We start from the raw sequence: 143,510 nt of genomic DNA, 5'->3' as shown, positions 1-143,510 counted from the left end.
ACCACCCCGAAGCAACTGGCCCTGCACAGTGGGGGGATGTGGACGTTTCTGAGCGTGTGGCGGTGCCAGGCAGGTGGAAGGATGAGGTCACCAGGAAGCAGAGAAGCAGCAGGAAGGGGAAAGAGGGTCTGGGTCACAGACTGGCCAAGCCTCCCCGCCCAGCACCTCCGGCCACCGGCCACCTGCTCACAGCCTCCAGGGCAAGGCTAGTCACTAGTCACCATGACCCACGCTCACCTCCCTGACTCCCTCGGCCTCCTTGTGACCTGTAGCAGATGTGAATTCAGATCCTGCTTCTCTCGGCGTCTGCCCTCAGGGGACATGCTGGAGAGTGAGTCCTGGGCAAGGAGGGCACCTGGCTCCTGGGCAGGCAGTGAGTCATTCTCTCCCCTTTCCTCCTCCTGGCTGAATCTATGAGCACATCCAAATGGAGTGTCCCGAGCCCCCGAACCCCCTTAGAAACTGTTTTCAGGGTCCCACTGGTAGCTCAAATGGTAAAGAATCTGCCTGCAATGCAGGAGACCTGGGTTCAGTCCCTGGGTCAGGAAGATCCCCTTGAGAAGGGAAAGGCAACCTACTCCAGGATTCTTGACTGGAGAATCCCATGGACCGACCACGGGGCCGCAAAGAGTCGGACACGACTGGGCAGCTAACACTTTCACACTTTCAAGGTGGCCGTGGGGCAGGCAGCCTCGTCCTGAGCTGGGCTGGAGTGCGGAGAGCGGGAGGAGACGGGAGGGGTGCGCAGAGGAGGGCGGTGCTCAGAGAGGCGGGTTCCCACCGCATCGGTATGCAAATCACCCGCTGCCGAGAGAAATGATCTTGCAGGAAGGCAGGCGGGGTTCCCAGCGGGAGCCATTTGTCATTTCTATACCCGACGAGTAAGCAAACCGGGGCGACAGCATCCCCACGCCTCCCTCCCGCCCAGGTAGCCGCACCGGCACAGGTGCCCGGAACAAATAGAAGCAGCTCCCTGACCTCCACCTCCCCACATCGGAACAGGGGCAGGGGGCGCCTCGCACAGCCTTGAACTTGGGTAACCCAGCACCATTTGTGAAAGAATCCTCCGCAGAGGCCAGGGGAGAGGGCGCTTTAGACAATTGAAAACCGCAAGCCTCTCTCTTTTGGCAGTCAGCTCTCCGCCGAATTGACAAGTGTGCGTCCTGTGCACGAGCTGAGAAGATTTTCCGTGACGTCAGCAGAGCCCGACAGTATCTGGGATTCACCTGGCAGGCCTGGCATTGAATGGAGGAAGCGTGGGGCCAGGTCGTGTTCCAGCAAGAATGGCGCAATGCTCGGACCCCACAGGCTCTTTCAGAAATGGTTCACCAAGGGATAGATGGATCAATCAGTCCTGGATATTTTGAAATTGCCAGAACTCCAATCCAACTCACCCCACCCTTTCCTACTTGGAGCTCCTCGTCCTAAGAGCAAAAGCTTGAGAACATCACACTGCTCTCAGAATGTTCTCTGGGAGCGAATGCCAGGCGGTAGTGCTTTCGGAAGAAAGCACTGCCAGGGATGTTGCTCCATCCATGCTTCCGATGCTGGAGACGATCTCCTGCAGAGGTGATGAGCTGGGCTGCTGCAGCCCACTCCTTCATCTCAGAGCCTGGTCCGTGGTGGGGGCTCAATAAATATTTGAATGAATTAATAAGCAACTGGTAAAAGGCCTTCAGAGGACCACACAGTTCACTTCAGTTCAGTTGCTCAGTTGTGTCTGACTCTTTGCGATCCCATGAATCACAGCACACCAGGCCTCCCTGTCCATCACCAACTCCCAGAGTTCACTCAGACTCACGTCCATCGAGTCAGTGATGCCATCCAGCCATCTCATCCTCTGTCGTCCCCTTCTCCTCCTGCCCCTAATCCCTCCCAGCATCAGAGTCTTTTCCAATGAGTCAACTCTTCGCATGAGGTGGCCAAAGTACTGGAGTTTCAGCTTTAGCATCATTCCTTCCAAAGAACACCCAGGACTGATCTCCTTCAGAATGGACTGGTTGGATCTCCTTGCAGTCCAAGGGACTTGCAAGAGTCTTCTCCAACACCACAGTTCAAAAGCATCAATTCTTCGGTGCTCAGCCTTCTTCACAGTCCAACTCTCACATCCATACATGACCACAGGAAAAACCATAGCCTTGACTAGACAGACCTTTGTTGGCAAAGTAATGTCTCTGCTTTTGAATATGCTATCTAGGTTGGACATAACTTTCCTTCCAAGGAGCAAGCAGCACAGACTAAACTCTAGAAAGGTCTAAAGCTCTTTGGCACAGTTAGGGATTGATCCTACCACCTTTAGGGGCATCCCAGGTGATGCTAGTGGTAAAGAGCCTGCCTACCAATGCAGGAGCCTCAAAAGACGAGGGTTTAATCCCTGGGTCAGGAAGATTCCCCTGCAGCAGGGCATGGCAACCCACTCTGGTATTCCTGCCTGGAGAATCCCATGGACAGAGGAGCCTGGTGGGCTCCAGTCCATGTGGCAAAGACTCGGACGTGACTAAAGCGACTGAGAACCGTGCACTATAACCATGGTCCTACTTTGTCCTTTGATTCACTTGTTCACTCACTCATGCATTCATTCTTTCATTAGGAAAAATTTATTAAGTGCCCACTGTGCTCAGCACTAAACAATGCCAATTCTCATTAGGTCCTAGGTTGCCGAGAGCAGGAGCCTTCACACTCATCCTTCAGCTCTCCACGGCCAATGACTGGTCCTCAGGAGCCAATACCCGGAAGCTCTGGCACAACCCAGGATATTGTTGGGTCCTGCTGACGTCATGGAAAATCTTAGCAGCTACACACAGGACATGCACTTGTCAATTAGCTGTGAGTCCACACGCCAAAAGAAATGTCTGAGGTTTCACACTGCCCTTCTAGGAGACAAGTCTTGGCTGATAGCCAGCATTGCCCTGGCCACCTTGTCAGGGTGGCCCTTCCTGCTCCTGGTGGTAAGAGGCTGGGTATGTTTGTCAATTCTCACTTGAGGTCCCCATCAGAACACTCTGAGGTCAACTCAACCCACAGACTCCTTACCACCAAAATTTGGTTAGAGCTTCCCTTGTGGCTCAGCTGGTAAAGAATCTGCCTGCAATGCAGGAGACCTGGGTTCGATCCCTGGGTTGGGAAGATCCCCTGGAGAGGGGAAAGGCTACCTACTCCAGTATTCTGGCCTAGAGAATTCCATGGACAGTCCATGGGGTTGCAAAGAGTTGGACAGGACTGAGTGACTTTCACTTCCAGATTTGAATCACCTCAATTCAAGGTCACATATTAAACACCGACAACAAAGTGGCTTCCCTGCTGACTCAGCAGTTAAAAACCCTCCTGCCAATGCAGAAGATGCAGGTTCAATCCCTAGGTCAGGAAGATCCCCTGGAGGAGGAAATGGCAACCCACTCTAGTATTCTTGCCTGGGAAATCCCATGGACAGAGGAGCCTGGTGGGTTACAGTCCATGGGGTCGCAGAAGAGTTGGACACAACCTAGCAACTAAACAGCAACCATATCCAAGGCACTCCATCAAAAGAGCCTGACATTACAAGGATGACAAAAGACCCGGTCCCTTCTCTTCCGGGACTGGAAACCTGGAGGTGAGGACAAACATTATCACCAGTACCTGAAATGCAGAGTTGTGAGCTGGTGCCATAAAAGGAGACAAGGTACAGTTGTTCCCTGAGCATATCCTCTGCCCTGACCCCTGCACCAGCTATCCTACAGGCAGCAGGCAGGCCCTCACATACCTGCACCAGCTCCACGAGGCAGTGCTCACTGCCTCTACTTTACAGGTGAGGATGCTGAGGCTCAAGAGGCCAAGGACATGCCAAAGGTCTTACAGCTGGTAAGGCCCACTGACTTGAACTGCACCTTACTGCCTGGGAAAACAGATGACTCCATTGGCAGGAGTTTGGGACACGGCAGGGCAGGTGAGCCCGCTGTCTGCTGGGCGAGGAAAGGCTGTGCTGATGAGTCTTAAGCCTCAGGAGTAAGGTCCAGGCTGGACTGGAAAGCTGGGGAGGTCCAGGAGTGGCCAACCGTCTCAGGGACAGTTGAAGAATCGGGGCAGGGGGAGAGGAGGGGAGCAGTTCTTGGGGACAGAAGCCCAGCTGTGCTGTGGCCAGAGCAGAGAATGGGGGGAACAGGGCGGGGAAGCAGGGAGGGGGGAGGTCAGGGCATTGGCACAATCATCACACAAGGGGCGGTGAGGTAGTAGACACAGGGCACTGCCATGATGGAAAGAGAAGGGAAGCAGAGTCAGCAGATGATGGTGATGGCGGAGTGACTTCAGCGGAAGAAAGGCTAGGACCCTGGGCAGCTGTCAGCCTAGAAGTATCCATGGGAGAGGGCTGTCCAGGAATCTCTTTCCAGGGGGGTGTGGGTGTGGGGCAGGACAGAGGTACAGATGGGATGAGGGTACAGGGGTCCTAGAGGTAGATCCAGGTTGGCGTGAATTCAAGAGAGAGGTTCATGAAAAAAAGAAAGAGAGAGAGGTTCATGGCACTTTCCAGGAAAGGCTGAAGGATGTGGCAGGAAGCCCTCAGCTCAGAATGAAAGGGGCTCGGAAGGGGCCAGCAGGAGGCTGGGATGGGGCAGTGGAGGAGGACCAAGGTGGAGGGGGCCCAAAGGAGTTTGAAATGAAATGAGACCACCACACCGGTCCCCAGCATCATGCACTGCCTATGCAGAATGTGCCGTGTAGAGCTGGCATGCAGGCCAGATGCCCTGACCATGCAATGGCCATGTTGCCCAACGCTCTGCCAACGCCGATCAAGCTGTCCATAGATGGTGAGCTCGACAGCAGCAGTCACAGCCCTCTTGCAGGAAATAAACATGATGCTTTTGTAGCAACGATGAAGAAAAATAGCAGGGTGCGGGGAGGGCAGTAGGAATAGGGAGTGGGGTGGGATAAAAATTTGCATTCAAGGAACTGCAGAAAAGTCTTCTTCCTCCTGGAGGGAGCACCCCACCCACCAGAGGTTGGCTTTCCTGAGTCTCCTTCCACCTCTCCTCCTGGGGGTGCAGGCTGGCAGGCACACCCCCTCCTCCAGCAGGTGTGAAATGTGCTGAGGCTGGTGTGCCTCCACTCAGGGAGTCTGGTGGGGTCGCCTCTTCTCCCCCTCACCGCCCAGCCAGAGGTCTGACCCCTGGGGTTTTATCTGAGCCTGGTCCCTGCGGGTGGCAGCGAAGCCCAGCAGGGAGGCCTGCATCCCACTGAGAATTCATTCTCTGATCCTGCCTCCCTTCCTGCTTTGGGAAAAAGCACCTCCGAAGGCTAAAGCTTTTTCTCAGCTCCAAGTTTAAAGAGGTACAGAGGCAGGACCATTCTCTCTCAAGCATCCTGACCTACAAGGAGGCTAGATATGGTGGGAGGGGAGCCAGGCAGAGTCTGAATTCAGAGGCCTCTCCAATAAGACGCTGCCAGCACCATCCTCCCAGCTGGGTTAAGCAACCTGCCCAAGCCCCCTCCCTTCTCTGTCCCTCCTCCCCTACTTCCCCATTACTCTGGCCACCGGCTCCTTCCCTCCCAAGCCTCAGTCTGTTCTCGGAGCCTCCAGAAGTCTCTACGTGCTCGTTTGATGCTGTGGCGTGGTTGGTGGAGATGATAATTACTGCGTTAGCCCAGTGGCCTGAAGAAAGATTGGGATGCGGGGGGCAGCAGGGGCGGGCGGTGAACAGAGAAGAGGGGGAAAGGAAGGTTTTTTTATTAAATGCAGATGTTTTTAAATCACTGTAATTAACTGGAATGGACACCACGAATCACAGGCATAAAAGCTAAATGGCCTTTTGTTTTAACTGTTTGTCACATATTTAAAAGGTCATTGTAGAATAGAACACACAGACATGTTCTTCCTGTTTGCTTTTGCCTGGCAAAGACTTCCTTTGGGCCTGTGGGTGGACACACACACTCGATGAACCCGGCCTGAATGGGTCTTGACTGGAGGGGTATCGGGTCTCCACTCCTGTAGCCACGGAAGCCTTCCTCAGTGGCCGTGGCACTTGGGTCACCAGCAGCTGCACAGCAGGGAGACCCCGGTGGACGGGCATGGAGACCCTGGTGGACGGGCACTGAGGCCCTGCTGTCTGCCTCTGATCACAGTGCAGGGGGCGGATCCACGGAGAAACACTGCTCCAAACCCTTCCTGTTCCAGGAAATAAGTTGGGGGACAGATGTTCCCTTTTGAGGTCAGACTCCCCCTTTCTCCCTGGGGCACTGGGTCACTTTTCCACCTGGACAAGTGGCTTCCCTGTTTCCGGGCTCAGGAATTAGGCGGGGTCAGGCTGTGATTAGGCAGGCAGAGGCGCTTCGTGATGAGCCTTAGAAAGGTCCCCTTGGCCAAACACCTTTTCCCGCCTCCTTCGGGTCTGGACCCAAAACACTCAGGAAAGCAGGGGCCCAGGGCTTGCCTGGCTCCAGGCAGCAGGGGGAAGGGCCGCAGGGAGGGGGCTTTTCCGGCATCTCTGGGCCATCATGAACTGCCCTCCCAGAATTGCCCCTATGGGGCTGAACCACTGCAACCCCACCCTTTTCCGGAAGAACCTCCCCTCCTTATTCGTCACACAGTCCACAGCTCTGCTGCTGGATGAAGCTGGGGTTCTGAGAACTGATAGCCAGGTGCCCACCTCCAATCAGGACACCAGAGCCCCCACCTCCCGTCTGCCCACCCCACACACCCACGTCCCAGCAGCACAGCTGAATTTTCCCTGTTCTCTGGCTGTCCTCTGTCTCCAGCCCCCTCATTAGAGCAGAGTCAGTAAGAAAGGAAGAGATCAGGAGGAAAACGGGTGCAGCTCCCCAGATCCTGGGGAGGCTGGTGATGGAGATGCTCCCAGATGTGCTGCTGGAGCCAGGAACCCACTGCCCCTGGCCTCTGCGTCAGGGCTCTGGGATCACCAGTGTGGTGGTGAAGGTTGCAAGGTAGCTATGCAACCTGAATCCAGCAGGGACCCAAGACCCCTGAGAACGGGACCCAGAGGCACTTCCAGACCCAGTGCCCAGAGGGAGAGTCCTCCAGGGCAGGCTGGTCATTTTAGTGTGGTCTGGGGAGCCACCCAGGTGTCTAGCTTCCAGGTCAACTCCCAGCGCTGCCCTCCCCCTCCTCCACCCCCCTCCCCTCCCTTCTGCTCCTCCGCCACTTCCAAAACTCCCTCCTGGGCAACACCTTTCTGCCCGGGGCTCTCCAGGTCAGTGGCTTTCCAGTCTCCTTGGCTAAGACCCACCGTAAGAGACAGATGACACCATGTGACCCTAGAAACACACACAGACAAGTATATAAATAACCAAGACAAATGCATCACGTCACAAAGGTCTCTCCCTCATGGAGGCCTCCCACACTGATATTTTCTCTTCTCTTCAGTTTTTCTATTTCTAATGTAATTTTTTCTTTTCTATTTGTATTTTTCACAGCCCACAAGCTGTATTTCACCCCTGAGTGGACCTCCTCTCACAGTTTGAAAGCCACCACGCTAGGCCACCTTCACGCTCTCAGTGAAACCAGTTTCAGCGAGCTGGCTGGCGTCAGGCAGTGTTGTTGCATGCAAAAATCTCCCTGGTCTTGTTTTGGAAAAAAAAAAAAAGGTATTTGTTTGGCTCTCCCGGGTCTTAGTTTCAGCACTCAGATCTTCAATCTTAGTTGCGGCATGCAAACTCTTAGTCATGGCATGTGGGATAGAACCTGGACCCCCCTGCATTGAGAGCTCCGAGTCTCAGCCACTGGACCACCAGCGAAATGCTGCTCTTCCTTTCTCACAACCCAGAGCAAACATCCATGAGAGGGTTCTTACCTGAGCTTTGATATGTCACATCATCCTTCCTTTCGTACTTCCCTTATGGTTGCCTTTTTTTTTTTTGGATCTTTCAGTTCAGTTCAGTCGCTCAGTTGTGTCTGACTCTTCACGACCCCATGAATCGCAGCACGCCAGGCCTCCCTGTCCATCACCAACTCCCAGAGTTCACTCAAACTCATGTCCATGGAGTCCGTGATGCCATCCAGCCATCTCATCCTCTGTCGTCCCCTTTTCCTCCTGCCCCCAATCCTTCCCAGAATCAGAGTCTTTCCCAATGAGTCAACTCTTCTCATGAGGTGGCCAAAGTACTGGAGTTTCGGCTTTAGCATCATTCCTTCCAAAGAACACCCAGGGCTGATCTCCTTCAGAATGGACCGGTTGGATCTCCTTGCAGTCCAAGGGACTCTCAAGAGTCTTCTCCAACACCACAGTTCAACAGCATCAACTCTTCGGCGCTCAGCTTTCTTCACAGTCCAACTCTCACATCCATACACGACCACTGGAAAAACCATAGCCTTGACTAGACGGACCTTTGTAGGCAAAGTAATGTCTCTGCTTTTGAATATGCTATCTAGGTTGGTCATAACTTTCCTTCCAAGGAGTAAGCGTCTTTTAATTTCATGGCTGCAGTCACCATCTGCAGTGATTTTGGAGCCCCCCAAAATAAGTCTGACACTGTTTCCACTGTTTCCCCATCTATTTCCTATGAAGTGATGGGACCAGATGCCATGATCTTCGTTTTCTGAATGTTGAGCTTTAAGTCAACTCTTTCACTCTCCTCTTTGACTCTCATCAAGAGGCTTTTGAGTTCCTCTTCACTTTCTGCCATAAGGGTGGTGTCATCTGCATATCTGAGGTTATTGATATTTCTCCCGGCAATCTTGATTCCAGCTTGTGTTTCTTCCAGCCCAGCATTTCTCATGATGTACTCTGCAAATAAGTTAAATAAGCAGGGTGACAATATACAGCCTTGACGTACTCCTTTTCCTATTGGGAACCAGTCTGTCGTTCCATGTGCAGTTCTAACTGTTGCTTCCTGACCTGCATACAGGTTTCTCGAGAGGCAGGTCAGGTGGTCTGGTGTTCCCATCTCTTTGGATCTCTAGTCTCTGTCTATTCCCTTTCTCATGATTTCCTCCCAGTTTTCCAAACTCTAAAAGCTTCTCTGATATTCGGGGAACAGGACTTGGGTCTCCACGACCTTGAGAGACGATGGCCTAGAAATCTAGTTTATTTCCGTTTAAAGAGTCCATTTGCATGTCAAGCCAGCAAAGAAATCTCCCAAATTACATAAAGAGTTTCACGAGAAGGAAAGGAGCTGAATTGTTTTCAACATCTATTTGTCTATTTGGCTGCGTCGGGTCTTACTTGCAGCGCACAGAATCTTTCCTCGTGGCGTTCCGGCTTCTATCTCGTTGAGGCACCGGCTCAGCAGCTGTGGCACATGGGCTTACTTGCCCTGCAACATGCAGGATCTCATTAATAGTTTCCCAACCAGGGATCGAACCCTCGTCCCCTGCCCTGGAAGGTGGATTCTTAACCACTGGACTACCAGGGAAGTCCCTCTGGATGTTTATTGAACAGCTACCATATGTCTGAAGCTTTCTGTAAAGTTCTATTGGCATCGTCTCATACTCACGGGTCTCAATAACCTTTGAAACAGGATCTTATTTCCACTGTTCCAACAGGAGACTCAGAGAACGGAAGTCAGTTACCCAAGGCCAAGGGGCAGAGGGATTTGGAGTGGGGAGTGGGGTGGATAGGCCAGATAGCAAAGTTCTGTTTTTCTGCTGGGAAGGTTGTTTTCCCAGAGGAGGTCATCAGTGCTGAACAGGTCTCCAGGCAAACAGGGATTGTTTCACTGAAAGTGCGTGGGCCAGCCTTTCCTACCCATCCCTCCTCGGTGTAAATTTCCAAGCTGAAACCAGGGAGAAAGGGATGGAGGAGGGAAAGGAAAGAAACAGTGAAAAAGAGAGGCAGAAACAGACAAAAATGGACAACGAAGACTAATCATAGTTTTTAAGACTGCATTTTCTCCATTTGAAAATAAACATGTTTTTCACTTTGTAATCTCAAAAGAGAGGTACATTTTATGATCAATGTCAAGAGAAACTCGTCAGCAGACGGTACATTTTATAATCATAGTGAATTAGAAGTGGAGGGAAGTAGGGACTGTGGTTCCAGGTTAATCCTGAGGCTCTCAAGATGGACATCACCCAGGGCAGTCTATACTTCTAGAGCAGGTGGACTTTTCCTGTTTGCTGTCAGAAGGCTCTGTGTAACCTAGTCATCACACTGATTTATGGGGAAGAAAATTAGGGCCCCACAGTTAAATTTTATTTGCACAATCTTACGTATCTATTTTTCTTTTCTTAAATTAATACACGTTTTAAAGTCTTTATTGAATTTGTTACAATATTACCTCGGTTTTATGTTTTGGGTTTTCCGCCAGGAGGCATGTGGGATCCTAGCTCCCTGACTAAGAAACTCCCACCCTCTGCACTGGAAGGCAAGTCTTAACCACTGGACAGCCAGGGAAGTCCTGCTATTTTCAAAATGTATGTTCCCAGAAGTTTGGGAGGCTTTCTCTTTTTTTGTTTGTGTGTGTGTGTGTGTTTGGTTTTGCTTGCTGCAGCAATTAACCTAATAAACCACCATTTCATTACTCTGGTAGATCAACTACTTCGGAGAATATCAGATAAACATGGTGCTTTGCATTCAAGCGTCCTCAGAAGCCAGGCTGAACAATGGGGTGGTTTTACCAGTGCGATCCTGGTAATTAGAGAGAAGAGGCCCCTCAGATAACTGCTGAGAAAGGTCCCTTAATTTGACCCTGTTTCACACGGTCCGATTTTCAATAAAATGAGGCACTTGAGCACTGTCCCTCAGGAAATCACCTCCGAGCCTGTAATCCCTACATCTTTCAGGGCATTATTCAATCTAAAGTCCTCCCTTCTGATCTGTCTGCATCAAACCAGCCATCCCCTTTCCGCTAGTATTTATCCAGGGACACTTCTAGACTGGCCTTCATGCCCTATGACAACATCTTCCTCTTTCACTTGGTACCTCCCTTCTTATCATCATTTTTGATAATCTGCTTGAACTTGCTTCTCTTTCTGATTGTCAGTGGAAACCCAAAGCAAGGTTTGATGGTTTATTCATTATTTACTTATTTATTTATTGAATGGCATTTCTATTGCAAACACATTTTTTTGCCAGAAGCAGAAGAAAAATGTACTCCAGCTCCTCACCGTCAAACTCCCCTCGCCTGCTCCACTCCGACAATGCAGTATATACATTCTTGTGAATCCAAAACCACCCCTATTTACTGCAAAATCTCCTCCCCAGGCACTTTAGTGCCAGGTTTGTTTTTTTTATCCCCTTCGTTCCCTCTCTGAAGCTTGGTCTGGCAGTCCAGGACCAGACGACAGTGAAACGCAGCCTTCCATCAGGCAGAATTCCCTTCCGACAGAGCATAAATTTTTCCACTCTAGAAGAGGAAATGCTGTGTCCCAGCAGATGCTGCACTCCTGAAGGCCCCCACGCAGCCTTCAGAGCTTACTGGCTTGTGTTTGCACCTGCAATCTCTCATCCAGGCTTCTGGAGTCACTGGGCATGGGTATCAAGGAACACATCAGGGATTCAAGCCCTGCCCTGTGGGGTCAGCCCCCTAGTCCTATGCTGCTTCCTGCCTCACACCATGTACTCTGGGGATGCTCACAGCTTCCAAGCTTTAACTCAGAAGATTCCTGCAAAACTCAGCTCAGGTGCCTGTTCCTCCTGGGAACCTGCCAGAGCCCAGGTTCACCTGCAGTCATCTATCTGTGATGACTGTTCAGACAGGAGGCTCTTCAAAGACAGTGGATGGGAAAAGCGGTCCTTTAGCTGCAGATTTCAGAAAACCAGTTCAGTGGCATTAAGCGCAAGAAAATGTGTTGGCTCCGGAGACTGAAGACAGGGCTGGCTTTAGATGTGCTTGATCCTGGAGCTCACACAATGTTATCAAGACTTGTCACTGCCCATCTCTGCTCTTAACTCCCTTGGCTTGATTCCCGGATGGACTCTCCTCCTATATGGTCTCAGCTTCACATCCAAGGGGGGACGACTCCGGTTTCCCAGTAGTTCGAATAAAAATAATGGCATAGCCTTGTTTGGGCTTGATGGGCTTCACTTGATCCGAGATCCAGCTCACTACCAGTCCAATAAGTGGGAGGATGAGATGTATGGTTAGACTCCAGAGACTCTCTAGAATCCTATAAGAATAACCACTCATTGTTAGTCATTAAAAGCGGGGGGTGGGTCCTTAAATAAAAACTGGAGCAACTGTTATCACTACAGGGAAAGCAGAGTTGAACCTCAAAATCCCCAATGCCTACTGCTGCTGGCAGGGATTGTACGGATCCACACTTGCCCAAAAGAGAACATTTTGAGAATATAGGAAATTATTTTTAAAAAGTAAAAGTTATCAATAATCTCACCACCCAAGACAACAATTATTAGCATTTTGGGGGCTTTTCCTTTCAGTTGTTTTCCTATATGCAGGCAATTTTATATGCAATCCAGATACCTAGATATCTAGATATTGTATTTTTTATGACCATACCACTTGGCATGTGGGATCCTAGTTCCCTGACCAGGGATTGAACCCTTGCCCCCTGCATTGGAAGCACAGAGTCTTAACCATTGGACCACCAAGGAAGTTCCATATTGTCTATATATTTGATGTTTTCCTTTTTTCCACTAACATTGCACTTTTCTAACTCAACCTACAGTTTTTGTAAACATTTAACAGCTGCATAACTGATATATATTGATCTATTTTTTTAATGGATTGTTTTTTAAATATATGCTATTATAAAAATACAACTTGAAGCATTTTTTAAATTTCAAATTGGGTATGAGGTCATTCTTTAAAAAGTGGGTGATCCTCTGACCTCAGGAAACCATTCCAGGGAATCCTAGAGTTCCTAAAGCTCTCCGTCTGTCTGGGGCATCCCTGGTGACTCAGATGGTAAAGAATCCACCTGCAATGAAGGAGACCCAGGTGCTGTCCCTGGGTCAGGAAAATCCCCTGCAAAAGGGAATGGCTAACCACTCCTCTGTCAACCTTCTCCAGATTCTCTATAGAACTGTGTTGAGGACAGTATCTTTTGTCTGGTATTTTGAATACACCCATCTTTGTCCAAGGAACCATACTCGGCTCTCTGGTGATAAATTTATCACAGGGACATGGCTGCCCTCCTAAAATTCTCTTCAGGGAACAATTTTCCAAGGTCTAACATGGTGCCTAATTGACAACTTTCTTTAATGGGCTGGGATGATAACTCTCTTATTTAAGCCACAAATGATGATTAATGGAGTTCCTACAGGACAGTATCTTCACTTTATTCTCACCTTCATTATTTTAATCTCTCTCTGAATGATTGTCTAATGGATCTGTATTGCTATAAAGGTCTGTGAATGGTGGGTGGGTATCTATAAATCCCTCCAAATCACAAGAGTTCCCTCCACTTGATTAAGGAGGGACAGATTCCGTGAAAAGTCTGTCCAACCCCGGGATGCAGGAGGGTGCTCACAACTGGGAGAAATGGGCCTTAGGGCCAACTATAAAGTGGCCAGGTGCCCAGAAAATCACTAGAGAATGGCTCTGAGAGTTAAGTTACCTTGACTCTGTGGGGTGGCGGGGGCAGGGGTGTGGGGGTTGGTGTGGGGATGAGAAGCAAAGATTGAAATGGCAATTTGGAGACTGTCAGGACACAAAAGGTTGTGAGGAATTAATAATGAAGTTGTTGATGGACCCATTCAATCATTCCGCATTTTACTGAGCTCCCTGGTCTATGCCAGGCATTGTGCCAGGCATTGGGAAATCAAGATTAACTGGAACGGCCCCAAACCTCCAGAATCTCACAACCTCCGTGGGGGGAGGAAAAAAATCTATCATCCAACAAGGACCATCTGGAGCAAAGTACTGTTCAAGTGACAGAAGATGGCAGGACCCTGCACAGGTAAGGACCTGCTGGTGGGCATCTCTACCCTTCAAATTCATTCATTCTACAAAAATTTATTGAGGGAGGGCCTCCCTGGTAGCTCAAATGGTAAAGAATCTGCCTGCTGGATTCTGGAGCAGAATGCTGGAGATGTGGGTTTGATCCCTTGGTTGGGAAGATCCTCTGGAGAAGAGAATGGCTACCCACTCCAGGATTCTTGTCTGGAGAATCCCAGGGACAGAGGAGCCTGCTGGCCTACAGTGCACGGGGTCACAAAGAGTTGCATACGACTGAGCGACTAACACTTTGACTTTGGCTTCACTATTGTGTGTCAGACATTCTGCTGGGCACTGAGGACAGGACAGACGCACGTTCAGGACAGGCCCCGGCAAATAACTACGTAAAGCATACAGGGTACCAGGTGGGAGTAGATGCCAGGGAGGAGAGCAAGGCCAAGGCCAAGGGGAGGGTGATCCTGGTCAGTGGTCCACGCAGTCTGAAAATATCAAGTGCCCACCTACCACCTCACACACCAGGGCCATGGTGCTGGTTAATTTTACACATCAACTTGTCTGGATCACACGAAGATGCCCCATGGTTTGGTCAAACGCCAGTAGAGATGTCGCTCTGACAGTATTTTTCAGATTTTTTTTTTTTTTATGTGATTAACATTTCAACCAGGAGGCTTTGAGTAAAGGAGATGACCCTCCTCCATCAGCTGAGGGACTTCAGAGGAAAAGAGAAAAAGATTCAGGTTTCCATGAGGGACAAGTTCTGCCTCCAGATTGCTTTCAGATGAGGTGGGAACATCTTCCCTTACCTAACTCTCCAGCCTTTACCAGCTTTACCGGATTCTTTACCAGCTGAGCCACAAGGGAAGCCCACCTAACTCTCCAGCCTGCTGCAGATTTCAGACTTGCCAGCATCCCCCACCCCAGTCACCTGAATCAGTCCGTTAGGGAACCAACATTGGGTTTGCTCGCCCCGGGCACCGGAAAGCCAACCCACTGACACCAGTTTGCGGTGAAGGAAAAGTGCAGCATTTATCTCAGGGTGCCAAGCAAGGAGTCCAGAGCAGCTAATGCTTAAGAGGCCCAACTCCCCAAAGGCCTTCAGGGTGAGAGAGAGGGGTTGCGGTTTGTGTGATCAGCTTCCTGATATTCTTCTGATTGGCTGGTGATGAGGTCATCAGGAGTCAATGTTATCAACTTTGGGTTCCAACCTTTCTGGGGTCTCCGTGCTTGTGGGCAGCGTACAGTTGACTTCTTCCACCTGGTGGGGGTTTCAGTATCTGCAAAACAGCCTCAAGGACGTGGTTCAGAATATTATCTATAGCCCTGGAGGAGGAACTAAAAGTCCTTGACTTTGTTTAATGTCTAAACTATTATTATTTTGTCTTGCTTGACTGTTTTCCTTTCTCTCTGCATTTTCTCACTTCTCTGATTAAATTTATTCTTTGACTAAAGTTTTTCTACAGACAAAAGGCAGGCGGAGGACACAACTTGGGGAGAAGGAGTCTTGTTCTGGGACGGCCATGGGGCTTTGCTCAATTACAAATTCCTTAATAGGAACTTCCCTTCCAATGGCTGAGACTCTGTGCTCCCAATGCAGGCACCCCAGGTTCAATCCCTGGTCAGGGGTCAGGGAATGAGATCCTGCATGCTTCAGTAAAAAAAAAAAAAAAAGGATCCTGCATGCCACAACTAAGACTCGGATCCTTAAAATAAATCTCTTTCCCTTCCCCCCCCACCCCCAGCTTCTCCCACGGATTCTCTGCCTCTCAGAACACTGACTGATACAGCGACGCACAAGGCATGGCTACTGGATCTGCCATCCTCCCCTCTCCCAACCTCACCAGCTGCCAGAGTTGGACACAAAGGGACAACGGCTGCTGAGCCCCAGGCGGCACCCGGAGACTCCCGCCTCCAAGTTTCTGCTGCAAACAGCTGGGGAAGCTGCTGCTAACTATGCCAACGGCCTAGCCACAGGTGCCTTCATATCTCCTCTTGCGAGGACCCCGTGGGGTGGGAGCCCACACGTCATGCCTCCCAAGTCCTCTGGACCATTTGTGGGAAAGAAGCTCCCTCTCCCTCTTGCTCTGTCTGTCTGTCTTCCTCCTCTCTCTGATGGCTGCCGTCTTTGGCTTGAGTTGGACCTGGGGTAGAGGTTCTCCATGGCAGGTACTGTGGCAGGTAAGACTCTTCCACTGTGTCCAATACAGTCTTGCCGGCTGCCCATCACTGCACATTTGGCCCCACACCCGAAATCCCCAAAGAGCTTGCTGTTGCAGCCATTTGGATGACATATAATAAGGTCTTTTAGTGATAAGTACAGGAGTCTCCAAAGAATTTTTTTGCTGGGACATAAAGCTCTGCTCCTTTTTTTTTTTTTTTGTACATTGAAACGCGTGTCATTTCCCCAGAATGCCGCTGTCTTCTGGGAACAGACACAGAGGCCCATTGTCTACACTGCCAATTAGGAGCCAGGATTGACCCCAACACACAAAGGCCCGGCTGTGCCCAGTGGCTAAAGGAAGTGTGCTGATTCTTCTGACACGGGTCTCTGGACGGAGGAGCCTGGGCTAGTCATTGATGGGGTTCTGGGGAGTCGTTCACTCCTGCTCGGCTAAGCTGGTGGGGGGGTCAGGAGCGTTGGGTTGTAGGGCTCCATACTGGTCCCCAGGGCAGCATCCAGTGGGCTTTCCAAGGGCACGTCAGCCCTGAGGTCAGGCAGCATCTCCTCCATGCATAGCTGGAGAAGGAAGTCAGATCGCCAAGAGGCAGCAGGAAAACTGAGGCTGCCCAAGGCTTCACCTGCTTTAACAGTGAAGACTCATGGAAATAAGATTTTCCTCCAGTAAATGCAGCAGCCACTGACATCTGTTCTTCAGGGGTAAGTTCCCATCTTTTAACAGGTGGAAGAAAGCAAAGATGCTTTTTCTAAAACACCAGGACTTCCCTGATGGCATAGTGGATAAAAATCCACCAGCCAATGCAGGGGACACGGGTTTGATCCCTGGTCTGGGAAGATCCCACATGCCAAGGAGCAGGTAAGCTCATACACCATAACTACTGGGCTGTGTTCCAGAGCCTACAAGCCACAGCTACTGAGCCCATGTGCCCAGAGTCCGTGATCCATAACAAGAGAAGCCGCCGCAATGAGAAGCCCGTGCACCATGACAAAGAGTAGCCCCACTGGCCGCAGCTGGAGAAAAGCCTGTGCAGAGCACCTAAGACCTCTGGTGGCTCAGCTGGTAAAGAATCCGCCTGCAAATGCGGGAGACCTGGGTCTGATCCCTGGGTTGGGAAGATTCCTTGGAGAAGGGAAAGGCTACCCGCTCTAGTATTCTGGCCTGGAGAATTCCATGGACTGTATAGTCCACTGGGTCGCAAAGAGTCGGGCATGACTGAGCAACTTTTGCTTTCCCATAAGACCCAGTGCAGCCAAAAATAAATAAATAATTTTTCAAATAAATACAAAAACATACTGGTAACAAAACGGTGCTGACCCCTCCAAAGGCACTGCTATATCATCTTTGGTGGCTAAATGGTATTATAAGCCCCCAGGTCCAATCAGAGATGAGGACTTAGATCTAAGACTTTTTTGTATCTAGTAGGAGATTCGTTATGTAAGTTATGGCAAATTTACTTGATAAAACAGTATGAATGCCATTAAGATGGTTTTTATAGAGTTTCTTGTAATAAGAGGAAAAAATTATAATGTGAAAAAGTTTTTCACTCCTAAACATGTTTCTCTTTTCCCCAGAGACTAATTCCAAAACAATTCGTAGAGCATGAATATGTCTCTGCTTTTCAAAATTATGCTAAGATAGGAGTCTGGAAAGAAACACATTCAAATGCTCACATAGGCTTCTTTGAGGATTGGAACAATGTGATATTTTTCTTCTTTCCTTCTTTCCATATTTTCTGCATTTTTTTTCCACAAAGAGCCTGTATTATTTTATAGTTGGAAAGAAGAAAATAAACAAAAATAAACAAATAAGCGGTTGCTATGATGAGAAAATAGGGTGAGAACATCATTATCTAGCTTCCCTGTTTTTCCAGGATCACAGTAAACCCGTGGTCTGAAAACTGGCAGCTGGGAACCCTGCCCAGGCTACAGGAGATGAATACCCACAACCTCTTAGCTGACTCCAGATAGCATCACACACCAAATTTAGAGGTTTGGCAACCTCTGGATTTCACCAGGTTGGGCTCCCTTCCCCCACTTCTGGCTAGACACACACACACATATACCACACACACACACCACACACCAGAATCTACACATTTTTGTGTGTGGCGTTCACCATGGGTGGCACTCCAGCAAGAAACAGGTTTGCAGTACTCAGCACAGTCTTTTTACAAGAAGACGGACTCTCTGCAGATGCTGGAGTCCCAATCTTGTGCAGCTCCCAGAGTCCCTGACCCTTGAAGCTTCACTGTGGATGAAGCAGATTTCAGCGATAATTTCCAGAGTCAGGCTTTCCAACACACAGGTGATGTCCCAGGGGAGACTTTGAGAGTCAACAATAGCACACCTCCCCGAGCTTCCTGCCCTGGTTTAAGAGCTGGACCGTTCCCTAAGAGGAGGGGAGCACCCTCACAACACAGGAGACGGCACACACAGTGACCTGCCCTCACTCTTACTGTATCATCAATTGATCGAAAACCGTGCTTTGGGCAGCTGCAACAGCTTGTGAGTTCTCTCTGGCTTTCCTCTTCTAATTATTCATCCTGTTGATTTTAACAGCAGCTGAGGTCAGACTTGTTTCCATTACCCAAACTGTCAAGGGAACTCTGCTTTTGTTCTCCAAACTGGCTTCCCTGCCTTTACATTCATGGAACGCTAAGCACAGAGTGCCAATCCCTGCCTTGTTCCCCTGGTACTCACCTGCTCTGCAGTGTCATCTCTGGATGTTGGCTCCCCTGCCACCCACGGGCAGAGGGAAACCAGTAAATGCCCGGAACAGAAAACCATTTCATTCAAACAACAAATGTTTATTGAGCACTTGTTATGTGGCACGCACTGGGGGTACAGCCGTGAACCAGTTGACATGGTGTGGAAATGGCTGGACACTTAATTAACGCCCCACAGGAAACCAATGGGAATCCAGCCCCAACATCAGAGCAGAGCAGACATCTGAACTCGCGGCCGCACCACTGGGATAACAAAGTGGGACAAGAGCTTGGTTGAAATGGGGTTGAGACTCCGTTGGGTTGATTTTACAACAGACTGAATGTGGTTGGTGATGCATTTACTCAAATATTACTAAAGATGAATTGTCATCTCAGTGTTGACTGACCCTCCTCCGACCCTCCTATTCCTGCCCCTGGGACCACCCTTCTATCAATCGCCCAGCTCATCATCTGAGTCACTTTGACTCCTGCGCTCCACACCCCCAATCTCCTGCACTCTAATTAGTGGCCAAGTTCATATCTCTCTCCAAAATGCCTTCAGTTCTTTCAGCATGGACACCACCCTACTTATCTCTGCATGCTTGATGTCTGTCTCTTCCTCCTTCCACAGGCAGGTAGTAAGCACCTGCAGTGAGCCACGTACTGTGTGGGTGCTGGGACAAAGTAGTGAGTCAAAAAAGCAAGCACTCTCTGCCATCATGGAAAGTGCTGTCTAGCGAAGACAAGCATTAACTAGAATACATGAGTGGATGAATGAATGAATGAATGAGTGATGGCTTGGACTGTCGTGCTTCCCACTATGACCCATGCTACAGTGGTCCTGCCTGCATAACCAGCCCCTGGTATAGCTTTGCTCATATTCCCTGCCTAAAACCTTCAGTAGCTCACCAACACACACTAATCAAGTTCTAATTCCCCAGTCTGGTAGCTCTCCATGCTGTCATATCTTTCCAGCTTGATTTCCTTCTAACCTTTTAAGATAACCTGTGTACTACTTGAACAATTGCTATGTTAGTTCTGTTTTTTTTTTTTTTTACTCACTAAGTCGTGTCCAGCTCTTTTGTGACTCCATGGACTGTGGCCCGCCAGGCTCCTCCGCCGAAGAATTGATGCTTTTGAACTGTAGTGTTGGAGAAGACTCTTGAGAGTCCCTTGGACTGCAAGGAGATCCAACCAGTCCATCCTAAAGGAGATCAGTCCTTGGTGTTTTTTGGTAGGACTGATGCTGAAGCTGAAACTCCAATACTTTGGCCACCTGATGTGGAGAGCTGACTCTTTGGAAAAGACCTTAATGCTGGGAAACATTGAGGGCAGGAGGAGAAGGGGATGACAGAGGATAAGATGGCTGGATGGCATCACGGACTCAATGGACATGGGTTTGGGTAGACTCCGGGAGTTGGTGATGGACAGGGAGGCCTGGCGTGCTGTGGTTCATGGGGTCACAAAGAATTGGACACGACTGAGTGACTGAACTGAACTGAAGTTGTGTCCAACTCTTTTGTGACTCCATGGACTGTGGCCTGCCAGGCTCCTGTGTCCATGGGATTTCTCAGGCAAGGATACTGGAGTGGGTGGCCATTTCCTTCTCCAAGGGATCTTCCCAACCCACGGATCAAACCCATGTCTCTTGTGTTTCCTGCACTGCAGGCAGATTCTTTACCACTGAGCCACCAGGGAAGCCCGTGGCAGGGAGTAGGATGGGGTGGGGACACAGTTCAACCATGTGCTTACCCCTCCTGTTCTCTCTCCAGCCTGCTGCCCCCGGCTCCCCACCACCTCTGCTGATGACAAAATGACCTCAAGGTTGCCCAGTTTGGTAGACGCTTCCTGTCCTTACCATGTGGGCCTCGCTGCCACACCATTGACGACCCATTCCCCTCCTGGTGTCTTCAGTTGCACAGGATTCCGAAGCCTGGGTAGTCCCTTCTCAAACTCCTTTAGGGCTCTTCTCCTCCTCCTCAGTGTCGCTCAGGCTCAGCACTCAACCTTCTTATCTTGCCTCCTAACCAACACCCCCAGCTAATCATCTATGCCCTGCCTTCAACATCCACCACTATGCAGACCACCCCAGAAAGATTTCTCCAGCCCAGACATTTCTCCTCATTTGCAGATCTGACCATGCCACTAGCTGGCCCCAGTGCCTCCAGTGCCAAATGGACCCAACCAGACTTACCCCTTGTTTCCCAGATCCCACCTCTATCTATCAGTCCCTAAGTCCCACAGAGTCTCCTGGAGTTAAAATGATCTTTCAGGGATTTCACTGGTGGTCCAGTGGTTAAAGAATCTGCCTTCCAATGCAGGGGCGTGGGTTTGACCCCTTGTCGGGGAACTAAGATCCCATGTCCCAGGGGGCAACTAAGCCCATGTGCCACAACCAGAGAAAAGCCCTGGCACCACAACAAAGACCCAGTGCAAACTAATTAACGAATTCAATTCTGTCTCAAAGGGATCCTTTTTGTTTGCCCTCTAGGGTCACTCTAGCTCCTTCCACAGTTTCTCATCTCCCCGCTGTGTGACTTTGCCATCAACCTCTGCCTCCTCTTCCCTGTCTTATCCTTCTTCTCCCTATCATGTACAATGTTCCTGAAGAGATCTCTAGGACAGCCAGGTATAATAAGGTTTAGAAGCACTCAAAGGCCTTCAGGAAAAAATCCTAATCCCTCAGTGTGACGTGAGCTGCTCCTTATGATCTGGCCTTTGCTCACCTCTCCCACTTTCCCTTCCATGTGAGCTGTCTTGACTCTTCTGACACTTTGCAGCCCCCTGACCAAGCGAATGTGCTCTCTTCAATCTCCTTTCTCCTGGCTGTTCCCTGTGTCTTCAGTGCTCATCCATTAGCTCTTGACCATTGCAGCCATCTAACTGTGGCTCCCCTTGCATCCTTCAAGACCTCAGGGTGGTCTTTCTGAGCACTCCAGAATGACCTGGATCTCCCTTCCTGCCCTCTTCAGCACCATGTATGTACTGTAATCATAAGTCAAGGCTTTCAGCTCTAAATCCCCAGCACCCAGTCCACCACCTGGCACATAACACAGGTTCAGTCATCGTTCAACGAGAATCTCTAACTCAGGGAGGAGTACAAAGGAGAAGCGTGAGGCCCAGGAAACTGTCTAAGGTCAAACAGCCAGTATCAGTGGCACTGAGGTTCAGCCTGGCTCACATCTTAAGATTTTTGTCTCCACTCCAGTATTTTCCTCAGTTAAAGTGGGAGGATGATTGCACCAGAACCACTCAGAGAGCTGGTTAAATATGCAACTTCACAGGTCTCACCTTAGACCCAGATGAGTCTGTGTTTAAACAAGCTACTGTGGTGATTCTTATGAACAGAGTTTGAGAACCAACACCCCATCCTCTCTGCCCTGTCTGAAAGGCTTTAAGTTCATCACATTTTTTTTTGGCTGTGCCATGTGGCACGTGGGATCTTAGTTCTCCTACCAGGGACTGAAACAGCACCAGAAGCATGGAGTCTTAGACACAGGACCACCGGGGAAGTCCCATTCATCACATTTTCTATGGCCAAGTAGGCAGCTATCTGCTTGGTGACAAGCAGTCCTGCTTCCTTACATTTTCACTGAAAGCGATCATTTGTTGGAGTCTTGAAGATTTTCCCTTTCAGAGTCCACTGTTGGGATTCAAATTCTACTTGCAGACTCAGTGGAGGTAGAAGGAGGGAAGGAGGGGCTCCAGGAGGAAGTAAAGCAATCTTGTGTGGTCAGAAGTAGCTGGGAGTGGAAGGGAAGCAAGTATCACAGGCAAATAGGACCCTGAGAAAAGGTGCGTCCTTTATGATTAGTTTTTTATTCTCAAATTTTAGCAGTCATCAAAATCACCTGGAGGGCTTATTAAGCTGCAGATACCTATGGGACTTCCCTGGTGGTCCAGGGGTTAAGAATCTGCCTTGCAATGCTGGTTTGATCCCTGGCTGGGAACTAAGATCCCTTGTGCCTCGGGGCAACTAAGCCTGCTTGTCACTACTAGAGAGAAGCCCCGTGTACTGCAACAATCCCACATGCTGCAACTAAGACCCGACGGAGCCATACATAAATAAATATATATTTTAAAAAGATGTAGAGAAAAAAAAAATAATAAATAAATAAAAAGATGTAGATACCTCGATGCCCCCCAAGGTTCTGATTCGGTAGACCTGGCAATGGGGTTCAAGAAATTGCATTTCTAACAAGCTCCCAGGTGATGCCAATGCTGCTGGTCCAGGAAGCACACTTTGGGAACTGCTGAACTAATTCACCCAGGTGGCTCAAGTGGTAAAGAATCTGCCTGCCAATGCAAGAGACACAGGTTTGATCCCTGGGTCAGGAAGATCCCCTTGAGAAGGAAATGGCAACCCATTCCAGTATTCTTGCCTGGAGAATTCCATGGACAGAGGAACCTGGCAGGCTACAGTCCATGGAGTTGCAGAGTCGACCATGACTGAGTATGTATGTATGTATGTACATACGAGCTAATTCAACCTTTATGACCCATGCAATCATTTATTCTGTAATATCCATGGAGATGAGGATGTGATCACCCTGATTTCTGCTTAAACCAGATACAGATCTTGTTACATTTCAAGCTAGAGTTTCTATGGACAACACTTATGATTTTTCTTTGAATGGAATGGAAATTCATTTCCAAACCTTCCACACACTTATCCCAGGCGTGCCTCTTATATTCTCACAGATGCGTCCAGCTAGGTCTTCTCCACCTGTCCTTAACAACTTGACTTTTTAACTTAAGAGCGGCACTAAATATTTAATCTTTTTACATGTAATTCTATGGGGGGTTGCCCATTTTTATAGATTGCAACCGATATCTTAGTCATGAGGTGGTAGTGGCAGGGCTGATAAAGGGATGACAGACCCCAAATATGCACTGACTCATTTTACAACTTTGCCTGGGGGTTGCTCAGACTTTATTCAGCCCAAATAGCCCCTGAGAAATGACACTGCAATCTCTACACTCATGGCTATCATCTACCACAATGTTCCTGGATCAGTCCTAATTTTGAGAATTCTATTGTTACAGACCCACATGAGTCTAATTTTGGGGTCAGAAACTATGATCAAGTAAGTGTGGCCTTTTCTCCAGGTGTTTATAGTGTAACGAGAGGACAATTATTTTGTGTGGTTTAGCTGATTGAGGGGGACAGTAAAAAGAAGATGGAGAAAAGTTGAGAGGTTACAATCAGAAATTCAACATCAGGGGTAAAAATTAAATCATTCAATTTTGGTTCAGTTTTCCAAAAGAGGTTCTGCTTATTGCAATGATGGGTTCACCGAGCTATCTGAATTCCTCACTGATTTAGCAATCTTAGTGGATGCCAACTATTTTGAAGATATTATTTTGCGCTCCCTCCTGGAGCGTGTGATACCTTTATCTTTGAGAACTACAAAGGATGAAGGTTTCTCCGGAAGTCAAGAACAAAATTAACGTAAATAAAACGCTGAATGGAAAAGGCAGAAGTCTCTATATCAACTCGGGCTGACATCAGAGTCTTCTAAGTGATGTGGGTTTTCAGCAGGGGAAGTACCCAGTACAGACATTTGAAGACGATTTTAGAGCGCGGTTTGTGACTCTGACTACCGGGGAGCTTAAAATATGGCAGTAAGAAGAAAGGAGTGCGCCTAGCTCACGGGACCCCGAAGGGAAAGGAGAGCGGGGAATTTGTTGTCTCTTTCATCCACGGACGTTTCAAAGCAAGACTCTTGCGGTAACAAAATTGCACTGCGAAAGTAGCGTGTCATTATCTGCTCTTCAAGATGGGGACACGTAGACAGGGAATGGCCTCCAACACGAACAACTTTCAAGTAGCACCGCGGAGCCTCCACTGCACAAAGCGGAAAGCTGGCCTGCTTCCACCACGCTTCATGAAAATGGAGAGAAATATTGGTTTCAATATTTTCTCGTGACTTGAACCGAAAGTTAAAAGGTGACTTTTAAATTGCACATCGCTCCTGATCTTACCCACGATTAATGACTAGAGTGTATGGGAAGAGCGGCGGAATGGAGGACCGCTACCGGGTGCAGAGAGCCGGGAAGGAACCTTGGGGTGCGGGAGCCGGAGCGTCCGGGATTCGGCCCAACAGCAGTTTGCCCGGTGGGGGCAGAATACTCGCGCTCCCGGGAAGGGGATGTCTCCCGGGGGCGGTTACACAGCGAGGCTTGTTTGGCTCGCAGCAGGGCGCTCCCGGGGGAGCGGTTGTGCAGTGGAGGACGCCTGGGAGGCGCGCAGCGAGCAGGATGCTCCCTGGCCCAGGCCGGCGCGTGTACGTGTGTGTGCACGGTACAGGGCGTGTGCACGGCGCGGGCGGGACGCGCGCCAGTGCGGCCGCCGAGCTCGGCTGCAATACAAGGCCAGCGCCGCCGAGTGAAAATACCGCGCAAAACCCTGGCTAGAGAGCCGCGGGGGGCCGGCTGGGGGAACCCAGCGGACGCGCACGGCCGGGCCCTCACCTCACGGCTGAGCGTTCTAATGCGAAGTTGCAGCACCCTCAGACGAGGAAGGAAGCTGCGTGAGTTTCCACGCACCCCAAGAAGACCGCGAGCCCCAGGGACTCGCACGCGCCCGCGCCCGACGACACGGAGCGCGTACCCGCTCGTACCCTGGCGCGCTCCCCGCGCGGTCTGTGGAAAGACAGCTCGGGCGGGTATTAAGGGGAGGGGGAGGAGGGGGTGTGGTTTGGCTGGAACTAGCCAATGGGCCGGGGAGGGGCGCGCGGGGGCGGAGCTCATGTTCAGAGCGCCGATTGGCCAGTTGGCCCTCCGGTATGCAGATACGGTGGAGTCACGTGCCAGGGGCCGGGACGACTTCCTGTTGGAGGCCAAGGCGGGGCGGGGAAGGGGGCGCGAGCGCCCCGTCTGGCTGAAGCGGGGGGAGGGGGGTTCTTGTCAGTTAGAGCAACAAGATGGCCGCGGTGGCAGCTCCGCACCTCAGCGCGACGGCCCCGGGAGCCGCAGCCGCCGCCGCCGGCCCCGCTGCCCCGCAGCCCTGAGCGTCGCCCCGGCCGCCCCCACCGCCGCTGACAGGGCTGTCCCCGCGCCCGCCGCGCTCCTGCCGCCGCCGCCGCCGCCGCGGGCCCGCCCGAGCCGGAGGCGGAGGGAGCGGAGCCGGCCGAGCGCAGAGCGCCGAGCTCAGCCGCCGCCACCTCGGATCGCGGGCCGCGCCGGAGCCGCCGTCCCGCCTGCGGGCGCGAGGAGGAGGGCGCGTCGCGGCGTCGCCGGGGCCGGACCTGGACCCGCCGGGACGCGCCGCCGCCCACCCGCCCGCGCCGCCGCCGCCGCCGCCCGCGCCGGGACTTGAGCCCGCGGCGCCGGCGCTGAGCGGGCCCCCACCGCCCGAGCGCCCCGCAGGCCCCGGGGCGGCCGTCGGAGTGTTCTTTGCCGCCGCCGCCAGGGCCGCGCCGCCGGATCCCCTCCGAGGAGCCGCCGCCGCCGCCGGGGACGGAGCCCAGGTGAGCGCGGGCCGGGCCTCCGAGTCGCCGCAGCCGGCGGAGCTGTTGGCGTCGCCTTTGTTCGGCCGGGCCCGGAGCGCGAGGGGTCGCCGCGGGTCCCGGCGGGAAGGATGCGCAGCGCGGGGCGGCGGGAGGAACTGCTGGCTGCGCGGGGCCCGGGTGCGGGCGCGCGCAGGGCGAGAGGCTCGCGGTGCCCGGTGCGATCCGCAAGGCAATTGCGTGTGTGGTGTGCGTAAAACGATGCTTTGGTGGAATTGGTTCTCCGGGAGCAGTCACCCGCGCGGGTTTTGCATTTCTGATGGCATGCACGAACCCGGGCGTTTTCGGTGTGGGGCCTCTCCCGCCGTTGTTTCGGAGTGGGGGGCTCAGAGCAAGCGCGGGCGTGCTTCTGCTAGCATGGAGGGGCCCCTCGGCCTCCCGCGGATCTGGAATCAGGTGGGCTGCTCGCGGCGCTGCAGGCTGCGGGGCGATGCGCACGAGGGACGGGAGCCGAACCGCAGCTGCCCGTCTCTGGGAGCGCGGAACCGGAGCGCCTCGGGGGCCACCTCCACTCGTGCGTCGCCTCGTCTGCACCTTTTTCTCGTGGATGAGATTCGTTAATAGATTCGTATCTGTTAAATGTGCAGATGTGGATCCAAGGGTTCCCTGCGCGTTAACTCGGTGGAGAATCTTTCGCTTGCAGGTTACACGCAGTTTTGGGAATCTCACGGAAGATGCAGGATTGCTGCCTCCACGTCGCGGGGCGGGGGCGGAGGAGCCGCAGATCCCGGCCGCACCTCTAGCGGTGTTGGGCGCTCGACTGTCTCAGGGATTCAGCGAAATGAGTGCAACTGTCTCGAACCTCTACCTAAACCTCCATTTGAGTGGTCTGCTCGGCTATATTTAGGCATGAACTGCAGATTCTGAACTCAAAATGGTGCTCTGCAGATGTCCAACTTAAGCGTATTTAAGGAGTTAGTTGCAAGTTGGAGGCGTCTGGCTGGTTTAATCCATTGTGTTGCTGAGGTTCATGTTTTCTCCTGAATCCGGTGTTCACCGCGGTGTCCTGCGGTGTAGGTGGTCAGTTAGATGATGGCTGTGTAGAGACTGCTACGTCTCTGAGTGTAATTTGACCCCGCAGGAGGCTTATTTTATGCAAGTTATTTCCTACATTTAGAATTGAGTAACTATGGGGATGAGTTGAGACACTGGAAATGTGGGTTGAGTGATCTTAGAAGACAGCGGTGGCCAGTTTGGAATGTGTAGGGGGTGCAGCCATTCTGTGCATGGACTCCATACTTCCTTCAATAGTATGTGAAAGAATAAAGGATAAAACTTAGCTCCAGACCAGATGAACTTGGTTGGCAGAGGGCAACTTGAAGAAATTTATTCCAGAATCACGGAAGTGGTGAAGGTCTTTGAACACCTTTCAGTGTGGCACACCTAAGGATGCTTTGTTGGGAGAAGTGATGCAAAATGAGGTTTTAAGAACTAGCCCAGTTATATTATCCGAATTAATTTTATTACTGGTGTTTAAACAGATGATAATTGTCTGATTAGTTATTACTTTGTTCACCGATACTGAAAGAGTTTTCTCCTACAGAAAGTTTTTAATATTTGTGTTTTCATAAGAATAGACGTTTTAGAATCTTTTTGTCTTTCTCACGTTGGATCAATAGAAATTGATAGCCCAGAAAGTGGTGATAGTAAAAGTATTGTTTCAGTTAAATTATACTTATGGTGATGTAGAATAATTTCTAAAAGCTAGCACTAGTATTGTGTTAAGAAGTAGAAAGGATACGAGTCCCAGATATATATGTGTGTGTGTATTCATGTATGTATATGTTCAGACCTGATGTTATTATGTGGGTCTACTTTGAAAAGCCCTCTTCTTATCTTTCATACTTATTGTTCAAATCAAAGACCTTATGGTCTTGTACATCTGATTTACTATTAAGATGTGAAGTTAAATAAAAGTTGATACTGAGGCTATAATAAGACTTAATCCTAACTATTTCGTCCTGGTTCTAGCATTGAAATACTTTAGTAGTAACTTGGGTTACAGGTAAGTGTTGATTTTAGGTTTTCCTCCTTGCAGTGTTTATTGTTGTTGCTGTTTGTCAAGTGGCATATGTTGTAACACTTTGACAAAGATTATTTTGTAACAGGTTTATGTTTATACTTAGTTGGCTTAGGAGTTTTGGAACAAATGGTTGCCTGAGAGTGCTGATTATAAGGGAAAGTAGAGCGAACTGTTTCATTTGACTCCCAGTGATTAAAATATAACTGAACCATGGGTAGGGGGGATATAGGAAACTTTAAATTACAGTATTTCTCACCTCCTCCACCTTTTTGTTAAACAGCCGGCTTTACTGAGATAAATGTGTGCTTTTCCAAATGCTGTCATCTGGCTCACTTCCAAAACCATGCTGGAGGAGGAGGAGGTCAGGGCTGGAGGGGGTGGGGGGGCAGCCTTTTTCCTTAGTGAAGAGAGCTTTCAGTTGGAAAGAAATGGAAGATAAAAATTCCTACAGTACTAGCTGAGAATGGGTGTTTGCATTACTTCCCAAACTCCAAATGGGGGTGATAAGGTCCTGAATGTAAATTTACTATTGGTTGACTCAAGAATGTGATGCTAATTTTAAATCTAAAAGAGAAAGAGATTACTAGGGAAAGTCTATTTCTCTGTTATTTGATTTGAGCATATAGAATGTCTATGACATCATATAACTTCTTTAACAACTTAATATTTAGAGAATTAGAGCCATTTTAAAGACTATTTTATGGTTTATTTTTTTAACCTTCCCTGGTAGGAATTAGATCCATGAGATTGTATGCATATGTTTTCAGTAATATTTACCTCTGAGTCCGGGTTTATTGTGTAAGGATGATATCTGAGAAGATTTTATAAGAAAGAAAATAGATTGGCTGTGGAGTCTGAGGCTGTTCTATATATCGGAATAGCATATGAGTTAATTAAAATTTGGGGATGGAGTAAGCAAAGATTACTTAGAGCAACCGAAGCCTGTGTGGAAAGCATGAGAAACACAGAGGTGACAAGGGGCAGGTTTATAAAAGGCCTTGGAAGATGGTAAGCTCCGGGAGCAGGAGCTGGGGCCCTGAGCAGGCAGTGCCTGGAAGGTTATAAGGGGAAGAACCAGGGAACTTTGTTTCTGTTTGTTTTGCTTTTCTTTTTCTTTGACTGAAACTGTTTTGGCTTCTTACTCCTGATTTTGAGACAGTTAAATGGGTTTTTACCTTTTATCCAGCTTTATTTCAGAGGGTCTTCTGATTTTTTGATGTAAGGAAATCTTTTTGAAAAGTATTGGTACCATGGTTTATTTTGTCTGATAACTGGCTTCATAGTGAAGGTGACTAGATATTATTTGCCTGATTAAGACAGTTAACATCTCAATAACTTTGAGTAATGTCATATAACTTTGAAGATGTCATATATTTGAGTAAAGCAAGAAGAATATCAAATGAGAACCAGCAACCAGCTTTTTTTTTTAGGACACTTTGCAGATTTTCTTGCTTTAAGCCAGTTTAATCATGACTAGTTATATTTTTACAAATTAGCTTTATCATTTTTAAAATTTTTGTTAGAGTATACTTGATTTACAGTGTTGTGTTAGTTTCTGCTATACAGCAAAGTGAATCAGTTGTGTGTGTGAGTGTGTCTGTGTGTGTATATGTATATATATATCCACTCTTTTAGATTCTGTTCTCATATAGGTTATTACAGAGTATTGAGTTGAGCAAATTAGCTTTTAAATGTGCACTCATAAGGAGAGTATTCTTTACTTTGCAAAATAATATACAATAAGCTTTCTTTAAGATGTACTCAATCATAAACATTTAAAGAACCAGGTAACTTATACACAGCTCTCTTCAGGAATATAATTACTTAAAAATTTAAAGGTTACTTGTTATCGGAAATAACTATAAAATCTTATGTAGAGATTGTATGTGTGACATTCAAACAAAAAAATGTGTAATTCTTGCCCAGTGAACTTGTTTGAACAACTTGATTAATCCTGTAGCTTTTCTGTTGTACAAATTATGTATTGGAACTGTAACTTAAAATTTAATGAAAAATGAAATATGAATTTTTCACTTCTCCAATGGGGACATGAGAAAGATGCACGTGAAAAGCACGGTGACAATTCAGACCCTTTGTGCCATTTTTGGAGTTTAAAAGTGAATTCTCTTCTTGGCTACAGATGCTTTCAGTGAGTGAAGAAGCTATTGCAGGGATGGTGAGCTGTTTGTTAAGAATGCATTCTTCCTCTGCAGCCCTCAGAAGCCTATAGGGCTGTGTGCAGAGCTAGACAATCTGGGCATCCAGCCATAAAACGGCCCTGCTGCCGCGCAGATAGCGGTTCGCACCCTCCTGAGCCCTCCATGGCTGCAGACCACAACAGAAGGAATGGCCTTGGGAAAGCCGCGCTCACTGCTGTTTTGAACTCTTAATATTCTGTGTGGCTCTCTGAGTTCCAGCCCCGCCTTGGGACTTTGGTTTTCTAAGATGTAGTAATGGTTAAGGGTGGGCAAGAATACAGCTTCTGAAATCAGTCTCTTCTAGGCCAGTGGATTTTAACATTTGCTGTGGGAAATGAGCAGCGGGTTGTCCGTCCCAGGGTCTCCCTCTCCTTGTTTACCTCCTTGTCACGGTACTTCTTTCCTGCTGGGGAACGACCTGCCCAAAGACACATCGGATTGCTGGGCCCTGCACACAGGGCCCAGAGGAGGGAGTCCCATGGAGTCAGTCCTCCAGAGAAGAGAACCTGTGGGCTAGATTGGTCCCTTGTGGCTCAGACCCCACTCTAGTTCCTCATAAACCATTTTTGACACAAAACTTTAAAAACAACTTTTGTACAAAAATATGAAAATGGAAGAGTACACAGACATGTCAGCTCATCTTTGTTGCAAAGTTAGGGCATTTTCTGTGAACATCATCTATTTGTATAAATGCACATGATCCCCTGTGATCCCCTAGAATACAAACACCTGGACAGTTCTTTTTTTTCCCTTTAATCTAAAGACCTTCTCTGTTTTCCTTCTTTAGAATGTTTTAGAAATTATTACACTTATATCCTTGTGATGTCCTACCTCTGAAGGCCTGAAATGCAAACCTACAGTTTCACAACATCAAGTCAAACTGTTTTCAGTAGCTGATAACCCCTGCCTGTGGCTGAGTCTCTTACTGATGGGCAGGCTGGCTAGTGTCGGAGTTCATGTCGGGAGTGTGTGTGCTGCTGGATGCATTTTATGTGTACAGTCAAGCTTATTAAGGATAAGATTTCTCACAACAAAAATCAGTTGCTTGGGTTGAGCCTAAAGGCATAGTTTATTTTTTATTACCGAAGATAATTTCTCTTTAATTTTTCTTTTAATAAATTGATAATTTAAGATAGCCCCCAGGAATTAAAGTTAAGGTCTGAAACAAGCAAATGGCAGCAGAAGCAAAACTTACCACCTCCCCAGCCTTTGCTGCTGTGAACACATGTTAACATCAGGAATGGGAGGGGAAGTGGGATTACTCCTTTGATTACCTTGTGTCTTCTCACACTGTGTATGTCCTGCAGAGGGGGAGGGGAAAGAGTGTGTAGGAAGGGAATTCATAACAATAGGCTTCCCTCTTCTGGAGGCTGATGTTTTAAATGAGGTTTTGAGGGTAGGTGAGGGAAACAAGTGAAGGCTGTGTGGAAGCAAATACATTGGAGTCACTGAGGACGGTGGAGAAGTGTCTGTGTGTGTGTGTGTGTGTGTGTGTGTGTGTGTGTGTGTTGGGGGCTTAGGAAGCATCCTCTCAGGTAGCCAGGTCTCAGTGTTAAAATAATCTTCACATAGATCCACCTAACATTTGAGCATTTGCTCTGGGATAGTGTGCCAAGGATGTGACATTACTATCTTGTTTAATCCTCATAACCCTCACAGAAGATGGTTGCTTTATTTATTTATTTATTTTTTACAGTGGTTAGATGCCACGAAGTAGGTGGCAATGCCTTAACCGTATGCGTGTTGTCAGGCCCGAGAGCCTCTTCCATCCTTGTCAAGGGGAGTGCTAACCTTCTCTCCTTTCATACAACACGGTTGCTTTAATTAAATTCTGTTTTTCAGAGGAGGAAAGGAGGACGGAGAAGAAAGTAAAAGATCCTGCAGCTTGTAGAAAGTGCAGCCAGAATTTACACTCAGACAGTCCACTTCACAGCCCTCATACATGGATAAATAGCTTGGATTATTTGAATAACTTTTTAGTTAGTCTCTCTCCTCTGGTCTGTGTCCCACCAATACATTTTGTGTTTACTCATTCCTCAGTAGCAGCTTGTAAGGTAACTACTGTTATTGTGTTCATTTTCTAGATTGGGAAGCTGAGGCTGATGGAAGTTGAATAATTTGCCCCAAGTCAGGGCCTTGATAATGTGTCTGGATTCTCTGATGCCAAAGTTAGAACTGCTTTCTAAAGCCCAAGCCTGCTCATGTCAGTCCCTCCTTTACTCCACAAAAATTTAATACCTTCTCTATTCAGTGGCCACAGTGAAGACTGACCTCTCACTGCCCTCCCTGAGGTGTCCTTAGTGATGGAGACAGGCACCAAACAAGTAAAAACAACAAAGCGAAAAACTAAGATAGCAATTAAATGCGTGAAGCTTCCTGAGTTCACAGCAGTCCATCGTGGCGTGTAATTACGTAGCCGTGTTCTGCATCTCCTTTGGTGAAGCTGCACGTTAGCACATGGAATGATGAGAGAAGTCCAGCAGCAGAAGGAATTTTTATCTTCCTTAGCCTTGTCAGCCTTCCCCACTCACATGACCACCGAACATTGTTTTCCCTTCAGTACCACCGTATAGTGTCATTCAGTGAGAGGGACTTGGGGATGCAGAAGGAGAGTGCCCAGGTACTCGGAAGAGGGAGGGAACACGTGGGTCACAGTGGTCAGGCAGGACGTCACTTGAAGCGGGCCCTGAAAGACTGGTAGCATTTGGATGGATGGAAGGGATATTCTACAAGGAGACAGATGGGCAAGTCATGTTTGGGGACCATTTCGGCAAGCACCTGACCATAGCAGCTGGAGCCCAGTGTTTTTATTGAGTAAGTGAACCCTGAGACCTAGCTGTAAGTGGAGGTTGTATGTTGACTTTGAAGTTTAGAAGGGGCTGTATGGGTAGCATCTCCATTCTTTGGCTGGTTAGGAGCTTTTGGTGGTTGTTGATGGGCATGCCATTGAACCAAATGGTAGATTTGAAAATTGCATCAAGCAGGTGGTTGGAGGGGAGATTGGAAGCATGAAAACCATGGCTGTTGTGGTTGTCTGTGGAAGGTGATGCGAGCTTAGACAAGCATAATGGTAGGGTCAAACTGAAAAGGTGTTAGAAAGAGTCAGCAGGACAAAACAATACCAAATGATTGGTGTGGGGCTGTTGGAAAGAATTCTAAGAGGTCAGACACAGAAGGCTCACTGCTCTTCCTGGGATGTTTGAGAGAGGCCTTAAATTAAGTAAATAAAGAAGCTAATGGTAAAACTGTTTGATTTAATACATAACAGTGAGTCCTTTTAAAATGCTTATTGGAGAAAGCACATAATATAGCAGTTTTAGGAGAGTTTATCGTTTGAGGTTCTGGTATAGAGATTTGACTCACAAGCATAAATCCCAGTATGTAATGAGCCATGTAATAATAGGGTTCTGCTGTTAATTATGGTGAGTACTCTCAACGAAATCGAATTTTCTTAGTACCACCCCCGAAAAAATATCCTAACTCAGACTTTATATAACCGTCCCAGATACACTGTAAACTTTGTAGATATGGGATATTGACCGAAAAAAGAGAGAAAACAAATCTTCAGTATTTCCAGAAAATCTTAGTCATCCTCAGTGCACCGTGTTGTCTGTGGGAGCCTATAGGGATGGGCAGTTACCTTTTCAGGTCTCTGGGCGCTGCCCGCCAAATTCTAAAGATTAATATGTGATATTTCTTATGGACATTTGAACTTTAGGTATAGTTCCTGGTTTGCCTTTCACAGATAAGGTGACTATCATTAGATATTAGCCATTGGAAAAATGAGTATTAAAATTAATAGGATCATTCTGGCCAATCCACAACGTCTGGTTAGCATATATTAGATGTATTTTTCTGTTCTCCTCTAGGGGGACTCTGGAAGTCAGATCGAATTTTAGAAGGATATTGAAAATTCTTTTTCTTGAAATTAGTTTATGTTGACTTATAATTTAAGTACTCCTTTAACACAGTTATTAAATATGGCTATTTAATTAGCTTGCACACATGCCTTCTATTTAACCTCTGATGGCAGAATTTTGGTTATGTAGATCTCATGGCCTAAGAAAATGGGATTTTCTCTTGTGGTCTTTCAACTAAATCTCAAATTAGTGAACATTAATTTCAGAATTCAGCCTTTAGGATTTCTCAAGTTTTTCTTGCTTTTTATTGGTACTTGTCTTTCCCATAACACACCCCTCCTCTTTTTTTTTCATTTGTTCTTTTCATGTTTTTAGGGTTTGTGTTTTTTAGTATTTTCTCGCCTGAAGCTTTGCATCTCAGAGATGGCAGTGAAGGTCTCTCGTGAGACAATAGGATGAGCAGTGTGCTTTCATTTCGATCTATTGTTGTTTTGCTAAGCCTGTTTGCTCTGAGGATATAAACTCACAAGTGGAGAAAGGATTCCAGACTTCATAATAGCTATAGTTTTTTGAGTGCTTATCATATGCCAAGTTCAGGCACTTAATTTATTACCTAATTTATTCGCATCAGCAGATGAGGAAACCAGGGCACCTTGGAGAGGGCACGGCTCCCTGATTGCTGTGACCATGCTGTTTAGTTGTTCCCCTCATTCAGATGGACACGGTGATTTTTATTACCTTTGAAGATCTTCACTTCAGTCGCTCAGTCATGTCCGACTCTCTGAGACCCCATGGACTGCAGCACACCAGGCTTCCCAATTCTCCAAGAGGTCTTTGGGCCCCAATTTTGATGTGTGGCATTTGGTCTGTTTTAATTTTAAAAATCCATCACATGTTAACATAAATTGCCTGTGTCTAATGGGATCATAGCCCCAAATAGAATCATTTTGGGCTCTAAAAGTATATTGAAAGAAAAGCAACTTTGATGTGCTTATGAGAAATGTTATTTCTGTTTGAAAAACCTGATAGTAAATTCTCTTTTCTCCCTGAATTCTAACTCTGACATCCAGAATGTGGCTGAGGCAGGAGCATGTCGGCAAGACAAATGCAGGTCTCATGAAATCTCATGGATTACTTCTTTTCTGCCAGAGCAGCAGGTTTTTCTTAAAGCATTGTTTGAAAATTAACATTACTGAAAATTTTAAGCCTACTTAAAGGGTGATAGTTTTGATTCAGATTATTAAAAGTGAGACGACATTTTTATAAAAATCTGTGTCACCTTGCTACTAGAGTGCTTTAGTTATTAATAGGGTAAGCTAGCAGTAAGCTGCCTTTGATATATATGAGCAGCATGTGATAACTGTCTTTCCTAATACTTCCTATTGAATCTCATGTTTCAGTTGGAAAGCAGTTTCCTCATTTGACCCATTTTTCTTCTCTATTGTGTCTTTCTTCTGGTTCTTCAACACAGAATGTTTGAAGGAATGTTGCAAACCGTTACAGACTTAGAACGTGAAGAGATTCATATGCCTGCTTTGGAGTACGCGTATTCTCTTTTGTTGTTTTATCTGGTTCGCTGGTTGGAGGGAGAACAGTTTTGCTTCCTTACTTTCATGTCACAGTGTTCAGAAGAGATACATACGAAATGGCTGAGAATGGCAGAGAAGCGTATGGGTAAAGATCTTCTCTTGTAACATGGATAATTTAATGATATTATAATTTTAGCAAACATATATGTAGTAAGCCTGGCTTAATAATATATCTATATTGTAACATGTCTGTTTGGAGACCTGAGTCTCTTGATATCATTATCTTGTTGTTAATGCCACCATTAGTCACAGGTATGACTTGTTATCATGTGATAACATTTGTTTCACACCCATGGCTTTATAGAAGCTTGAATTGACTTCTGTGCTTGCCAGATCAAATTCTTAATGTCCTAACATACCTAACACCTGTCTCCTTCATGAAACCATCTGTGAGTTCACTGTGTAAACTTTCTCCTTTCTGTCTAAACTCACGCCTTTGGTGACCTCATTCAGTCCTGTGGCTTTAAATACCATACAGACCCAGAAGACACCTCAGTTTTGTTTTGTAGCCTGGACTGCTCCCAGGACTCAGTATTTGCATATCTGGTTGCCTTCTCCATATCCTCACCCTACAGCGTCAGGACCGAGCTCCTGCTCTTGCTCACATGTCCACTCTGCCTGCACTCCTTCCTGTCTTACTTGAGAGAGTATTACATCCTTCCAATTACTCCAGTCTAAATCTTTGGAGTCCTTCTTGGCTCCATCTTTCTTTCCATGTACAGTAATGAGGGGGGTGGGGGGGGGTGCTTCCCTGGTGGCTCAGTGGTAAAGAATCTGCCTGCCAATGCAGGAGACACAGGTTTGATCCCTGGTCCAGGAAGATCCTCTGGAGAAGGAAATGGCATCCCACTCCAGTATTCTTGTCTGGAGAACCCTATGGACAGAGGAGCCTGGCAGGCAGGCTACAGTCCATGTGGTTGCAAAGAGTCGGATAGGACTTAGTGACTGAACAACAACAGTACATAGTGAATTAACAGGAGCTTTCTAAGTAATCCACGGGTCAAAGAAGAGATCACAAGAGAGAGTCAGAAAATACTTTGAACTGAATTTAAAACAGAAGACACAAGCTATCAAAATCCATGTGATGATGAGCAGCTAAGCTGTGCTAAGAAGGAATTGTATAGCTTTAAATGTCTGTATTAGAGGGCTCTCAAAGCAATAATTTCAACCTCTACTTTATGAATCCAGAAAGTGAAGAACAAAAACTAGGCCCATAGTGAACAAAAAGAAGGAGATAAAAATTAGAAGTCAGTGAAATAGAAACAGGAAAGATCAGTAAAACCAAGAGCTAGTTAATTGAAAATATCAACAGATTGAGAAACCTGTAGCTGGACTGACTGACCAAGAAAAAACAAAGAAGATACAAAGTACCAAAATCAAGAATGAAGAGAAGACTTAGTACTGATCTTACAAAACTTAGATTGATACTTTGTGCCAACAAAATTAGACACCTTAGGTGAAATGGACAGAATTCTAGAAATAGACAGATTGCCAAAACTGACTCAAGAATGAAAAGTCTGAATGGACATAGGACAAGAAAAGAAGCTGAATTAGTAATTAACAATCTTGCCACAAAGAAAAGCCCAGCTCATCTTGGCTTCATTGATAAATTCTGTCAGACATAAAAAGAACTAATCCAAAGCCTTCACAAACATTTCCAGAAAATAAAGGAGGAAGAAACACTTCCCAGCGGATTCTGAGGCCAGTATTGCCATGATACCAGAGCCAAAGACAGCATAAGAAAATAAAACTGCAGCCCAATATCTCTCATCATTGTAAACACAAAAATCTTTCTACTATTAGGAAGCCAAGTCCACCAGCAACATATAAAAAGGATTATGATCAAGTGGGATTTATCCTAAGATTGCAAGCTTGAATTAGCATTCTAAAATCCCTTGGTGTCATATACCATATTGGTAAAATCGAAGATAGAACCACGTGATCATCGCAATAGACACAGAAAAGGCATTGGATAGAATTCAGTTCCCATTCATGATCTTTAAAAATTAAAAAAAAAAACTTCTGAGCAAATAAGGTGTAGAAGGATAATTTCTTCAACTTAATAAATAGTGTATAAGAAAAATGAAAAAAATAAAAGGAACTAATTCATATTTGAGTATGAGCAACTATAAATGCCTTCTTCCTAAATGTGGGAGCAAGATTTGCTTCTATTCAACATTGTATTGGAGTTTCTAACCTGGGCAGGTTAAAAAATTGGTGGTGGTGGGTGAGGCGGGGAGCCAGGCATTTATATTGGAAAAGTGGAAGTGTTAGTTGCTCAGTCATGTCCAATTCTTGGTGACCCCATGGACTGTGGCCCACCAGACTCCTCTGTCCACAGACTTCTCCAGACAATACTGGAGTCAGGGAATCTTCCTGACCCAGGGATAGAACCTGGGTCTCCTGCATTGCAGGCAGATTCTTTCCCATCTGAGCCACCAGGGAAGCCCTTTATATTAGAAAAAAGAGAAGTAAAACTGTCCTTATCCACAGATGGTGTGATTCTGTATGTAGAAAACATATAGTAATCTGTACACACACAGGTACTAGAACTAGGAGACAAGTTCAGCAAGGTCACAGGATACAGATCAGTATATGAAAATCATTTGTATTTCTGTATACTAGTAAACTAGCAAATTTCATTTGAAAAAGAAATTAAGAAAACAGTTTCACTGTGGCATCAAAAAGAATTACATACTTGAGAATAAATTGAACAAAAAAGTGAAACACAAAAGACAACTGAGAGAAATTAAAGAAATAATTAAGAAATTAAAGAAATAAATAGTTTGTGTTCATGGATGGAAAGATGCAATGATGTTAATATAGCAGTTCTCCCTAAATTGATCTATAAATTCAATTCATATCACAGAAAACTTTTTTTCAGAAATTGACAAGCTGATTCTAAAATTATGTGAGAATGCAAAAGACGTAGAATAGCCAAACTCATTTTAACAAAACACAAAAGAAGGACTTAACGTCTCCAACTTAAGTTTATACAGGAGGACTTCCCTGTTGGTCCGCTGGTTAAGACTTCAGCATTTCCACTGCAGGGGGCACAGGTTCGATCCCTGGTCTTGGAACCAAGATCCCATGTACCATGTGGTGTAGCCGAAACAGACAGACAAAGAAGAATATGCTGTAAAGTGAAAGCAGTTAAGACAGTGTGATACTGGCACATGGGCAGACATATGGAGCAGAATTGAGTGTTAAGATATAAACCTTTGAACTGATTTTTGACAGAGGTACCAAGGCAGTTCAGTAGGGGAAAGGATAGTCTTTTGAATGAATGTTCTAGGACAGTTGGCTGTCCATATGCCAAAAAGAAAAAAGGTGATTTAGACCTCGCACCATACACAAAAATGAACTCAAAATGGATCATAGACTTAAATGTAAAAACGGAAACTATAAAACTGTTAGACAAAGCACAGAAGAAAATCCTAAAGACTTTTGGTTAGACAAAGAGTTCATAAATAAAACACCAAAAGCATGATTCAAGAAGAAATAAATTAATATATTGGATTTTAAGAAGAGTTTACTTTGGCTTAGAGGGTAAACCATCTGCCTGCAATGCAGGAGACCTGGGTTCGATCTCTGGGTTGGGAAGATCCCCTGGAGAAGGAAATGGCAACCCACTCCAGTATTCTTGCCTGGAAAATCCCGTGGACAGAGGAGCCTGGTAGGCTACAGTCCATGGGGCCGCAAAGAGTCAGAAACAACTGAGCGACTTCACTTTATTGGACTTTAAATTAAAAATACTGTGCTTCAAAAGATGTCATTATGAACATGAAAAGACAGTCCACAGACTAAAAGAAAATATTTGCAAATCAAATAGCTGAAAAAGCTTGTATTCAGAATGTATTAAAAAACAACTCTTGTAACTCATTAATAAGACAAAATACCGAGTTAAAAAACGGACAAGGATTTCAGTAGGCATTTCACCAAAAAAGATATACAAATAGCTAATAAGCACATAAGATGCTCAACATCATTAGATATAGAGGAAATGAAAATTACAACCATAGCCACTTCATGTCCGCTAGAAAGGCTGCAATCAAAAGGACAGACAATAACACGGGTGTGAAGCAATGGGGAGCCTCATCTGTTGATGGTGGGAATTGCTCGTTGCAGCAGCTTTGGAACAGTTTGGCAGTTTCTTAAAAAGTTGAACATAAATTTACTGTATAACCCAGTAGTTCCTTTCCTACATATCTACCCAGTACAGATAAAAGTGTATCTGCACTCAAAAGCATGAAGTTGTTTGTAATAACCAGGAGAGGAAGCAACCTATAAACAACCATCAACTTTTTGTAAATGCTTAAACAAATGTGGATGTCTATACAGTGGAGTGCTATTCAGCCACACAAAGAATGGAGGTGGGATACATGCTACAGTGTGGATGAATCTCAGAAACATTGTGTCAAATGAAAACAGCCAGATTTCATTATGTGATACTTCCAGAAAGGGCAGATCTGGAGGATCCAAAAGTATATTAGTTGTTGTCTGGGGCTAAGGGTGAGCATGGGGATTTGCATGAAGGATTTTTGGTGGGTAATAAAATCTTTGGAAAACTAGATTATGGTTATGGCTGTACAACTCTAAATTTACTGTGAATCAGTTTTTAAGTGAGAAGATGTTATTTTAAGGCTTCAATGCGTATTAAAATATATATACTTACTATCAGAATTTTCACCTTATTTTTTATTAAAATATGAGAATTGTTCTTTGTGTGTTTTGTTTTTGCTTGGTTTTATTTTGGGGTTATCTTACCATCGCTATTTAATGTTCTTTATAGTCAAGATGTTAATTGGATTAGTGACAAAAATATTATTAGCCATCATTATATCTTGTATATCTGTTGCATTCCATGAGTGAGTCTTAACTAATTGCAGCTGTTTAAAATTCACAGATCGTAGGGTTTATAAAAAATAAAACTGAGATCCAAAGAGGTGGTGTGCCTTCCATAAGATCAGACAGTCCTGAGTTCACACCCAAGGGTTGCCAAAGAAAACTAGCTTTATGTCTTTTGACATAGGAAAAGGAGCAAAGGAAAAGACAATTGATAAAAACAGACTAGTAAGCAAGCATTTAAAAACTTAATCTTGCCAGTGATCAAAGAAAAGCAAATTCGAGATACTAGAACTTTTTTAACATCTCCATCTGGCTAAGTTTAAATATAATCCAAAGGAGAATAAGAAAGGAAAATCTTCCACTCATGTGCTGCTAGTGAGGACGAGTACAGATGCCTACAGACAGTGAAGATGATAGTATGTATCAGAAGATTCAAATGCCTTAATACCCCTCGTGAGGGTATTTTTCTGGCATCTTTATTAAGGTGTCTCCCCCCCCCCCATATATTAAACTGTACAAATTTGAAGTTTACCCTTCAATAAAATTTTATATATGTATATACCTTTGAAACCACCCCTACGATCAAGGCAATGAGCCTATCTATTGATGTTAAGTTTTGAAGTCTGTTGGTAGGAGTGGTGGGAAGCAAAATTTAAAAACCATGTGACCACTGGAAAATGGTGATGGGGGAATGGGGATGACTTCTTATAGTTTTACCCATAAAGGTAGCTACTATACACAGCAGGTTTTGAAATGTTTGTCATTCTTGTAGGAAGGTAATTATCTCTTAAATATTATTTAATCAGTTATTTCCTTTGGGGGCTAAAATCTGTTTTTTTGAACATATAGAAAAGCACTGTGGTTAGGAGATATTGGGACATCATGCACAAGTAAAGTTTTAACAAGAGAAGTGGGAGTCAACATATGGTTGCCATCTTTTAGTCACGCCATGTAAGACATTCGAATAAAAACCACCAGCATCCGCTCTTATTACTTTGCAAAACAAAAGACATTCTCATGCAAAGAAGTAGAAAACAATCCTAGGGGAGAATCCTATAAATTAACTGAATGTGACTTTGTGAAAAATAGTCCTTATCCTTTTTTCTCTCTTTTTGTGGTATTACCTGGAGTTACCTTGGTTATGGGGTTGGTTTTACAGGTGTGCACATATATCAAATTTTATTGAATAGTTTGCTTTAAATATGTGCAGTTCATTCTTGTTAACTGATAACCAGCATTTGAGGACCACTGGTATAAGCATGGTCTTGGGAGTGTTAATTCTGGGATAGGTTTCTGGGAATGTCTCTTTATTAGCTCAGTGACTTAGGTTTGTTTTTTTTTTTCCCCCCAGCCTTGGCTCATCTGGAAGAAGTGGCTAGTAATGCTTACTTACAGTGTTACTATCCAGATTAAATAAAATAGTGTATAAATTTGACACATTATCTTCCCTATATTTAGCCTTGCAAAAATCTATTCCTCACTATCACACATTTGTGCTGTCATTTGTGTGAATGACAAATTCACACATTTGTGTGAATGGATATTACTGTAATTTCAAAGGAGTGATTCAACTCTAGAGGGTGGTATCGTTTTAACCCTATCACAGTAATCACTTCAGTGTGATTTGTAGGGTGTGTATGGGAAGGGTGGTTAATCCTGAAGAGATCTGTGGATGGCCTATAAAATCATTGCTTAAGCAAAAGGCATGGAATAGAGATTGAATTTGTGTTCTTTGTAGACTGTTAGGATTTGTTCTTCTGATGATCATATTGTCCATTTAACTCACTGTATTTCACACAGAGAAGCCCCATTCAGGGTTCCAGAAGTGCTTGTAACTCGGTCTCCTGTGGCATGTAGTTATCACAAGGTGGTAGAGCTTTGTTCAGGAAGATCAGATACCTAAGAAATAGACAGTCACTCGGTTACTTACAAAGCTTGGTTTTCATTTCCTTTTAGAGGTATGTTAAAGAGAGAAAGATGAGGAGGAGAGTGAGCAGTAATATCCTCTTTTCAGTTCCACTAATATCTTAGATTTGTAGTCTCCCGAAAATGTAGCTTTGGGTATTGAAAAGCAACTTCCTAACTAAAGAAGAGTAGATAGTTATGCCTGTGCGCTCAGTCATGTCCGACTTTGCGACCCCATGGACTGTAGCCTGCCAGGCTCCTCTGTCCATGAGATTTTTCCCAGCAAGAATACGGGAGCGGGTTGCTATTTCCTCCCCCAGGGGATCTTTCCAACTCCAGGATCGAACTTGTGTCTCCTGCATTGCAAGCAATGCTTTACAGCTGAGCCACTGGGGAAGCCCTTATTTATGCCTTGGTATTAATACAAAATTAAAAGATAGCTTCTTAGGTCAAAAAAGAAACTTTTGTTGAGCTTCAACCTCATGCTGAGACAAGAGTTTAACTTTTTAAGTGGTTACAGAACCCTCTAAGAAGCCAGAAAGTCAAATAGAATGAAGAAGAAATTTCAATTATGGAAGAATTTCTCTCCAGAAAGTTTCTTCTCTTCAACCATGTTAACAGAATTCTTTCTTGGGAATTCCCTAGTGGTCTGGTGGTTAGTAGTTGGTGCTTTCTCTGCCAGGGCCTTAGCGATTATCTTAATCGCTACCTGGAAAGTCACTGAGTGAAATTCAGTATCCTTTGAGATACTCCTGCGTCTGGCTAAGGCAGACAAGCTGTATCAGACTACCCCTGCTGCCAAGACCTAAAAGAGCTAGGTGGAACATAAAAAGCAACTCTTGGAAGGCATTAGATGCTACTGGGGCATTTAATATCACTTATATGTGGAATCTAGAAAAAATGATACAGATGACCTTATTAGCAAAGCAGAAACAGAGTCACAGATGTAGAGAACAAATTTATGGTTACCCAGGGGGAAGGGATGGTGGGGCAAACTGGGAGACTGGGATTGACTTATATGCGATTATGTGTAAAATAGATAACTAATGAGAACACAGGGAACTAACTCTACTCAGTGCTCTGCAGTGACCAAAATGAGAAGGAAATCTACAAAAGAGTGGATGTGTGTATACGTAAAGCTGATGCACTTTGTTGCTGTACAACACAAATTGACACAGCATCGTAAAGCAACCGTACTCCAATCTAAAAAGATTTAAAAGACAAACTAAAAATGGGGGAAACGTTCACAGCATTTAATAATAAAATTAAATGGTTTAAACTTTTATTTATTAATAGTAATTTAATCCATTTAATATATAAATTCTTACAAATTGATGATAAAGACAAAACACATTAAGAACCCAAGGGATAGACCAGAAAATATAATTGGTTAGTCCACAGAAAACAAAATTCATGCATGTTAAGTAACAGCGTGGGGAGATGTGTCCATTAATAAGCAAGCCACCAGGCTTGCTGGCTTAGCAGTAAAGAATTCACCTGCAAATGCATGAGACACAGGTTTGATCCCTGGGTCAGGAAGATCCCCTGGAGAAAGAAATGGTAACCCACTCCAGTATTCTTGCCTGGGAAATCCCATGGACAGAGGAGCCTGGCAGGCTACAGTCCATGGGGTCGCAAAGTCAGACATGACTTAGCAACTAAACAACAGTAATCAAAGAACTATAAATTAAGGTCAGTGAGATACTTTTTCTATCTAATTTACAGAGATTAAAAATTATAATACTCAGTGCTTACGAGGATATATTGTGGTCAGCTCATAAAAATAAAAATTATTAAAATGTCTGGATGACAGTTTGGCTATAAGTATTGAAACTCTTAATTATACCCTTTGTTTTAGTCTGCTTCTGGAAATCTCTGTTAAGAAAATAATCACAAATACAGAACAAACTACACAAAAGAGGTTTAGTGATGAAAGTAGTATAAAAAGGAAACACCTAAATAAATAACAGGGAAAACTGTTAAGAAAAATTATGGTCCATCTATACAATGAAAATATCATGCTATCATTAAAAATTACATTTGTGAAGCTTGTTTAATCCTTTTTTTTTAAGTTTAGAAAATTCCATGAACTGAACCAAGGGTTATTAAGAATGCAAATTAAGACTGGTCAACTGTATACCAGTGGTACTGTGCTATTTTTACAAGTATTTACCAACTCTTTATTCTTTATTGCATCTTCTTCCCAACATCAGAATTTCTTCTCTGCATCTGCCCATCTGCGAGTCTGTTCTCAATGGCAGTCACTCCTGTATTTTAGTGATTCCCTGATTAAAAATGCACAGCTCCCTCCTTTTCTTTCTGAGCATATTTAGAGTCCAAAAGGATTTGGTTATAATTAGTATCTTTTCCACTAGGTGCTACTGTTTTTCAGACCATAAATACTTTTTTCAGTGTGATTTGAAAGTACACAGTTGCTTTTTCAGGGTTGGATGTCACCTGTTGGGTGCTGAATGTTTAAATCTCTACTACGGTACATGTGCCTACAAATGACTACAGATAATTAATGAAGAAAATAACATTAATTTTCAAGGAACTCTTTGTACTTTTGCCTGAGAGATGCTAGGGTGTGTTGACTAAATATAAGAGCTGCATTCTGGATCATCTTCATTTCAGGTAGTTGTGTGTTTATTACAATTTTCTAAAATGTAAGCTCTGAGAAGGCAGGGACCAGAGCGTTGGGCACATGGCAGATACAGTTGATCCCTAAGCGGTGCGGGGTTTGAGTCGCTGGTCCTCTGCACAGCCAGAAATTGGCGTGTAACTTTGCAGTTGGCCCTCTGTATAGGAGGTTCCAGTCCTCAAGTCAACCAGCTTCAGATCATGTAGTACTATAGTATGAATTCGTTGGGAAAAATCCACATGTAAGTGGACCTGTGCAGTTCAAAACCATGTTGTTCAAAGGTCATCTGTTACCTATCAAGTGAAAAAGAGTGATTGTCACTTCACGGAAGTGTCTACAGACTAGAATTCGTTAGTACAGAGACCTCAGTGCATCTCCGTTTCCTGTGCGCTTTGTTGCCTTAAAGCAGCAGTTCTCAAAAGGGGAGGTAGCAACCCCTTTGGGGGGCATTTGGAAACAGGGAGATGTGTTTAGGGCTGTGGCGTGTCTGGGGTCAGGTGCAGTGGTATTTAGCGGGTTACGAGCCAAGGGTCCTGGGCGTTCTGTAGTCCTTGGACCAGTCCCATGTCCATAACTTTGGATAGTCCTCTGGATGTTTAGGTAGGGGGAAAACATGCTTTATTTTCTCACAGAACCTATTTTACATGTATTCAGTTTCTTGTGTGTGCTGTTGTAGTATATATCTGAATTCCTCAGGAAAGCAATTCTCATGTAAGTCGAAGGAAGATTAGCCTTTGTCTGGAATGTTCTCAGTAGTTGCTCCTCATTTTGGAAATCTCATCACTGATGTCAGTGCCATCATGGAATTTGAGCTGCAGTGCCAGTTTTATTCATAGCATTTATTGCAAACTGAAATTATCTTTTTTTCTTGTGCTTTTTGTTTACTCACTGAACTGTAGGCTCCTTAATAAGAGGAAGCTTATGTATCTTGTTCACTGGATATCCTTTTACCTAAAACAGTCTGACATACTGTGGCCAGTTATTAATAATAATGGAGGCGTCAATAGTGGTGGGTGTTTGATTGACAGTCTCATCTTCCTAAGTCTGACCTTTAAATGCTGACGTTCCTTAAGTTTTTTTCTGACCTGGTTTTAGCTCTGGCCATGGTTTTGATTTATCTCTGCATTGGCAGCTCCTCAGATTTTTCTCCAGCCCAAATCTTTCCTCTGAATCCAGAATTATATATTGAGCTGCCAGCTCCCGTCCGTTTAATGCTCAGGCACCTCCAGTTTAGTATGTCCCTCTCCAGGGTTTATCTTGTTTATGATCTCGTAAAGCACAAATGTGATTGTTATTCTCTTGCTGAAAATTCTTCAGTTAACTTCTTGCTCTGAGAATAAGACCAAAAACTTTAACCCACGTCTATCCCACCAGACTTGTTTTAGCCATTTCTTCATTGTTCCCATGCTTTGGGCTCTCTAGTCATCTTGCTGTTCTCAAAGGCTCCATTTCTTCCCACCGTAGAGCTTCGTCCGTGCTGTTCTCCTGCCAGTCCAGCTAGTTATCCTTCAGAGCTTAGCTCACCTCCCCAGGAAACCGCCCATGCTTTCCTGACTCGGCCAGCACCCGCCCCTCCTCCTCACGTGCCCTCACAGCACCCTTTGCTAGCAAATTGTGTGTTCCAAAATATTCATGTGTTCCGAAAGTAGCTGTCTGACTTTCCCATAGAATTGAGTTGGTTGTGTCTTTTTTTTTAATTTATGAAGTGTAGTTATGGCTTCCCTATATTTATTTGTACATTTATATTATCATCATAAAGCATGATCTTATAGCAACTATAATAATTTATTTTCTAAAGTTTAATTGGTTTTTTTCCAGTAATTTCATAGGATAGATCGGTTTGATTTGTTGTTTCAGGAGCACACTGTATTTCATTTATTCTGAGAAACCCATTTTTCCCACTTTTAACATCTCTGAAATTGGCAGCATTTTTCTTTCTTAGTGCATAAGAAATAATGGTGCATCTTATATTTGAAAACAGATTGGATAAAATTTGGCATTTTTGTAACAGATTTGTTCTGCAAGATTTACTGGGAACCTTGTTAATTTTCCCCAGGAAGGCGTTATCTCCTTCCTTTTGAAAGAAGTTTTAGATGCGCACACCTAGATTTCCCTGGCTGTAGTAGTTGTGTCTAGAAACGGGGAGATGAATACATTCTGGTTAACTGGATATAAACAGAAATAATGATGAACTTCCAAGGCACGAACCAAAAAGAAATGATTTGCTCTGCAGTGCCTCTTTTCCTCTTCTAGTAATGAAAAGACCTGGGTCCCTAGATAATTTCACAGAGCAAAGATGTCTGGCCAGCCTTTGGACTTGGGGGAGAATCGTCTTTAGGATGTTGTATTTTGGGGTCTTATAGCGGCTGCGCCAGTACTGTAACTAATGTGTCATCTAAGAGATGATCCTAACTGGAATCTTCAATTTCCAAAAAGTAGGGTCAGGTCTTAAAACTGAAGCACGTTCCTGTCACTCTTGGATTGCATACAACAAACACGTGTGCTCTTTTGGGGTGCATTGTGCCTGATGAACGAGCTCATGCTTAAGAGTCACTATCTGTGTTACGTTGGGCTACTCACTGAGATCCTCTGAGTTTCAGGGGCCTCTCGTTTAAGACGCAGATGATGTCGATTTCTACAGAGTTGTTTTGAGGAGTCATTGAGGTCAACTATTGAAAACGTCTTCGAGCCCATAGTTTAGTAAATGACAGCTATTGCTATCATTAGTGTTTTCAAAGACTACAACTTCAAACTGTCTGCTGCTGCCTTAGTATTTATTTTTCAGTTGAACTTGGTTATTTTTGGAGAATTGTTTGATTTTCTACGTTTTATCTTTGCATTCAGCAAAACCATCAGAAACCTTCATATTTGGACCAAAGCCTTGGCTGCCGAGAGAATTGCTGAGTTTGGGGCAGTTCCCCAAGTTTTCCCATCACACTCTTGGCTGTGTGCATGCTCTGGGGCATAAGAGAGGACCAGCTCCTGACTCTGTCACCTGGGGGAGGTGTCCCCCGGAAAACTTGCTTTTGGACCTGAGTGTTAGGGAAAGTTCTTCCTTTGCAGAACTGGTGCATGTTCTCATGGTTAATGAGGAGCCATAAAGGACAGTGAGGAATTGAATCGTTATTTGTAACATAATTTAGTAAGTTGCTCATTGCTTCACTTTAGGACAGATGGTAGGTTAGCTCTGAGCACCTATACTGACCCATTGCCAGATGTGGTTCCGTTAAAGTCCTTTAAGGAGGTGAACTCTGAATCAGAGGCAGAGTTCCCTTGCCTGCCCACTTCCGTCTCTTACAAGATTTATATTAGTGTAAATCTACTTCTTCCCTATCAAAAAAAAAAAAAAATCAGAAAACCAAAATGGTGGCCACTAGCAGTGAGCTGACTGAAAGAGTAATAGAAACATTTGCTCTTTTAAACTGATGTGTGAACATAGTGTTGGACACCAGGTCATACATGTCCATGTACCTTGAGTAAAGAGCAGCATGGCAAATTATAGAACACGCTTCTTCTCAATTAGGTTCCCGTAGGATGTCTGTCTAGACTCTGTTGTTTGTTTTTGGTCATATGGACCTAGTGTATGTTTAAAGAACAAAATAGAAAATTTAATTCTTTAAATAATTGGTATTTTTCGGGTAGGTTTTCTTCCTAATCATTTCTGGGATGAGCCTTTGCATTTCACATTTTTAATGTGAAATGTTAACAGTCCTTTTAGTACCTGTGTTTTTTCTGCACAAATACAATTGGTCCCAGAATTTATCTCCTGCCTTAGGCTTCATTGTAGAAACCGTTTAGGCAGGCTCATGACTCCAGCACAGACCTTTGAGACCTTCTTTCCTGCTCTCCTCACATACAAACCCTGGCTCCACAGATGTTTCTGGGTCAGGGGGCTGAGTAGACGGTGACAGTGGTATCATCTCTTTTTATTCGACTTTTCCCTCGTGCAGATTGTCGTAAAGCTATTTCCACCCAGGTCTTGTGCACTTGCCTGCTCTCCCAAATTAGAATCCAACTTTGAGCACAAGTTACTTTAGTGGCTCCCAAAATTGAGTCCACAGTTAACAGTCCTTTCAGTCCACAGAATTGTAATATTTTAAAATACAGTTTACCCTGGAAATGATCTGCAGTCTACTTCTCTCACTGATAACCACCCCAGGCCTCTGTTACATCACTTCAGTGACTGGCCAGTGGTTATATGGTGCCGGGACTTTGTTCTTTCTACTTCCTAATCCTGAAGGAGAACCTTTTCTGAATTTGTGCAGGTGGATTACAGTCTTTAGAGATTAGAAATACTATGGCATCAAACAAAAACTACGGGGCAAGTGATATTAGGCAAATTCAGACAAATAGAGTTCTCTTTCCCACCTGTCAGGTTTCATACTTGAGGTCTGTGTGTTACTAATTAAATTTAACTTGTAGTTTTATATTTGGTGTCATTTATTTGTTATTTAGGCATGTCTGTGAATGCTACTTATTCATTAGTGTGGCAGTATTAAAGTCTCCAGTTTGATGACACGATTGAAATAGTCTCTAAGGATTCTTCTATCAGTCAGGAGAGAGAAACCAAGTGATAATATGAACAAGGGAAGTTTAATAAAGAATTCCCAACTCTAACGGGAGCTTCCCTGATGGCTCAGCGGTAAAGAATCCTCCTGCCAATGCCGAAGACATGGGTTCAATCCTTGGGCTGGGAAGATCTCCTGGAGAAGGAAATGGCAGCCCACTCGAGGATTCTTGCCTGGGAAATCTCATGGACAGAGGAGCCTGGTGGGCTTCAGTCCATGGAGTCACACGACTTAGCGACTAAACAACAATGACTCTAACAGGGGATTGGAGTAATGAGGGATTTGCTAATTAGAAATAGAGAAAGCTTTAAATTTTGTAGGCACCGTGGAATGAGGAGTAGCCACTGCCTCCAGGGCTGAGATGGGGTGCCCAGTGAAAGCTTCCTGGCTGAGGTCCAGACCTCTGGAGAGGGTACAGCTGTGACTCAGGGATGGCAAAAAAGTCAGGAGCATGATGAGGTGGTGAGGAGGCTTAGGGGTAGGTTGGGCTGGGAGGAAACTGCTGGGAAGTTCCTCAGAGCAGCAGAATGAGGGGTCTATAGGAGTCAGCCAAGAGCAAAACTCTTTTCCTGCTGTGTCTCTCTAGCACCCTCTATTGAAGAAGCTTAACGTCTTGTCAGCTGGCAAAGGAAAATGTTTAAAGGTCCTGGTCTTCACAGAGCTGGCAAAAAACTGAGTGTGAAGCTGGGCGGCAGTAAGTCAATAGCGCGGTTCCCCACCTCCATGTTCCTTAGTAGTCAGGAGATGCTTCTTGGTCAAGCTTTCTTGTCATTGGTTACATAGTACCTATTTTAAAATTTCAGTGAAATCCCAATCATTATTAATAACCACTCTGTCTCTTCTGGCTCCCTGGCAGCTCAGCTGGTAAAGAATCTGCCTGCAATGCAGGAGACGCCAGTTCAATTCCTGGATCTGGAAGATACCCTGGAGAAGGGACAGGCTACCCACTCCAGTGTTCTTGGGCTTCCCTGGTGGCTCAGCCTGTAAAGAATCCACCCACAATGCGGGAGACCAGGGTTCGATCCCTGGGTTGGGAAGATATCCTGGAGAAGGGAACTGCTACCCATTCTAGTATTCTGGCCTGGAGAATTCCATGGATTGTATAGTCCATGAGGTCGCAAAGAGTCAACAGGACTGAGCGACTTTCACTTCACTGTCGCTTACATACCAGAATGTACCAGCCGGGACGCCTGTATCTGTGAGATGGTTGGAGCATTGTGTCTATTATTTTAAGCATATTTAAACTACACATGTTCAAGTATCATTATGAAAACTGATGATGAAAGTGGAGCAACAATAAAAATTGTGTCATTTTCTGACTTAATTTGAGTCTACTTTAAACAGAAATGAAATTTTCACAAAATGGTACTTAAGGACTTCCCTAGCAGTCCAGTGGTTAAGACTCTGCAGTTCCACTGTAGGAGGCATGAGTTCAATCCCTGGTCAGAGAAATAAGATCCTACATGCTGCATGGCCCGGCCCCCTCAAGAAAAGTTACTTTTAACCTGTATATTTGTAATTGATATGTGATACAGTAATTTTAAAGCAGCTTTTGTAGTGGTTAAGAATGTTTCCTGAATGTGATTAGTTTTGAGAATCGTAATTAAATAGTGCTAGATCCAGTCAGCACTTTTATAAGTCTAAAGTAAATAAATTGTTGGTAAACTGTATTTATCAAGATTCTTTGGTTACATGTAACAGAAAGTGACTCTACAAATTAAGTAGGGAGTGGAAGAAGGACTTAGGAAGGATAAGAGGTGGCTGACATCATTGAGGAAAAGCTGAGAAGCCAGTCTCCACAGCCTGCAGAGCCTAGGCGGCAAGTGCTGGTGGGCAGGTCTGGAGGTCACGGTCTCTGAGATGGATCTGCTTCAGCTGCTTGCCCCTCATGTCAGGATTCACATTCCAGGGAGTGTCTTGATTGGACTCATAGGTAGCAGGCCACAGGAGCGACTTGTTCCTTGGCTCAAAGGATATATATTACCAAGACTTAATTCTCACTCTGCTTCTTAGCTTCTGTCCCTCGGCGTAAGCTTCATTTCCAGAACCTCTGTGGTCAAGGCCTTCGACTTCCATTCCTGTGATCCTGTGGGGTGCATGGAGTTGCCCTGTATCTAGGCACCGTGGCCCAGGAAGTGCAGTGCTTTTGGACTGGCCAGACGCCTCTCTGGAGCCTCAGAATGAGAGAAGGACTGGTACTCGCGGAAATTGGAGTACAGTTTCCAATGGGGGGAGTAAAGGAAGCTGAGCGGCAAAAATACCGGATGGAGGTAATCACCTTCATTGTTCAGAGAAAAGCCTACCAGATGGGGAAGATCATTTTTCTGTGATAAAAAGCCAGTGGAAGAAGATTGCAAGATGTTGGGAAGGGCTGGTGGGACAGGGAAGTGGCTGTGTGTCTCAGTGGTTAGACAGCAGGCAGCACACGTGTGCTTATCAGAAGTCTGGTCAGTCAGATTGCTCCCACTGAGGGTGCTGCTGGGTTTGTTCTGGTTTGGTGCTTTAGCCACAGTTGTAAGTGCTGAGAGAAATCCTGGAGCTGAAGTCCATATTAACACTAAATGAAACCAGTGTCAGAGTTCTTTTGGAATACCTTGAGGCCCGCTGGTTCTGCCATGCCTCTGCTCAGATCTCAGTGATGCTTCTGCATCCTTCCAAAGTAAAGGTTCCTGCAGTCAGCATTCCCAATCAGCGTCTCGTCCTTTCTTCCAAAGCTTCCCTCTGTACCTTTTGGTACCCTGGTCTATGGAAAATGAAGACCTTTATCTTGAGCTCTGTACTCTTCCCAACTCATTCCATGTCCCCCCCCCCTCCATTCAGCTGAAGCCCCGTCTCTCATTAGGCCAGGAATGGAGAGGGAAGGAGTTGCGTGAGAGAGGGATTCAACATTTTCCGGAGCCCCTGTCTGCTCCCTGTGACCATTTACAAATCATTACTTTTGTTGCTTTTGTTTATTTTTGTTTTTATTCACTTTTTAAAAAAAGTTACATACAGTTCAGTTCAGTCTCTGGTGCACAGTTTTATAAGTTTCAATGAATCCATACAGTGTACATGTCATGTTTATAGGTGCATATAGCCACCGTCATAATCAAGATTCAGACTAGTTCTGGCATCCTCCAAAGAGTTCGTTTCCTTGCTCTGTCCCTTTGTAGTAATATCTTCTCCGTTCCCAGCACCAGGCAATCACAGGTCTGTTTTATGTTCCTCTGATTTTTCTCTTTTTCCAGTTTGTCATGTAAATGGAACTATGCAGCACATATCCGTTTGAATCTGGCTGCTTGTACTTAATATTACGGTATGTCTGAGTGTGGTTTTTCTTTGAGTTTATCTCATTTGGAGTTTACACAGCTTTTTGAATCTGTAAATTTATATATATCACCAAATTTGGGACATTTTCCACCATTATTTTCTCAGATTTATTTTTCTCCTCTACTTTTCACCAGTCTTTTTCTTCTCTACTTCTGAAACCCTAATGACATGAGTGTTGGGTCTTTTGGTATTATCCCACAGCTCCCTGAGACTCCACTTTCTTATCTTTTTTCTGTCTGTTCTTCAGATCAGATCATTTCTTGTGCTCAAATTAAGTTCACAAATTCTCTTCTCTCACCCATTCTTTCATTGTGCCCATCTAGTGAAGTTTTTTATTCGGATATTTTGTCTTTCAGTTCTAAAGTTTCCACCTGAGGGAATTCCCTGGTGGTCCAGTGACTAGGACTCCGCGCTTTTGCTGCCAAGGACAAGGGTTCGCTCCCTGGTCAGGGAAGTAGGATCCTGCAAACCAAAAAATGAAAAATAAGTGAATGAATAAATAAAATTTCCACTGTGTTCTGTTTTATAGTTTCTGTTTATCTGTTGTGAACATCTGTGTTCCTATTTGTTTCCAGGGCATTTACCTTTATTTGCCTCTTGGAGCATAGTTATAATAACTTTTAAAGGCTTTGATAATTCCAACAGCCAGGTCACCTGGGAGTTAGCATCCCCGGAGTTTTGTCCTGACAGTTTGGCCACATTTTCCTGTTTCTTTGTATGAAGAGTAATTTTGAGTTTTATCCGGGACCTTCTGGATATGTTGTATGGGCCTTGAGTGCTATTAAACTCCTCAGGAGCATGTTGATTTTGTTGTTGTTGTTACTTACTTTATTGTTTTTGTTTAGCAGGCAATCAAGCCAGTTAGGTTCAGACCACAAAGCCCGTCTGGCGCTGTGTGGGTAGTGATTCGAAGGTCGTTCAGTTTCCCAAGCCTTCACTATGCTGTGCTGCCTTGGGCCGGGCCCATGTGTGTGCCACTCAAGGGTTAGTTCAGGACTCTGCGGGGAGCAGGACGGGTAGTTGAAATTATAGTTCAGTTTTCCAAACCTTTGCTCCTGTTTGGGGTCTGTCACACACATGCATGACTCGAAGGGGAACCGGAACTGGAAGTTGATGGACAGAGTCTGGGGGGCTCCTCCAGCCGATTGCTCTCTGGGTCCGCCACACTCTCTAGCTCTCAGGAGCTCATTTTCCTAGTTCTTTGTTCAGAAAGATGAGGTTCTTTTGGCGTCAGCTGCCTGGGCCGCCACAGCACAGCTCTGTGACCAGAGCCGACCTCCGGTCAAAATAACAACAAATAGGCAGCAAGAGAAGAAGGGGAAGTGAGAAGCTCGCCCCCATACGGCCGCCTCCCCAAGTTCGGACTCCTCCACCTGGCTGACTGGCTTTTGTTTACTTTTGACAGTTTGGGGTTTTTTGTATGTGTATTGTACCTCATCCAGTTTTTTGTTATAGTCAGTAGCAGAGAGGCTGTGGTGGGTTTATTCCATCTTGAGTGGCCCCCAAAGTCTTACAGCATGACCTAATTAGTTTTTTATGTTGCATAACAGACTACCACAAACTGAAAGCAATGCACATTTATTATTTCACCATTTCTGAGGGTGAGGTGGCTAAGCATGGGTTAGCAGTCAAGGCCAGGGCTGGGTTTTCATGGGAGAGAGGGCTTGACTGGGGAAAAGTGGGTTTCCACGCTCACTCGGGCTGTTGGCAGAATTCATTTCCTTGTAGCAGTAGAATTCATGGCAGCTATTTTTTCAAAGCTGACCCCTGAAAGGGAGCTAAAGCAAGTCTGCTAACACAGATGGAGCTTTCTAATGTAGTCAAGGAAGCGGTATTCCATCACCTTTGCCATATTCTAATGGTGAGAAGCAAGTCATAGGCTCCTCCCATGCTCATGGGGAGGGCATCATACAAGGGTGTGACCAGCAGGAGACCTTAGAGTCTCCTTGACTACAGTATTCTTTGATCCTCAAATAAAAATTCTTCTTTCCACCCTCTACTCCTGTTAATATTTGTCAGAGCTGTGGTACCCTTTTCTACCCCACCTCTTGGGATCATGCTGAACAACTGTGTGGGTTTTTTATGCAATCCAGCCCATACTTGAGACTCCAGGTTCTTGACCTCCTATGCCAGTGACCTACTTTAGAACCTGGTTCTGTGACTTTGAATCTCAAGCTTAAGCCGTCTACTCCATTATTCTGTTTATTTCCATACTCTGTCGAGTATTAAGCATAATTCCAGCCTCACTGTCAGTTTCCTGTTAGAGTCTGTGCCCCTTCAAGGTCTAAGGCTGTTTTGTTAATACATCTTATCCTTTTCGTACTGCCTAGAAGGGTGTAAGCGAGTATGTCCTTACAGATAGCAGGTATTCAAACACATTCTGAAAAGTTAAGAACCTGAAATATTTCTGTGACGACTGGACAGGATACCACTTCTTTCCCCTTCCTTTTTCAATTTTGCCTGATAACATTTATTCCTAACATAAACACTGCCAGGAAATTCTAATTAAATTAGCTAGTGCGTGCACACACACTGAATTACTGAATATTTTAATGACATGACATTGGAGTCCAACCAGTATGACTTCAGAGCATAAACTGTGATGTGTCCTACAGGTGGAACTGGGTTACAGTTTCTGGTGACTAAACCTCCCAGCCAAAACAAGCCCACCCTCTTTTGTGTGTATGCAAAAAGACAGTAATTAACTAATAAAACACTGGAATTTGGAACACTTTCCACCTAGAATACCTCTGCATAGGGTAGCTACATCTCCAGCCATAATTTCATCTTTCAAACCATGTTTCTCTGGGAGAAGGTGTAGTTAACTGGGAATACTGAGATGATTGATACCTAGAGTCTCCACTTACAGGCAGTCTCCTGCCTCCCCTCCCTTCTTTTTCTAGCTGCTTCCAAAATATAAGTGGCTTCTTTCTCCACCTAAAGCCTTCTAATCCGGTGGTTGCTAAACTATTTGAGAATAAAAGAAATATGCATCTTGAAAATCCAGATTATTAAAAAGATTTTCTTTCCAATAGCATTCAGTAGAGTAGGGACACATTACTGTATGTCTCCCCACACAAAGCACAGATAATCTATGTCCACTTTAGCCCTTCATACTTGCTCTGGGTCCTGAAGTTGAGCCCCATATCAGATTTCTCTTTTCCTAGTTTCCACTATTCCTGAAGCATAAACTGTACCACTAATCGAAGCAATGCTGTTTTCTTTAGCAGAAGCCAGATAGACTAAAGCTGGAGTTATTGTGGTGGTGGTAAACTAGAAATGAAGTGAATGTGTATAAATAGAGGAATAACAGGGTAGAGTATGGGGGCCTTCCCTTGGTGGTCCAGTGGTTGAGACTTTACCTTCCTGTGCAGGCGTTTGGGTTTGACCCCTTGTCAGGGAGCTGAGATTCCACAGGCCTCACTGCCAAAACACCAAGACATAAAAAACCAGGAGCAATATTGTAACATTTAATAAGACTTAAAGCAAAATAGAATATGATAACATTTACACCATGGTATATTTTGTAGTGAGCTCCGAAAGTTGGTGATGGACAGGGAGGCCTGGCGTGCTGCGATTCATGGGGTCGCAAAGAGTCGGACACGACTGAGTGACTGATCTGATCTGATCTAATATTTTGTAGCCATTAGAAATGATAGATTAGGGACTTCCCTGGTGGTCCAGTGGTTAAGAATCTGCCTTTCAAAGCAGGAGTTGTGGGTTTGATCCCTGGTCAGGGAACTAAGATCTCACACACGTGCGTGCTCAGTCACAGTCTGGTCTGACTCTTTGCAACCCCATGGACTGTAGCCCACCAGGCTCTGTTGCCCATGCAATCTTCCAGACACAAATACTGGAAGTGAGTTGCCATTTCGTCCTCCAGAGGATCTTCCTGACCCAGGGATCACTCCTGGGTCTCCTGCACCTCCTGCATTGGCAGGCAGATTTTTTACCACTGGCGCCACTTGGGAAGCCCAAGCTCCCATATCCATGGGGCTGCTAAGCTGCCGCACCACAGCTTAGAGAGAAGCCTGTGTGCTGCAGTGAAGAGCCCGCGTGCCGCAGCTAAGCTCTGATGTAGCCAAAAGTAAAAGATTTTTTTTAAAAGAAAGGAAAAGAAGTGCTAAGTCTCGCTAATAGCCAGAGAAATGCAAAATAAAGTAATAATGAGATATCATCATTAAATAGACCAGGTCTGTCAGTTGGGAGAATGGATGAGGAAAGAGAGAGACACATTGAATGAGGAAAACAAGATGCAAAAAAAGGTATATAACACGATCTCTGTATGACAAAACAATGATCAGATAAAATCCTTTGCAAAAATACATAAATGTGTATGATTCCATATAATTACATGAACGTGGCAAAAGGCTCAGAAGAATATGAACTCAGTGGCTTCATGGGTTATCTGGAAGGGAGGCGGAGGAGAGTGGGCCGCTGACTTGGGTGTGGAGAGAGAAGAAAGTGAGTAAGGGGATGCCAGGCAAATGAGAAACAAAAGCAAAGTTTATATTGGGAAAAATGCACAGGATTACATTTACACTTGTGTGTAAAACCATATATATTTAAATGAAAGTTTTAAGTTGAAATTTAACTTAAGCAACTTCCCTGGTGGTCCAGTGGCCTTGGAGTTCAATCCCTGTTCAGGGAACTAGATAAAGATCCCTTGTGCATAACTGAGACCCTGTACAGCCAAATAAATATTTTTTAATTAAAATTTTAAAATGCAGTTTTCCCAACCTGGCCATCCCTCTTCTTTATTTCCCATACAGCTTGACTTGTAAATCCACCTCACAACTTCTCCACACAGGAAAAAAAAATATACAGTTTATAATATTTTACTAGCCTCAAAAGGTAGATAGAAATGTATTAAATATTACTTGGTCATTTCAGGAAATAAAGTTTCCCTGGGAAAGAAAGTACACTTATTGAAGATGTTCTTCCAGTATAAATTTCACCTGAGGGTCTTCCCTGGTGGTCCAGGAGCTAAGAGTCCACCTTGCAATGCAGGGGACGCGAGTTCGATCCCTGGTTGGGGAAGTAAGATGCCACACATCACAGAACAGCTCAGCGGGCGCATTGCAACCAGTGAGTCTGAGCATTACAAGGCAAGATCTGATGCGGCAAATAAATAAATAAAAATGTTAAAAAAATTTTTTTTCACCTGAGTTTATGGACCAGAAATTGGTACCAGCAATGTCCTGCATGATGACAGGCTTTTTTTCTCAGTGCCACAGAGACAGAAGACAGTCCTGCCCCCAAGGTGCTTACAGCCCAGAGTACAGGAGGAAACACACAGTGTTCCCTAAAAGCAGGGCCTTAGCTCTACCGGATAACATGAGCAGGGGGGCGTCACCCAGCAGACTCCTAAGCTCTCATTGCATTGTGTCATCTCACTGTTGTAATAGTCATCATTTGTTTGAGGCATTATTTATATGAATAGCCTGAAAAGCGTATTAACCCCTCCTTGTCACTGCTGTGATCCCAGAGGGCTTATACTGCCACTGTTCAGAGAGGATCTGTTAAGTGAGTCACCCCTTCTCTGTGTCCCTGATGCCTACCTACCATGGTAAATAGCACATGCTAGTTGTGTAGTGAACATATGAGATGATCTTAAGGTTTAGGCTTTCTAGGAAAGGAGCAGATGAAAATAGCTGACAAGGAAGTGGAAGTCAGGGAACAGGAGGTTTCCGTAAAGATAATGAACGGGTGCAGTGGAAACAGGAGTAAGCGTAGGAGGTTATGGTCAGAATGCAGAATAGTGACATCTAATGTTTGAGCAGTTCTGGATGCTTAAGATCTAGTAGTTAATACTTTGAATAAAACACTCTTTATTCACCCTTTGTGATCAAGGGAAAGGCTGCATGTTTTGTTCTTTGAGGCTACTTTAGCAAACTAGCCAGCTCCCCAAACAGTCTTCCTAAAGCAAAGCCCATAAGGAAGCAAGTCCAGCCCCATGCACTCAAAACGAATCAGTTTATTTATTTTTAATTGGAGGATAATTGCTTTACAATGTTGGGTTGGTTTCTGCCGTACATCACCATGAATCAGCCGTAGGTATACGTAGTCCATCCCTCCTGAACCTCACTCCCACCTCCCACCCCATCCCACCCTTCTAGGTTGTTGTCACCAAGCACCAGGTTGAGCTCCCTGTGTACTAATTGGTTTTTTGGTACCTTGAATGGTCAAACCAAAGATGACCAGACAATTGAGAAAAGATTCACATCAAAGGGAGCCTCCTTAGGGAGGTAGTGTCCAGAAAGGAAACAAACAATGCAGAAAATTGAAAGAACTTCAGATAAACTCTAATTAATCCCCTCAGCTAGCATAAAAAAGTGACTTGTATCTATAAAACAAGAACACAGTGGTGTGGGAAAAGAGCAACTAAAAACCAAGAAAGTTAATGTAAAATTGTAATGTCATGGAATAGGAAACTCAGTAGAAGGACTTGAAAGATCAAGTCTTTAAAAATTGAGAGCAACAGTAGCAAAAAAAGAGTAGAAAACATAAAGGTAAATTATGATGATCCATCTAATAGACTTAATATGTTGTTCAGAAAGCAGAAGATGTTTTCAATAAAGCAGAGAACCGAAAGTACCACCTCTATATTGAAAACATCAGCCAAATACTAAGCACCAGTAATGGCGGAGAAAGACACTGAAGTGCACATCATCATGAAATTTCAGAATCCTGGGGGTGACAGGAAGCTTTGGGAGGAAATCACCTAGAAAGAACTAAAAAGCAAAACGACATCAGACATCTCTTAAGTAGGTAGCAGATGCTGGAATGCAGGGGCGTGGTGCCTTCAAACTTGATTCTCGACCTAGAATTTATGCTCAGTCAAGCCATCAGTGAAACAAAAAGGTAGCCAATTCCAGCATAATTGAGGGCATCATTCAAGGAGGAAGACAAGGGAGGTCACAGGATGATGGAGTTAATAAGTTCAGGTCAGCATTCATGGGTGGGCAGTGGTGAGTTTGCACACACTGTTCCTTCTGCTTAGTCTGTTTTCTCCTTTCCCACTGCACTGATGGAAATGACACAGTAATACAGAGTTACATATAAGGAACAATTAAATCATAATGAAAGCAGGCTCCAGAAAGAGATACAAAGGTCCCAGAAGCATGTGAAAAGATGCTTGACACCACTATCAGGAGGGAAATGCAAATCAAAACCACAGTGTGGTACTTAGGATAGGCAAATTAATAAAAACAGAAAATAGAACGGGTGGTTGTCTGGGCCTGGGGATGGGGGGGATAGTGGGGAGTTATTTCATGGGCAGAGTTTCAGTTTTACGAGATGGAAAGAGTTCTGGAGATGGGTTATACAACCATGGGACTGTAACTTTACACGTAAAAATGGTTTAAGATGGCAGATTTTATGTATATTTTACCACAATTAAAATTTTTAAAAAAATGAAATGACGAGGATCTTAGAAAACCCTAGCATAGTGCTCCCAGCACAGAGCGACCTGGACCAGGGCTCTGAAGGGAGTTTGGGCAATGTGGTTGAAGAGAGGGCTCCTGTTTTTAAACTGGAGGAGGGCGGATATGTAAAAACCAAAAACAGAATTTTTGTAGGGAGGATAGAGCAAGAGGGAAAGAAAAACAACTAGGAACTCTGGGAAAAGCAGCTACACAGGTTAAATGTCCGCAACGTGTACTACCTAGCTCTGCATCAAACATTAACATACTGCTTTTAAAGCAAATGCCATTCATTGATTTAATTTCATAGTGGAGAAGGAAATGGCAACCCACTCCAGTATTCTTGCAGGGAGAATCCCAGGGACGGGGAGCCTGGTAGGCTGCCGTCTATGGGGTCGCACAGAGTTGGACACGACTGATGTGACGCAGCAGCAGCAGCAGCAGCAGCAGCAGCAGTGACCAACTTAATGGACTTGAGCTTGAGCAAACTCCAGGAGACAGTGAAGGACAGGGAAGCCTGGCGTGCTGCAGTTCATGGGGTCACAAAGAGTCGGACACGACCGAGCGACTGAACAACAGGTGATAGGGTGGAAGACTGGGGTACTGAAGAACCACATCCACCTCCGTCATTGTAGAAATTAAACTGTTAATCAGAGAAGGCAATGGCAACCCACTTCGGTACTCTTGCCTGGAAAATCCCATGGATGGAGGAGCCTGGTAGGCTGCAGACCATGGGGTAGTGAAGAGTCAGACACGACTGAGCGACTTGATTTTCACTTTTCACTTTCATGCATTGGAGAAGGAAATGGCAACCCACTCCAGTGTTCTTGCCTGGAGAATCCCAGGGACAGAGGAGCCTAGTGGGCTGTGTCTGTGGGGTCGCACAGAGTTGGACATGACTGAAGTGACTTAGCAGCAGCAGCAGCAGCAGCAGCAAACTGTTAACATCTCAAATTGATAAGTCAAGATACAAGAATGCAGGCATTTTTAAAGGTACACGACTATACAGTCACATCGAGAATGTTCTTAGTGTGTGTTATCTCCATGGAGAGAGCCTGTGAACCCTGGAGAAGGAAGAATCTCTTTTTGCTACATATCTTTTGTACTCTTTATGCTTTCTCATGAGCATGTATTACTTTATAAATAAAAGTGAGATTCAATGCTGTTAAAAAAAATTATAAATGAAAAATGGCATAAATTGTATACCAGGAGATAGAAGAAAGTAGTGCTAGTTAGGTGGAATATTAGATGAAATTTTCTTAAAGTTCAAACATTTGAATCATGCTTTAGTCACAGAAACATGACCTCAGGCAGGAAAGTGTAAGGTATCTCAGGGCTACATGAGATGTTTATTTCCAGCATTTTATTTCAATACTATGAAAGTGAAAGTCGCTCAGTCCTGTCCAACTCTGCGACTGTATAGTCCATGGAATTCTCCAGGCAAAAATACTGGAGTGGGTAGCCTTTCCTGTCTCCAGGGAATCTTCCCAACCCAGGGATCAAACCCAGGTCTCCCGAATTGCAGGTAGATTCTTTACCAGCTGAGCCACAGGGGAAGCCCCTAAACTGTACTGCTAGGGGAATAGGTGGTTCTAATTAATATAACTTTCAGAGTAATAAAATTAAGCAAAAATCATTTTTATTCCATCTTCTATAGAATACCTTTTTTTAAAAGGTAGCTCTACTTGCCTACCTTATTAAATTTGATATCAGAAGATAATTGAAGGCTTTCATTGTGCTGTAGATTAAGAAAGCATGCACAAGTGGGGCAGCTGTAGGGTAAGGGAGTTAGAGAAGGCGAGGTTCGGAACAAGACCAAGACCGGCACTTTCCAGGAACAGATCACCTTTAATGAGGCGGGAAGGGGCAGCAGCCAGATTAGCGAGCTGCTGCACTAGCCCAAGAGAAGAGTAGTATATATAGGCATATATGTGGAAAGCTGCTGTCTTCAGGGGGCCTGTTCTTCTCCAAGGTTTTTCGGAGTAGTTATCTCTTAAGCGGCTGGGACAAGGAATCCTGGAGATCGGCCAGAGGCTGGACTGGCTGGGAGCTGGGCTTAATCAACCTTAATGTCCTTTTCTTTTTTTTCCCCCTTCGGGTGAGAGAGTTCTTTGTTTTGCATAGAATGGTGGGAAGGACCTGGAGGGGAGTTTTAACTCCTGGCTATTTTGAGCCATATAACTTTCCTTCAGCAGTCACGGCATTCCTAGTTTTTATTTGTTCCCTTTTTCCCTAGACATGTGGCAACTGCGTGGTGATTCCAGCACCAGTGCATCATTCGCGGAGCTTGACTGTGCTTTGAAAGAATATTTAAACACAGATTTCTTAGTGTCTCTGCACCTTTTAACATGAAAAGATTCCTAGAAGGTATTACCTTAGATAATGAACATTTCCCAAGCTTGAGAACTGTACTGACCTCCTTCTAAAAGTTGTTTCTCAACCTTGGCTGGACATTGGAGTCATCTGGAAGCTTTTAAATAAAACTCCTGATGTCTGAGTTCTGTTCCCTGATCTCACTGAAAACAGTTGCAGCCTCGGCATTGGAAGTTTGTGGAGGAAGGGGGGTCGTTCTGTGAAAAAAGTTGCTCTTTTTTTTTTTTTTTTTTGCTGCCCTGGGTTTTCATTAGCTCATAGGCTTAGTTGCCCCATAGCAGGTGGGATCTTACTTCGCCTTCCCCACCAGGGATCGAACCCACAGCCCTTGCCTTAAGGAGGCAGGTTCTTAACCACTGGACCACCAGGGAAGTCCACTTCCTGGGTGGTTCTGATGAGAGGCCAAGAACCACTGTTTTAAAGGAAGAGTAATCTCTTAGGTGGGCTTTCCTGGTGGCTTAAAAATGCAGGATCCAGTATTCTTGCTCAGGAAATCCCGTGGACAAAGGAGACTGGTGGGCTGCAGTCCGTGGCATCATGAACAGTTGAACACAACTGAGCCCAACAAGGACAGTCTCTTAGGTGCCCCCTCCATCAAGCTGATTTAAATTATTTTCCTTATGATGTTACTCAGATATATACAGACTGACGCTAGGTTGAGATCCCCTATGCGTGCAGTAGTCGTAAGCACTTTTACAAGTTAAAAACAAACTTCAAAATTAAGAAATTAAACAACAGTGCTGGGTGGATAGCGCTGTTGTACTGAGGCTTTTGTGTGTGTTGTTCCTTCTTATTCTGTTAAGTCCTCCTTCCCACCTGTGTCAATCCAGGCCCACTGAGGAGGCAGAGACTGCATGGCAATATCAACAGGGAATGTCTATTATAAGAATAATTAAATTGTGCATGCTAAGTCTCTTCAGTCATGTCCAACTCTTTGCAGCCCCATAGACTGTAGCCCACCAGGCTCCTCTGTCCACGGAATTCTCCAGGCAAGAATACTGGAGTGGGTTGCCATGTCCTACCTCCAGGGAATCTTCCCGACCCAGGAATTGAACCCACGTCTCCTGCTGCTCCTGCATTGCAGTCAGAATCCTTACCACTGAGCCACTAGGGGAAGCCCAATTAAACTGTGGTAAGAAAGGAACTCGAGAAGACCATGTGCTAGCTAGGGCTGAGGGAGAGAGCCTGAGGAAGGCCCAATTGGAGGGGGCCCTCCCCGAGGCTGGGGTTCACACCCCCTGAAGAAGCAGTAGTGCAGCCCCCTGGGTGGCAGAGCGGCTCCCCGCATCGCCCAGGTCAGCCAGTGGGCAGTTGGTGGTCACAGGAAGTGCTCCTCCAGCTGGGGAGAGCCGCCACCAGTAGCCCATCACACGGGTACACAGGAGTAGGGGCCCCTGGTGGCAGCCTTCCCGGTGTGAGCTGCTGCTGATGGCCGGGCATGCCGGTGCGCAAAGGGGCAGGGTCAGTGCCATGGGCACAGAGCACGTGGCATCCCCATCAGGAAGGTCACAGCCGCATCATGGGGAGAAGACCATAGAGACTGGAGTGGGAGCGTGGCAAGCAGCAGGAGGCCTGCAGGGTGTGTGCTGACAGGGTCACTGGAAGCCGACCCTGGATCATGCCAGAGCTGCAGGGTTGCTAGGAGGCTGCCCCTTCTCGCTCCGTGGCCAGAGTCTTCCCCTGGGGTCCTCTGAGCCATATGCTGACCTCACAGCGGGCCAGCCCCTGGCTCCTGCAGGTCCTTCTGGGGCCCTGCACTGGGAAACTTCTGCATGGCGCTCACAGGGAAGAAGGGCTTAAGGGAACACATCCATCATTGCATGGTGTGTGCTGGAGGGTGAATCTGGAGCTGACAGGCGGTGAGTTGATAACCGACAACAGCCCACCCTGTGCCAGCCAAGACACTTCTGCGACGTTAAGCTGTAGCTCATAAGCTGCCTACTCTTCGGGATTTGCTCGGTCCTGTGTTCAATGTACCCTTCCAGCAGCTCCCCATGCTGTGTAGGGAGCTCTGTTTAAAAAACAATTGGTTTGTCGAACAAACAAGGTGTGCCTAAGAATCGCCTCCAAAGACTCTGACTTGGTTGTTCTAGAGTGGGACCCAGGAGTCTGCAATTTTAATCTGGAAAGTGTGATGATGGTGGTCCCTGAGACAGAAATACTGGTCTGGAGCTGGACTGTAGGGACTATGTCTTTTTCTCCATCTTGTCTTCTAATGCCTGGTGCACTGCCTGCTAGAAGGTTGGTGTTCAGCAGATGTGGGCCGAGTGAATGGCTGCCACCAGTGGCAGTGTGCTCTGGCACCTACAGAGAAGTGGATCCCTGGAGGGGGCGGGGGGTGACCCGCCATGTCTAACGCCTCTCCTCAAAATATCCTTCTTCGTACCATGCGTGGAACTTTGCTTGACTTGCAACTTTTGGCAGCTCATGTTTTGTTTTGTTTTTTTCATTTTAAATCATTGATTTTAAATGGACATTAGGCTAATACCACTTTTCTTTATTTTTAATAGGGAGAAAGAACAAGAAACACAAAAAGAGGAACATTTGATGGAAGAAAAGAAAAAGAAAAAGCAGGAAGAAAAGAAAAAGAAGGAAGGTGCTCAGAAAAAGGTTTGGCTGGAGTTCCTACTCCATTGTTTCTGTAGCCACTCTGTGTCTCACTGTGTTATCATAGCCATTACATGACAGAGGTTCAGGTTAATGCTTTTGAAATTCGGTATGCTCAATCTATGGAGAAGGAACTGGCAACCCACTCCAGTATTCTTGCCTGGAGAATCCCAGGGACAGAGGAGCCTGGTGGGCTGCCGTCTCTGGGGTCGCACAGGGTTGGACACGACTGACGCGACTTAGCAGCAGCAGCAGCAGCACGCTCTCTCTAGAGTGCTGGTGACATAGATAAAGGGTGACAACCACAAAATGTCTTTAAAAGAAGTATTAGAGCTGTGTTTTGAAGGATGTTGAGTTTACTTTTAGTCACTGGTAGTAAAGAATCTCCATGCTATTTTATTTAAACTGAACTGTCCAAAACAACCATGTGCAAGGCCCATTTAACTGATTTTGTTAGAAAAGCTAGAAACAATATTTGCAGCTTTGGCAAGTGTTCTTTTACGACTTCTATAATAAATATTACAATTTAAAGTCCTGCTGTAATTCTTACCATCAGGCTTGAATTTTAGGGCATTTAATGTACAAATTACACTGTTTACTTTGTTCTTGCCTGATTTAATGTATCTTATAGTTAAAACTGTTTATGTTTTAGTCTGTATTAAAATATAGAGCTTAAATGAGCTTCCAGATAGATTGTTTTGCCTTTGGGTCAATATTGGCACAAAATAGCGTGTAGACAATTATTTTTTCCTAGTAATAAATTTTTTCCCAGTAATAAACTTTAATAAAGTAATTGGGCAAAAACTTGTTTCTAAAGTTTCTAATATTAAAGTCTGCTTATACACTTTCAGTGAATGTGTACATTCTACACAGTATTCCTAAAGAGTTTGATTTTTTTTTTTTTCCAGGCTGCTGATCAAAAAACCAAAGGTGAGTTTACTTTATTTTGGGGGGTATATTTTATGTCAATCCCAAAGTTTATGATGATGACTTTTTAAAAAATTGGTGGTTAAACACAAAGAATCTAACCCTGCCTTTGAATCTGTTTTTTACAATTCACTGTGAAATTCCTCACTTATCACTGGTTTTACATCTGCATTTAGTTAGCATATGCTTAATCTAAAATGCCTAATGTTATGTTGGGACACATGTGTCTTTTTCAGTTATGGCTTCCTAAGGGTATATGCCCGGTAGTGGGGTTGGATCATGTGGTAATTTTATTCCTAGTTTTTTTAAGGACTCTCCTCTGTACTGTTCTCCATAGTGGCTGTATCATTTTGCATTCCCACCAACAGTGCAAGAGGATTCCCTTTTCTCCATACCTTCTCCAGCTTTTATTGTTTGTAGATTTTTTGATGATAACCATTCTGAAGGGTGTGAGGTGATGCCTCATTGTAGTTTTGATTTGCATTTCCCTAATAATGAGATGTTGAGCATTGAAATATACACATTACCGTAAGTAAAATTTGGAAATTTGCTGTTTGATACCTGGTGGTCTGTGACAACCTAGAGGTATGGGATGGAGTGGGAGACGGGAGGGAAGTTCAAGAGGGAGGGGACATACACATGTCCCCTTAGGGTGACTACGTTCCCTGTGGGTGACTGTGGCTGAGTCATGTTGATACATGGCAGAAACCAACACAATATTGTAAAGCAACTATCCTCCAATTAAAAGTAAAGAATTTTTAAAATATATATATTATATTAGCTTTCTAAACAATGCTTTATGATTTTCCTTTTGATTTGATTTCCCCCAATCAAGGATTAAACCTATAACGTTGATCCAGTTTGCGTAAGAACAACCAAAGGATACTGAATTTCTTTAAAGCTTCAACTTTCTCTTTGCCAACTATTACAATAAAAAGAGATATATTCTTTCTGTATTCGTCTCTCTTTACTTATTGATGTGTGAAAGGCTTCCTTTTTATTCTCCAAGCCCGGAATTGGCATCGGTTGTCCTGACAGGTGTGAGCAGGAACGCTTGTGGCTCTCACAGTACCCGGGGCATCTGTGCCCTGTGCTGGTGGGCCGGCAGAAGGGAAGCCGTTCTCAGAGCCTCCTCACTTGGTGCTTGACGTGCTTGGGGACTGTCCAGTGCGGGGGAGCGCACGCAGGACTCACAGTCACCAGCTGTGTCTAATTTGGGGCAAGGCACTTCATGTCTTTAAGCCTCAGGTATCTCATACTTACCACGAGAAGGGCAAGGGGTGAGTGTTCACACCTCGCAGAGCTGTCCTGAGATCCACATGGCTAGGGCTCAGTGCCGGGCACGGAGCTTGTGCTCCCTAGAGCTTGGCTGTGGTTAACTGTAAGTTGTTGTTTCTGTTGGACTGTCATGTGTAACTGTAGGCGCAGACACGCGCTCCACTTTTGCCTGGCATTTGTAGTTTTCCACGTAGAGTTTACATCATCTCATTTGAACTTCATGATCGAACAGGGCAGGTGTTAGTTGACAATGAAGAAACCGTGGCCGACAGTGTGACTTGACGTGGCTTGCTCTTGGCCACGACTTAGTGCGAGGACAGGCCTCGAGGGAGCCTGGGTGTCTGACCCCAGCGTGGTTGCCTCGGAGCTCTCACCGCAGAGCCATGGTGAGAGATGGATTTCATGTAAATGAATGTTTAAGGACAGCATAGTTTTCAAAAAGGACGTTTTGTCTCTCACGCTCTCAGTGGTTGTGTGAATTTACATAACACTGGTCAGAAGGGCCCAAAAGGCGTGCGGTCCATGGTTGTTTTGAAATTATGATCTTGAAAAAGAAATAATGGTTTCTTATCATTATCATTTAAAAGTGCAAAATTATTGCTCTGAATTATCCATTTCCTTTTTTTTTTTTTTAACATTTTGAGAAGCTTTTACACCTTGATTCAGTGCCAGCCGACTGTTCTGTTGCCCCTGTCACTGCGATTGTTTTCTCTTGAAATAGTAACAGATTGCTTATGGTTGTACAGTGATCATGAATTACACTGTCCCGCCACTATACACAGAGTTAGTATTTTCTATTACTGTTCTGATGAGTATTTTCATTGCTGACTCCAAACCCTACTGGGTTTTTATCTTCTCCTTTTATCCTCTCTAAAATACTGCCCCTTTGGGTACAATTTGTCAGTAACTGTACTAACTATAACCAGCCTCAGAACAGAACATAATCATTATTAATATCCTTCTAAACAACAGGGGGGAAAATGCTTTTTTGAATTATAAATAACAGTGCTGCTAGGTAATTCATTAATAAATATGAGCAGCGCCAAGGTCTAAGTTTTTCTCATGATCTCCATTATTACTGGTTCCACTCAAAATTAACTGCCTAAAAAAATTAACAAATAGACTGCCTGTGAGGTGGTGGTTCTGAGTTTCCAGCAGGACCTGTGTGTCAGATAACACAAGCTTGGCCTGGTCGAGTGTTGAAATGCACTGTATGAGTAGTACGGGTGCCCACACACAGCACAGACCTGCCTTGCTAACCGTCGGCATTTTCCTGTCTTTCCCCTGCTCTGGAGTCTGTAGCCAAAGGGGCAGACCCGCGTTGGCCTTAGGCCCTCTCACGCCCGCGGCTCCTCGGAGGCCTGAGACCAGCACCCTCACCAGCAACAGCTTTGAGACGCGCCCTGCCTGTGAATTAGTTCCAGTCGTGGTCGGTGCTGTCTGCCGTGTCCATAACGAGTAAACTGAAGCTCTGAGAGTTTGCCCAGTGTCCCCAAAACCGTATAACTGGTCAGTGGCAGGGCTGACGTGCCCAGAATCTTCCTGAACTTGCAGCATCCAGGAAGGGCACACAGCAGACATTTCACCCAGCATTGACTGTATGTCAGTACCTACGGTGCTCCAGAACAGTCCTGTGTCAGGAAACGGATGCTCAGAGCTCCTGAGTAGCAGGGCGGGGTCAGTCCCGCCTCTGCTTCCAGAGGCAGGTCTCCGACCTCCTGGCCAGATGTGGTGGCCCCCACTACAGAGTCCCCAGGAGTCAGAGAACGCTGCTGCCACCACACAGCAGCGCCCAGGAGGGCCAGGGCCACATTACTGCGATGTACGAAAGAGTTTAACAATTTGAGTGAGGCCAGGAGTTGAATACTCTTATGCGAGAAGCTACAGTTATAAATAAGGTGATATAATACAGTGAGTCAGTTAGCACAGTAGAAGTTTGAGTTGATTTATTTTGATAATTAGCTCAAACGGGACCATGTCAATGAGTAAGTGCCATGCTCTCTGACATTGCACATGGCATAAACAGCAGTGTTAGTAGAGCAGTGCCTCCGCTACTTAGCATCATGTTTGACTTAACTTTCTCAATAACTGAAACTTAACCTCTTTTAAGTTTTGATTTATTTTAAACATTTTCAGAGAACTTTTTATATGTTATACACGTACCTATATTATCAGTTCAGTTCAGTTGCTCAGTCATGTCCGACTCTTTGTGACTCCATGGACTGCAGCATGCCAGGCTTCCCTGTTCATCACCAATTCCCAAAGCTTGCTCAAACTCATATCCATTGAGTCAGTGATGCCATCCAACCATCTTATCCTCTGTCGTCCCCTTCTCCTCCTGCCTTCAATCTTTCCCAACATCAGGGTCTTTTCCAGTGAGTCAGCCCTTCACATCAGGTAGCCAAAGTGTTGGAGTTTCAGCTTCAGCATCAGCCCTTCCAATGAATATTCAGGACTGATTTCCTTTAGGATAGACTGGTTTGATCTCCTTGTGGTCCAAGGGACTCTCAAGAGTCTTCTCCAAAACCACAGTTCAAAAGCATCAATTCTTCGGTGCTCAGTTTTCTTTATAGTCCAACTCTCAAGTCCATACATGACCACTGGAAAAACCATAGCATTTACTAGATGGACCATTGTTGGCAAAGTAATGTCTCTGCTTTTTAATATGCTGACTAGGTTGGTCATAGATTTTCTTCTAAGGAGCAAGTGTCTTTTAATTTCATGGCTGTAGTCACCATCTGCAGTGATTTTCAGATCAGATCAGTTGCTCAGTCATGTCCGACTCTTTGCGACCCCATGAATCGCAGCACACCAGGCCTCCCTGTCCATCACCAACTCCCGGAGTTCACTCAGACTCATGTCCATCAAGTCAGTGATGCCATCCAGCCATCTCATCCTCTGTTGTCCCCTTCTCCTCTTGCCCCCAATCCCTCCCAGCATCAGAGTCTTCCAAGGAGTCAACTCTTTGCATGAGGTAGCCAAAGTACTGGAGTTTCAGCTTTAGCATCATTCCTTCCAAAGAAATCCCAGGGCTGATCTCCTTCAGAATGGACTGGTTGGATCTCCTTGCAGTCCAAGGGACTCTCAAGAGTCTTCTCCAACACCACACTTCAAAAGCATCAATTCTTCGGCGCCCAGCCTTCTTCACAGTCCAACTCTCACATCCATACATGACCACTGGAAAAACCATAGCCTTGACTAGACGAACCTTTGTTGGCAAAGTAATGTCTCTGCTTTTGAATATGCTATCTAGGTTGGTCATAACTTTCCTTCCAAGGAGTAAGTGTCTTTTAATTCCATGGCTGCAGTCACCATCTATAGTTATTTTGGAGCCCAGAAAAATAAAGTCTGACACTGTTTCCACTGTTTCCCCATCTATTTCCCATGAAATGATGGGACCGAATGCCATGATCTTCGTTTTCTGAATGTTGAGCTTTAAGCCAACTTTTTCGCTCTCCACTTTCACTTTCATCAAGAGGCTTTTGAGTTCCTCTTCACTTTCTGCCATAAGGGTGGTGTCATCTGCATGTCTGAGGTTATTGATATTTCTCCCGGCAATGTTGATTCCAGCTTGTGCTTCTTCCAGTCCAGCGTTTCTCATGATGTACTCTGCATATAGGTTAAATAAACAGGGTGACAATATACAGCCTTGACGAACTCCTTTTCCTATTTGGAACCAGTCTGTGGTTCCATGTCCTGTTCTAACTGTTGCTTCCTGACCTGCATACAAATTTCTCAAGAGGCAGATCAAGTGGTCTGGTATTCCCATCTCTTTCAGAATTTTCCACAGTTTATTGTGATCCACACAGTCAAAGGCTTTGGCATAGTCAATAAAGCAGAAATAGATGTTTTTCTGGAACTCTCTTGCTTTTTCTATGATCCAGCGGATGTTGGCAATTTGATATCTGGTTCCTCTGCCTTTTCTAAAACCAGCTTGAACATCAGGAAGTTCACGGTTCACATATTGCTGAAGCCTGGCTTGGAAAATTTTGAGCATTACTTTACTAGCATGTGAGATGAGTGCAATTGTGTGGTAGTTTGAGCATTCTTTGGCATTGGAATGAAAACTGACCTTTTCCAGTCCTGTGGCCACTGCTGAGTTTTCCAAATTTGCTGGCATATTGAGTGCAGCACTTTCACAGCATCATCTTTCAGGATTTGGAATAGCTCAACTGGAATTCCATCACCTCCACTAGCTTTGTTCATAGTGATGCTTTCTAAGGCCCACTTGACTTCACATTCCAGGATGTCTGGCTCTAGGTGACTGATCACACCATCGTGATTATCTGGGTTGTGAAGATCTTTTTGTACAGTTCTTCTGTGTTTTGGAGCCCCCCAAAATAAAATCTCTCACTGTTTCCATTGTTTCCTCATCTATTTGCCATGAAGTGATGGGTCGGATGACATGATCTTAGTTTTCTGAATGTTGAATGGTAATCCAACTTTTTTACTCTCATCTTTCACTTTCATCAAAAGGCTCTTTAGTAGTTCTTCGCTTTCTGCCATAAGGATGGTGTCATCTGCATATCTAAGGTTATTGATATTTCTCCCGGAAATCTTGCTTCCAGCTTGTGCTTCATCCAGCCTAGCATTCGCATGATGTACTCTGCATAGAAGTTAAATAAGCAGGGTGATAACATACAGCCTTATTGTACTCCTTTCCCAATTTGGAACCAGTCTGTTGTTCCATGTCCAGTTCTTCTAACTGTTGCCTCTTGCCTGCATACAGGTTTCTCAGGAGGCAGGTCAGGTGGTCTGGTGTTCCCATCTCTTTCAGAATTTTCCACAGTTTGTTGTGTTCCACACAGTCAAAGGCTTTGGCATAATTAATAAAGCAGAAGTAGATGTTTGTCTGGAACTCTCTTGCTTTTCCTGTACTCCAGCGGATGTTGGCAATTTGATCTCTGGTTCTTCTACCTTTTCTAAATCCAGCTTGAACATCTGGAAGTTCACAGTTCATGTGCTGTTGGAGCCTGGCTTGGAGAATTTTGAGCATTACTTTGCTAGCGTGTAAGATGAGTGCAGTTGTGTGGTAGTTTGAGCACACTTTGGCATTGCCTTTCTTTGGGATTCGAATGAAAACTGACCTTTTCTAGTCTTGTGGCCACTGCTGAGTTTTCCAAATTTGCTGGCATATTGAGTGCAGCACTTTCACAGCATCATCTTCCAGGATTTGGAATAGCTCAACTGGAATTCCATCACCTCCACTAGCTTTGTTCATAGTGACGCTTCCTAAGGCCCACTTGAGTTCAGACTCCAGGATGTCTGGCTCTAGGTGAGTGGTCACACCATTGTGGTTATCTGGGTCATGAAGATCTTTTTTATATAGTTCTTCTGTGTATTCTTGCCACCCCTTCTTCATATCTTCTGCTTCTGTTGGGTCCATACTGTTTCTGTCCTTTATTGTACCCATCTTTGCATGAAATGTTCCCTTGGTATCTCTAATTTTCTCGAGATTTCTAGTCTTTCCCATTCTATTGTTTTCCTCTATTTCTTTGCATTGATTGCTGGGGAAGGCTTTCTTACCTCTCCTTGCTATTCTTTGGAACTCTGCATTCAAATGGGTATAATCTTTCCTTTTTTCCCTTGCCTTTAGCTCCTCTTCTTTTCTCAGCGATTTGTAAGGCCTCCTCAGACAACCATTTTGCTTTTTTGCGTTTCTTTTTCTTGGGGATGGTCTTGATACCTGCCTCCTGTACAATGTCATGAACCTCCTTCCATAGTTCTTCAGGCACTCTGTCAGATCTAATCCCTTGAATCTATTTGTCACTTGCACTGTATAATCGTGAGGGATTTGATTTGGGTCATACCTCAATGGTCTAGTGGTTTTCCCTACTTTCTTCAATTTAAGTCTGAATTTGGCATTATACCTTTCTGCTTTCTCCTAGAGAGTAGCCTAATCCATTCTTGATAGATCAGTCTTCATTATAGCTTTAATTATGCTTAAAAAGCTTTTTTTTTATATCAAGCTATAGCCATTGAACTTGAACTATGAATCTTCATTTAAAAGACAAATGAAGAACGGAATCTCACTGGAAGTTTTTTCATTTGCTAAATCAAATATATAGTGTGCTGCTTCTCCTCCCCTACTCCTGTCTGGAAACTCGGTGCCTAGAAATTCTGCTCTACAAAATTATAAATAAAATGTTGTCTCTGTTTTTCCAAATCCTGATTAGCAGTGTCTTCGTTAAGGTCATTTTGTTTTTACAATTCAGGCAAGCGAGTGGGTTCAGAGGAAAATGTGCCGTGAGTGCTGGCGCCGCACCCGCCAGTGTCTCTGCCTGGTCCAGCTCTGGAGCTCTTTACGCAGGCAGTGCATTCACCCCCACCTTTCCCGGTTCCTCCCCCTCTGCCCCCTGAGTGTCCTGTAGGAATCTGAGCCTGTTTCTGTGACTGGGATTCTCCTCCTCCAGTGCTTTCTAGTCTTTGGTGGTGGTAGTTTTAACCATCCTTTCCTTATGTTTCTTCTTGTGATGAAAAATGTAAGTAATATTAGTATATTCTCAGTGTTTCTAAAAAGAAGTTAAAGTTCGCGTGAAGTCCCTCCATGTTGAGAGATCTAGCTGTTAACATTTTGTTGACCATCCTTGAAAGCATCTCTCTCTATATACATAAATTGCACTGCATTTTATATGGACTCTCTGCTGCCTCCCCTGGTTAAACCCTTCCCTGTCTCCTGCCCCTCAGGGAGCTGCACTAAACAACTTGAAAACCTCTGTGTAAGTCTGTTCAGAAACAGAGCAGTCCTTTGTAAATTCTGCTAAACATTGCCTTTGCATTGTAACCAATGAAAGAGCCAGCTGAACACCGTGCCTCAGTGAGACCCTGGATGTTCTCATTGTTGGGGAAAGGGAATCAGATATATTCCTGTTTTGTTTGTTTATCATCCTGTTTTGAAACACCATTAACTTGTGTCTTACATACTTGTTGTAGAGTAGCTAATGTCTAAGTTTTGGACAGTTTATAATGGGTTTTGCTTCAGTAATCATTAATCTCTTCTTTATTTGAGGCACTGCCCTTAATTTGGGCTGAGAAAATAATAGCTTTATGATGTGATGACCTTATGAGCCTAAATTTTCTTATTGTCTTCTGGGTTTTTTCATGGATTTAAAGGGTTTTTTTTTTTTAAAGGATTAACTATAATTATACTCATAAATTCGAAGTGAATTTAATTTAGTGGTTTTAGCCAGATTTTCTCAAGTTCATAAAATAGAAAGATAAGGTTTCATACAAAAAGTTCAAAGTTAATTATATCATGTATAAAAGCGAATATCTTGATGACCCAACATGGCTCAAACTCCGCATGTGTAATGATTCATGGTTTTGAGTCATATACTTTTAAAAATTCATACATTTTAATTAGTTTCCTAATCTTGCTCAAAAGGACTATACGTTTTCCAATCAGGTATTTGGCTTCACTGTGCATTCAGTTTCTAATTGTTAATTTTAAGCAAACTTTTATATGCTTTTGTTAATGTAAATCAATTGAAAGCATACTCTTTCCGTGCCTTGTGTTGATTTTTATTTTGTTGTTGTTGTTGCCCACGAGGCTAGTGGGATCTTGGTTTCCGGACCAGGGACTGAATCTGCACTCCGAGCAGTTAAAGCACAGAGGCCTAACCGCTGGACTGCCGGGGAATTCCCTAAACGTGTATTTATCAACCCCTTTCCCTCAGCATGAATGAAAAGTGGTGAGAAGTGAGGCTTAAAGCGTGCCTTCTGATTTCATAGTCAGATATGGATAAAAATAAACAGAAATGAACCCACATTTCTGCACCTCGCCAGTTAGGTGGCACTGTTTTTTAGCTGAAGCAGTTTATTACCATTTGCTCAGTCTTTCAGGGGTCTTAACACAATAATCAGCAGTTAGTATTTATAAAGCAGCAGATCTGTATTTTCCTGAGTTAATAAAATTGGCCAAATTCCTTGAATTTAACATGTATTCACGTTCACATCCACATAACCAAAGCAGATACCATTTTGAGTATATGAATTACTCTTAAAAGCAGCATCTGAAAGTCTAGTCAGCATGATATTTTCTATAAAATATGGCATTTTACTTGCCTATCTACAAAATTAATAAAATCTTAGAGCTTGAAGGATCCTTAGAGATTATCCAACTCCTGTGTTAGATGGGAAATGAGATTCAAAGAGGTGAAATGATTTGTACAAGTTTTGACAGCTAGTTAGTAACAAAACTGGAACTAGAATCTTCACCTTCTGGTTGTCAATTATATAGTTTTCCCATATGAAGGGCCTGGAGATGTAGATACTGTGTATCTATCATCAGTACTATATCAGTTAAAAAAATAACTTAGGACATTTTCAAATAAGGCTGGAAAAATTCCTAAGAGATTTGTTATGTGAGGGATCTTTATAGGATGATATCTTACAGGATTTTTAACATTAGCTATGTCATTCTTCATCTGTGTTGTTCTATGTTTAAAGGAATTATTTAATTTTACTATTAAATCCCTAGGGAAAGGAAGATACAATAAATGCATGAACATTTTTTTCTGTGGGAACAAAGGAAAGTGTATTAAGCTGTGGTATTTGTCCCCTAAATATGTAGGCAATTTAAACAGATAAAAATTATTAGGAAAAAAAAACTAAGAGATTTTATACACACACGCACACACACATATACTTTCTTGATCAAATTTTAGAAGAAAGGAAGTAAACCTGATGATAATTTATGTTTTCTTTTACAAGTCCCTTTAACTGCATCTTCTGCATAGGCCTCAGGTGACCTGAAAGTCCACATCTCTGTTCAGCATAGTTTCCCTGACACATTAAACATAAAAGACAGTCTCCAGGCATAAAGGTATAATATATAGCTCTAAGGGAAGCTTGCAATCTGCTTTCTGAGAAGTAATTTGTTTACCCAGATTGCTTCTTTTTTTTTTTTTTGCAAGAGTTTTATTGGGTTATAGTTGACACACAGTAAACTGTGTGTATTTAAAGAGAATAGTTTAATAAACATTGGCTTGTGCACACCTGTGAAACCGTTCCCGAAATCAAGATAGCATCCATCATCCCTGAAAGCACCCCTGTGCCCTCTCCCAGCCCATCTCTCCTTCCTCTTTCCTCAGTCTCTGGGCAGACACTGGTCTGCTTTCTGTCACCACAGGAGGTTTCCTAGACTGCTACATGAACAGAGTCATGCCACATGCACCCTTGGCTGCTCTCACTCAGCCTGCTGTCATGACTGCCATCCCTGTTACTGCATCGGGAGGTCATTCCCTTTCGTTGCTGAGTAGTATTCCATTGTTTGAATTTTTCACGGTTTCTTTATCCATTCATCTGTTCATGGACATTTGAGTTGTTTTCAGTTTTTAGCCATGATAAAATAAAGTGCCTGTGCACATTCATGTGCAAGTCTCTATATGAATGAATGTTCTTTCGTTTTCCTTTGGTAAATGCCTGGGAGTAGAGTGGCTGGATCTTCTGGTAGATGGGTGTTTGACTTTTCAAGAAACTGCAGAAGTTTTCCACAGTGATTGTCTCATTTCACAGTTCTTTGAATCCTCATCAACACTTGGAAAGTCAGTCTTCACAATTTTAGCCTTTCTAATAGATGTGGTATTTCTTTGTGGGTTTGATTTGCATTTCCCTAATGGCTAATGATGTTGGACATTACCTTTATGTGCTTTTTTGCCATCTGTGTATCTTCTTTGGTGAATGTATATTCTAATATTTTGCCTCTACTTTCTGAGTTACTTGCTCTTTGGCTCTAGATTGGTTTATAATATTAAACTGGCCTCTAGAGTTGGGCAGAAAGTCCCATCAGTGAAGCTTAGTTTTCTGCATACCTCAGTCATTTCCCCTTTTTTTCTGTGTGTGCAGTTATTTCTATGATAGTTATATCAGTAAATATGCACTTCCAGTATGATCACATTTTACTCAGCTTTTGACATGCCTACTAAAGATTGCATTAATAAATGAGCTAAATATTAGTCACATTATATTACCTAGAGTTGTCAAGTTAGTTCACTAATTAATTTGATAGTTTATAAATACCTAGCAGACAGCAGAGATAAGGTCTCTGTTCTCAAATCAAGATACTAATAGTAGGCGTTAACTACATAAGCAATGGATTTATAAGCAAGTGAATGCAATAAAGTGTTCCGGGTGTTATGTTTTATTTACCCCCATCTTCTACCTGAAAAGATGTTAAGTTACATTCATTTGATCATCTTTTCATCCAGTGTTTATATTTCTACAAGAAAAGATAATCTTTAAGGTTATCTTACTAAAAACAGATGAGAAAACTGGGGGAAAGGGCAATACTGATTGAGAGTGAGATAAATACCTGCTGGAGCTGGACCGCCCCCTTGCCTGGCACCTGGCTTAGCTGTGGACACCAGAATGAGGTGAGATGCTTGTCTCAGTCATCCCACACCCATCTATCAGGCTTGAGCCTGTCTGACCGAAAAAGAGCGTCACTGGAGAGTTTTAAGTGGGGGCGTGACAGCATGAGCTTATACTTTAGAAAGGTCACTGAAAGTGCCAGATTGAAGATGGGTTAAACAGTTGGAGAGAGGGCTAGAGGCAGTGGGTACAGCTAGACCACTGCCTAGTCCAGCCTCCAGATGCTAAGTGGCGAGAGTAGGGAGGAAGGAAGGGGTCATGAAGATAGAATGGGCAGAAGTCAAAGACCAACTGGGCTAGTAACCATTTGATCCAGCAGGTATCTGTTGAACACCTTGTATTTGCCTGGCACCATGCTGTTCACTGTGTCAAGAAAAAGATTTTAAAAATAGATCTGTTTCACACTCTCCTGGGACTTAGAGTCTTGTAGGGAGTGGATGTAAGCATCAGTCACGATGCTACCGGTGTTGTGACTGACCTCCCCGAAGGAGAGGAACGTTGATCATGAGAGCATAGAACTCAGAAACCTGTATGAGGCTGGGATTAGGAGGGGTGTCCTGAGTGCTGCTTCAGTGAGATCCGAAGGATGACTGGGAACCTAGGCCCGAGAGAGGAAAGAAAGGGCAGAGGGCTCCCCCATACAGAGGGATCAGCATTCTCACAGAGGCTGGCTGGACCCCAAACAGACTGAAGGCCTCAGGGCCTAAGAGCCATCAGCAAGGGGAGGAGAGGTGGTGGATGGGGACCAAAGTGGTCGGTGAGGACCAGGACGTGAGAGCAGTCTGGAGGCTTCTCAAAATGAGTAGTCAGTGTGGTCGGGTTTTCCTTCCGCCCCCCTGCCTTCTCTGACTACGTGTTGGAGTCGTTAACTGGGGCTCCCTCTTCTGGCAGGTTGCAGGATTCTGCACTTGGAGGGAGAAAAGCAACTCGAGATTAGTGCTATTCCACGATTTATTTATCTTATTGAAGAAGAGTTGATCTAGTGTTTCAAGTGTACAGCAAAGTGGTTGAGTTATACATGTTTTTTTTTCTTTTTCAGATGATTGTCCTTTATAGGTTATTACAAGATACTGAATATAGTTCCCTGTGCTATCCAGCAGGGCCCTGTTATTTATCTGTTTTATGTGTAGTAGTTTGCATCTGCTAATCCCAAACTCCTAATTTATCTCCCCCTCTGCCCCTTTCCTCTTTGGTAGCCATAAATTTGTTTGCTATGTCTGTGAGTCTGTTTCTGTTGTGTGAATAAATTCATTCCCACAATTTACTTATTAACACACATGCACGCAGCCCTCTTGCACAAGGCAATATGCACGTCCTGGGAGAACACAGGTGAGACATAATCCCGTGGAAGCCTCTGTTTTATGCGATCTCAGATTCACTGTTTGCTCCTAGAGCTTGTTCTGCTTGGGATGATTCCACACGGAGAGAGAGGTCAGACTTGGACTTGCACACTCCCCAGACTTCTTTACCCTTCGAGTCTGTCCTGTGTGTCGCCTCTTTGAGAAGTGTTTCAAGCAATGGTCCGTATTGAGGTTATAGAAAAGCCAGGGCTTCCCTGGTAGTCCAGTGGTTGAGAATCCGCCTGCCAGTGCAGGGGAAACAGGTTCCACCCCTGATCTGAGAAGAGTCCGCATGCCTCGGGGCAGCTCACCCTGCGCACCGCAGCTGCTGAGCCTGTGCCCTCCAGCCTGAGTGCCTAGAGCCTGTGCTCCGCAACAAGAAAAGCCACGGTAATGAGAAGCCCGCACACCGCACCTAGAGTGTATCCCACTGCTCGCCACAAATAGAGACCCTGCACAGCAACGAAGACCCAGCACAGCCAAAATTAATTAATTAAAAGCCGATATGTGGTAATTGCTGTATTGGCTGCTTGGCTTTAACAGGCTATTATCAAAGTTTTCTATTTTGATTTTCTGAATCAGCTGGCCAGTGTTTAAAAGAACCTAGAAATGTTTGCCTGTATGACTGATATTACATTTTCTCAGAGTGGAAGAATCCAAGGACCAAAACATGGTGACCTTTTAATGAAATGATTCTTATTGTTAATAGTCATTATTAAAGTAATTCTGCTGTACCATTTGTATTATCCAGTGTGATATATTATGAGTAGCATTTAATTCAATTTAATACCTTTTAGAGAGGTAATTGTAATACATTAGAATAGAAAATATCTCTGAACAGCATTTCTCATTAGCAGCAGACACTAAGTTAATGTAGTTAGTAGCTAATGAGTTTGTGCTCATTTTGAGTTGGGCTCTAAAAGTTGCCATAGTGACAGATCAGCCAGAAGCCATCAACAGAACAAACAGAAGGCCTCTGCTCTGTATCCCACTGGGACTGCGACAAACACAGCAGATGGACCCTCGTTGCTCTCGCTGTCTTCAGCTCGCATCTCATTGTTCTCAGGGAACTTCTCCCTGCAGTGTTTGTTGCTGTGTCGATTGCAGAAGTGACTGTAGTAATGAAAATATTCCCTGGAATCTCTGACTGTTTCAGCACGGGAGAATAGTTCTCTTTCATAGTCCCATTTGCAAATAGTTAACATACGTATTTCACTAAATTTAAAACCCTGAATGTTTGAGTATATATTCCGAAATGGCTGAAATTAATGCAAGGTTTTAAAATATTTTTCCGTTTCTTGTCATTGTGTGGTGTCTGTGCATAAGAGAAGTTCTTTGCTTTATCGTACAAAAACTTACTGTCTTAAGTACTAAGATACCATCAATTATAGGTAGAACATAATGGAAATTCCCTGGCAGTCCAGTGATTAGGACTCCAGGCCTTCACTACCTCGGGTGCTGGTTCAGTCCCTCACTAGAGAACTAAGATCCCATAAGTCGAGCAGCGTGGTGGGGGGGTGGAGGGGGGGGTGGAGGTGGGAGATATATATATATGGCATACCATGGATTTAATACTGTCTTATTGATGGAGTTGGCAGGTGAATGAGGAAACTATATTAAGTTTATACACCAGTAGTAAGAAGCATCCAAATTTCAGAAGCAAGACGTGTTGAAACGTGTAGGTTAAAAGGTCCCTCTAGTCAACATTTACCTATAAAAGCTTACTTTTAAAATATACCTCTCTAATCCATTGCATGACTGCTTGTCAGTGTACCTTGGACTAACGGAGGTAGCCTGTGAGACTTTAATCCAGGTATATGTAGGTAAGTCCCATTATAGGAAATGCTGTTAGAAGGGAACAGTTGTTGAATATCTAGCTCATAGCATATACTGTGATGCTGTCTAGGTGAGTGAAAGATTTAAATGTACTGCTTGCTGGGGGCGAGGGAGTGGATTGTTCTCTTCACCAAAGCTAAATTGAAGGATATAGAAACCACTCTAGCTATATTAAGGAGAAATGAGTTTAGGTGCAGAGAATTGGGTGCTTATACAGTCGTTGGAGGGACTGCCCTAGGCTGGGAGGCAGGTATGACTCCCCAGAGGGCCCTCCAGAAGAGCTGCTCCCAGGGGAAAAGGCAGGCGGCCCTGCAGGCCTCACTGACTTCAAGAGCACTGTGCCACTGCTGCAGCCCAGCCAGCAGGAAGCTGCCACTGAGACAGTGATTGGGAACCGGGACCCCGTGCAAAAGCCTCCACCATCTCCAGGGCGGTGCTCACACTTGGAGCTGGGACGATGGACAGAGGGCAATCAGGTCGCTGCTGGATCCTTGCAGCTGTGGACTGGCCCCTGCTGGCCTGTGGTTGGTGTGCTGGTCGGTGGGGGGCTCTTGTAAGGCTTTTAAAATGCCAGGATGGCTGTTCATTAGCTCACAACTCCTGGCTCTGGGGCCCGTACAGTCCGTTCTTGATCAAGGTCACCTGCTTGTGGAGTTTAAACAACCAGTTGCAGTCACAGCATCCTGGACTCTCCATGAGTTTGTAATCAGAGGAGCCTGTCCTCGGAGAACTTCTGCCCGAAACCGGAGGCTCCAGGCTTGTCTGTGCCCTGCAGCGAGGACCACAGGGTCGCCCTCCACCAGGCTGCCCCTGAGTGCTCTTCCGGCCAATGGCCAAGCGATGGGATCCAGAATGTCTACAAAGACTCCACCTGCCTCTCCAGCCTGGCATCCAGGAGCCCTCCCCTGAGCGCTGAACTCCAGCCTCACCAGCCTTGCCTCAGGCCTTCAAGGCACGGAAGCATTTTCCCATTTCAAGATCTTCCCATGCCCTGTCCAGGCTGGTTGGGAATGAGCTTGCAGACAAGCTCCGCTGGCCCGGCTTAGCGGTCACTTCCTCAGCGGAGCTTTCTCTGAGTCCCTAACCCCAGTGAGGTTCTTTTGTCCCACATGTTTATCATGCGTGTGGCAGCTTGTAACTGTTTACTTGTGGAATCATTTTTAAGTTAGTATCTTACAGGAACTATATCTGTTTTCCTCAGTGCACTCAGTGCCTAGGAGTGCAAATAGGCACTCGTTAAATATTTCAGTGCCTAGGAGTGCAAATAGGCACTCATTAAATATTTTCCTCAGTGCACTCAGTGCACTCAGCAAAATAGGCACTCATTAAATATTTTCCTCAGTGCACTCAGTGCCTAGGAGTGCAAATAGGCACTCATTAAATATTTCAGTGCCTAGGAGTGCAAAATAGGCACTCATTAAATATTTCCTAAATAAGTAAATTTAGAGAGGATAAATGAGGATAGTGACACCTGTGGGGGTGACGCTGGTGGCAGACAGCAGGAGGAAAGTCAGCTTTAGCCCCATGTACCCTGCCTGGCTTTCCTCGTTTTCCACAGCACTTAGCACCTTCTGGTGACCACTTGGCTTAATAGGCATCTTGTTCATCAGTCGTCTCCCCCTGCTAAGATGTGAGCAAAGGGCCTGGGGAGGTGGGAGTCCACATTTGTGTCCACTGGAAGGTCCCAGCACATGGAGCTGGGCTCTGGAAAGCCTTCGTGTGTGTAAATGGATGAGTAGCTTTGGTCTCAGTACCTAGAGTCCCAGTAGGAAACTGAGAGAAGGATTTGGAAAATGCAGGGAAAGCTTGAAACAGGGTAAGGGGGCTTTGGGCAGACTGGTAGATTACAAGAGGAACGTTAGCAGCAGCAGGAGCTTGGCTTTGAATTGCTTAAGTAGGAACAGAACCCGTCAGCTTTCTGAGCCTGCAACTTTAGGCAGTCTGGAAACCACACTGAAGTGTGGGATGATTCAGAGGTGTGGATAGCATAGTGAAAGGAAGCCCGGGGGGCCTGGGTGGGGGTGGGGGTCCAGATGGCAGTACTGGCGGCTCAGGCCGTGGAAAATGACTAGAGAAGCAGAAGACAGGACTGGGGAGTCCAGAGTGGAATAAAAGTTAAGCAGGCTGGGTCAGCAGGGCAGTGCCTTCTGTCTTGGTCTCCTAGAGATGGCAGAGTGTAGTGCCAAAGCTTAGTCCCCAGGGCACTCAAGGGACAGTCTGAACTTCCTGCCCGTACAGTGGCGGTTGTTTTGGAAAAGCAGTCGTAGCAATTTGTAAACTGTTTGGACTCTGGTGTGACATTATCCTCTGAGATTTTTACCCAAAAGCAGAAAACTCTTTCTTGGAAAGAAAATTTGTTGAAAGGACTTGCTGTCTTATATAAGGATTTAACGCCCTGCTTTTTCACCAGCAGGTGTCACCCTCACGTAACATTGAGCTTGCTGGAAGTTCTTTGTTTGCTATACAGTTATTCACTGGCTGCCGCTCTAATTTTTTTTTCCTAAATAAGACAAATCATTTGTTGCCGATCCATATAAATCAAGCTACAATTCCCCTTGCCTTAATGCGTTCTACTGTGAAAATAGTGATGTGTAGGGTGGACTGGTCTGTGGACCCTTAGATCTGGGCCCGTTTGAGAAGAGGAACATCAGGATTGCTTCGACACCCTAGCCGTACGTCTTTGGGGAGTGATAGATGGAGAAATTTGGCTCTGAAGAGCATGCGTGGCTAGTCAAAACCTGACCGTTTGATTTATCTGTATTATAAGAACAGATCCAGAATTTAAGATTCTCAATCAGTTGAGATTGTTAGTTGCCCGATAGTAGTAGCAACATTTTAAGATTTAAAAACAAATAGGTGAGATTACTTAATATTTTTAATTCAACATATTTAAAAAATTTTTATCATTTCAATGCGAGATCAAGATAAAAATGAATGAGATTTTTGTGCACTGACTCTTTGAAATGCATGTGAGTCTACCACCAGCACATCTCGGTTCTCACATCACGTGCTCAGCGGCCACGTGGTTAGTGGCTGCCACATTAATATGGGCAGTGCAGACTTGGGCCTCACGGGCTCTGTATGGGCGAGGGGAGGACGGGGTGGGTCCTTAGGTTCCTGCTGCTTTTGAGTCCTTGCCAGTTGTTTCCTCCAGGTTTTGTGTTTGGGTAGGTTTTCTTTGTTTCCAGCCTTTGAACAGACGAGATGGATGGCAGGTGGAAGCACCTTGACTTTGGTAGTAGCTGGCCAGCCAGTGTCTGTTATGACAAAAGAGAAATGGGGTCTTGTAACAAGGGCAGGTAGAACTCTCTCTCTTTTTTTTTTTTTTTGTCTTTTTAACTAATAGACTCTATTTTCTTTTTTTTTAAGAGCAGTTTTAGGTTTATGGAGAGACTGAGCAGAAAATAAAGAGTTCCCACATGTTCCATCTCTCCACCCCCAACCCACTCTCCATTTCCCCGTGCTTGACATCTTGCCTTGGTGTCAGGCCTTTGTTACAGCTGTTGAGCCAGTATTGATAGTTATTATTAACTAAAGTCCACAGTTTACCTGTGAGTTCACCCTCTGTGTGTACAGTTTGATGGGTTTTCAAATGCCTAATGTTGTGTGTCCACTGTTACAGAATCCCACTATTACTCCCTGTCACCCACTGCCATCACACCACGTGCCCACTCTTACAGGACCACCATTCCCCACCCCCAGGTGACTCCCGCACCCGGCCTGCGCATCCCTCCCCCCGCCCCAGGCCCCTCTCAACCACTGAAGAAGCCCTTATGGTCTCTGTAGTTTTGCCTTTTCCCAGAACGTTCTATGGTAGGAATCAGAGCATGTGGCCTTTCCAGACTGGCTTCTTTTACCTGATAATATGCATTTAATGTTCCTCCATTTCTTTTTTCATGGATTGAGAGCTCATTTCTTTTTAACACTAACAGTCCATTGTATGGATACACCACAGTCTGTTTTATCTGCTCGCCTATAGAAGAATATCTTGGTTGCTTCCAGTTTGGGGCCATTATGAATAAAACTGCTATAAACATTCCTGTAGAGGTTTTTGTGTGCAGACATAAACTTTTCATTCATTTGGGTAAATACTTAGGTACTGCTGCCATCTTAATTAGCTAAAAGCCAATGTCAGGAAAAAATATATTTGAAAATATATTTGAAGGTCCCCTTTACATTTAAAATCACCCTATAATAGATTTTATCACTTTCTTTAAAAAAGAAAAAATATATATATATATTTATATAATGGATGTTCATCTAAGCAATATACCATGCCAAATGCTGTGGCAAATACAGGGAACTATGAATGTTCTGGAAGCACCTAGATTGCCCTGGCTGAGTCAGGGAAGGTTCTCAAGGGAAGTAACATTTAATCTGATATTTAAAGAATGACTAGGAATTACCATGTTTTGTTGAATCTTGAGATATGATCAACTGCTTTATGCATTATTTTGTTGCTCAGACGGTAAAGAATCTGCCTGCAAAGCAAGAGATGCAGGTTCGATCCCTGAGTCAGGAAGAACCCCTAAAACACTGCCAAGGTGAGAAAGCTGATGAGTGTTTGGGACATGCTGACTTTGAAGTGCCCATTGATGTCCATATCGATATTGATATCCAATGGCCCTCAAGGGCTTAGACCATCACCACAGGATTGATGAATGAAGCGGGAGTAGATAGATGACCCAGGATGAGAGTTTGCAGCGGAACTTCAGAGAAGGAGGAAGCAGCCTGTCACTGGGAGCAAGAAAGAGTGGCTGCAGAGGTCAGAGGAACTCTGAGAATGGACTTCCAGCGTCGTGAAGGCCGAAGAAGAGAGGCTCAGGGAGTCAGAGTGGTCACCGCCGATACACAACCGAGGGGCAAGCAGAGAAAGCTCGGGGGGCCGTAGGGTTTCAGCATCAAGGAGGGAGAGGAGCTGGATGAGAGGCCCAGGGCAGATGAGGAAGCAGGACTTCAGGAAGTGTGCAGGAGGAGAGGGGACCCATTGGAGGTGCTGGCAGGGGATGTGGGGTTGAGGCGAGCAGGAGCGCCGCTGTCGGGGAGAGCACCGGTGTGGGCCTGTTCACGTGCCGACCAGGAGGAGCTGGTGGCAGGGCGGCCGCATCCCTGGGCAGGTTACTGGCTGGAAATGTTCTCTCCTCTACTCCACACGTGAACATGGGGGCCGGATTTCTCTTCTGTGCACTCAGCGATGTCCATCTACTAATCTCTGGAAGAAAAAAAAGTGTCTGTGTGTGTTAGTTGCTCAGTTGTGTCCCATTCTTTGCGACCCCATGGATTGTGGCCTGCCAGGCTCCTTTGTCCATGGAATTTTCCAGACAAGAATACCGGAGAGGGTTGCCATTCTCTACCCCAGGGGATCTTCCCCACCCAGGGATTTAACCTGAATCTCCTGCATTGCAGGCAGATTCTTTACTGTCTGCCTGGAAGAAAAAATATAAATATTTGTAAAACAAAGAATTAATGGAAGACCCAGTCTTCAGCTTTGGGCCTTTCTGTCCACTCTGGAGAGTGTCATGGTTTGAAGACACGCAGTCCTTGAGACAGGACCCAGAGCTGTGGAGGGAGTCATCTGTATGTCATGACACCACAGACTGTGAGATGCCCCAGTATTTCATGTGCCGCCCAGAAAGGGACATGCTATCGATGGTAAGACATGTGCTGGTGAAGTGATTTTAACACATGGAGAAATGTGAGTCTTGCAGTCGGGGAAGTAGAGTGCCAGCCTGGGGGGAGAGTAACAGAAGTGTGGGATGGACGGCAGCGTGGTGCGTACTGTAGGAGCTGACACCTGCAGCTTCGGCCCGCTGGCCTTTATTTCTCTGGAGAATAAGGTCAAGTTTATCTTCTGGGGTCGGGAGATAAAGGCATTATCGCCTGAGAGCGGAAGGTTGTTCAGTGAGTCATCGACAGCAGTAGTAGAGCCAGGCAGACCCAGGAAATCGTAGGCTGGTCAGGAAGCACTGAGGGTGCCCTGAGGTTAGGGCCCAGGAGTTCTCAGTGATTTCAGACTGCACAGCAGTCCAAGCCAGGGTGGAGAGAGTGGACAGTGGCTTCATCCAGAATTGAGGGTTTGCCGTGCAGGGCAACAGAAGAATCATGGGCAGAGGCCCTTGGATACTGTGTACAATGGGGTCACAGGATGGACGGTGGAACTCACTGGGGCGATGAGAAATACAGGCTGATTGCAAGGGGTAATAATAATTTTATGATGTTACATATATATATATAATTTTCTTCAGAATTAAAACAGATTTATATAAAAATTCATGGACATCTGATGATCTCTTAATTTTGAGAAATACTGACCGAGAGCAGTGGTTCTCAAAAGTGTGGGCCCAGGGCCCAGGGCCCAGGGCACCAGCCTCTCCTGAGAACTTAACAGAAATGCAGACTGGCAGCTTCCCCTCCCTTCCAACCAAGTGAATTCCCGGTTGGGGCCCAGGAGTTGGGCCTTTAACCTGGCTCCCGCTCATGCTGGAGACCTGCGGCTCTGACCAGCTTGATGGCCTGCCTTTCAGGTGAGGGAACTGGCCACGGGCTACAGCCCAGGATCCAGGTTCATTTATAGGAAAAGTGGGTCTGCAGCCTGGAACTCCTGACTTTGGTGCGGTTCACTGCCAAAGCTCTACGTTGTCATTCCTCGGTTTTGTGTTCTGTTTTCTTTGGTTTGGATTGGGTTGAAGGCGGTGATAATACTAAGGAGTCGGGGTCTTTTCCTTCTGTTCTTCTAGTGCCAGAACCTACCAAGACCTGTTCAAGCCAGCCCCAACCTGCCGGCACCAGTACCAGTACTTCCACCAGCACCCTCTCCAGCGGCAGCAATGGCAAACGTGCATCTGCCAGCGGCCAGCAGCCAGCTGCAGCCCGTTACCTGCCTCGCGAGGTGCCTCCACGCTTCCGCCAGCAAGAACAGAAGCAGCTGTTAAAGAGAGGTCAGCCACTGCCCGCGGGGGCCCTGACCAGCGTGAGCCCCACCCAGGGTGCTGGGCCTGCAGGGCTGAGCCCGCCCCCGCTGCCTGGAGCCGGAGCACAGCCGCACCCCAGCAAGCCCCAGCCAGGTAAACCACCCAGAACCAGAGCGCTCTTTCTACCTGAGAACTGGTTTGCTATTTTCACCTTTGCTGCTCAGTAATAAACATGGACATGTTTACTGTACACTTAGCAAAGCCAGCTTGATGATAGATACATTCGCTTCAATTCGATTTTAAGGTTCACTTCTATTTCCCCTACTTATTTATTTTGTTTCTCGTGTATTTGCAGATGGCATTAGCTATTTCCCTTGTGGCTCAGCTAGTAAAGAATCCGCCTGCAATTCGGGAGACCTGGGTTCGATCTCTGGGTTGGGAAGATCCCCTGGAGAAGGGAAAGGCTACCCTCTCCAGTATCCTGGCCTGGAGAATTCCATGTTCTGTATAGTCCATGGGGTCGCAAAGAGTCGGACATGACTGAGCGACTTGCACTTTCTTTCACTTTTGAGCGACTTTCACTTTCTTTCACTTTAGCTACCTCAGCTAACCCTGTTGCTCACCAGAAACTAAAGATCTTCGTTCAGGCTGTATACATCCATCACAGCAGGTGCTTTAGAGCCCTGCAGTGAAAACTGATAGTGAAACCCTTTTCTTCCAGGTAATCAGGACATCTCGTACTGCACACATGCTTTCTGTGCAGGGAGGTAATAGCATTTTATGGGGAGTAGCTGTTTCTACCTGACGTGTTTGAGCACCCCGAGGCAGTGCTGCCTGCTCCGCCCCCAAGGGGTCTGGGGCTCTGCGCTGCCCACTGCTCGTTGGTGTCCTGGCCTGCAGTTCAACGCCAGCACTCTCTGGGCTCACAGGAGAACTGGCCACTTGCTCATTTGCTTTCCCTGGAGAAGGGAAAGGCTACCCTCTCCAGTATCCTGGCCTGGAGAATTCCGTGTTCGGTATAGTCCATGGGGTCGCCTCAGAATGTCAGCATCTCTCCTCTCCTCTCCTGTCTCCTGTTCCCCTCCGCTTGATCTCATGGATTAGCACTGTAAAAAAATTTTATTTACTGGAGCTTAAGGGAAATTTTTGGAAGAGAGCAAAGTCCACGTGTTCAACTGCCATGATTCTCCGTATTTTCTTAAATCTTTCTGTTTCAAGTAATTCAACAATTGGCACTGGTTCTAGCATGGTAGTGAAATTCAGGTCTGTAATTAGAGGCAAAGAGGCTTCTTGTATTAGATTAGAATTTAAAAGAAACATGTCACAATTTTTTTTTCCTTCATGTGCTGCCTTTTAATATGGGGAATAATTCCAACGTGACTTTGAAGTATTTGCAGCACCATTTCTCAAAACCATGACTTTGTGGTTTTATTTGGAAAAAATATTTTTAGACAACTTCGCCATGTCTCTTCAAATAGTCTTGACTTTCATCTGCTAAATTCCTAATAGAGAGGATTTAGGTCGATGATTGTCAGCAAAAAGCTAGTAAGAGAAGCAATGATCAAATGTATTCATTGACTAGAATCCCATCTGCTTCACTGCCACCAGTTTAATAGTCAAATATACGGTTACTCTCCATGCTGAAATATGGTCTTCTGACCCATCTTAACAGAGATTGTATAGTCAGACTTGTATAGCTTGGTGTTTTGATTTAAGAAGCTTATATTGAAAACCTGAGGTGTTTGCTTCATACTCAGCACAGGGCCTGCATGTAGTAAGTGCTCAGTAAATTCAGATGCTAGCTGTGAATGTGGAACTTGTGAGACTTTTGAAACATGCTGCAAATCTATTTCTACCTTTGAAACACTATTACAGAGCCGCAACTCAAAAACAACTCACAAAATCTTCATAAACTTTTCTTTCTTGTGGGGCAAGTTACTTAATGAATTCATTCATATCCAGTTGAAATTCTGTTAATGGGTTCCACATTTTCTTACCACATTGAAACTTTTCTAGATACTGCTTGAAGTAAAAGCTCTTATAACTTCTTTAAAGTAATACATAGATTTTCATGTATTTATTTGCATTTGTCTTAGGGTCTTCACTCCTGTAGCCTGTCCACATTAAAATGACTAACATGGTTTGACTCATGATTGCATTCCTCTAAGACTAAATGTAAAAGTATGAGTGCCGGATCAACAGAAAGTGGAGTCGCTCAGTCGTGTCCGACTCTTTGCGACCCCATGGACTGTAGCCCACCAGGCTCCTCCCTCCATGGGATTCTCCAGGCAAGAGTACTGGAGTGGGTTGTCACAACAGAACTGAGATTGAATTACCCAAGCAGGGGGTAAGGTAGTGACTAATCCTTAAGAATTTAACAGCAGACCATTTCTAATGGTAAGAAAAGCAAAGTTAGGAGTTATTTCAGCCCAGCACATGAACTCTCTGTGTTTTTCCCAAGAATATGAGTATATGAGAATATATACTGACTCCCAGCCTAATGGTTAGTTGTTCTTTGCCCTCGGTGGCATGATCTACAGAGGCGGTGGAAACACACCCAAATAGACGGTTGCCTCTGCAGCTGGTACAAGTGGCCAGCGGCATCATTGACTTCGCATGGCCAACGTGGGTGAGGGTGATACAAAGCCACCTGTGTTTGAGGACAGGCTGAGCTTCGACTGGCTCGCAGGTCACCAGAGGCAGCAGTCTGAAGCGCCCTCCAGGGCATCCCTGGTTTCTGCTGGTTAGGACTTCACCTTCTGGTGCAGAGGGTGTGGATTCAACCCCTGCTCGAGGACCTGAGGTCCTGCATGCCTCATGGCCCAAAAACCAAAATGTAAAACAGAAGCAATGGTGTAATAAATTTAGTAAAGACTCTAAGAATGGTCCACTTCCAAAAAAAACTTTTTTTAAAAAAATAAAAAGAATAAATTGCTCTTCATTTTCTTTTTTAACCAGATCTCGGGTTCTACTGGCCCCTCTTTGTGTTAGCTTCATGCCATCTCCACGTCAGCCCAGGGCACCGTTGGAGAGACGCCATTGGTGTTGTAGTTTTTGTAGCATTATTTACGCCAGCACTATCACGTGTCCTGAGGGAGCCAGGTCTTCCATTCTAGCACGCACAGCTAATTCCTGGCCACTTTACTTACAACATTCAATAATGCAAATGCTGAAGGGAAGCCCTTCAACAAGTTTAAGTAAATTTAAGCACAGATTCTTTATATTGGGCTTCCAGTTCATAAAAAGACATTTTCAGGTGGACAGCTCCTGTTAATCGTTGATCCTCTGGCTCCACATTTAGATTAACTCCTGGGGTCACATCCCTTGTGGAAACATGGCTCTCAAACAGGCATGCCCAGAGTAGCCAGGGAAAAAGAGGCCTTGAAACATCTGTGTGGACTGGAAAGGAACTGAGGGGAGCCCTGCAAAGAGCCTTGTGAGGAAGAGGGCCTGGGAGCATTTCAGTTAGAGAAATTCTGGTCTGACACCCCAGGAGGCCTCATGGACTGGGGCAGCTCCAAAGGGTGGAGACCCAGTTAGGCAGCACAAGTACAGTGGGGCGGGGTTCAGCCCATCCCCCATCACTGGGGCATCCAGAGACTTAATCACCCCTCACAGGTGGGTGGAGGGGGCCCTTTGAGACAGACAGCCCAAGCGGAGCCCTGGATCCAGGTGCTCTCTTTAAATAACAACGGTTTGTCCTGAAATAAAACATTGGCCGCCTAATAAAATAATGCAAACAGAAGTAGATTTTAAGTTCCTGTATTGATTCTGGAGGGGAGCTCCCATCCGTCAATTAGCAACAAATGTTACCTGGTAAGGTGTGAGTAGTGTACAAATGCACTGATTCACCCTATGAAACTTCTGAGAAAATGTGAATTTTCTGTTCAGACTGTGTTTTTGCCTATCTGCAGTGTAACTCCATCTTGAAACACTTGTGAGCTTTTTTATCTTTTTAAAAAACTTTTTCTGGCCGTGCTAAAGGCAATCTATTGTTTTGGAGGCTGCTTTGTACGTTTATAAACAGAGGCTTTGATTACTATGGGTTGTGTTCGCTACTTAGATCTTTTGTAGATAGAAGCAGGAAAGTAATTAAGAAGCTGGACATGTGCCAATTTACATATGGGGCTCATTTAGAAAATTATAGCTAGTGTTGGTATGCCAGACGTTCCGGGGGAAGAGCGGGAAAGAGGAGGACCCGAAAACAAAGGAATGGAAAAGGCAGCGGTTTGTCTGCGTGCAACCAATAGGCAGCGCGCCCTTTCGCTTTTGGCTGACTTTCAAAAACACAGACGGAAAGGAAAGTGGCTCTCGTGCTGCCGCAACTGGGTCCTGCATTGAAAACGGTGTGACCAACGAAAGAATGTTGAGAGGCAGGAAGATCGGTTTAGTGTCAGCTGCAATTAGATAATCAAAGCTTTCAAATCCTCCCGGGGTGGGAAGGGCACCAGCAGTCCTGCCCGCGGGCGCCTGCAGGTCGCCGGGCACAGCCGGAGGAGCCTCCCGGCGGCGACAGCGGGTGTCCGGGAGGAGCGGGGAGCCCGCGCCGCCCTAGATGCGGGCGCCCGGGTGGCCGGCGCACGAGGTAGCGTCTCCCAAGGGGTGGGCGGCCCCTCTCGCAGGTACTTGTGCCCCCGCGGCCCGCGGAGTAGCCGAAGAGAGCCGCCACCTAGCCCACAGCCACCTAGCCCACAGCGGCCGCTTCTCCCGGGTTGGGGAGGTTTCCTCCCCTGCGGGGGCTTCTCTCAGGATCTGGACCCCGGGGAAGCAGCCTCAATCCTGCAGTTTTGAAGAAAAGCAGGGCCATCAAGCTTTTTCTGTGGACACTTTGATTATTGTTTTCAGTAAGCCTTTCACTCGGTTCTGCATTTCATAATCCCTTGCAAGGATAGAAGTGGACGGATGAGATGTCTCCGAGTCTGTCCAGTGCTGGAGTTCTGAGCTAAGAACACTTTCTCCATGAGATTTTTGCAACCCCATCAAGGCAGTGAAGGGAGGCGGCTTCGGTTCTCCAAGGCTGAAAACAGTGTTTACCTGGATCCCACCCCTTGAAAAACCCAGTGTCCGAGTGTGTGTTACCAGCACACATAGTGCGCGTGCGTTTTCAACTGCAGAAAGCATTTGAAATTACTTCATGATGTAGTTTATTATTCTGCCATTTCCGTTAAAAGGACTGTGGTGAGAAAGAATGATTCCATACCATTTGTCAGGGTTAGCACTAAATTAAGCGTTCTGCACACTTCTGAGTAAGTCTTGTTGACACTTCCCTACCTGATTAACCTGATACCTAATTACAGTTTCGCTTACTGGAGCTTTAAAAGCTCTTTGTTAAATACTTTTTGTTGAAAATTTTATCTTTCTATGGCAACATTTTGGAATTTAAAAGCAAAAGAACAAAGTTTTTCTCTCTATGCTATTGTGTAATCCTTTTAATCACTTAAGACAGTTTGTTGCTTAGATTTTTATAGATACCTATTTTTAGAATGTGTGAACTATTCAGACAGCAGTTAAAAAAGAGAATTTAACATGATACATAACTTCATTACTTTTTTCTTTTTTAAGGCTTTTATTTAGTGGAACTAGTTTAATGATAGAATGTTGTAGTGGAAGGTGCACCAGAATTTTATTCTGAAGATACAAGTTTCTGTTCAGTCTTTACTGGCCATTGGTTATAACACCTTTGCAAGTTTGGCCTGAGTCTGTTTCCCCATCTGTAAAACAGATGTAACTTGTAAGGTTCAGTTAACCTAATGTGTGTGTAAATACTTGGAACTTGAAAATGCTATGAAATATGTGATGTCTTAGGGATATGCGTGCATGTATGCATGCATGCTTAGTTTTGTCCAACTCTTTTTGCCCCCATGGACTGTAGCCCACCAGACTCCTCTGTCCATGGGATTTCCCAGGCAAGTATATCGGAGTGGATTGCCATTTCCTACTCCAGAGGATCTTCCCGACCCAGGGATTGAACCTGTGTCTTTTGGGTCTCCTGCGTTGGCAGGCCGATTCTTTACCCCCTTTAGGGATATGAACACTCTTATTTATAAACTTTCTCAAACTTGGCGCCCAACAGATGCATATATTTTAGCCTTTTAAAGCTCCTGGGCTTATGCTGAAGAGTGTAAAATAACCTACAAGAGAATTCAGCCTTGGTTTATTTCAGAGCTTTCATTCATTTCAAAATGCCTACTCACAGAAGTCAGTTATTTCAGTTTCTTTCATATAGTCTTTTAGACTATAACTAAAAGATGGATTTTTTTAAACTGATAGCACAGTCAAGAGATTTTGGTTTATGAAAACCATGTTACTCAAATATTTTCAAGGTCATAAATTCTACCAAGAATAATGGTATGCTTTAAAGATAAAGAGAATAATAGTTTTAAAAACATAAAATATTTTAATTTAGGGAATAAATTCTAAGGTCATAATATGTGGTGGTGGTGATGATGGTGGTGATGGTAGAGGTAATAATGCTGATGATGTAATTATGATGATGGTGTTAATGATGAAGAGGGGCAGGAGAGGAGAGACTTCAGGGATTCCCCAGAACAGAACTAGTCAAACTGTGCTCCTCAGAGCCCCCAGAAGGTTTTAAAGGAGTCTGAGTGGGGAAGGGATGGTGAGGAGTGGGGAAAGCCTAGTTTTTCCGAAGTGGATTTAGGTTAATTCATTCGTGTGTTGGAGGTGTAGCTTCTGCTGTTTGTTTTCTGTTGTTTACCACTTAAGACAGTGGTAAGTTGTATTTTCAAATCAACTAAGGTCTGTACTTGAAAACCATAAATATTGCATTAAAATCATAACCTTCTGCTTTCCAGTTTTCAAGTCCTTTCCAGCTTTTAAATGCATTTTTGTGTTCAGACTTTTTTTCTGGACTACATGGAATGTGGGATCGTAGTTCCCTGACCAAGGATGGAAGTCATGTCCCATGCATTAGGAGTGTGGAGTCTTAACCATCAGATGCCTGGGAAGTCCCCAGACTTTTTTTTTTTTTTTTTTTTTATTTTAAAGTACACATGACACAGTTGATTCCCATTTCAAAACTTTTTGAGAAGGAAAAAAAATGAGAAAACAAAACTGAAGCCAAGAGTGGCACCTTTGTGCATCACACCTGTCTTGGTACAAAACGTTCTTGTCCATCTGTGCGGTGTTTGTAAGCTCGTCGGCAGGACGGTTGAACATGCGTGTTCAGCACAATGTGAACTGTCATCAGGGAACTGTCATCTGAGGACACTGTGACTAGAGTTACATAGGAACGGCCTCTGTTACAGGCCCTAAACGATCAGAAGAGAGGAAGGACTTTGTAAAGAAGCTCCTGGGACACTAAGAATACCAGAACTGGAGACACTAGGGAGTAGGACCGGAAATCAACTAGTAGAAATATGGCAGTTACCATTTATCCTTAACTTTTTGGTTTTGTGTTCATTTTATTTTCATATTTAATGTTCATTTTGATCCTGTCAGCACCCTCAAAAGTGCTATTTTCTTGGGAAAAAATCCTTATATCATTTTGGTATTCTCGAAGTTTAATTACAATGGAAGACATTGTAATGTTTGTCTCTCTTTTTTCTCCTTATCTACTGTTTTCATTACAACTAAAAATATTTTACGTAGAAAAAATGTGTTTTAGTGGCTTACATAGTAATAACACTTAGCTAAATGTATATAGCAAATTCACTTGTTAGCCTCATTTTAAGCCCCTCCAAATAGCTCCATATGTAAGAGTTGGCCCTCTTTGCAAGCTTAGGACAGAAGTCCTCACCTGGAAGTGGACTCGAGCTGTGCCGTGCGTTGGTGAGAGTTGAGCCTTTCCTTTAGGCTCGTTTAGCAGCAGTGACACCTTGTCCTTTCTTTACCCCTCTGTGCCAAAGCACAGGTGTGCATGCCCGTTCAGTAAAACACCCTTAAGGCTGGTGTGGGGGATCTTATTTATTGATTTATTTATTTATTGCGGCCTTGCTGAGCAGCTTTCGGGATCTTAGTTCCTCAGCCAGGGATTGAACCCAGAGCAGTGGCAATGAAAGCGCCAAGTCCTAACCACTAGACCGCCAGGGAATTTCCTGGAGGATATTTCATCTCATGCTTTCACCTCCTTCCCTCCTTCCCTCTCTGTCTCTCAACTCCCTTCTGGCTGGCTGTACCAAGTTCCAGAACGTTTAGCTCCTCTCTGAGTTAGGAACGCTGCTCTCTTGGCATGCACCACTTGCAGACACATTCTTGCCTTTGAGAAAAAGGTCCTGTTGAGTGGATGACAACCCGTAGATTCCCCAGTGCTTGTCGAACGTAGTCCCCACTTGATCGGGCGACTGAAGTGGATGATGGAGAGGAGTGAAGAGGCGGAAGAGTGGCAGTGATGGCCTTTTAAGGGTCTGGATGAAGCACCTGCAAGGATGCATGAGTCCACACAGAGGGGGCTGATGAACCGCACATTGACGTCTGAGCTTCCAGCTTGCTTCTCCCGGGACTGTGGACAGATCCACTTGGAGGTCTTGCAAGCACCCCAGACTCGCCGTATCTGGATCTTAGTCCATCTTCTCCCTTCTCCTCCCCCATCCCAGAACTGCTCTTACTCATGTTAGTGTTTCCTGTTACAGTTTAACTTAGTTCCCTGTGCCATACAGTAGGTCCTTGTCATTTATCTATTTTATATATAGGTGTGTATGTCTGTTAATTCCAAATTCCTAACTTACCCCTCCCCCCTTCCCTTTTGGTAACCTTAAGTTTCTGTTCTGTAAATAAGTTCATTTGTATCAGTTTTTAGATCTCACATATAAGTGATATGTGATGTCTTCTTTATCTGTTCCTCTGTCCGTGGACATTTAGGTTGCTTCCAAGACTTGGTTACTGTAAATAGTGCTGCCATGAGCATTAGGGTGCATGTATCTTTTTGAATTATAGTTTTCTCCAGATATATACCCAGAAGTGGATTGCTAGATCATATGGTAACTCGAGTTTTAGTTTTTTAGGGAACATCCATACTGTTCTCCATGGGGCTTCCCAGGTAACTCAGCTGGTAAAGAATCTGCCTGCAATGCAGGAGACCCCAGTTCAATTCCTGAGTCAAGAAGATCCCCTGGAGAAGGGATAGGCTACTTACTCCAGTATTCTTGGGCTTCCCTTGGGCTCATCTTGGACTCAGAAGATAAAGAATCCACCTGCAATGCTAGATACCTGGGTCCAATCCCTGGGGTTGGAAAGATCCCCTGATGGAGGGTATGGCAACCCATTCAAGTATTCTTGCCTGGAGAATCCCCATGGACAGAGAAGCCTGGTGAGTTATAGTCCATGGAGTCACAAGAGTCGGACACAGCTGAGCAACTCAGCACAACACAACACAAACTAATTTGGGGGCTTCCCTGGTGGCTTATTGGTAAAGAACCCGCCTGCCAATGCAGGTGACATGGGTCCGATCCCTGGGTTGAGATTGAACAACCCCCTGGAGAAGAGAATGGCAACCCACTCCAGTATTTTTGCCTGGAGAATTCCATAGACAGAGGAGCCTGGCGAGCTACAGTCCATGGGGTCGCAAAAGAGTCAGACAGGACTTAGCAACTGAACAAGCTAGTTTTTATAGTATAGGCAAAACCAACAGAAGTAGTCATAAAGTTGTAGAGCCAGCCCCTAATATTTGGCAATAAAAAACTTTATTGTTTATGGTAATTTAGATACTTGAAGTTTTCTGTTGCCCTCCTTCATTATCCCTTTGTGGTTTTCACCTGGAATTACTTGCCTGCTTTAGAATCACCTAGACCATCATTCTAAATTCATTACATTCCATTTAAATCAGGCAACAGAAATCACTGGTGTGGGAGTTTTTTTAAGGCCGAAATGAGCTTTAGTGTATTCTTTCTAGTGATAGTAATGATTGCATACTTCCTCTTTTCTTCTTTTAGTTCTGTCAAATAATAAAAGACATTTGAGGGGACACCCAGTTTTACTGTGCATGATGAGTAAAATTTTTTTCTTGTTGAAATTAATTTGCAAAGAACATAATGGAAAAGTTCTAAAAGAGAAGAAATATTTAACTGCAATTATCTGTGTATCTTACTATTTAAAGAAACTCTGTCAAGGATTTTAATTGAGGTTTTATGTAAATACATTAAATTTTTTATATTACTTTATTTTTGAGTGATGCATACTTCAAATGGGCTTCCCTTGTGGCTCAGCTGATAAAGAATCTGCCTGCAGTGTGGGAGACCTGGGTTTGATCCCTGGGTTGGGAAGATCCCCTGAAGAAGGGCAAGGCTACCCACTCCAGTATTCTGGCCTGGAGAATTCCATGGACTGTATAGACCATGGGGTCACAAAGAGTTGGACATGGCTGAGTGACTTTCACGTCACTTCATACTTCAAATAAAGCCTGTTGGAAAATTTGGTATATAAGTTTGATTGCAATGTTAAGAATACTCAAAAAAAATTAGGAAATTACAGGAGATAAAATTCAGATACCAAATACTAGATTATTTATTAGACTCCTAAGAGTGAAATTATATAAACACTATAGAAAATATCATATAAAGTTCTTCTGGGGAATCTCCAAAGAAAAGACTAAGTTAGCAAAATAGAAAGCAGAAGTAGAAGGAATACCTAGAGATCTAAGAAGATACCAGATGTAGGACTGTGAATATTTTTTTATTAATGCTCAGGAAACTGGGGTAAACCATAATCACTGGTAATAACAGATAAAGTAGTAGAAATGTAATTAAGTGATTCTAACCATTGTTCCCTTGATAACATGAGATATCATTTTCTAAAGCTTCTTCTTTCTGTCTCTCCATCCCCAACCCCCAAAATACTTGGTTCTGTTATGTGAATTAATGTAATTTTGGACGCATTAACTCTTTTTTGAGTGGGAGCTACTTAGAAGACATAAGAGACTTGGGTTCCATCCCTGAGTCAGGAAGATCCCCTGGAGGAGGGCATGGCAATCCACTCCAGTATTCTTGCCTGAAGAATCCCATGGACAGAGGAGTCTGGTGGGTTATGGAATGGTCCATGGGGTCACAAAGAGTCTGACATGATCTAAGCCACTTAGCATGCACTTAGAAGATAAATAACTTTTTTTCTTGAAGTCATTTTTAGTATCTGTCATTCAGAGTTGAAAACTCAGAAGAAAGAGCGTGCCCCCAAGACTAGTTTGAGCAGTCGATTGACAAGTGGGAGGAGAAGCTAACTTTGAACATGTTTCGTCTTTTTCAGATCTCAGTCACAGTGGCCCAGCAGAGCATTATGAGAGTTCCCACTGGGGACAGCAGCCCACTTACCGGAGCGAAGCCAGCTGCAGCTGGGAGAAGACGCTAAGCGACAGGACAGACGCGGGGGCCTGGCCTTCCATCACGGGAGCAGAGACGGAATCCGCCTCAGAATGTACCACAGACACTGACTCTGCCTCCAACTGTGGCTCAGAGAACAGTAGCATGGCTACGGGGAGCGCCCAGGGCAGCTTCACTGGACAGACCAAGAAGACGAACGGCAATAATGGCTCCAACGGCACACTGGTCCAAAACCCGTCCGCTCAGAGTGCCCTTGGGGTGGGGGGAGCGAACAGTAACGGAGGTGCCGCCAGAGTGTGGGGCGTAGCCGCCAGTGCCGGCTCGGGCCTGGCTCACTGCTCCCTGGGCGGTGGGGATGGGAAAATGGACAACATGATCGGAGATGGGAGGAGTCAGAACTGCTGGGGTGCCTCCAACTCCAACGCTGGCATTAATCTTAACCTTAATCCTAACGCCAACCCAGCTGCCTGGCCTGTACTCGGACACGAAGGAACTGTGGGGACAGGCAACCCTTCCAGTATTTGCAGTCCGGTCAGTGCCATAGGTCAGAACATGGGCACCCAGAATGGGAACCCCGCGGGCACTTTAGGTGCTTGGGGAAACTTGCTGCCGCAAGAGAGCACAGGACCACAGACGTCCACTTCCCAGAATGTGTCTTTCAGCGCACAACCTCAGAACCTTAACACTGACGGGCCAAACAACACTAACCCCCTGAGCCCTTCTCCTAGCCCTCTCAACGCAGTGCAGACGAACGGACTGCCGAACTGGGGCATGGCTGTTGGCATGGGGGCCATCATCCCGCCCCACCTGCAAGGCCTTCCTGGTGCTAACGGATCGTCAGTTTCTCAAGTCGGCGGGGGTGGCGGCGAAGGAATCGGCAGTTCTGTGTGGGGACTGTCCCCAGGTAACCCGGCCACAGGAAACAGCGGTTCCGGGTTCAGTCAGGGGAATGGCGACACTGTGAACTCAGCATTAAGTGCTAAGCAGAACGGCTCCAGCAGCGCTGTGCAGAAGGAGGGGAACGGAGGGAACAACGCGTGGGACTCAGGACCTCCCGCTGGTCCTGGCATCCTCGCCTGGGGGCGGGGTGGGGGCAGCAGCGGTGTGGGCAACCTCCACTCGGGAGCTTGGGGCCACCCCAGCCGGAGCACCTCCAACGGGGTGAACGGGGACTGGGGGAAGCCCCCCAACCAGCATTCCAGTAGCGACATCAACGGGAAAGGATCAACAGGGTGGGACAGTCCTAGCGCTGGCGGCCAGAATCCTGCCGCGCAGCCTGGCAGCGAGCACGTGAACTCTTGGGCCAAAGCTGCGTCCTCTGGAACGTCGGCCAGTGAAGGCAGCAGCGACGGTTCTGGCAGCCACCACGAAGGGAGCACTGGGCGGGATGGAGCAGAAGGCCGACGGCGAGACAAAGGGGTTCTCGAGCAAGGGCACCTCCAATTGCCAAGGAGCGACCTGGACCCAAGAGTTCTGTCCAACACTGGTTGGGGACAGACACCAGTGAAGCAAAACACTGCCTGGGAATTTGAAGAGTCCCCCAGGTCCGAGCGCAAGAACGACAATGGGACAGAGGCCTGGGGGTGTGCAGCTACTCAGCCTTCACACTCAGGGGGGAAGAACGATGGGTCCAGCGTGAACAGTACAAATACCTCTTCAGTATCGGGGTGGGTCAGCTCACCACCTGCTGCTGCGCCAGCGCACGCCGGCTGGGGAGACAGCAGCCACAAAGCGCCAAATGGCCCCGGGGTTTGGGGGGAGGCGATAAGCTCTACTGCTGTTAATAATGCTGCTGCTGCCAAGAGTGGCCACGCTTGGAGCGGGACCGTAAATCAGGAGGACAAGTCCCCCACCTGGGCTGAGCCTCAGAAACCCAGATCTCAGAACTGGGGAGATGGACACAAGCCGAACCCAGCCTGGAGCGCAGGAGGGGGAGACTGGGCGGATTCGTCCTCGGTCCTCGGACACCTGGGGGAGGGGAAGAAGAATGCCTCGGGCTGGGATGCTGACAGTAGTCGGTCAGGGTCTGGTTGGAACGAGGCTCCGAGGTCGGGGACCGGTGGCTGGGGCAATGGCACAAACGCGAAGGTGAATCCAGGGACAAGCTGGGGAGAGTCTCTGAAGCCCGGCCCCCAACAGAACTGGGCGAGCAAACCCCCAGACAGCAGCTCGAGTAACTGGGGAGGAGCCGCTTCCGTGAAACAGACAGGAACAGGGTGGATCGGGGGGCCGCTCCCCGTCAAGCCGAAGGACACCAGCGAGGCCACGGGCTGGGAGGAGCCTTCCCCGCCCTCCATCCGACGCAAAATGGAAATCGATGACGGTACCTCAGCTTGGGGCGACCCAAGCAACTACAACAATAAAACTGTAAACATGTGGGACAGAAACAACCCGGGCATCCAGAGCAGCGCCTCGGCCGGCGCCGCCGCCACCGCCACCGCCACGAGTGACAGCGCGAGCGCGGCCGAGGCGCCCCCGGCACACCAGGCCAGCGCCCAGCTCAGCCGATCGCCACTGCTCGGCCCAGGTACGGGGCTGCATGTGCCTTCAGAGGCTAAAGACAAACTCTGGTTACGTTTGCACACACACTCAACTAGCGTTTTTGTAGCAAATGACATTAAACTGATTTCCATGCCCGTCACCTTACAGGATCGTATTTGAATATTATCCAAAGAGATAATATTATAGAGAAAAAATAAAGTAGGATTTTCTAATAGCTTTCAGTCCAAGAGAAAGAAAAGAGAAAAAAATAAAGTAGGATTTTCTGATAGCTTTCAGTCCAAGGGGGGAAAAATAGTACCCACTTCCAAGAGAAAGGAGAGAAAAAGAAATATACCCTCTTTAGAAAGATTGGAGGCCATTGTGTTAGCCTGTGTTTACTTATTACAAAGTCTTTGTTTATTTATGAGATAAACCAGTGGTTGTCAACCCCAGAGGGCTTTCGTTAGAATTCCCTGGGAGCTTATGGAGCTGGGAGGTACCAGGTTCAGAGACACCTCAGATGCAGGAGTCGTTGGTCCGGATGGGAAGCCCGCCCACTGGCTGGTTTTGAAGCTCTGCAGGTGTTTCTGATCTGGTTGACCATGAAATAAAACCGTTTTTGGTTGAAATGGTTTTATGTGGCATTATACAGTACCATTCATGTTCTGATTTCAGTGGAAAGAAAAATGCTAAAGTTAGATGAAAATCTGTGTGTTGAGTCCCTGCCCGGCACAAGGCACTCTCCTAGATACTGCAGTAAAAGAGGCTAGAAGCTGTTACAGACCAGAGCCTGCCCTCAGGGAGCATGAGCGTGACTGAGAAAATACACGTGCAACACAGACCATGGGAGAGAGAGTGATTTCAGTCCAGCTGGCCTTTGTAACTAGAGAACTGGCAGAGGAGTGGCTCAGATAGAGGCGCCAGCATAGAAGACCTGGAGGCAAGAGGGAAGGTAGCATCTCTGAGGAACAGAAAGAACTTCACCATAGTTGGTGCTGGGGTGCATGGTGGGGGGTGGCAGGAAGGCCTTGCAGAGAAAGGAGACCACGGCAAGAGCAGGCACGTTCTTTTAGGCCCTGTGAAGGAATTGGGGTGTATCCAGAGGTCTGGGGAGGCCACTGAGAAGATGAAGCCGATTGAACCATCAGGCTTAATTACAGAATCGTGTCACCTGTAAGACGAAGAGTGGATTAGTGGGAAGCACAGCTGGAGGAGAAGAGCTGAGCTCAGCCGTGTTTGGCATGAGAGGGGAAGGAATAGTGGCCAGGGGTGTAGATGGATACAGCAGCCAGACTGGGAAAGCATCTGGATGCAGGAGCAGGGAGGGTTCAGAGCTCGGGCAGGTGGGCAGGTCATGGCAAGGTGCACTGCCTTCTCAGGGCACACACGGGAGGCACATGTGCTTGGAGGGGACAGCAGAGGTTGGATGCAGAAGCCTGGGTCTCAGCCAGAGATGGGGCAGCAGGTACAACTGTGGGAGAAGGGCGATGAGCCAAGGTCGAGAGGAGAGATTCTGTCTAAGATGGTAGGGTTCTGGGCTTTCCTGGTGGCTCGGTGGTAAATAATCCACTTGCCAGTGTAGGAGACAAGATCAATCCCAGATAGATCCCTGATCTGGGAAGGTCCCACATGCCGCGTAGCAGCTAAGCCCACGGGCCACAACTATTGAGGCTACGCCCCAGAGCCCGTTTCTGCAACATAAGAAGCCACCACAATGACAAGAGTAGCCCCTTTTCGCCGCAACTAGAGAAAAGCCTGCACAGCAACGAAGACCCAGCATAGCCAAAACTAAATTATTATTAAGAAACACAGCTATCACGTCACACCCACCCAAGTCTCCTGGAAGTCCTCGTTCCCATGACTTCTCCTCGGGTCACAGTCAGAGCTACCTCACCCCCTGCTCACTGTCTCTGAAAAAGCTCCTGCTGACATGTGCCTGGTGCCCGGGTCCTGGCAACAAGCATGGCCTGGCAGTGCTGGGCAACCACATCTTATGCTCATCTCATGTGGTCCTGACGGCCACCCGGGCCTCATATTACAGAGGAAACGGGCAGTTAAGTAGCTTGCTGAGGGCACACGTTGTGGGGAGGTGGTGGGGGTCTCAGATGTGAAATACATACCCACCCACTGCCACTTGTAACGTATGACATCCATGACACCCCACAGAGACAGGGACAACATCATGTGCCTTTGTGATTTTTTTTTTTTTCCTCTTGAATATGTTACCCTCAGAATCTCCTCTTAATGGTTTTTAGTAGACAAAGAATATGAGATTCACCCAGGATAAAGGCATTCCTGTTTGGTTGGAAGAGCCAAAGTTATTTACTTGTATGTGAAAAATATTTATAGATAATATATATATGTATATATATATATATTTTTTTTAACAAATTGCACACAGTCTCACCAAACGTAGAAGAAGGAAAACGTGCCCCATCCACCATGGTGACTGTTTCCGGGTTCTTGTTTGTTCTCCGTCCGGGCCTTATGCGCACGTGTGATGTCTGTATTTGTCACGATAGTGTGGAAGCAGCTGCGGGTTTTATTCCAACCACTTTGACAGAGACTGATAAAAACGTAGAGGAATTACTTGCACGTAGTGGCTCAGACAGTGAAGCGTCTGCCCACAACACGGGAGACCCAGGTTTGATCCCTGGGTTGGAAAGATCCCCTGGAGAAGGAAATGGCAACCCACTCCAGTACTCTTGCCTAGAAAATTCCATGGATGGAGGAGCCTGGTGGGCTGCAGTCCATGGGGTCGCAAAGAGTCAGACATGACTGAGTGACTTCACTTTCACTGAGCCCTACTGGAAAAGGAAGTGGCAACCCACTCTAGTATTCTTGCCTGGGAAATCCCATAGACAGAGGAGCCTGGTGGGCTACAGTCCACGGGTCACAAAGAGTTGGACACAACTTAGTGATCCAACAACAGCTGAGCCCTGTGCAGAAACTGTGCACACTTACTGTGTCACTGGGGATGATGGGGTTTCTCCATAATTTTTCATTGATGACATTAGTCTCGTATTCTGCCACGACACAGTGTAGCTGCGTTGAGGCATTATCCTTGCCCCACATCACCTATGATATTCCCATCTGTCCTGAACTGAGCACTATTCTGCAGTGAGAGCAGAGTCCATCCCTCTCAGGGACCACAGGTGATCTGAGCCTGTCCCTGTCCCAGTCTGGGGGACCAGCTGTTCTTTGTGCTACAGAAGGATCAGTCACACCTCCCTCAGTTCCGTTCATAACAGTGACAAGATGCTGCTTCCTTTGGGTCCTCTCCATTCACTTTCACACATACAGCCCCTGGCCCTTCCTGTCGGGGCTTGTGGTACCCGGGTCACTGGGATCAGAGATGGAAGCAGCGATGACAGCACGTGCTAGGCTGTGGCTCAGCTCACAGCTTGAACACACTTGCCTGCTTGTTGCAGATCAACTGGGATTCCCCCTCCAAACAAACTGCAAACCCGATGAATGTCTGATGAGGTTTCTGCTACAGAGCAGGTCTTTTACAGATTCTGCAGCATCACCCTTGACCTTCACTAATTTTACAGAATGTTCACTAACCTCAAAGTTTGGGTTTTAAGTTGCTTTTGAATTGCTGATCATCACCACTTAAGGATATTGATCTCTGTCTCACAAAATATGGTTTCTCGATTGCATAGGTTTTTGTGTGTGTGTGTCCGGTTTTGTAAAAGTAAATGCTACAGGACAATCATTTTGTCCCATTCTTATTATATTAATACTAGTTAGTTTTCTGATGAGCCTAAGGATACTAACTGATACTAATTTATGAAATGCAGTGTAGGATTTACACTGGAGTGTTTGGATCTAGTTCAAACCCAGTCTGGAGCTGGAACACAGTAATCTAGAGAAATGCTGTGTATCTGCCCTTTTTGTCTCTCTCCTTTTTACCCTTTTTGTTCACACTGTGGGGCATGTGGGATCTTAGTTCCTCGACCAGGGATCAAAGCAGTGCCCTGTGCATTGGCAGAACGGAGTCCTAACCATCAGACCACCAGGGAAGTCCCTGTGTGCCTGCCTTTTGATCAGGTGATTTTGTTATTTAATTGCCGAGAATAAATCACTATATCTTTGCAGCTGATTGACTGTTAGTAACACCTGAATTATTTGAGCTTCCCAAAACTTCCTTAATTTTTGTCTTCTATGTTAATTTTCCTAATTTTGTTCCTTCGATTTGTAAAACTGCTTCTCCCAACATGGATTATTGTTTTTTGTGTAGTTACGGGTAATATTATAGTTAGTTTTTGCCGACAATAGTGATTAGGGCTAACTTCCCTGATGTACCTTTAACCAGGTGTCTGAGTGGATAAAGAATCTGCCTGCAGTACGGGACACCCGGGTTCAATCCCTGGGTCGGGAAGATCCCCTGGAGAAGGGAATGGCAACCCACTCCAGTATTCTTACCTGGAGAATTTCATGGACAGAGGAGCCTGCCTGGCTACAGTCCATGGGGTAGCAAAGAGTTGAACATGACTGAGTGATTAACACTTTCCTTGATATTGATAATAATTCACTTAATGTTTTGCTCATTATTCAGCTTGTAATTTTAAATGATTCATAGGTGGTAGGTAGTTTTGTCATTAATCATTACTGTTGTATTTTATTAGAGTAAAGCATCAAGGGAGCTGATTCCATGCTATTTTTAGTCAGAAAATTAATATATTTTATAACCGAGATGGTAATATCCATGTTTTAACCAAATAATTTAAATTCTGTGATTGGCTCATTTGTGGTTTCTGTTCTTCAGTTAGTGTTTAAAGCATTCACAGTTCTGCCTGTGAGAAGCTATGTCTGTATGAAAATTATAGCTGACGTGAGCTATCAGCATGACTTTTCAGTATTATCAAGTGAGCCTATGGGCAAAGGTATAAGGATCAGAATTTGGGTTGATTTGGAAGTTTGCATATGACATGTAAAATGTTTGTCTTGCTAAAGTATAAAGAAGGTGGGGAGATCCTTAGTGTGGCCTAGTCTCTTAACCTCGCCTGTGCCTCTTAGATAGTAACGCCAGAACCTTCTGAATTCACTAGGAAACCTTCCCTAGTTTAATTGCATCCTCGTCTGTGGTACAAGGCCCGGCTCAGGATGCTAGCACAGGATGGGGTGGAGGAATGAAAGCAGAATTCTGAGATACGCTTGGAACCGCCCTTCTCCATAATTCCTCCATTTGGTTCCCATCTTTTAACACCAATATCTCAACTCCTTTCCCAACTTACTGCTGGTACCTAAGAACCATCTGGGTGCTCTGTTATTACTTGATCTGTACATGTTTCTTTTTCTATCTTCTTTGTTTGCCCAGACCTGTGTTTTTGACGGTTGGTCAAAAGATAAGTGAGAAAAATGTTGCAACTCGTAAATTTTTTATAAGAGATTAATATGAAATTTCTTTTAGGTTGTCACATATAACACCAGAAGCAAAAGAGCTACTCCTTAAACTTAAGTTCTAACCTACTTTTTAAAACTCTTATCTTGTTGCAGATGGTATGAATTGAATAGCTTTTAATATAACGGACTTTCAGTTTTAAGGGAGTAGGTAGGGGTCAGAAGTGAGAAGACTGCAACTTAAAAAAAAACAGACAAATCTGATTAGGTTTAATATTGTCTCCTTTTCACTTTCTCCTAAAAGCCATCCTAAAGATAATCTCAAAATGATTTTGAACTTGACATCACCATTCTTACTTTCTCTCTCTCTCTCTCACTTTTGTTGTCCTCTGTCTCCCCGGTGCCCTCTTCAGTTTCGTCGGGCTGGGGAGAAATGCCTAACGTTCATTCGAAGGCTGAAAACTCTTGGGGGGAGTCATCATCCCCGTCCACCCTGGTTGATAATGGCACAGCAGCATGGGGCAAGCCACCCAGCAGCGGCAGCGGATGGGGGGACCAGCCCACCGAGCCGGCGCTGACATTCGGGAGGGCCAGCGCCCCCGCTGCCGCCCCAGCCCTGTGCAAACCAGGTGAGCCCAGCGTCTTGCCCGCTCTGGGTTGGCAGTTTGGAAATGGGCCCACGAACTCTATTTAGAGGCATACTTCTCATTTAATTTTAAGAATTAGTGTTTTAGGACACTTTCCTCATTTTATTTACATTTGAAGTGAAAGTTGCTCAATCGTGTCCGACTCTTTGCGACCCCATGAACTGTAGCCTGGATCCTCTGTCCATGGGATTCTCCAAGCAAGAATACTGGAGTGGGTTGCCATTCTCTTCTCCAGGGGATCTTCCCGACCCAGGGATTGAACCCGGGTCTTCCCGCATCACTGGTGGATTCTTTACCATCTGAGCCACCACATTTTAAGACTAATGTTAAACTTAGACTGTAAAGAAATATTTGCCTTGTCTGATAAATGAAGGAAAAGGAGCTTTTGAGAGAAGTCCATGTTCTCCTTTTAAAAGAAAAAAGAAATGATGGTTAGTAGCCTCCAGGCTTCTTCAGCAGAATTCTCCTACCTGTCATTCAGACAATTTAAACCTGCTCTTTCACTGAACAGGTGGATAAAGCAGGTCATTTTTCTTTTTGAGATTGGGTTTTGAAAAATATATTACTCCACAGTTTGACACTTGCCTTGCTTTTGCTGCCTAGTAAACAAAATTCAGCTTTGGATTCTCTCTTTTTTTCTTTTTTTAAAGACGAGAAAACATGCTGTGTTTTCCTCCCATTGTTGGAAAGTATAATAAGTGTACATAACGTGTGCATCCTTGTTGTCCAGATCATGTTCACCAAGTGGAATTGTGTAGCGTGTGGCTGCTTTACAGTGTGAGACTTGTGACAGTGGTATGAATGTAAGTTGACTGGTTTAAGTCCGTGTAACATCAGTTGTTCACATGGGTGCAAAAGCGCTTTTTTTTTTTTTTTTTGAGATTATTAAGATCTTAAAAATGCAGCTTTATTGTTTCAGTGTTTTGTTACTTTGTCAGCACTGGACAGTGTTCTCTGTGTGCCAACCGTTTTGCCGGATTCTTTATCCCATTCATTGTAAGTGGGTAAATCCCATCCCATTTATCCCATTCGTGTCACTTCTTGGAAACCTGAAGGATGGGAAGCTCCTGGGTGTGTAGATCCCGGTGTCGAGGCAACGTATTTGTTTGTATCATTTGTCCTCGGAGGCCTGATGACATGCCTGGCCACCTTGTAAGCCTCAAGGCTTCATCGTCTTATAGACTGTAGCTAACTGTAGTGTCGCCTGATCTTTGGTCTTCAGATTGCCCAGGAAGGAGAGTTTGGGGTGACTTTTACACCAAAGATTACTTTGTATTTATTTAAGAAAGGAGAAAACAATAATATCCTGAAATTGAAACTCAGTGTTCAGCTTGCCTCTGTGTGAGCCCTTGGCTGTGTCCCTCCTGTCGTTCTGGGAGCATCTCCTGGGAGCTAGTCAAGAGTGCAGGCTGCTGAGCCTGAGCACGGACTTTTCAGGATCCTCAGGCGGCTCGGGTCTGGTCGCACCGGGGGAGCACTGGTGCGCGTGGCGTGCCACGTGACTCGGAGGCCTGTGATCGTTCTCAGGACTCTGCCTCTTACCAGCATCTCATGTCACTCGGCGACGGCCACCTTCGGTAACCCCCAGGATTGATCGTTAGAATGTCCATGTTTCAAAACGACCTCTAGGGACTTCCCTGGTGGTCCAGTGGCTGAGACTCCACGCTCCCAATGCAGGGGGCCCAGGTTCCATTCCTGGTCAGGGACCTAGACCCGACGCACCGCAACTAGAGACTCCACGTGTCGCCAACCTGGATGGAAGGCCCCACGTGCCACAGCTAAGACCTGGCACAGCCAAATAAATAAGTGGGTTAAGGGTGTTGGAACAGCACAGATTACAGACAGCTGGAGTTTGAAGACAAAAACAGACGTACGTATACACGTACATTACATATCCAGCACGAAAAATTAAGTTCTTAGGTGTAAGAAAGGACAGAGGAGTAAGAGGTAGGCGCTGTACAGCCCTCTGTCCTGCCTCCCCTCAGCGGTGTCACAGGGCACCCCTGTCTGCTTTGGGAATGGTGACTGATACACGCTCCTGCTCCCTCTTTTTCTAGCTTCAAAATCTATGCAAGAAGGCTGGGGCAGCGGTGGGGACGACGCGAACCTCGGCGCCAGTCAGTGGGAGGACGAGGACGGGGGCATGTGGAACAACGCGGCTTCGCAGGAGAGCCCCTCTTCCTGCAGCTCTTGGGGGAACGCTCCCAAGAAAGGGCTCCAGAAGGTGCGTGTGGCCCCGGGGTGGGAGGGTGAATGCTGAGCCCTGCGCGGTGTCAAGGTGGTCTCTCCAGTTAGTGACAGAGAGAGCCGAGGCTCTCAGAGTGCCCTGAGGACCCTGGGGGTCCTGAGGCCCTCTTAGGGGGTCTCTGCTGAGCGCAGAGCGTGACACGGCATTGCTGTCACAGCAGCGTGAAAGCAGGGACTGATGGGTGAATCCAGATGCTTCCGTGAAGCCGCACAGTGGAGAGGGGTCCAGCCAGGTGTGACAGTGCCACTTGTCTCACCAAAAATTTTTGTCCTAGAAAATATAATTGTTTTCCATTAAAAAAATATTGTTATGTTAACATATAATGGGGCACGTTGTGCATGTATGTGCGTGCGTGCTCAGTCCTCTTGGACTCCTTTTGACCCCTTGGGCTGTAGCCCACCAGGCTCCTCTGTCCATGGGATTTCCCAGGCAGGAATACTGGAGCGGGTTGCCATTCTCTTCTCCAGGGGATCTTCCCAACCCAGGGATCAAACCCACATCCCTTGTGTCTCCTACTTGTCATAGGACATCAAAAAAAAAAAATTATAATAACCTGAATGTACATTGATGGCATAAGTAGTTAAATTATGCTACCTCCATATTATGAAAAACTAAAAAAAATTTTTTAAAGAAACTTTAAACATACTCATATGAAAAGATCACCAAAATATATCGCTAAGTGAAAGACAAAGCACAGAATCTTTGTCTAGCACATCCCCGATTTTAGGGAGCAGAGGAAGAGGAGAGAGAAGTGGATGTGTGAGTCACACGCACACTCCTAACAGCCTCTGTAGAATTCAGAACTGTCTGGAAGGATGAGAAAGCAAAGGAGAACTCAGCGGACTGGGCGTGGAGTAGGAGGAAGATGCTTCCCTGTGCCCCTCGTTTCTGCTCTCGAATCGTGTGAATGTATTATCCGTTTAAAACAATTCCAGTTTGAAAGCCACTCAATTGGCAGTTAGCAGAGCCCAGAAACTAAAACCTGGGCTTCAAATTAGGTCTTTTCACAGGCTGGCTAGCAAAGCATCCAATTAATGACAGGACCAGAAACACCGAAGTGGTGAATTAAAATATTGTGTATTTTTGGCAAACCTGGCTCTGGCTGCACAGGAAGGATTGTAATCACCTCCAGAGAGGCTGCTTCCTTGAGAAAAGCCAGCATGTTCGTTTACAGTCACCTACAAACTGTGCCCTGTGACTCTGGCACTAGTGGAAAAGGACCCACCTGCCAACGCAGGAGACATAAGAGACACAGGTTCAAACTCTGGGTCCGAAAGATTCCCCTGGAGGAAGGCATGGCAGCCTACTCCAGTATTCTTGCCTGAAGAATCCCATAGACCGAGGAGCCCGGCAGGCTATAGTCCATGGGGTCGCAAAGAGTCGGACACGACTGAAGTTATTTACCAGGTTCCCCCCCCCTTTATTTATTTATTTTGAGGCTAATTACTTTACAGTATTGTATTGGTTTTGCCATACACTGACATGAATCTGCCACGTGTGTACATGTGTTCCCCATCCTGAACCCCCCTTCCACCTCCCTCCCCATCCCATCCCTCTGGGTCATCCCAGTGCACCAGCCCCGAGCACCCTAAATCATGCATCGAACCTGGACTGGCGATCCGTTTCACATATGATAATATATATGTTTCAATGCCATTCTCCCAGGTTGTTTTTTTTTTTTAATAAGCTTTTTAAACTTTATTTCTTTATTTTTGACTGCCCTGGGTCTTCATTGCTGTGCCCTGGCTTTTCTCTAGTTGTGGCGAGCCGGGGCCACTCTCCGGTTGCAGTGAGCGGGCTTCTCATGGCAGTGGCTTCCGTTGTAGGGAAGCGCTCTAGGCGCTCAGGCCTGTATGGTTGTGGCACCTGGGCTTCATTGCTCCTTGGCATGTGGGATCCTCCTCAAGTAAAGTAAAATTTAAAAACTCGACGCACATGCCCATGGAGGGTACTGGTGGGCCAAGAGGCATCACCTCCGAGTTGAAACCATCTCTGGCAGTTGGAGTCAGGAGCCTGGCATGGCCCCTGGGGTCGAACCCGAGTCCCCTTAGTTGGGAGGCGGCCTCTTCCCCCAGGTACCTGCAGGGAGTCCCAGGCCCGGATGTGAAAGCGCTGTGAAGGATAGTTTGTATGAGGTGTGGATGCGTCGTTGGACCCCCCTCCTTGCAGGAGGCCCCGCAAAGGCCCCGCGGCCCCCTCTCCACCCCGCCCCCCTTTCCTCTTCGGTCAACTCCCTCCTCCTGTCTTCACCCTCCCCTCACCACTGTCTCCTCACTGTCTTCTCCGCCCCGAAGGCCATGAGTTAACAGAATTAACAGGTTTTTTCGTTCCTTTCATCTTGTTGTCTTTTCATCCTGTTGGAATGAACACCCTGTATTTTGTCATCTTTTAGAAGAAAGCTTATAAAAGGGCACAAGCCATGTAATTTTTAGTAGATTTTATATGGTTATTACAGGGTTGTGTTCAAGGGAGCACCTAGCATGCTTATCTGATCATGGATGCAGTTCCTATTTGTGATGAACGAAATGCATCCTCTGAGGGGAAAGAATCATTATCTTGCCTTTTTTAAGTCCATACATCACACACACATGCCAACTGCGAAAGCACCCTGAAGCATTCTGTAGCAGAAGCCACCAGACACTGTCAGGTGGCGGGGAGCGCAGCGTTGCTCAGGCTAACATGGGGTGCTGTGACTTTAAATCAACATGAGCTTTGGGCGTCCCCCATTTCTGGAAGAAATGCATTATTAAAATGTGGCTCATGTGGACCTAGAGAATATCATACAGAGTGAAGTAGGCCAGAAGGAAAAAAGCAAATATATATTAAGGCATCTAAGTGGAATCTAGAAAAATGTTACAGAAGCTCTTGTTTGCAGAGCAGAAATAGAGACACAGAGAAGACAAATGTATGGATACCAAGGGGGAAGGGAAGGGTGGGAGGAGCTGGAAGATTGGGAGTGACACGTGTACCTATTGATTCTATGTATAAAATAAATAACCAACGAGAACCTACTGTACTGCCCTGTGGTGACCTGAATGGGAAGGAAACCCAAAAAAGAGGGGACAGGAATACATAGAGCTGCTGCACTTTGCTGTACAGTGGAGACTTAACAGTATTGTCGAGTAACTCTACTCCAATAAACAGTAATTCAAAACAATACCACAGAACCTGCCTCATGGACTTTCTCCTCCCACCCTTGGTTCTAGGGCATGAAAACATCTGGCAAGCAGGACGAGGCCTGGATCATGACCCGGCTGATCAAACAACTCACAGACATGGGCTTCCCGGTGACTGGCCCCCGTGCGCTGCCGCGTGTGTCCTGCCTGCGCCGCCCTGTTGCGTCCGGTGTCTACCTTTGTCACGTGCAGCGCAGGAGGGAGACTCAGGGGATGAGCTTGTTGGCAAAACCTAACTCGTGCATTCCCTTTTCACCTGGGCACTCCTGCTTAGGGGTTAGGATTTGCTTTGAACGACAGCAAAGATCCACATCCTTTCTGTCTGGAAAGGTGTGAGACCCTTTTACTAGAATGAAAAACGATGGGTGACTTTTAATCTTCATTGGCTTATACAATTTTCTATTTTCTTTTCATCTAAAAGTGAGTTTTCATTCATTTCTGCAAGGTTGACCAAGATCTCAAGGGAGACCTCGGTATAAAGCACTAAAACCTTGCGTGCAGATAAAGAAACCCAAGCAGACCTGTTTGGTGCCCGAGTTTCAGATCATGTGTAGCGAGAGCTGGAGATCTTAGGGTGTGCCTCTGAAAATGGCTCCCCATCTCTTCAGTTCCCAAGAGCCAGTGGAAGCGTTCAGATCATGAACCATACCTCTTGCATCTGCCGAGTAGTCCCTTCAGATGTCTTCTCTCCAAATCTCTACTCAAATGAGCGTTTACCTTTTGGTTGCCATGGGTGCCCCTTCGGGATGGGTCTGGAGCGGCCCCAGACTGGAAGAGGGGACCACATACTTCTCACGGGGTGCAGGCCCCTGACCCCACACGCGCTCAGCCCGGGGCCCAGCCTCCCCACCCACTGCGAGGTGATGGGCCCAGAGTGGCCCCGCAGTACTTCAGCATCGAGCCTGCTTGGTCTCCACCAAGACTAGTCTGTTTCAATCCGAGAGATGATTATCAAAATGCATCCATTAGTACTTGTTTTGTGTTATGTTGTTTTTACATTTTTTGGCGAAAAGCAGTCAACAACAGACAATCCTGCAATCTGACTCTCCCCATGAGTCCCTGCGGCTGCCCTGGGAGAGGTCACGCTACTGACCACAGGGTCAGTGACAGGACTCCCCCGGCCATTTGGGGTTTAAAGTCGTCTTCCCTCTGAAAATCAATTCAACACGTTTTCTTCTGACAAGGATTTTTATTTAGAAGACATTTGTCTCTAACCGCAGAAGAAAAGTATTTCCGGTTCCTAAACGGAGCAGCGTCAGGTCACTACTGATTGCGTCCCTGCGTAACGGTGCCCGAGCTCTTCACAAGCTTTCATTCTGTTACCACACCTCCTAATGAGAACTCCGCTTCCCTCCGCAGAGAGAGCCGGCTGAAGAGGCCTTGAAGAGCAACAACATGAATCTCGATCAGGCCATGAGTAAGTGCAAGGACGCACCTCAAGCACACTTTGTTTTAAAGATATGGGTTTGTGAGTCTCAGTGTTCTGAGTCATGGGTCAATGGTTGAACACGTGCTCAAGAGACAGGCCACCCGTAGGGTGTACACCTGCCGCAGGGCCAGTCCTTCAGGACGGGTGGTCTCCGGGGACAAATGGCCAAGTGCCACATGGAACCATGTCTGCTTTTCCTGTTTCTTTTTCTTTTCTTTCATTTCTGCAACAAATAGGTGAATTGATACTGTCCTCATCTGTTTTGAGGAGGAGATAGTGACCCTCTTAGAGAAAGGTGCTGGGGCCCCGTGCCCAGCTTGTTGCCTGCTGAGGGAGCCGAAGTACTGAATGAGGAAATACTGAACCCTTGCTCCTTGGGGACACACAGGGATGAGGTTGTGCAAGCCTCTGGCCACAGCACTTCTGTCAGCCAGTCGATACGTTAACCCTGGGTGTGGGGGGCTGTGAGGAGAGTTGAGGTTTTTTTTCCTTTCCTTTCCTCTGGCCACAACCTGCAGCATGTGGGGTCTCAGTTCCCCAACCAGGAATTGAACCCACACCCCCTGACAATGGAAGGCAGAGTCTTAACCACTGGACTTCCTGGGAAGTCCTGTGTGTTTGTGTATAATACATATGTGTCATGAATAATCATATGCCAGCCATGTTTCTTTATAATAAAACCTTAGCTAAGAAGGGTGACGTGACCCTGGGTAGTTAATAATGATCATAGATTTTGTTCAATTTTCTACTCACACCAATGCCATCAGCTTTAAAAAAAAAAAAAAATTCTTGTTTAAAAAAAGAAAAATAAGTCATCATCTTGTGAGTCCACAAACGTATCTGCTTTCCGTCTTTTCTGAAGCTTCATCTCGCACTGTAGATGTTACTGTAGCTCCCTCCCCACAGCCTTACACACAGCTGGTGACTCTTCCTGTTCCAGCTGCACCCCCTTGTTGCTCATCAGCAGCTGCTGAACAAGGCAGGCGCCATGCAGCCTTCTAATGCTCAGGACGTTGGCTTGGGGACCATGGGGACCATTGAAATGACCAACAGAGGGCACAGAGATGTCACACCTGACCCCACATAGACCACGAGAAAGACACTTGTCACTTTGTGAGAGCCTGAGCCAGGAGAGCGGAGAAGGCAATGGCACCCCACTCCAGTCCTTTTGCCTAGAAAATCCCATGGACGGAGGAGCCTGGTAGGCTGCAGTTCATGGGGTCGCTAGAGTCGGACACGACTAAGCGACTTCACTTTCACTTTTCACTTTCATGCATTGGAGAAGGAAATGGCAACCCACTCCAGTGTTCTTGCCTGGAGAATCCCAGGGACGGGAAGCCTGGTTGGCTGCCGTCTATGGGGTCGCACAGAGTCGGACACAACTGAAGTGACGCAACAGCAGCAGCAGCAGAGCCGGGAGGGAGGGAGGGAGGGAGGGAGGGAGAGAGAGAGAGAGTGTATGTGTGTGTGTGTGTGTGTGTGTGATCTGGGGTTCGGACTCTTCCCCGCCCTGTATGTGTCCACAGATGACCCAAAAGCACTGCGAGTTTTGATGTGGGGGCTACAAGTGTATTCTAGCAAGTAGGTGAATTCAGCAGCTCAGAATTCACAAATAATGAGGGTCAGACTTTATAATCGCATGCAAATGCCAGATGTGTGGTGTCAGCTGCCAGGACAGAGGGCCCGGGCATGATCTGTAGGGAGTTAGTCCTGCCTCCCCAGAGCTTCGAGGCAGTTGAACAGACACCAGTCCCTGAATCGAAGGAGCACAGGACAGACCTGTCTGGTTTGTGTTGTCGTGTCCCCAACGTCTGGACAGGTCCTTGCAGCGGAAGGGACTCAGCAGGTGGAAGTTGATGGGTATGAGGCGGGACAGCTGGGAAAAGGCCCTCTTTGGGAAGGAAGGGCCTAGCCCCCTTGGGGCAGGTGTGGCTGATAGGGAGCAGAGGCCAGACCACAGCCTTCCTCGCTTGGCCCTGTCCTCTTGGGGTGAAGGTCTTGACTCCTTCCCTGAGATGTCGGCTGGCACCCGTCTGTGCTCAGCACTCGCAGCCAACCCCCTGGGCATCTCGTTCCAAACGCTGCCTCTGTCTGCTATGCCCCAGGCGCTCTGCTGGAAAAGAAGGTGGACGTGGACAAGCGTGGACTGGGAGTGACCGACTACAACGGGATGGTCACCAAGCCCCTTGGCTGCCGCCCACCGATCTCCAAAGAGTCTTCCGTGGACCGCCCCACCTTCCTTGACAAGGTATGCGTTTAGGTGGCTTTTTGTTTGTTTTTAACAAGACATGTTTTTCATTTTTACTGTGTTGGATTAGAAAGTTACTGGACTGTAATATTTAAGTGACTTTTACCCATTTTTCTAGTATATGTGAATGTTTGACTCAAAAGAGGTAGTGTTATAAGTATTTCATATGATGTGATGAATAAAAATACTGAAATTGAAAACTGATTTTCATGCCAGTGGGTAAACTTGGCTGCTTGAATTTGTCCTGTAGACGAGAGTCATCAGATTTCTATTTTATGGTCTTACGTGCACAGTTCTTCCCATTGGAAATGAAGTGTTACATGTTTAATCTCAGAAGAAGGGTCTAGAAGTGGTTGGGCGTGGGCCTTGCTCGGATGAGCCACTTCAGAAAACCCACAGGTGTGGGAAAGTCACCTTAGGTGTTTCAGCAGGTGGAGTCGCCATTTCACTCCCCTCAATACTGGCCTGCTTGCTGCAGTTTCTCCAGACTGGTGTGACCTCAGAGGGGGTCACACCAGTGACAGCTTCACAGTTTCCCGTTTAGCTCGATCAAAATGTCTGGCCTTGAGAAAAATAATAGAAGCAAGGAAAGACAGCTCTAAAGCAGACAGACACAAAAAGCAGGCTCGCAGGAGAAGAGGCGAGAGTTGGTCTTTGTTCTCAGATACACAGTGTCTTCAACCAGAGCTCTACGCAATGGAGTCCTCACTGTGCCCGGCACCACTGTGTCCGAGGACATCGGAATTTCAGACAACAATGAATCATTTGTGACCATACTTAGTCTGCAATATTATCAGGCGTTTATCTGAAATTCCAGTTTAACTCAGCATCCTGAATTTTTATTTGCCAAGTGTGGGACCCTGTCTTATTTCTGTATCTTTAAAATCTGAAATAATACTCTAGGCTTGTTGTGAAGTTAGATGAGGTAAATTTACAAAGGACCTGATGCCTCAGTAAATGTAAAAAAAAATAATAAGGTTTTTGTCTGCTTTATAATTTACCTTATTATTAGGTTAAGTCATATGAAATCAAAAACAGATGAATATCAGCAGATCTCAACCTAGTATATACCTAGAGCCTTGTTAGTAAGTTCTCAGAGGAGCCTGTTTGTTTGAAAACGGTGGTTAAAGTGTTTTCCAACTAAGACTTATGCTGTCTCTCTCCTGACTCCTCCCCATAGGCAGGGCTGGTAGTGAAGAGACTATGTAAGCTGACATGTGTGTTTGTAAAATAATTGTTAAAATGAAAACAGCGTCTTAATCCTGTTTCTCTTTTTTCTTTTCCCCTCTTCCTTTTGCCCATTTCTCCACCTCTCGTCTACACGTTTTTGATCTTTTACTCCTTTATGTTCATCCACACTCCTGTCTGCGTCCTGGGAACTTGTGCTTTGTGTGTGGACGGGCCCTGCCCACAGCTCACGCTTTCTTTCCCCAATCAGGATGGCGGCCTCGTGGAAGAGCCCACGACTTCACCATTTTTGCCTTCACCAAGCCTGAAGCCCCCCCTTTCCAACAGTGCACTCCCCAGCCAGGCCCTGGGCGGGATTGCCTCAGGGCTGGGCATGCAAAACTTGAATTCTGCTAGACAGGTAAGGCTGCTGGCAGAGGCTCACCGGGGTCTCCTTTATGTGCCTTTAAATCAGTGTGTTTGAGACATGAACTTTATTTTTAATTAATACCTGATGTGAAAATACCACTGAACCTGTAAAGGGAACTGAACTATGACAAGGATTTCCTTTCAAGTGAAGTACTGCTGTCAAGAAATGAATCCAATTCTAGAAATTTAACCATGTTACCGGAAATGCTTCAAAATTATTTCTACATGTAACTGAAATGTGTTTGCATTCAACACCCTTGGTGCTAATGTACTGCTCATGAAGTGACGCGGGCTACAGGCAGTCTTTAGCTGCTGGATCTATTCACAGGTCGAGGCGGTGCTGTTCTGTCTCTCCTGACCATGGACACCTTAAATGCATTATTAATCTGCAGGAAAACACCATACTCTCCCTTCTTCCCCAGAAATAGAGATGACAGCTCCTGCAGGTTCTCAGTGGTTTTCAGAGTGATTTTGGCCTCGTTCCCTGCCTTTGACAGTCGTGGAGAAGGTGCAAGTCACTGTCAGACGTCCGTGAGGCAGGACCTGGGGTTTTGAACGATGGCCGCCTCATGTCACTTCTCTCCCCTGGGATGAAATGACATGAAAGCAAGCACATGTCCTTCCCGTCCCTGGAACTGTCCTTGGTTTCCTCCTGGCTGAGGCTCACACGCACACAGCTCTGAGCCTTCTCTTCCAGCGATGCTGTGAGGTTGGGGGTGGCCAAGGCCAGTTTTCAGCAGCACCCCAGTCCACGGAGTCCCCACCGCTGTCTCATGTTGTCCATGGGGCTCATCAGGCGGCAGTGGAGGTTTCAGCTGCCGTCGGGGACTCAGAGGCCAGGCCAACGGCCCCGAGGGTCAGATAACTCAACCAGGAGACAGAAAGAAACACTCAATATAGTTCCTGTATTTAACACAAACTTACCAGCCTGAATTTGTCCATATATTCAGGTTCAGGTCTTGTTGAGCTCAGTTATATTTCCTTTTAGAAAACGTTTTCTCTCTGGTTAGTGATCCCTGCCCGTTACCCCAGCACAGATGGTGCCCACACCCGCATGTGTGCCAGTCCCCTGCGGAGCTCAGGGTTACTTTAGTGCCCTTGAACATGATGGGCTTGTCGTGGGCTACCTAAAACCAGCTCTGTGTGGCTTCTGTGATCTACAGATGTGAGTAAGCTTTGCAGGCGGATTTTCTGTCATCTGTACCCAATTTGAACAGCATTTCTTTTTTTTCCAACTTTTTATCTTATGTTGGAGTATAGCTGATTAACAGTGTTGTGGTAGTTTCGGGTGGACAACAAAGGGACTCGGCCATGCGTATACGTGTGTCCGTCTCCTCCCAGCTCCCCTCCCGTCCAGGCTGCCACGTAAGGTTGCGCAGAGTCCCCGTGCTGCACAGTTGGTCCTTGCTGGTTCCCCACTTTACTTACGGCAGTGTGTACACACCCGCCCCAGACTCCCTAAACATGCTTCCCCCAGTCCTCCTTCTCGGCAACCATAAGTGAACAGTACTTTTTTATTCTTTGGATCATGGGGCTTTTGGTGGAAAAGAAACCTCACTTATATTGAAAATCATTATCTTAATCTGTATTTTCTCTCTCTCTTTTTTTCTTTTAGTGTGTATGTCTTGTGTTGTTTTTTTATTTATTTTTTAATTGGAAGATAATTGCTTTATAATGTTGTATTGCTTTCTGCCATATGTCAGCATGAATCAGCCCCCTTGAGCTATATGTATGCTCCCTCCCCCTTGAGCCACCCACCCCATCTCACCCTGGGGTTGTCACAGAGCACCAGGCTAAGCTCCCTGTGTCGTATAGCAACTTCTCACTAGCCATCTGTTTTACACATGGTAACGTATATATTTCTATGCTACTCTCTCAATTCATCCCAGCTTTTCCTGCTCCCACTGTGTCCATAAGTCTGAACAGCACTTTTTTTTTTTAAGTCCCATCAGTTTAATAATAATAATAACAAAAATGGAAGATGGAGGGGGCAGGAAAGAGACCTCTGGGACAGGGGCGTAGGGAGCCCTGCTCATGGCGCCAGGCCTGGCCACTGGGCCCTTGGTATTGCTGTTGCTATGAGCTCAGGGGGGCAGCAGTTGTTCTGTGGGGGCCGCCCTTCACCTGGGTCGGAGGACCCTTCTGGGACATGCTGTGGACAGCCCTCGTTCAGCCTTCCCTCTGGTGCGAGTTGTGCGTGGCAGGAATCCGCTGCGGTTTTGCCCCCGCCTGCTCCTGCAGTGACGATGTAACCACCCCTCCCTCCCCATCCGCAGACACCGAGTGGCAATCTGGGCATGTTTGGCAGCAGCGGAGCAGCGCCCGCCAGGACCATGCAGCAGCCGCCGCAGCCGCCCGTGCCGCCCCTGAGCTCCTCCCAGCCCAGTCTCCGTGCTCAAGTGCCTCAGTTTCTATCCCCTCAGGTCAGACTGGCGCCCGCGTCGCAGGGAGAGTGGGCCAGCCCTCGCGCGTGAACCCGTCCACCCGACCCTCCTGTCCTGGGAGGCATGCCCAGACCCCTCCCCGAGGACCGGGCCCCCTCCTGTCAGAGCGCTTGGGCCAGTGGCACACACTAGTGACGGGACGTCTGTCCTGGTCGCAAGAAGATTATTCAGATGAACCCGCTGAATTGCCCTAGACTGGTGGGGGAGCAAAGAGGCTCATGAAATTGCTTAGGATGTAAAAGAAACTTCTTAGAATCAGTGAAGGGCTGAATAACGCTTCGGTGACAAACTAAATGGGACAACATATAACAGTGCCTACGTTACAGACTGTCAGTTATGTTTATTTAAAAAAAGAAAGCAAACAGAATTCAGAAAAAGGATGATGTTTTGTGTAACTATAAAGCATTGTGTCAACTTTTTTCATGATAATATCGTTTACTTTTAGAACATTCCATTATTTTAGACTTTGGGCTGAGGTTTTCATTATAATGTTACAGTCCTCATTACCCCTTGTAAGAATGCTCAATAATAAACTAAAATGGTAAATCATAGAATTTTATCCTTGGGTTGGGAAGATTCCCTGGAAAAGAGAGTGGCAGCCCACTCCAGTATTAGAGTCTGGGAAATCCCACGGACAGAGGGAGCTTGGCAGGCTACAGTCCATGAGGTCGCAGAGTCGGACACGACTGAGCAAATAAACCACCACCACACTTATTACTCTGTAATTGTTTAACCTGAAATGTATGCACGGAGTTGAGATGGCTGAAGTCTGGGTAAAAGAATAGTTAAATTTTGTAAACAGAATACACTCTTAAGATACAGTCTTTAGCCGCTACAACAAAGAGGCCCCAAAATACAGACCCTCAGACAAGACAGACAGGTACTTCTTGCCCAGGCAGCAGTGCAGAAAGCAGCAGCTCTGCCTGAGCCACGTCCCAGGAGGAAGAAAGACGAGAGACAGACCCCTTCCACTAACGTCCCACCACCTGGACTTGGTGACTCAGCCACCCCAGCGAGAGGGGCCTGGAGGCAGGGAGCAGCCTTCCCCACTCTCTGCAAACCAGCGTGTCCTGAAGATCACTCATCTGTGCGCCTTCATTTCAAGTGAAGGCTCTTAATGTGTTTTCTCTAAATTGACTTGCCTGCTTAGATAAATTTATTCTTGAAACTTTACATGTCCATCATAAATAGAAAAATCAACGTTTTCCTGATACCCGTTAGATGACTATAAAAGTAAAAGACGCCCTTCCGTGTACTACCTAAGATCACCTTGTGTAAACGTGTGATAAACGTACAAAGCACGCAGTGGGGAGCACCGAGCTGGCCAGGGCCAGGCCCCCGACAGCGCGGAGCAGTGAGCTCCAGGTGAGCAGGGAGGAAAGCTGAGTCACGGTCAGGGCTGGCAAGTCACGTGAGTGCCTGTGCCACACGGAGCCTGGGCATTTGGGCCCCCCAGGAGGAATGTCTGGTCCCACAAGCAGGGAGAGGCCACTGCCTGAGCCGGTAAACTTGCGGAGGGGTCATTTCGCGCCCTGTAATGAGGACCCTCTGGTCAGGTGGTGGTGCCGCCGCCTACTGAGCTCCTATGGGGATCGGTCCCAGCTGCCTGTCCGAGACGCAGAAGCCTGCCTCGAACTTCCTCCCAGGAAGGCATAGTGAAGTGAACATGCCTTCACTGTCTCCAGGCCTTGAATGATGCCCGCTCATCTTCACTTCAGCAGAAAACAGAATCAGTAACCGATAGGAGTAACACAGCACCTTAGAGCATTCATTCGTAACTAAAATATTTGGAGGAAGATATCTCTTTATTGCCTTCTGTCACTCCCTCCTTCCCCTCCTCCCTTCCTTTCTTCCTTCTACATTCTCTGCTAAAACATGCTAACTACTAATGCTGGAATGTCTGTAAATATTTTAATGGCTTTTGAAGTTCACTCATGAGACAAATACGACTGTCATTTAATCAATCAGTTTTGAACCTTGAAAAACTACACAGACAAGTAAATGTTTGAATAGAGTTCATGTCTAATGGTGCATTTTGTGTTAACAGGTTCAAGCACAGCTTTTGCAGTTTGCAGCAAAAAACATTGGTCTCAACCCTGCACTATTAACCTCGCCAGTTAATCCTCAGCATATGACGATGTTGAACCAGCTCTATCAGCTGCAGCTGGTGAGTCAGGGCAGATCTGCTCGGGTTGTAGGACGTGGGAAGGGCATTCTCCACGTGTTCACGGGCATGAACCAGGAACGCGCACACCAGCTGATAAGCGTAGTTACTTTTATGCTCTTCTTCACATCAGGGAATGTCGCTGAGACTTTCAGGAAGTTGGTAAACTATTAAAAGCGTTAGCGGACTTCCCTGGTGGTCCAGTGGCTAAGATTCCAAGCTCCCAATGCAGGGGGCTTAGGTTCAATCCCTGGTCAGGGAGCTAGACCCCACATGCCACAACTAAGAGTTCAAATGCTGAAACTTTAAAAAAAAAAAGTCACACGTGTTGCAACAATGATTGAGGATCCTGTGTGTCGCAACTAAGACCCACGCAGCCAAATAAATAGGGTAATATTTTAATAAATAAAGATTTAGGAAGTTCTTCACTCCAGGGCATTTCCACTAGGCTTTGTGAATTCTCTGGCCCCTTCGTGATCTCCGTCTCCCCGTCTGACAGTTAGGCACGTCTGTCAGCACTCAGCCAGCCTTTCTTATCCGAACACAGAACCAGCAAATCACTTCCTGGATTTTGTCTAAATTCTTCTGAGATTGATACACATAGATACCATTCTAGAAGCAAAAGACAAGTTACTTCATTACGTACAGTATCTGCCTCAGAGATTAGGACTTAATTCTCTCAGAATCCCTCTTGAGAAAGGCTGATGTAGTCTAATACTTCTTGAGAGTTTTATAGTTTAACATACGTTGAATTTTTAATTTTCAACCGGCTTTGCTTTTACCATGTAACACCATGGCATTGTATCCCTCGATGCATCCTGAATTTATATTCCCTGATGGACCCAGCGTTTGTTTCTTTCTTTAATATGTTGACACCTGATTTGCTTAGACATCTTGTCCAACAGCTTCATCTCGCAGAAAATTATCAGGAGTCATGAAGGAAGAAAAGAAAAGGCTCAAAGAGACAAAACCATGTCAGCCTTTCCTTATAGGGGAACCTTTCCTTACAGGATCAGGCTCTCAGTCCTGACCCTTTAGCATTTGTTAGACACACATCTGACCAGCCTGCGTGTCTGGTCCCCGGTGGTGGCCAGGTAGGGTGTGAGTGTCCTGGACGAGCCGAAACGAAGTACCCAATGCCCTGGGCCTGGGTTCCAGGCCACAACTGGACTTCATTCAGAAAAGGGAGCCTCGGGAACTTCCCTGGCGGTCCAGTAAGACTTCACTTTCCAATGCAGAGGGTGCACTTTAGATCCCTAGTTGGGGAGCCAAGATCCCACATGCCTCATGGCCAACATAAAACAGAAGCAATATTGTAACAATCCAATAAAGACTTTAAAAATGGTCCACATCAAAAAAAAGAAAAAGGAGCCTCATGGACTGTGGTGTAAGGCCCCAGGGCCATCAGCGCCAGGAAGGGACCACTGACCTCAGGGGAGGACAGGGAGGAGCCAAGAAGCGTGCATACTGTTCAGCACTCTTCCTACAGAGGAGAACGGCACCCTCCTCCTGGGCGCACTGCAGGACAGCTGGATTCTGACCTCGGCTGAGCTCATTCTCGACAGTACTGACATTCGGGAATCCCTTATTCATAATTTTTATTGACCCCTGTCATGTAAAAGATCCCAAGAAAGTATGGAAGTATGTTTACATTTTGTGTGTTCCATTTTAAAAACAGTGTGTATGGCGTTTTAACTTTTTTTACCAGAAAAATTGGTGAAATGATGTTTTATGCATCCTAAGGTTAAGCTTTAGAGCCTGTAAGGATTCAGCTAGGCATTTTATTCCTCTGATTTACGGATTAATGAGGCTTCATGATATAATCTCTACTTCTGTTTGGATCCTATTTCAATAAATCCTCTTGCCCCAAACATCCCCCCAAAATCCATGCTGTAAGGAAAAAAATTACCATATTCCGCCAACTTTAGAAACAAAGGATCCAGCCTTCTGCATCATTGTGGGAAGACTCTCTGATGACCGTTCTCACCAGCTTTGTGGCCGGAGTCAGGGTGGTGGAAGTGCCACAAGCCTGGATCTCAGGCTCCCTGTGGACTGAGACCCCACACAGCTCCTGGTTGCCTATGAGCCCTGGAATTATTGTTCTGTGACTGTCTGGGGCAGCCGCTCACCACCGTCCTGCCACACTGTCTGAACCATTCTGGACACCTTGCATATTTATAAGGAAGAAGAAACGTTTTCCCCCCTCATTTCTTTTAGTTTGTATGAATCAAGCAAAGTCTATGCAGTAGAAAGGTTTTGGAGGACTTCCCTGGTGATCCAGTGGATAAGAATCTACCTGCCAATACAGGGCACACGAGTTCGAGTCCCTGGTCGGAGGAGATCCCACATGCCTCAGGGCACCTAAGCCCATACGCCACAGTTGCTGATCCCAGGCACCTAGAACCTGTGCTCTGCAACAAGAGAAGCCCCCACAGTGCAAAGCCTGGGCACTGCAGCTAGAGAAAGCTCACACGCAGCAATGAAGACCCAGAACAGCCAAAATAAATAAACACTTAAAAAGGTTTTAGAAAGATGTGTCTCTTTTTGAAAATGCCTCACAATATGCTTAAAACACAGCATGGTAAGGGGACCAACGAATCTGGGCCATTTTTTCTTTAATGTACAGAAGTCAAACCCCTTGTTGGTGGCTGTCTTGCAGTCTGCTGATATTTCTCTGCCATCCCCAGGCATACCAACGTTTACAGATCCAGCAGCAGATGCTACAGGCCCAGCGGAACGTTTCCGGACCCATGAGACAACAGGAGCAGCAAGTAGGGGCCCCCGGACAACAGAGCCGGGTCGCTGCCCACCCCCTCCCCCGACCTTGTCAGGCTGTCGCTGATGATGGCTCTGCCAGGCAGCCTCCCCTTGAGAAAGGCCCCGGGTCACCTGGGCTGGGGTGGAGGTGGACCCAGGCGCCGCCCCCCAGCCCTGCTGACCGCTCGTCATCCCCCCCGCCAACCCGCAGGTTGCGCGCACAATCACTAACCTGCAGCAGCAGATCCAGCAGCACCAGCGCCAGCTGGCCCAGGCCCTGCTTGTGAAGCCGCCGCCCCCGCCGCACCTGTCTCTGCACCCCTCTGCAGGCAAATCGGCCCTGGACAGCTTCCCCCCCCACCCCCAGGCCCCCGGCCTCCCTGAGCTGCAAACCAAAGAGCAGCAGTCTTCTTCACCCAGCACCTTCGCCCCTTACCCTCTCGGTGAGTCGGGGCCTGCGTGCACCCACCGCGTGCCCGTTCCAGCGGAGCCCGAGCCAGGCTGCCTCAGGGCTCCTTCTAAGGGCGGGCTCACTGTCCGCGCAGAGCTCGGGGTCTGCTGGGCCCAGAGGTGTTTTCAGTATAAAATTTCCGAAGATACTTCCAGCGGGAGCTCCAGGCCGAGCTCACCCCCACTGTAGTGGAGTCTGCACTTTGTTAAATATTTGGCCATGAATTAAGACTTAGATTGCTTCTCTAGGAGAGCGTTAGACAGTAATCATTTGGAGGAAGAGCAGACATGTCCTAACAGTGCTTTTTCTTTTAGCTGGACTGAACCCAAACATGAACGCCAGCAGCATGGACATGACCGGTGGTTTGTCAGTGAAGGACCCATCTCAGTCCCAGTCGCGCCTCCCTCAGTGGACTCACCCCAACCCGATGGATAACTTACCCGGTGCTGCTTCTCCGCTCGACCAGAACCCCAGCAAGCATGGTATGTCCAAGCTGAGGAGCCCCAGGGTCTGGTCACTTCTGTTCTCCTTGCTCATCATCCTCATCTCGTCACTTGTGCGTGTGTGCGCGCGTGCCGGCACACACGTGCACGTGCTCAGTCATGTCCAGCTCTTTGCAGCCCCATGGACTGTAGGCCACAAGGCTCCTCTGTCCATGGAATTTCCCAGGCAAGAGTACTGGAGTGGGTTGCCACTTCCTTCTTCGGGGGATCTTCCAGACCCTGGGATCAAACCCATGTCTCTCGTGTCCCCTACGTTGGCAGGTGGATTCCTTACCATTGTGCCACCTGGGAAGCCCTTTGTTACTTACACTGCATTTCTAGTCTAAGAATTCAGTGCTGAAATCTGAACAGAAAATATTTCAAAAGGCCAAACCAAACAAACATGGAGATACAGAGTATTGGTAACCAGAGGGGAAGGGGTGGGTGGAGCGCGAAATGGGGAAAGGGGGTCAGCTGTGGTGATGGGTGGAAACCAAGAGTTGGTGGTGAGCACCCCGTGGCGTGGACACAAGTTGAAATGCAGTGTCGTACTCGTAGACTTAGATAACATTAGAAACCAGTGTTGCCTCAATAATAATAGAGAAAGAAGCCTGGCAGGCTACAGTCCATTGCTTTTAAAGAGTCGGACATGACTTAGCAACTAACCAACAGCAATATATCTTTCATTCACTAGAGTATGTAACACCCTATCTAGTCAATGACCAAATCTCTTGACGCCTCAACTTTCACACCTGAGCTATTAATCGAGAAGTAATTAAAAGTGCCCCAGAGCAGCAAAGAATACAGGTCATGGCTGCACACTTGTAACGTATATCTGTATCTTCAACCAAAAACTTGTCTGAAAGAAAATTTTTTCAATAAAATGATTAAATGCAATAGGAAAATCTAATGCTTAGAAAAGATAAAAAGCAAAAATGCTAATAACCATGGAATTCCCTGGAGGTCCAGTGGTTAGCACTGGACACTTTCACTGCGTGGGCCCAGGTTCAATCCCTGTTCTGGGAACTAAGATCCCACAAGCCACTCAGCCCAAAAAAAAAAAAAAAAGAAAATGCTAATAACCATAGGCGGTGATCTCACTGTTAAGCATTGAATTTAGCTCTTAATTTCCTGGTAGCATAAACAGCAAAGGAAATTTGATAGGGAACATAATTCTCTCTTGATATAAAGCACTCTAAAAAGAAAAAATTCTCCCTAATGATTAGTTCTACAGGAAAATCATCACATGGTATCCGGGCACTCTCCTTGGAGGAGAGCGCTCAGTCGCCCGGGGAGGTAGGGTTAGGCCTCCAAGGCCACACAGAGGCCAGCGGATGAGGGGAGGGACGCAGACGACATCAAGGACAGCAGTTGACCACGGACACTCGCTGGCTGTCCCCAGAGAGCTCCGCCATGGTGTGGGTGTGCATTTATCGAGAATTCCAAATGACAAACTGGAAGAATTCTTAAAGAGTGTGTCTTGCAAGGTCGAGTCTGGGCTGGCTGAGATAGTCGCTTCCCCTGGAGAGCGCTGGCCACAGGGAGGCTGGCAGGAGAGGGCGAGGCCCAGCCCCGGGGCCGGGGGCGCCCGCTCACTTGGCTCTTTGTGTCCTGCCCCCATCCAGGTGCTATCCCTGGAGGTCTGAGCATCGGACCACCAGCCAAGTCCTCCATTGACGACTCCTATGGCCGGTACGATTTAATCCAGAGCAGCGAGTCACCAGCCAGCCCTCCTGTAGCTGTTCCCCATAGCTGGTCACGTGCCAAATCTGACAGTGATAAAATCTCAAACGGCTCCAGCATCAACTGGCCCCCAGGTAAGAGCATGCAGTGCTTCCATGCTTCAGCAGGACTCTAGCCAAGCCCGAGGGAGCGATGAGGCCCAAGAGAAACCAGGACCCAAGCTCAGCATCCTGGGAGCACGAACCCCATGGCTTTGGCTTTTTCATTGGCAATACCTTCACAGATAAATCGTGGGTGTTGTTGGCATCACAGGCTTTTCTGTAGCCCTCAGGGCGGGTGCTGTGTTCCATCCGCTCAAAATGTGTCCGGGCTTTATACTCCCACGTGAACACGTTTTTAGTTTAGTTCTGGTACCTAGTTTGCTCCGAAGGACTGATGCTTTACTGAAGGAAGTCTAAAGTGTGCCTCTGAATTAGCAGACTGTAAACATTTCCGTAAATTATCATGAAGCAACACGAAGGTGCTCTAATACTCATATTTGAAATTTTCCAGAATTCCACCCTGGTGTTCCCTGGAAAGGACTTCAGAACATAGATCCGGAGAATGACCCCGACGTCACTCCTGGAAGTGTCCCCACCGGGCCCACCATCAACACCACCATACAGGATGTCAACCGCTACCTCCTCAAGAGTGGAGGTGAGGGGGTGCCCTGCCCACATCTGTGTGGTGTTCTCTGTGCGGGCATTCTGCTCTGGGCAGCAGGCGGGTGTGGGAAGCGAGGCAGGGGAGCGTCAGACACATCTGATGGGAACTCTCTCGCCATCAGACGCAGCATAAGGAAAAGTCGACCAGTGCTTATTGGAAAATGGAGATGGCTTTGGGCTCTGTGTCCCTGCTGGATTTATTAATGCACGGTGCTTATACGTCTCTTGTTATAAAATAACAATGTTAGCCATCAAGCTTTTTAAGGAAAAGGTTTCCACTTGAAATCTCTTTGAACTGGAAGTGAATTGGCCATTTACTCATCCATCTCAGGCAATTTTTCCTTTCCTCAAAATGTCTGGTAAAAAGACTGAAGTCATTCCCCAGGTCCTTTTTCCTGGCACAAACTCCTGATGCTATAAAGCTTGGCACACCCTGTTTAGGCTTGAGGATCCAGTTGGCAAAAGTGATGAGCTGAGCTGTGAGGTTACAGAACATAAACGCAGATTCAGTTGCAAAACTGAGGAGGGCAGTAGCTCGCCTTCCCTTGAGGCCTACAGATGCAGACGCTCTGTGAGTGCCAGGGCTAACAGACCTCTCTCCTCAGCGTTCTAGTAGCAGAAAGAACAGCCAGCTTACCCGCAATGCTCAGCACTAGCAAGGCCACTCCGGTATTTCCCGAAACGTTAGTTTAGCTTTCTGGCTAACATATGGCCTGTGGGGAGAGGCCTCCTTGTCGGTGGTTCTTTGAAGTGATAGGATTCCACGCATGCCTGTGGCTCAGGTCGGAGGGCGGCGTAGACCTCCGCCTTCCCATCTAATGCAGGGCATTCCTGTGGCAAGGCAGCAGTGTCTCAGAGCAGGGCGGTCGCAGGCCTCCCCGTGGCTGGGATGGATGAGTGAGAAAGAGAGGCTCGAGGCTACGAATCTGGAGCCTGTTTGAGGTGGGAGGGTTTGGGGGAGACTCGCCCCTCGGGACGCTGCGTGTGGCTGCAGGGCTGTGCTGAGCGAAGGGGTGATTCGGTGTGTTTGGGCTGGTGGAGGGTGGGTGAGCGTGCCCATCCGGGCAGTAGAAGACCTTAGAAAGAGTCAAGGCTGCTCAGCGCAGAGTGGAGCTTCCTGACCGGTGTCCAGTGTCAGCCCACGGTCCCTGGCACCTGGGGCGCGCAGGCCACCTCCACCTTACACACGAATGCCGTGAAGTGACACAGGCGTCCTGGAGGGCAAGGGGTCCTGAGGGCAGAGCCGAGCGGGCGAGACAGATGTCAGGGCAGAGGAAAGCTAAGCGTCCCAGGCCCTGGCAGCAATGGGACGTCAGCAGGACAGAGCCTCTAGTGCCCTGTGTGACCCAAGGGCGAGTCCCAGGCAGCTCCACCGCAAGACCAGGCCTCACCCAGGAAAGGGCCCCCACCTGCTGGTGTTATCTGAGAGGAGGGAGCAGAGGAGCAGATCTCCATGTAGAACCTGTTTACAGAAAGCACCACGGCCTCCGGGCCAGGAGTAAACGGCCATGGCCAGACCCTGCAGACCGCCCCTCTCCGGGACCCCCTTGTGTTCCCCACACGCGAGGGGCTTCAGGCACCCCGGGGGCTGAGCTTGCTCAGGACCCAGCCACAAAAGACTGTCATATTCTTGAGTGATTAGCTTAATCTAAAATACAAAGGACAAAAAATTGAAAAAATATGCCCTGGAAGGAAAAAGAGTAAGAAATAACCACTAACCTCTTTGATGTTGGCTTATTTATTTTACATATTTTCTTAATGGAGTTTTCTGTTTTCTTTTATTGAGTACCTTAGGTGTTGGGGTTTTATTTACATTTTTGGCTTTTATTTTCATTGGTGTTAAGCTCTGATTTGGTATTAAGATTTCACTTTAGCCCCATATTTGTTTGGATATTATTTATAGTGCTAACCGTTAGGAGGTGAATATTAGCCAGGTGATAAAGGCAGTTGTGCCATTGCCTGACAAATTGATACTAAAAAGGAAAATTAGCCATCGTTTTATGGGATAGATTCCACTATTGCACTAAAAATGTCAAACTAGAACACTGTTAAAACCCAAGTGCTCTACCATTAACTATAAAAGAAGTACCATGTTGGGTTAAATAGTCTATAATTTGGAATCTCGAGTTGATTGCATTTTGTTCGTAAATAGAAGCAGAGGGTTTAGGAACTAAGGTTAGGTTGTCAGTAGAGCTGACGTCTTTTAAAATCAAAGACCTGCAGATTACAAATACATTCTCGCGTTCCTCAGCTCTGGCGCCCTATTCTGAGGAGGTCAGTTACAGCAGGGCTGCCGTGAACAGCCGTGCAGGTTGTAGACTGCACAAGCCTGGGAGGTGCCACACACCTGGCAGTCCCTGTGAAAGATACTCCTGAGGTTGTTCAGCACACCGTCCCAGGTGGGGCCCTGCATCGGGGGCCGCATGTCTTTTGAGATTCTGTTCGTGGTGGTAAACTTGACTACCAGACTGCTCTGTGCCCCTGTCCCCTCCGAGCCAGCTCGCACACACCAGCCAAGTCCCTTCCCGCATCTGAAGAGCTCTGGTCCATCCCGTTTTTAGCACACTGTCGCCCTGCGTCATCCTTCTCCTTCCTTTGCTTCCTGCTTGCCTCAGAGAACAGACCTGGTGACACGGAAACAGCACCGCAGGGGTGCTTGGGGGGCCCACCCGTCAGCCCCCTCCCAGGATAGGAACAGGGTCCTCAACAGCAGGAGGGGCGAGTCTGGAGACCCGGTGGCTCACGTCAATGCGGTTGCCAGTACATGTTTCCCGGATGTTTCTGTGTTCAAGAGAGAAATACGAACCTGGGCAAGGAGTCAGGGAAAGGACCAGTCTCTTTAGGGCAAAATCTGTAACAAAAAGCTTGGAGTTTTATTTCATTTTATTCAGTTTTGTAGGTATTGTTGGAGGTATGAAAAGATGGAGGTCTGCCCTGAGTTTTTATTTTTATCTTACCTGGAAGGGGAAATCCATGGGATCCTTCCAAACCCTGACGTGTTGTTGAAAACACCCTGTGGTCATTCTCTCCTCTCCAGCTTCCTGGTCTCCAACACCCCACACCCCAGCCCCTTCCCCAGGGCCTCTCGCAAGGCCCGGGCGCCCCAAAGCACAGTGCGCCTGTGTCTTCCTGTCCTCACTGTGGTCGCGGCCCCGTCACGTGCTCATTTCCCACCATTTCCGTAAACACAGCCTTGGAGATTGCTTCTCGGGCGCTAGGGCTCTTCCCCCCTGGGGCTGAGTGGCTCGCCCCACTGGCCTGTGCTCGCCTCTCTCAGAGTGCCGCCTTTGGTTCTGCAGGGTCCTCCCCACCGTCATCTCAGAACGCCGCGCTGCCTCCCTCGAGTGCCTGGCCGCTCGCTGCCTCCGGCCACAGTCGCGCTTTCAGCAGCCTTGCGCCCGCTCCTACTGTTGCAGGTACGCACCTGGCCTCTCAACGTGCAGGTCGCCTTTTCTCTCTTTCTCCAAACAAGACTGATGGCCTGGCTTTTCCTGGTGGTCTGTCTGCTCCCCTCCAAGCTGGAAGGCCACATGGAGTGATGGAGAGTGAGCCCAAGCTTTGCCAAGCAGAAATGGGGCCTTGGGCACTGCTCACCCCCTCTCTGGGGAGTGGGGATGTTGACACCTCCTGTCACAAAGATCCTGGGGTTATAGAAGCTCCCCAGCACGAGACGCAATACCGCTACTGCCTAAACGTGTCTGCTTCCCCCTCCCCTCCCACTTCCCCCCAACCATCCTCTTATGACCACAAAACCAGGGGTATATAAAACTCACAGACTTGAAGGCAGCAGCTGCTGGGAACTGCTGTTATCAACTTAACTCCCATCGCTCAGATCCATGCGGTGCCTGGGTTATTCCTCTCACTGTAGGCTTTACAAGTCTTTCCAGTAAGACATTTCTTTTAGGCTTAAAGGAGAATTGAGAATTAATTTGTCATAATAACTCTGAAGGAATTTTTACCTGGAAATGTTAAGACAAGGATATAAAGAGATGTGGACATACATACAGTGTGGATAGGTTTGCAGAAAGATGTGGAATTTAAGTAGAGTGTGTTGTTTATAAGTTTCTTCAACTGTGTTTCTGCATTCCACCAACCTTCTTGTCTAGCTGTTGTTTAAACCAGCGTCAGAATGCTGTAGGAATTCTCTTTATACCAGTGCCTCGGGGAGAAAGTAGTTCCACTGTAATTTAGCAACTTATTTAAAAAAGAGAGCAAGAACTTCTGGATTACTTCTAGTCCTTCTAATGTTTATTCTCTCTCATGTTTACACAGGGGATGTATTAGGCCGTTAAAACTTCCCGGTCATTTGGCCAAAAAAATGAGCAAACAAAATCATCTTCCATTATCTTGGGCCATTTTTTTCTGGCGTTTCAGTTTTCCTGATCAGGGACTCCTGTGCTCCAATGAGCCTTTGTTGTCGTGAAGCTGCAGTCGGCCCCCAGCAGCCAGGGTGGAAGGGGCGCCCCCATGCAGGGCTGGTGCCCGCCTGGCGCTGCGGGGCTGGTGCCCACCTGGCGCTGCAGCGCAGGCCCAGGAGCAGGGCAACAGCAACCTCTCTGCATGCTGCCCTCGCCACACTGGGTTCCTGAGGCAGCTGTGTGGCAGGTCCCTGGGCACAGGAGGGGTCAGGGCTGGTAGTCATCACGGGCTTTGTTTTTTGTTTTTTTCCGCAAAGAGACTTACAACAGGCTTTCCCCAGCCAAGGTGCCCAGATGCCAATCCTTGGGGCACCTGGCCCACACCCACTTCTGCAGGTGCAGAGAGCGGGTCTCCAAGCTGTGGAGATAGTGCTGGGAGATGCAAGTTCAGGCGGGTTACATCAAAGGGCGTGTTGCTTTGCTAGGAGACTGACACCTAAAGAAGTAGCACAAAGGTGTATATATATGTGTGTGTGTGTGTATATGTGTGTGTGAGGGCCTCGACCTTGATTAATTTGATATGCGATAAGACATGTCCCAGCAGAATTTGTGAAATTAGCTTTAGCACTGAACCACAAAAAAGTGCTGTTTTTCTGGCGAGCTCGTGTCTGATGCCTGTAGCAAATTGAGTATCAGCAATCCTGGCAGGATCTATACAGCCACCGGCAGACTGTGTCTCTGGGCAAAAATTCAGAGGACAGCCTGCGGTCCTCAAGTTGGGGGGCTTGACGGGGTGCTTCCCTCGGGTCCCGCAGTCTGCTGGAGCCAGAGCTCTCCTGGCACGAGTCCCCAGACGCTTTGTGACTTCTCGGTCTCAAGAATACCCATGCTCCGTTTCTCCGCCTTTCTAGGTAAGCTGTCAGACATCAAATCGACGTGGTCCTCTGGCTCTGCCTCCCACACGCAAGCCTCTCTGTCTCACGAACTGTGGAAGGTGCCCAGAAACACTACTGCACCCACAAGGCCCCCGCCAGGGCTAACCAACCCCAAGCCTTCCTCTGCCTGGGGAGCCAGTCCCCTCGGCTGGACCAGCTCTTACTCCTCGGGTACGCGTCCATTCTCGCATCCGGATGGGTGAGGGGTGGGAGTGTCGGTGCCTAACCCACTTTCCCTTAGGGAAGGTAGGTGCCACCATATTGTCCTGCAGCTTCTTCAGAAGGACCCCCAGACGGCTGAGGGGGGCTGGGGTACCTAGACTCTCGGGGATTGTCCAGGCCCAGGCTCTGCTGCCCGTGTTTCAGCGTCAGCCCTGGGTGTTAGCATACACAGCTTTGCTCTGAGCCAGGAGGTCCCAGGGGTCTCGGCACACACTGAGGGGCCACACTGAGCCCTCAGAGAGGCCCGTTCACCCAGCATGAGGGACTCCACGCCCAGTGTGAGCACACCGCCCTGTCCCAGGGGGCTTCCTCGGGCCCCTCTGAACTGCGGGGATGAGGGGGTGCACAGGGAATTTACACCACTGAGAGTGAAGCCAGCCTGCGAGTCTGCGTGTTTTGCCAGCAAGTGGGTTGAGAGCATTGATTCTAAAGTTGAGAGGGGCAAGGGGCAGAGGAGGAGACCAAGACTCCCGGCAATTCTCGAGTCTCTGCCGCCACACCTGCCCCTGCGGGTCTGCAGGGACCCCGAGTCTGGGTTGGTTTCCAGGGGTGACAAGGCTGGGAGCGCAGGCTTTTTGCGAGCCGCGTGCAGGGGCCTGGGGCGCTGGGGAGAGCGGTCTGACTCGGCGCAGCCTTGGTGACCGGCTTCCCCCCTGGGCGCAGGTTCCGCCTGGAGTACCGACGCCTCAGGAAGGACAAGCAGCTGGCTCGTTCTCCGCAACCTCACACCCCAGGTACAGGCAGCTGGTGGGGGAATGCAGGCCCGAGGGCCTTGTCCATGACCCAAGGCCTCGCTCGGTCCAAAGGCAGTGCGGGCAGCGGTGGTCATTTACCTGTGTTCTGGTGAACTGTTGACTTTTCACCCCTCTGAGGCTCGAAGAGTGCACCCTGATAAACAGAGCAACTCACCCTCACCTGCACCCGCTCCAGGACGACGTGGCCTGTGCTCATGCGTCCCGGGGGCTGGGACCGCAAGGCTCAGGGTGAAGCGCTCTGGTGAGGAGTGGGGCAGAGCTGTAGCAGGTTTCTCTCCTCCTGACAGCCCAGCTCACGAACCAGAGGGAAATGTCCAGGACTGTAAATTACATGGGGAACGCCCAGGTGCACAAGGTTAACACCGCAGTCAGTGTACGAAGCCCTCTGAGACAGACATCGTCCCGGGGTACTGTGGACCCGGTTTCGTAAAGCTCGTCTCTGAAGTGCAGAGTGATGACTGCCCAGGACTAGCGTGACCGCCCTTCCTCTTCCTCACTCAGATCGACGGCTCCACCCTGCGGACGCTGTGCCTGCAGCACGGGCCCCTCATCACATTCCACCTGAACCTGACGCAGGGCAATGCCGTGGTCCGCTACAGCTCCAAGGAGGAAGCTGCCAAGGCCCAGAAGTCCCTGCACATGTATGTCCCTCCCCTCCCCTGCCCTGCGCCGCCCTGGCTGCGGCCCGCGGTGCTCAGCCTGGGCCTCGGGAGGGTCCTGGGGCCTCCGAGGCACAGCAGGCCCCCCGGGCGCCGTTGTCCACTGGCTCACGGTCTGGAGGCTGGACGTCCGGCAGAGTGTGGGCAGGGTCACCTCCCCCCAGGGCCTCTGCTCGGCTTGCACACAGCTGCCTTCTGCTGTGTCTCCACATTGCTCCATCTGAATGTGTCCCGACGTCCTCTCCTTCTAGGGACAGTGGTGCAAGTGAGTTAGGGCCACCCTCATGACCTCGCACGTGTGTGCTCGTTGCTCAGTCGTGCCCGACTCAGCATCCCCATGGACGAGAGTCCTCTAGGCTCCTCTGTCCGTGGGATTCTCCAGGCGAGGATACTGGAATGGACCGCCATTTCCTACTCCAGGGCTCTTCCTGACCAGAGATGGAACCCGCATCTCTTGAGTCTCCTGCATTGACAGGTGCATTCTTTACAAAAAGCACATCTTACTTCAATTCTCTCTTTAAAGACTCTCTCCAAACACAGGCACAATGAGGTCTCAGGGTTTCAACATATGAATTTGAAGGGATGCAATTCACCCCATGAGAGGTGTCCTGTGACATATCGGTTTCCTCTGCTGCCAAAGTGCCAAGGCTCTCCCCCCTCCCTCCTACCCCGGACGGAGTGGGGCTCCAGGAGAGACCCAGGGATGGAAGAAGCTTCTCTCCATGGATGTCCCCAGGCATGCGCATGGCAGTGCCCACTCCTGGGCCTAGTTGTGTTCCCTGCAGCCGACTCCTCTCCCCTGATTACAGGACTCCAGTTAGACGTCGTGAGTAGGCCTTCTCAGCAGTGTCACTTGAGCTGTGGGCCCCAGAAATCAGACATGCCTGTTTTCAGCCCAGGATGAACTGCACTGACCCTAAACGATGCCCACCTTCAGTGGTCCATGCATGCACATCCTTAAGAATGTGCTCTCGATACCACCACCACACAGCTGCTAGAAATCTAAAGCAAGGGGGAAAAGCTCGTACTCTGGCCTTGGAAACAGCTGTAGTAAAGCGTGAACTGCTGGACTGTTTCTGGGTGGCCTGTGACATGAAGCCTCCAGCTGTCCTTTTCCTGTTTTGAAAAAACAGCAGCACAGGAAAGCCAACAAGGAGGACACAGGAAGACTCACAGCTGCTCCGCTCACGTGGCCCCCTGTTCTGCTTTCTGTGTTTGTGGCTTTTTTGAGTTTTTGTTTTGAGATCTGATCGACACACAGCAGCGGTGTGTCACTTCAGAGGCGTAGCGCCTGTTGTCCTGATACGTTTCTGTAACTGCCAAATGCTCACCACCATGTGAGCTAACAGGACCCCAGGGCACATAATTATTACTTCCTATTTGTGGTGAAAACATTGAAGATCTGCTCTGTCAGCAGCTTTGACATAAACGATACAGAACTGTTAACTGTGGTCACCAGGCTGCACCTTCCCTCCCCAGAACTTAGTCATCTAACCAGACGTCTGTACCCTTTGACCAGCCTCTGCCATCTCTCCACCCACAGCTCCTGGAAACCACCATTCTACTCCCAAATGTGTCTACAAGTTTGGCTTTTTGGGGGTTCCAAATAAAAAATATCGTGCAGTATTTATCTGATCTTTGACTTACCTCCTTTAGCATAAGGTCCTCAGGATTAATCTGTTTTGTTGAAGGATTTCCTTCTTTCTTGTGCCTGCACAGTAGTCCATTGTGTGTGTGTGTGCATGTCTGTGTGTGTGTGTATGCACACACACACACCTCACATTTTCTTTGTTGACTACTAGCTTGTAGCCATATCTTGACTATTTATAAATAATGCTGTGGTTAAACAAGGGGTTCAGATGTCTATTAGTATTTCTGTACTGTCAGTTATAATGCCTCCCTTTCGTTTCTGATTTTGTGTCCTCTTTTTTTTTTTCTTGGTTAGTCTAGCTAAGGATTTGTCGAGTTTGTGTTATCTTCTCAAAAACACCAACCCTTATTTCCATTGCCACCCTGCCCTTCCAGGTGTGTTCTGGGAAACACTACCATCTTGGCCGAGTTCGCCGGCGAAGAAGAAGTGAACCGTTTCTTAGCCCAAGGCCAAGCACTGCCACCCACCTCCAGCTGGCAGCCCAGCCCAGGGACCAGCCAGACGCGGCTGGGCACCTCGGGCAGCGCCCACGGCCTGGTGCGGAGCGACGCCGGCCACTGGAATGCCCCGGGGCTGGCCGGCAAAGGGAGCAGCGACCTGCTGTGGGGCGGGGTCCCCCAGTACTCGAGCAGCCTGTGGGGCCCCCCCAGCAGCGACGACGGCAGGGTCATCGGAAGCCCCACCCCGCTGAACACGTTGCTCCCTGGCGACCTTCTCAGTGGGGAGTCCATCTAGCCCCGGGGGGCCCCGCGGGTGCCGCGGTCACCAGCTGCAGGAGGACACGCTGACCCTTTCCAGCCCGGGTGTTGCTGAGGACCCCGCCGACCGGAGCTGCCCGGCAGCCCTTTCGAGTACCTCTGTCCAGTACTGAAGACGAGCCTTGGCCACACGCAGGCCTTGCGAACTGTCCCCGAGACAGTGCGGCCGCGCCAGGGCAGCGTCACGCGTCACGACAGGATGCTTCTCACAGCTTTTTATTTGGTGTCGTCTTACGTTTGTACGGTGTGTTGTCATTTTGATTTTTTTTTTTAAGTATAAAAGCTGCTTAGAATAGTTCTATCATGAAGGGCACTTTTCAGATTGTGGGCTGGAAAGGGTTATTTTATCAAGGGAGGGAGGGGTGGGGAGGGAGGGAGGGAGACGAGAAAGCCTATTTAAAACGAGCCTGTGATGATTATGCACATTACCAGAGGCGGCCCCGTAATCAGGGGGAGCTGGCGTCCGCCACCGGACGCGGTCCGCGGCCCCGACCGGGAGCCGAGCGGAAGGAGCGGTCTGTGCTCTGCTCTCTGTCCCCACGGGTCCGCCTATGCACATTACCCTTGTTTCATTACTTTTTCATGTCATTTTTTTTAATCCCCCCAAAAAAATATTTTTTAAAAGTTAAAAAAAAAGACATATCAAACATGCAAATACTTGAATCCAGCAGGCCAATAATGAAATGTGAACACTTTCTAATTCTACACTTCCAGGTTGACATCAGTACACAGAAACAGGCTCTAGGAAACATTTCTAAGTTGACAGCCTATATGTGTGTGTGTGTGTGTGTGTGTGTGTGTGTGTGTGTTGAAACAAGCGTGTGTGCCTGCGTGCTTTCTGTGTTCATATGTTAAGTGTGTGAGGGATGTAACTGTGGGTTTTCCCTTTTATTCAGTATGTGCTTTTTTTTTTTTTTTTTTTTTTTGGCGCATTGGTCAAATGTTTGTTGTTTATTATTAGCTTCTAACTTTGCACTGAGTGTCCCTGCCCTTCCTCTAGCTAATCCTATACGTTCAAGAAAATTCACAGGACAGGGCCGGTGACAATTCATGTGTAAATGTTTACTCAAGGACTCTGTTAATTGCGTTTAAAAAAATTACAGTGTATATCTCTGGAGAAATAATATGTATACCTACCTTTAGCAGCTTTTTATCGTGGACTAATGCAAGAAAATTATTACCAGAGTATTGCACCATTTTTCCATTTGGAATATAAAGTTAAAGAGAAAAAAGGAAAAAAAAAAAAAAACTCGCTGAACTGTGGCCATAGATCCTTGCAGAGGATGGATGGTTCCTCGAGAGGAGCGGAGACAAGCACTTGGGTGTGGGTTGTGACTGCTTTTGTCGGAGCCAGTGGTGACGGCTCCCACCTGTTTACAGACCTTTTTTTTTTTTCTCCTTCAGACTTTAAAAATAAAAAATTTTAAAAAGGAATTTAAAGAAAAAAAGAAAAAAAAAAAAAAAAGACTTCTGTCGTAAAGAAACCTATTTTCAGAACGCAGATCCGCTGCTTCAGAGCTCTGGGATGGAACAGTGTTGCTTTCCCCTCCGGCCGTCGCCGTGGACTCGCCGACGGTCCCCTTCGTCGAGGCGATGAGCTGTGGTCACTGTCTTGCACACGCGGACGCGCGCTCAGGAAAACCAGGGTTCCCGAGGGACAGCTCCACACCATTTCATGTGTTTCGTCACCCAACTCCTAGCACTGAAGATGTTATTAAAAAAAATAATAATACAAAATAAAGGAAAAAAAAATAAGAAAAAAGAGGAAAAAAAAAAAACCACAAAGAAGAAAGATACCTAATCTCTAACGTGTAGCAGTTACGTATGTACCAAATAATGGACTCAAAGGAAATAGATGTTCGAAGAGTGCTTTATATATTAAAAATTGCTTTATGTTTAAAAAAAAATGATCAATGTTTTGATTGTTTTGCAAGAAAGAGACAATGGAGTAACATACCCTCAAGTATGTTTAAAAAAAAAAAAAAAAAATATATGAACATGTGCTCCCTGCCTGCTTGATCAGGAAACTTGTGCATTACATTTTTTTTAATTAGCTTTTTAATGGTTTTATCAAAACAAAACAAAAAAGCAAAAAACAATTTAAAAAAAAAAACAAAAAACGAAAAGAAAAAAAAAAGTTCCTGCAAAATTGCAGATCAACAAAAGCTGGTTTTATAGAGGATCATGAACTATGCACAAACTGGTTCGAGACTTTTTTCTCAAGTTCAGTAGTGTATTTAGCTAAACAGACCTTCCTCAGAGTAAGCGCATCTCATTTGCCATTACCTGTGCTCTGTATATTTGATGTACACGTCCCCACACATGTACACCAAATATACATGCGTGCGTGCGTGTGTGCCCGTGAGCACCTAGACATACAGCTTCCCATGCTGCATTTAGCATCGAGTTGTAGAAAACTGATATTTTTAAATTGGGGATGGAAGTAAAGAATCTCTCCGTTTTCGTTTTTTTGTTGTTGTTGGGGTGGGATTTGTTGGGGTTTTGTTTTTTTTGTTTTGTTTTTTGACCTTTTATTTCGAATTAAAGACGTCTGTAACTCTGAGATTAAAAGACAAGTTTGTGGCTTTTAATGTTTTTCCTCATAGAATGTGATTGTTGAAGAAAATGCACCGAAAGTTGCTTTCAAAAGTACAATGCTTTGTTGAATCTTAATAAATGGCAATTCTTTTTTTCTTGGCTATTCGAATAAATGCGTTTTTTATTTTTATTTTTCAAAGAGGAATGTCATCTATATTCACTTTGTATGTTTTGGGAGAGAGAGCTGTCCCACTGTGTGTAAGAAATGCCCTGTGCCTTTTTATGCTGTCCTCGAAAGTTTATGTACGTAAGTAGGTGCACTCCACGTTTCGGTTGCCTGACCTAGGATTTTACCATTTGTTTTGGGATGTTGCATTCAACATTATTATGAGTCATCGAAATGCAGTAGAGCCTAGGGGCTCCCCGCCAGCCACCCGCCTGGACCCACGCGCTCCGTCCAGGAACCAGTACCATCTGGGTCGACCGTGGCATGTGGCCACAGCCCAGGACTGCTGCTCGCGCTCAACCCGTGACCCAGTTTGGGTGTCAGAAATATCCAAAGAGGGCTTCCCTGGTGGCTCAGTGGTTAAGAATCCAGCTGCCAACGCAGGAGACATGGGTTTGATCCCGGATCCAGGAAGATTCCACATGCCGAGGAGCAGCTACACCCGTGGGCCACAGCTACTGAGCGCAGGCGCCACAGCTGCTGAAGCCCGCGGGCCCGTGCTTCGCCACGGGGGAAGCCACCGCAGTGAGAAGCCCGAGCACTGCAACGAGAGAGCAGCCCCGGCTCGCCACAGCCAGAGAAAAGCCCTCGCAGCAATGAAAATTCAGCACAGCTAAAAATAAATATTTTTTAAAAAAATAAATATTCAGAGAGAAAAGAGTAGTGAAGGTCTTCAGTGAAGGTTTTTTGTTGGTCGTAGAAGAGCTGACTCATTTGAAAAGACCCCAATGCTGGGAAAGATTGAAGACAGGAGGAGAAGGGGACGACGAAGGATGAGATGGTTGGGTGGCATCACCGACTCAATGGACATGGGTTTGGGTAGACTCTGGGAGTTGGTGATGGACAGGGAGGCCTGGTGTGCTGTGGTTCACGGGGTCACAAAGAGTCAGACACGACTGAGCGCCTGAACTGAGATGTTCTTTTGTTTCAGTAAAGTAGCCTTAAGTTTTTTTTGGGGGGGGGGATACAGACCATTTTTAAAGTCTTTATTGACTTACAATATTGCTTCTGTTCTATGTTTTGGTTTCCTGACCAAGAGACACGTGGGATCTTAGTTCCCCACCCAGGGATCGAACCCGCAGCCCCTGCATTGAAGGGGAAGTATTAACCCCTGGCCCTCCAGGGAAGCCCCAGCCTTAGATGACTGTGCATAGCGTCTTGTACGAGGACTGCTGAGGTGACGGCACTGGCTACAGCAGCAGCAGCCTGTCCCCACGGGCTTCAGGCCGCAGTCAGGAGTCCGAGCACTTGGCACTGGCTCCCAGGCCCACCCCAGGATCGCCTGCCACGACCATAAGTTCAGCGCCAGTTCTGCTGTCTCATCGGGATTGTGAAGATATCCTCTTGAAGACCAGCCGAAACGTCCTTTGTGACTTCTGCTCAGAGACCAATGGAGCGAGTGTCTCCTCCTCTCTTACACTCCTAGGGGCCTCGGCCACATTTTACCGAGAAGACAGGACCCAGGTTGGCTCCGGAGGTCAAGACGGAAAGCTCCTGGCTCTGACCGGCCTCTCTAGAAGACCCAGGAAGAGAGCACGGGAGGACCTGGCTCTGACCGGCCTCTCTAGAAGACCCAGGAAGAGAGCACGGGAGGACCAGCGTCAGGAGAAGAAGGGCTAAAGGAAGAGTGAAGCTCAGAACACGGACAATCAGAACACACGCAGCATCCTGAACTTGTGTAAACCTGGAGGCCACGACTCCACCAGGAGCTCGAGCCAGCCCTTCCCCGGGTGTTCACCTGGTCCCCTGTGAGTCCAGAGTCACCACAGGGGAGCAAACCATCCCAGCGCCTCACTGGAGAACAAGCTCAGTGCCACCGGGACGGCCGAAGGTGAGGCAGACTTCCTGGAGGAGGTGGCTCTTTCCTCCCAAGCCCAGGGAAAACGGGACACGTGGGAGCACAGAGGAGGATGAGTGACTGCCTCCTGGCCTGGAGCAGGGCCGGGCCCTGCTACCCACAGATGAAAAGGAGACTTGGTGTCTGGAATCAAGAGAAAAATTGGAGGCTCAGAACTGTACTGTTGTTTTTTTTTTAACTCATTCTGTCAACACTGTGGGAGAAGGTAAAGACGGCAGGATGCTCAGCGGGGAGAAGCC

General features: G+C 46.5%; 1 protein-coding gene and 1 non-coding gene across 8 annotated transcripts; one reads left to right on the top strand and one right to left on the bottom strand.

Moving 5' to 3' along the window:
• The first annotated feature begins 26,056 nt into the window (after nt 1–26,056).
• On the top strand, nt 26,057–141,348 carry TNRC6C (trinucleotide repeat containing adaptor 6C). 7 transcript variants are annotated; one of them, XR_009731465.1, is made up of 24 exons: nt 26,057–26,138; nt 65,426–65,525; nt 66,431–66,452; nt 88,012–88,338; nt 99,382–101,982; nt 107,696–107,911; nt 109,987–110,153; nt 113,384–113,464; nt 114,713–114,770; nt 116,888–117,030; nt 118,445–118,618; nt 120,903–121,049; nt 123,118–123,237; nt 125,922–126,005; nt 126,203–126,434; nt 126,757–126,924; nt 128,550–128,741; nt 129,160–129,303; nt 132,611–132,727; nt 134,581–134,775; nt 135,490–135,560; nt 136,083–136,222; nt 138,266–138,893; nt 140,054–141,348. XR_009731465.1 is itself a non-coding variant. In XM_061392677.1 (23 exons), exons 2-23 carry the CDS (start codon nt 65,463–65,465, stop codon nt 138,624–138,626), a joined length of 5,799 nt encoding a protein of 1,932 aa, XP_061248661.1. In that variant the 5' UTR covers nt 26,057–26,138; nt 65,426–65,462; the 3' UTR covers nt 138,627–141,348. The 7 variants fall into 7 exon arrangements, 6 of the variants coding, with proteins under 6 accessions (XP_061248661.1, XP_061248659.1, XP_061248664.1 ...); XM_061392677.1 differs by having other exon boundaries at nt 118,469–118,618; nt 138,266–141,348; XM_061392675.1 differs by having other exon boundaries at nt 138,266–141,348.
• On the bottom strand, nt 32,086–32,211 carry LOC133233165 (U6atac minor spliceosomal RNA). Its single transcript, XR_009731640.1, has one exon. It is a non-coding gene; the product is annotated as a U6atac minor spliceosomal RNA (small nuclear RNA).
• Nucleotides 141,349–143,510: the final 2,162 nt, after the last annotated feature.

Source organism: Bos javanicus, chromosome 19, assembly GCF_032452875.1.
Source record: "Bos javanicus breed banteng chromosome 19, ARS-OSU_banteng_1.0, whole genome shotgun sequence".
Classification (NCBI taxonomy): Eukaryota; Metazoa; Chordata; class Mammalia; order Artiodactyla; family Bovidae; genus Bos; species Bos javanicus.
Note: the sequence above shows the minus strand (reverse complement) of the source record. Positions and strands in the feature narration are given on the sequence as shown.

Coding starts and splice junctions, on each gene's coding strand:
- TNRC6C (XM_061392675.1), top strand. CDS start 65,463: ATGGAAGAAAAGAAAAAGAAAAAGCAGGAAGAAAAGAAAAAGAAGGAA. Junction 121,050..123,117: donor CTCAGTTTCTATCCCCTCAG/GTCAGACTGGCG, acceptor TTGTGTTAACAG/GTTCAAGCACAGCTTTTGCA. Junction 132,728..134,580: donor GCCCGCTCCTACTGTTGCAG/GTACGCACCTGG, acceptor CCGCCTTTCTAG/GTAAGCTGTCAGACATCAAA.